At 34.4% G+C, this 123,150-nt stretch overlaps 12 protein-coding genes across 22 annotated transcripts; 7 read left to right on the plus strand and 5 right to left on the minus strand.

The window, feature by feature from the left end:
• The first annotated feature begins 9,372 nt into the window (after positions 1–9,372).
• On the plus strand, positions 9,373–16,468 carry AGA (alpha-galactosidase). Of its 2 annotated transcripts, none has more exons than XM_010655433.3 (14): positions 9,373–9,567; positions 11,324–11,528; positions 12,093–12,340; positions 12,670–12,760; positions 13,168–13,216; positions 13,346–13,437; positions 13,558–13,665; positions 13,796–13,918; positions 14,160–14,712; positions 14,878–14,945; positions 15,040–15,174; positions 15,275–15,492; positions 15,643–15,731; positions 15,812–16,457. In XM_010655433.3, exons 2-14 carry the CDS (start codon positions 11,338–11,340, stop codon positions 16,169–16,171), a joined length of 2,325 nt encoding a protein of 774 aa, XP_010653735.1. In that variant the 5' UTR covers positions 9,373–9,567; positions 11,324–11,337; the 3' UTR covers positions 16,172–16,457.
• Positions 16,469–18,066: 1,598 nt separating this feature from the next.
• On the minus strand, positions 18,067–20,887 carry LOC100243474 (pentatricopeptide repeat-containing protein At4g21065). The gene is made up of 2 exons (XM_002283699.5): positions 19,823–20,887; positions 18,067–19,436 (listed from the first exon to the last, which is right to left on the minus strand). Exons 1-2 carry the CDS (start codon positions 20,687–20,689, stop codon positions 18,609–18,611), a joined length of 1,695 nt encoding a protein of 564 aa, XP_002283735.3. The 5' UTR covers positions 20,690–20,887; the 3' UTR covers positions 18,067–18,608.
• Positions 20,888–23,768: 2,881 nt separating this feature from the next.
• LOC100855221 (polygalacturonase) lies at positions 23,769–26,531 on the plus strand. The gene is made up of 9 exons (XM_003632610.3): positions 23,769–24,140; positions 24,479–24,607; positions 24,724–24,891; positions 25,007–25,027; positions 25,136–25,343; positions 25,439–25,520; positions 25,648–25,756; positions 25,890–26,006; positions 26,084–26,531. Exons 1-9 carry the CDS (start codon positions 23,859–23,861, stop codon positions 26,300–26,302), a joined length of 1,335 nt encoding a protein of 444 aa, XP_003632658.2. The 5' UTR covers positions 23,769–23,858; the 3' UTR covers positions 26,303–26,531.
• Positions 26,532–28,527: 1,996 nt separating this feature from the next.
• LOC100260544 (cytokinin riboside 5'-monophosphate phosphoribohydrolase LOG1) lies at positions 28,528–30,271 on the plus strand. Its single transcript, XM_002277816.4, has 8 exons — positions 28,528–28,677; positions 28,792–28,927; positions 29,036–29,133; positions 29,253–29,283; positions 29,370–29,469; positions 29,578–29,648; positions 29,745–29,888; positions 30,018–30,271. The coding sequence occupies exons 2-8, from the start codon at positions 28,796–28,798 to the stop codon at positions 30,108–30,110; spliced, it is 669 nt and encodes a 222-aa protein (XP_002277852.1). The 5' UTR covers positions 28,528–28,677; positions 28,792–28,795; the 3' UTR covers positions 30,111–30,271.
• Positions 30,272–31,535: 1,264 nt separating this feature from the next.
• LOC100255472 (protein SEMI-ROLLED LEAF 2) lies at positions 31,536–58,309 on the minus strand. Of its 4 annotated transcripts, none has more exons than XM_002277834.4 (20): positions 57,755–58,309; positions 57,129–57,459; positions 55,123–55,197; positions 53,946–54,061; positions 44,344–44,458; positions 44,039–44,167; positions 40,689–40,736; positions 39,460–39,635; positions 39,170–39,366; positions 38,583–38,875; positions 38,022–38,171; positions 37,519–37,932; positions 36,976–37,125; positions 35,820–35,895; positions 34,887–35,014; positions 34,440–34,640; positions 34,204–34,332; positions 34,003–34,128; positions 32,906–33,124; positions 31,536–32,169 (listed from the first exon to the last, which is right to left on the minus strand). In XM_002277834.4, the coding sequence occupies exons 2-20, from the start codon at positions 57,273–57,275 to the stop codon at positions 32,005–32,007; spliced, it is 3,054 nt and encodes a 1,017-aa protein (XP_002277870.1). In that variant the 5' UTR covers positions 57,276–57,459; positions 57,755–58,309; the 3' UTR covers positions 31,536–32,004. The 4 variants fall into 4 exon arrangements, with proteins under 4 accessions (XP_002277870.1, XP_010653791.1, XP_010653792.1 ...); XM_010655489.3 differs by having other exon boundaries at positions 32,978–33,124; positions 57,755–58,287; XM_010655490.3 differs by lacking the exons at positions 55,123–55,197; positions 57,129–57,459; positions 57,755–58,309 and adding an exon at positions 44,540–44,612 and having other exon boundaries at positions 53,946–54,059.
• Positions 58,310–59,385: 1,076 nt separating this feature from the next.
• Positions 59,386–62,150, minus strand: LOC100255506 (zinc finger AN1 and C2H2 domain-containing stress-associated protein 16). The gene is made up of 2 exons (XM_002283802.4): positions 61,807–62,150; positions 59,386–60,375 (listed from the first exon to the last, which is right to left on the minus strand). Exons 1-2 carry the CDS (start codon positions 61,903–61,905, stop codon positions 59,593–59,595), a joined length of 882 nt encoding a protein of 293 aa, XP_002283838.1. The 5' UTR covers positions 61,906–62,150; the 3' UTR covers positions 59,386–59,592.
• A 1,208-nt stretch (positions 62,151–63,358) lies between these two features.
• Positions 63,359–68,098, minus strand: LOC100260573 (40S ribosomal protein S2-4-like). Its single transcript, XM_002283757.5, has 2 exons — positions 65,149–68,098; positions 63,359–63,733 (listed from the first exon to the last, which is right to left on the minus strand). The coding sequence occupies exons 1-2, from the start codon at positions 65,911–65,913 to the stop codon at positions 63,575–63,577; spliced, it is 924 nt and encodes a 307-aa protein (XP_002283793.2). The 5' UTR covers positions 65,914–68,098; the 3' UTR covers positions 63,359–63,574.
• A 396-nt stretch (positions 68,099–68,494) lies between these two features.
• LOC100250289 (uncharacterized) lies at positions 68,495–69,633 on the plus strand. The gene has a single exon (XM_010655488.3). It carries the CDS (start codon positions 68,981–68,983, stop codon positions 69,317–69,319), a length of 339 nt encoding a protein of 112 aa, XP_010653790.1. The 5' UTR covers positions 68,495–68,980; the 3' UTR covers positions 69,320–69,633.
• Positions 69,634–70,858: 1,225 nt separating this feature from the next.
• LOC100245168 (cellulose synthase A catalytic subunit 3 [UDP-forming]) lies at positions 70,859–81,010 on the minus strand. 4 transcript variants are annotated; one of them, XR_009466474.1, is made up of 17 exons: positions 80,399–81,010; positions 79,253–79,448; positions 78,940–79,160; positions 78,721–78,823; positions 78,361–78,589; positions 77,621–77,887; positions 77,176–77,521; positions 76,953–77,090; positions 76,471–76,596; positions 76,177–76,389; positions 75,708–75,972; positions 74,901–75,103; positions 73,814–74,164; positions 72,688–73,367; positions 71,878–71,987; positions 71,450–71,567; positions 70,859–71,375 (listed from the first exon to the last, which is right to left on the minus strand). XR_009466474.1 is itself a non-coding variant. In XM_010655487.3 (14 exons), the coding sequence occupies exons 1-14, from the start codon at positions 80,417–80,419 to the stop codon at positions 72,783–72,785; spliced, it is 3,264 nt and encodes a 1,087-aa protein (XP_010653789.1). In that variant the 5' UTR covers positions 80,420–81,010; the 3' UTR covers positions 72,548–72,782. The 4 variants fall into 4 exon arrangements, 1 of the variants encoding a protein (XP_010653789.1); XR_009466475.1 differs by having other exon boundaries at positions 71,450–71,639; XR_009466476.1 differs by lacking the exon at positions 71,878–71,987.
• Positions 81,011–105,339: 24,329 nt separating this feature from the next.
• On the plus strand, positions 105,340–109,913 carry LOC100245204 (uncharacterized). 4 transcript variants are annotated; one of them, XM_010655482.3, is made up of 3 exons: positions 105,340–105,515; positions 109,363–109,463; positions 109,548–109,913. In XM_010655482.3, exons 1-3 carry the CDS (start codon positions 105,439–105,441, stop codon positions 109,694–109,696), a joined length of 327 nt encoding a protein of 108 aa, XP_010653784.1. In that variant the 5' UTR covers positions 105,340–105,438; the 3' UTR covers positions 109,697–109,913. The 4 variants fall into 4 exon arrangements, with proteins under 4 accessions (XP_010653784.1, XP_059595310.1, XP_010653788.1 ...); XM_059739327.1 differs by having other exon boundaries at positions 105,422–105,515; positions 109,351–109,463; XM_010655486.3 differs by having other exon boundaries at positions 105,451–105,611; positions 109,368–109,463.
• A 1,463-nt stretch (positions 109,914–111,376) lies between these two features.
• LOC100267504 (ABC transporter I family member 1) lies at positions 111,377–113,771 on the plus strand. Its single transcript, XM_002283851.4, has 2 exons — positions 111,377–111,483; positions 112,807–113,771. The coding sequence occupies exon 2, from the start codon at positions 112,911–112,913 to the stop codon at positions 113,601–113,603; it is 693 nt and encodes a 230-aa protein (XP_002283887.1). The 5' UTR covers positions 111,377–111,483; positions 112,807–112,910; the 3' UTR covers positions 113,604–113,771.
• A 3,072-nt stretch (positions 113,772–116,843) lies between these two features.
• On the plus strand, positions 116,844–119,565 carry LOC100262346 (extradiol ring-cleavage dioxygenase). Its single transcript, XM_002283845.4, has 3 exons — positions 116,844–117,285; positions 118,640–119,010; positions 119,158–119,565. The coding sequence occupies exons 1-3, from the start codon at positions 117,061–117,063 to the stop codon at positions 119,351–119,353; spliced, it is 792 nt and encodes a 263-aa protein (XP_002283881.1). The 5' UTR covers positions 116,844–117,060; the 3' UTR covers positions 119,354–119,565.
• The last annotated feature ends 3,585 nt before the right edge of the window (positions 119,566–123,150 follow it).

The following is a 123,150-nucleotide window of genomic DNA, read 5'->3' on the forward strand; positions in this document are numbered from 1 at the left end:
AAGTTAATGCATCGATGGAGCCATTTCAAGACTCCCATGTGAAAGTTGCTAACTCTCAAGTCCTCTTCAAGCTCCTTTCCAAGTCACCTCCAGTTGAATCCATTCACATTCCCTATAGGTCCTCCACTGATTTCCATATAATAATTAATGTATGACACACAAATAGCTACACCTCTAATTTCCAATATTTAGTGTGGTGGGGGGTTATACATCATTGGGATCATGACATGGGTTTCTATTGTTGTTGTTCTTATCTTATTTTTCAACAATAACACTTGATTAAGACCATACTCATGTGACATTAATTTGAAGCAAAAATTTGTGGTACTGATTCCATATGGTACCAAACTTTGAATTTAGCTCATTCAAGTATACGTCAACCTATTAAGTCTTAAGGCATGAAGAAATAGACTTAGGTACTAAACAACAAGGCGTTAGGTATAAAGTAATCGGATTAAAGTAGAATCGGAATAAACATGTGACACCTCTCGATTGAGGTAATACCTTGATATAAAAGAGTTTTGGGGTAAAATAGCGCTGTCATATAAAAAAAATATAACATTTAGTCTTCTTTTAAAACTTATGTTAAAACTAGCACATTTATTACCATAAGAGCCATATCAGAATTTTTTTTCTTTCAAAATTTAAGTTGAAACCTTAATTATCAAGTGAGACTTCTGAAACCGGAATTGCCAATTGAAGTTTCATTTATTAAGTAAAACCTCAATTGACAACTGAGACTTAGTTATTATTATTTTTTTACTTTAAAATATTAAATTACAAATTATTATTGAAATTAAAAAAATATATTTTAATAATAAAATTTTATATATTTAAACTTAAAGATCTAATATTACTTTAATAAAGATAAATTGATAAATATAATAGTAAATGAATATTTCACTTATCAATAAATTAATAATCTTAGAATAATAAAGTTATACAACATATAAATAAGATATAAAATTATATAATTTATTAATTTAAGATATTTAATTTGCTCTATTTTTAAGATATTAATTTATTTGTATTTTTAAAAATTTATATTTATTAAAATAATAGCATATTCTTAAGTTTCCATATATAGATTTTTTATTATTTTAAAGCATTTGTTTTATAATTTAACATAAAAAGAAAAAAAAAACTATTATTTGTACACACAATATATATGCCTTGAAAATACATTTTAAAATTAGTTAATGAAATTAATTAGAAAAAGTTTACTACATAATTTTTAGTAGTTTCATAGAAGTCACAAAAATGGCCATTAAACATTTATATTATGGAAAAAAAAAAAAAAAAAACCTCCTCCCCCTAATTATAGCAAATATTACATGTGATATAACTTAAATTAATAAATTATATAATTTTATATCTTATTTATGTGTCATATAACTTTATTATTATAAGATTATTAATTTATTGATAAATAAAATATTCATTTATTATTATATTTATCAATTTATCTTTACTAAAGTAATATTAGATCTTTAAGTTTAAATATATAAATTTTTATTATTAAAATATATATTTTTAATTTCAATAATAATTTATAATTTAATATTTATAATTAAATTTTAAAATAAAATAAAAAAGTGAATTAAAACTTCAATTGTCAATTAAGATTTTAGTTAAAAAATGAAACCTCAATTGACAATTGAGATTTTAGTTCAAAAATGAAGCCTCAATTGATAATTGAAACTTTAACTTAAATTTTGAAAAAAAAAATTATGAAATGACTCTTAAGCGGTAAAAAAAAAAAAAAGAGCTAGTTTGAATATTAGTTTTGGAATGAGGTTAAAACTTTTTTTTTTTTTTTTTTACATGAAAGGGTTATTTTGCCCCAAAACTCAATATCAAACACAAAGCCATGAGATCAAAATACGCACGTGGCACCCCATGATTGGTATGACCTGTTCAATATGATACCGAGGGTGGAACCACGCCCATATGCGCATCCAAACCATAGCACTAAAATCCTTGTCACCCACACATCTTAGTATCAATCATCCATAAATCTAGAACCAAATTGGGCCCCACTGTTTTAGTAGGCTGCTCCAGCCCAGTCCAAACCTGGGCTCGGCCCAAATAACCAAATCTAGCCCAAACCGTGTTTGCCTAGGGCCCAGTCCACCAATGAACTCCCACAAAGGTTTTCTAAATAGTCCTTAGATTTTCCAAAACTTGCCTGCACCGTACCGAAACAAATTTATTCAAAAATCAATTAAAAATACGCAGCATGATTGGAATTTTATTAATAATGTAGTTCAGTCACGTCGCCTTCAATTTTCAATTATTGAAATAGTGAATAAATAAAATCCATAAATAAATTTAGACCCACAAAAACCAAACAAAATTAGATCCCCATATAATTATTTGACATGTGGCATGACATTATTCATATAACACGCTTCTCCTATTTCCTCACGTAAAAGGGATTTTGGCTGTATTGCGTCAACCTCCCAATTATACCTAATAAAACAGCAGAGAGATAGGAAAGTGTGAAGATTACACTTTGTCTTGAATATGTTTAGATTGGGTGTAGCGTGATGGATATGAGAAAATTACAAAATCCCATGGAAAATAAGATTTAGATTGGGTGGTGTAGTGTGATGGATATGAGAAAACTATAAGAAAATTACAAAATCCCATGGAAAATAAGATGTGATGGGTTCCACCTTGACATTATCAATAATCAATCATTCATATACCAAGAATTGTATTGAAGGGTAGGAGTGCTTGTTCTTATCAGATATGGAGGGTAGGAGTACTTGTTCTTATCAGATATGGATTGGTTCAACCACACAGATGTGGTGAAGTCATGGGATGAGAATTCACATTCAAATGGATCAAATCTTAGGCTGCTCATAAATTGGCCTCATTCTTTGATTTTGACTCTTTTGTTTTTATAGCTTCACCTTCCTTCCTCCCGTCTTTCTGCCTCACTCCCTTTTGTCTCTTTATATCATGTGGTGGAAGCTAGAAAGGATGGAAAAAAACATCTTCTTTAAGTGATGAAGGTTGCATTTGAAGATTATACGCAAATTTTTTTGACACATTTGACACTTCTAATATGATTTATAAAATTTGATCTTCTTTATTTTTATCTCATAAATTATAATTTTTTTCAACTATCTTTTTATTTATAAAATTTTATTTTCTATTTTCAATGTTGCAGAATAAAGGTAGGCATAAGAGCATACATTTGTCTCCCCACACCCATAAAAAATAAAAAAGCAAATATAAATGAAAAATATAATTTTAAGCAGTAATTAATAATTCATGTATTTTTTTATCGATAATATATTTGTCAATTTAAATACTATTTTTTAATGATATATGTATTATCTTTGTCTATCCTAATATTTTTTTTTAATTTATGAGTATATAAAATTTAAATTATTTTTAAAAAATTCTTATTTTATAATTATTTATTTTTTTAATAATATTTTAGGAATTTTTATATCACGTAGAGTGTATAATATCTTTGTAGAAAACAAGTAAAATTAAGTTTCTAAATGTAATTTTATTTTTTAAAATTCTAATGAATTATTTTAATAATTATTATTAATTGTTTTTCAGAGTTGGAATAATTCTTAAATTTTTATATAATTTAATCGCAAATTTAAGCATGGGCCTTTTTCCCCTGCTCCTCGCCAAAAAAACATAATCAGACGGCTCAGCAGATCCCTTTGTTAGAAAACGGTCCTCTGTATTGACGGTTAGGATTCAACTAAATCGGCTGACCTTCTTCGGTCGGTCCTTAAAGTGCCACGTTTCACGTGTCTATAATCTAAGTATAGACACGAGAGTTTCTCCATTAAATAAGACAAGATAGCAGATCCGCACCGCCAATCTCGTGCCTGTTTCGACGTGTCGTGCATCTTCGATCTCGAGGTGGCAGTGGTCCCAGTGACTACGGCATAAAAACAAAAGCGACCATGTGCCGGCCACTACCAGAACAATTGGACACGTGTTCAAATCATAGGATCTGGCTCTGTCAGCGATGACGTGGCTCCCACCTCTGACGCCCCTCTAAAATTGATGTCGCTTTCACTCATTTTCAGCAAACCAGTCGACAGACATCTTTCATTGGGTCGTACGAAAAGTCGATAATATCCTCCAACTATGTAGATATTTTTTACAATTGCCATTTATAAAAGAAAAGCATTTTTGTAAAGATCCACATGATTAATTACTCCTTACATTAGGGATATATAATAATATCTCGAGGCTTATATTTGGCTATCAAAAATTTAACTAAAAATAAGAAAAATAAAAAATAAATTTAAATTTAGTAAATTACTTTTAGTGTTATTTCAAATTCATTTAACTTTTTTTTTTTTTTAACTTTATACACAAATTAAATAATTTAAAAATATATTAAATTTCAAATAAATTTAATTATATTTTTTGTTTTGTACATATAAAAATTAAATAAAAAAAACCATTTTTAATAATTTTTTTCTTTTCTTAATGCTTTTTGGAAATCAAACAAACCATTCTTACAGTGATTTTGAAAGACTTCGAAAATATTTTCTAATGCTTCAAAACTTTTCCGAACATTAAATTAAGCATTTGATAATTTTTTTTTTGAAAATCAAAATGATTCTTAAAAAATTAATTGGTAGAAGGTTTTTCCATATAGATATTTTTAAAATAATAATTCACCGAATAATTTTAAATGTTATAAATAATTTTTAAATTTAAAAAATATATATTTTATATATTTTTGTGGGAATAATCCTTGACAAAATATTTCCAATTTTCGAAAAAAGACATCTTAAAGTTCAAAGTTGTATTTATTGTCCAAGTACATTTTAGAGTTCAAAGTTGTATGAATCGTCTTGAAGTTCAAAGACCCCGGATTCTTATGTCGTTTGATTCTTAATAAATATTTTAATTAGTAAAAAAAATTCCCTTATAAATTTGTTCATAATAATAAAATTGTTAATATTTTACGATAAATCCAAGAATAATTTCATGGGCATTGAAAGGATGTTGGGATGAGTTTTGACCCAAAATAGTACATTTAAAAAAAAAAGTATGTAAAATAAATTTATTTTTAAAATAATGTCTAATTTAGTACGTTTGTACCGTATAAACTGTCATATCATAAAATCGTAGTTAGTAATTACAGTTTTTTTTTTTTTTTAAAAAACGGTTAGAAACTATAGTCACCAATGACAACTTTAACTTTAAGTTTAAAGCTGTAATCGATAATTATGATTTTAAATTCTTTTAAAAATGGTCAGAATCACAGTAACCACGACTTTAACTTTATATATATATATATAATTTTTTAAAATAAAAATATTATATTATTTTAATTTTATTAAAACATTTGGCATTATATTTTATATAAATATGTTTAGTTAATTAAAATTAAATATAATAAATTATATTTATTTAAAATAAATAAATTACGAAAGCCTATTTAGAATAAATAATAATAATATAAATTACTATATTAATTAATAACTTTTATGTATTATATGTAAGTGGTATATAATATCACATATATATAAAAGTTTAATTTAAGTTTTAAATTTATCATATTTTTATTTAAATATATAAATAAATTATTATCATATCAATATGATATTATGAACTTAAATTAAAATATGATAAATTTTAAACTTAAATTGAACTTATATATATGTGATATTATATACCACTTACATATAGTATATAAAAATTTATTAATTAATATAATAATTTATATTATTTATTTTTTTAATAGGTTTTTATAATTTATTTGTTTTAAATAAATATAATTTATTATATTTTATTTATATTTAAATATAATTAAATAAATATATTTATATTAAATATAGTTCCTATTGTTTTAATAAAATATAGTTCCAAGTATTTAATTTCATATATTATTATTTTAAAAAATTTTGATGTTAAATATTTTAAACCAAACAACATAATTTTATATACATAAAAAAAATTATTAAAATTAAAATCATAATTGGTGATTACGACTTTGACTTATTAAAAAAATTTAAAATCGATCAATTAAGATTTTAAACTTAAAGTTAAAACTATGATAGATGAGTATGATTTCTAATTATTTTTAAAAAATAAAATCGAACTAGGATTTTATTAGACGACAAGTTATGTGACTCGGAAACACTTTTGAAAACTAGTTTATGTTTTGGATTTTTTTTAAAATTTACTATTTTGGGTCCAAACTGTGGGTCGTGAAAGCATTGAGCAGCCGCCTATGAAAATAAGAAGACCAGATTCATTTCCTTCATCACAAAGTAGTCAAAATCCAGCCTCTTTAAAAAATGTGAGTGAAACGCAAGTGTCGTGGCTTAAACCACGTCTCAGCCGGTACTTTTCAGTAAATAATTATCGGAAAAGACACCCATGGAAAATATTTAAATATGAATTACACGCATCACTCGCGTAGTGACGTAGGATATTTTTATGCTGAATTAAATAATAATATAATCCCGTCATTTGCCTCAGTCACCCACTTTATATGCTTAGATAGTTGTGCGCCTTTTGTTTGTGTTGGTTTTTAAATTTCATTCGCTTCACTGGCGCGTGCATCACACTCTCCACAACAAAAATCAGGATTAATTACTCATCATATTTCTCAATTTAATATTTTTTTTTAAATCTCAACTTTATATCACATTCAAATATCAAATAGACTATTTCATAAAAAATATATGAAAAAATTCATCAAATAACACTAGATAAATGATATATTTTCAAATATATGATTAAAAAATTATATGAATTTATACATGATTTTATATGATTTTTTTATATCAAATTTTAACAAAGGATTAACAAAACGATATATTTAATCATTTTTAAATTTTATTTAAAAAAAATTATGATTGATATTTTAATTTAAAATAAATTTTAAAGTTTGTTTGACAACTATTTTCAATTAATTTTTTTTTGTTTTTGATTCTTAAAATTAAAAAATAAGATGTTATTAGAGAATATTATTTAATTGTTTTAATTTTTTATGACAATTAAAAAAAAATATTTATATAAACATGTTGAATGAATTAAAATAAAATATTAGATATAAAAGTTATTTTAAATATTTAAAACATGTTAAAAATATCTCAAATTTTTAAATATTATTTTATTTTATAAAATATTAAATAATAGTTTTTAAAAACAGTTACTAAATAAGGTCTTATTTTTTATTTTCTCATTTTTCCCTTTTAAAAATTGATAGATTTATAATATTTCAATGTATAAATATGGAAAAGAAGTGTTTGAAACGATATTCTTATATCAACATCAAACAAAGGTATCATTCATCGGGTTTCTAATTTTTCAGCTACCCACTTCACTTGCCATCATATAAACAAAAATTTTGATACATGTCAATGATCATAATATCTTTAATAATGTCACACCCTCCACATCACCATTTAATCATATAATGCATTGGTCAACACAGAACATTTGTCTATATGTATCTTAGGTCAAGGTCTTATTAAAGTCTTAATGTGCGCTTACTTTAAAATAATAATTTGCATTAGCAATAATTCATGCCATCATTGCCAAGGACATTACTAATTTCCTCATGTAATGACTCATCAACATGATCCCAAGTGTAAGGTTGACTTCCAATGGATTGAATTTCAACTTAAAATAATTATTTCGACTTTATTCTCCACGGAGTGTAATAGCCCACTTGATAAGGAAAACGACAAAAAAGGCAGTCTCAAGTTCTACGAATTTTGTATTTTTGAAAACGTAACCTTTGTGATTCGGGTATTTTTAAAAATTAATATGCCCTGGACTACGTGGGCGGCCTTAAGGTACTGCCACATTCTGATGTTATGCTTTGTAAGAGAATCATGTTGAACGAATCTAATATTTTTAATTATTTATTCTTAATTTAATAAATTCAAAAAATTCGTTTAATTATAATGGAATTTATTTGAAAGACGGCCTAGATTTTTGCACGTACCTTGTTGGTGTGGTGGAGCAACGAGAAGTTGACGAGATCTCGTGAGAAAATGGATGGGCAACAATCGCTGTAGTGGATGACGTGTCTGGGGCCAACATTTCGTGAATCGTGATTACTCAGACTGAAGGCCTCACCTACCCGTACAAACTTAGCTGCGAGGTTCATCAGCCCAGAGGCTAAGTGGGGGGATACTGACGCGGCACATAAAAAACCAACGTGTCAAAGCTAATCACGCGACGATGTTGTCGGCGACCTGACCTGGAAATCACACGTGGTCACCCGCTAGTGGGTTTGCCTTAGTTGGACATGGGTCCCATATCATGGAAGCCAACAAATTGGCGTCGTGACCTGTATACCATTTTAACAACCGCATTTCTCATTTCATATGAAAACACACACGAATTTAGAATTAAAGTAGTATTTACGAAAGTGTTCCCACTTCTAATATGGGGTTAAGCAGGGATTAGGAAACCACCCAATAATAATAAGAATATCTGGCCAACAAGAAATGCCTTTTCTAAGAAGTGAGAAATAATATTGTATCAACGGTATTTTCGAGAATATTCACGTTTTAGGGGATACAAATAATATTGTCATATTTGCTATGTTTTAGATGCCATCGGAAAAGATCCCCTGGAAAACGTACACTTTCTAGGGAAACTTCAAAAAAGTGGCATCGTGAAATTGTAAATGGAGCCACCACTAGTTTCTTACTTTGTTTAGTACAGTTTAATCTGTCTGGTCTCATCTGAGGTAGTCATGCGACCAACCCCACCTTAAAGAATCCTGTCCGAAACGTTTGAAATTTTTCTTGGCATTTTTCGGTACTAGAAAGAGTCACTTCTTTTATTATCACAGTGGTGCTACATATGTTGTGTTTCTTTGTTCTCTTACAACAATTTCATTTTTTGAAAGGATAGGAGTGCTTTTAATACTTAGAAATAATTTTGTTTATTTAAATATTTTAAAACCATTTTTAAAAATCTTTAAATTTGATAATTTTTTAAAAATATACTTAGTGAAAACTATATTAAAAAAAAAAAAATGTAGAATGGACATCACTCCTCAGGAGCCATTGTGGACCGACGATGGGAGTAGTCCTGGTTTGAAAAAGAGGAAAAAGGCAGTCACCACTTTTGCTTGTAATTTAGCTGAAAGTGACAAACCGATCTTCCGGACTCTGTTCACGTCATCACATGTGACTAATGACTATTAAGAAAATATTATCAGATGAATATTATTACGTAAGAATTTATGACTATTTGGAAATTGAATTACCAGAGGTGAAGGAAGCAGTAGAGACGGAGGAAAAGGAGATCCGTGGTGTAACTCCACGTGTCGAGATCGTGTGAGATCTGGTGACCGAACCTGTTCGATCTTTAATGGCGGACGACTATAAAACGTACACCTGGTGTTGCAGTCCCTCACCATTCACGGTTTCGGGCTCTCGTATTTTCTCTCGAAGGAAGGAGCATTTCTCGTGGAATGCGCTTCCGCTGAGTGATTTCTTGGGATTTTCTAGTATTTTCCTTCTATAGTTTTCATCTGTGGTGCTTGATCCAAGCTCCAGGTAGAGAAATTCCAGCTTGTTGGCTAGAGGCTCACAGGTGAGTTTTGATATAGCTTTTGATGTTTCTTTTCTTTGGTTCAGAGTTTAGTTTCCGTTCTTGTTCTGTGATGAGGCGATGGCGTGATGATGGTTTGAAGATCGAAGATTCTCGTGATTTTTGGTTGGTTTTGAAGGGGAAATAAGAGAAGTTTGGAGAGTTCTCCTGGAATTTTGAGTTGATTATGTTGTTGTTGTTTTTATGGATTTTTGGATGTTTAGATTATGCGCTCGATCTCTGTCTTTTTCTTTTATTTTATTTCCTAGTGAATTGTAAGATTCCAGGCGGTGATTGAAAGCCAGATGTTATGGTGTAGATCTACCTAGGTTGGTTGAGCTTGCATCTTGAAGTTTACATAACTGGTGGAAGTCCTCGATTTTTTGAATTTTCAGAAGGATACTATCATATGCAGTTCAAGCTCAAAATCGGCATTCTAGAGTGGATATCATCTCACTAGATCGAATCTCTTTGAAATTCTAATTTTCTTTTCAAAAATCTCTCTTATCGGTCTTGTGTTGTTTTGAAGTGTTGATCATGAGAATTGATAACTGGTGAGAACTCGCTATTCTGGAACTTTGTCTCTATTCCTTCTTTTTGGAAACACTTTTCCCCCGAAAGTAGTTGATTTTGGCATCAGTCTGTTTCGCAAATATTCGGTGTTCTCAAAATTTTGAACAAAAAGCTCAAAAGCTAAAGCTCCACTGGGCAAGAGCAGAAACAAATTCCTGTGGTCCACCGTTACTCTCTTAAAATTAGTGTATTTTCTTCTGAAATTATGTGTCTGTGGGTTTCTTAATTTTTTTTAAAATTCTTGGATTTTTTTCATAATTTTCTTGAGGCTGCCTTAAGTTTCTATGATTGTTAACGGTGGTTCTTAATCCGATATTTTTGCTACTGTATAAAATATAAACTACAGAAGCTTATAACTTCAGGATATTTTGTTTTCTTTCTATAGTCATTTGTCATATCACGATATATCACCCGATAAATTGAAGAAACCTTTAGTTTTCTTTTTTTAAAAATCTTGGAAAAATTCATTTGGTGACTTTTCTAGTATTTTCCAAAAAAAATTGTTCATTTTTTGTTATTTAAAGGTTTTATTATTTTCTTGAACATCCACGAAAGAAGTCTTAAAAATATTCATGGAAGAAAATTTATGTTTCCCTTCTGAAAAATCGTTAAGGATTTATGAGGAGATTTTCTTTTAAGGTATTGTTTTTAAAGAATTGTTTCACATTTTTTGAAGGATAATTATTCTATTTCCATGAACTTCGAAAAAGCCTCAAATCAATCAATTGCCATTTTTTTTCCGTTCCTTTTTTATCTACTGGCGCTTTTGGGTAGGTGCAATGCTGAGGCATCACAGCTGCATCATGTGAGGCGGATCCCATATACAGGGAAATCATGAGGCAACCATATTGATGTATGTCTAAGCTTACTGAGAGATAAACCGTCCCATAGTAGATATCCTGCTGCTCGCAGAAGCTCAAGCAGGGATAGACCCAGACCCGTAGGTTAATACGAGATTCTTTTAGAAATTTGGTGTTTATTTGTGATGCATTTGAGTTTGCCGCAAGTTTTGCCTCTCTGTTCATGAGAATTAAATTTTTAGTCTCATTTTGATCCAGATAGGCCTTCTTCAGTGAATTTTGTTAGGTTTACTCTGTCGACTGCCTTAGTTTTAAGAAGTAATGCTTGTATTATCTGTATATTTTTTTATGTTAATTGAGCTTGTTTTTATATTGTGGATCAGTAGTAAGGTGCTCAAAGATGACGGTTACACCGAAGATCTCTATCAACGAGGGTAACCTTGTGGTTCAGGGGAAGACTATCCTGACTGGTGTGCCGGATAACATTGTTTTGACTCCGGGATCCGGCGGGGGGCTTGTTGCTGGTACCTTCATTGGTGCCACGGCTTCCCACAGCAAAAGCCTCCATGTTTTCCCCATGGGTACTCTGGAGTAAGTGCAAATCCTCCAAACACTATCTTTACTCTTTTTCTTTTTCGTCGTGAAATAGTATCCATGTTTTACCTCACACAAGGCTACAGTGAATCTAGGAAGTAAGGTAGATAATCAAGCCTCCGTGGTGAATGTGTATGAATTTTAGGAATCAAAGATCACTTCCTTTTTGGTTTGGAAGATCTAAGATGATGATTCAACAGTATGTAATTCCTCACCATTTTCAATGGTGAAATATTTATTGATCTCAATTGTATCAAGAAGAACTGAGTGAAGAAAATGTCAATTTGTACAAAAACAAAAGCTAAAACATGGGTACAGACAACGTAACATTGCTAAGTCTAAATTAATTAAATTTGTGAGTTAGGGGAATTCCCCAATTGGCGGTTAATGGATAGAGAATCAAATCTCTGGATACTGTTCAGAGAGCAGGGTAGTCTCACCTTAAGCATGATCTTCATCTTATAATTTCAGATTTTGTTGACATTGGCTAGGACTTATATACCATCTGGTTGGTCTGCAAATATGTATGTATCATAATTTTGGCTTCTGATTCCTCAACAGTGGTCTACGGTTCATGTGCTGTTTCCGCTTCAAGTTATGGTGGATGACTCAAAGAATGGGAACATGTGGAAAGGATGTTCCTTTTGAGACCCAGTTCATGCTCATAGAGAGCAAAGAAACCACAGAAGGAGGTGAACATGACGATGCCCCGACCATCTACACTGTCTTCCTCCCTCTCCTCGAAGGCCAGTTCCGAGCTGTTCTGCAAGGCAACGACAAAAACGAGATAGAGATTTGCCTTGAGAGTGGTGAGTACTGAGTAGATCATGGCCATCAAAAAGTATCCGGTGTAGCAACCTGCACCCTGCCCGTCAGCTCACTCTAGCCATATTTTATGTTAATTAAGTCCCATCCTGTCTGCCAATTAAAAAGGAGGCTAACAGTATGAAATTCTGGGGTGGAGCTGTTGTTAGTGCAAACACTATCAAGCTGGAGAGACCAATCAATCACCCTATCGTTCAAATGAATCAAATTAATGGAGTTTGAGGCATTTGGGGAAGAAAAAATTATTAGAAAGAATCGAGTTCGAAAGAACCAAAACGACCTGTTTTTTGTGGTGTCTGATTTGCTTTTGCAGGAGATACTGCTGTTGAAACAAACCAAGGCCTTCACCTTGTGTACATGCATTCTGGGACCAATCCTTTTGAAGTTATCGACCAGGCAGTAAAGTAAGCTTCTAAGTTCTAACTTTCCAAATTTTCTTCTGGGAAATGTATCTTTTGAATATATGCAGTAATACATGGCAGAAAATTGTTAAAGGTTTAGAAAACTGCACAACTGGCTTTATTTATGCAATTCCAGTACTGGTTGATTCATATGAATTATCACCTATTTGCTTTGCCTTTAATACACAAATATATCGCTGGATCATCAACCTGTCAGTTAGCAAGTATATCTGATTTGTTCAACTCAAAGTTTGTTATCTTCCAATCAGTTAGTATTTGTTGAATAACTTTTGAGGTCTATGGTTCAACTACCATATTATTGTCCAATGAATTTCGAAATCAGGTTTTATGCTGTGACATTCTTTTACTGTATGTTGTCTCATGATGATGTATAATTTTCCATTAAACAGGGCTGTGGAGAAACACATGCAAACTTTTCTTCACCGTGAGAAGAAAAAGGTAACAATTGGGAAAAAAAAGAAGAAGAAGATGTCCATTTGTTAGTTTTACATCAATAAATAATTTCACTATGAGAGTAGAGCAGAATTGGAGGTTTCTGAATGAATCTTGTAATTGGTGGTTGTGTAGTTGCCTTCTTTCCTTGACTGGTTTGGCTGGTGCACTTGGGATGCTTTCTACACTGATGTCACTGCCGAGGGCATTGAAGAAGGCCTGCAAAGGTAAATGAATCAAGAAACTAATCAGATGATAGTTTGTATTTGTGACCAAGGTTTTAAACATGAAAATGTATTATCACTAAGAGGGAAAATCATTGTGGTGCTATCTGGTTATTGTTGCAGCTTGTCCAAGGGAGGTGCACCTCCTAAGTTCCTAATCATTGATGATGGTTGGCAGCAGATTGGTAATGAGAACAAGGACAACAATTGCGTTGTGCAAGAAGGCGCTCAGTAAGAAACCAATTTCCCTATCTCTTGATGTAATCTATTTGGTGATAGCCTTGTTTAGTAGAAGTTTTAAGAACGTTAATGGAAATATGTTGAAGAAAGCCCTTCTCTCTTTATTCTCTTATTTTTGCAGATTTGCAAATAGATTAACAGGAATAAAGGAGAATGAGAAATTCCAAAAGAATGGCCGGAACAATGAGCAAGTCCCAGGCCTTAAGCATGTGGTTGAGGATGCTAAGCAGCGGCATAATGTCAAGTAAGCCATCCACTTAATGTTTTAGTATTTCTATATTTCTCCTTCTATCAGTGGATTTTCTAGTGAATCTCCTCAGTCTAATGAAGAGGCTCATGAACCTTTCACATTGTTCTGTTCTTCTATTTCCCAGCAGCTTTCCTCTCTCAAATCTGAAAGCATTTCTCATTTTTCAAAAGAACAAATATGAAGGAATATTTTGACAATGAATTCCATTTCCATGTTTATTTTTCACATCATGCAGGTTTGTTTATGTATGGCATGCTCTAGCGGGTTATTGGGGTGGAGTGAAGCCAGCAGCTGCTGGTATGGAACATTATGAATGTGCATTGGCATATCCGGTTCAGTCCCCTGGTGTAATGGGTAATCAGCCAGACATTGTCATGGACAGTCTATCTGTTCATGGCCTAGGTCTCGTACCCCCAAGGACGGTTTTCAACTTCTACAATGAGCTCCATGCCTACCTGGCTTCTTGTGGTGTAGATGGAGTTAAGGTTGACGTGCAGAATATCATTGAGACCCTTGGTGCTGGTCATGGTGGCAGAGTTGCTCTCACCCGCAGCTATCAGCAGGCCCTTGAAGCCTCCATAGCAAGGAACTTCACTGACAATGGATGCATATCTTGCATGTGCCATAACACTGATGGACTCTATAGCACTAAGCAAACTGCTGTAGTGAGAGCATCTGATGACTTCTATCCTCGTGACCCTGCTTCTCACACCATCCACATTTCTTCAGTGGCTTACAATACTCTCTTCCTTGGTGAATTTATGCAACCTGATTGGGATATGTTCCATGTAAGTACGAAGGATATAGTTCTCATATCATGTTAGCTTTAAGTTGAACAATCGGAAATGTTTGGGAACCATGCGACATGGACTCATTCCCTCCTGGATTTTGGTTATTCCTATCAATGCTGTACCATGTTTCTAATCTAACACTCAAATATTTTGGCTTTGCAGAGCCTACACCCAGCTGCAGAGTACCATGGTGCAGCTCGAGCTGTTGGTGGATGTGCAATTTATGTCAGGTATATGCTCGACCTAATTCCACTTTCTGTGGAACTTGCAATTGAGAGGCTGTAGTATCAGATGACTAAATATATATATTGTTTGTTTTAACAGTGACAAGCCAGGTCATCACAACTTTGAGCTTTTGAGGAAGCTGGTTCTCCCTGATGGATCTGTACTCCGTGCCCAGCTACCTGGTAGGCCCACGCGTGATTGCCTCTTTGCTGATCCAGCACGAGATGGGACCAGGTTTGCTGCTCTTTTATCTTCCCCATCTTATTTGTCAACGTAATTGCTTGAAGTTTGCAGTTTTACTAGAAAAAGCTTAACCTGAATTGATAATATGCAGCTTGCTTAAAATCTGGAATGTGAACAAATGCTCTGGTGTGGTGGGTGTGTTCAACTGCCAGGGTGCTGGTTGGTGCAAGATTGAGAAGAAGACCCGTGTCCATGATACATCACCTGACACCCTCACTGGTTCTGTCTGTGCGGCTGATGTTGACCAAATTGCTCATGTTGCTGGCACAAATTGGAAGGGGGATGTAGTAGTCTACGCTTATAAATCAGGTAACCTTACTCGACCCTCTCTGAATTGCTCAACCTTCCTAGGAAGAATGACTTCTAAATACAACTGAAATGATCTCCATTCTCTGGTGGCCTATTTCTAAAATTTTTGTAAAGACAATATGCTTAAAGAAGTATCACCTTTTCTTCCAGGTGAGGTAGTCAGATTACCAGAGGGTGCTTCCCTGCCAGTGACTCTTAAAGTTCTCGAATTCGAAGTTTTCCATTTCTGTCCTCTCAAGGTGAGTCCCTTCCCAGGTTTTATTTATTTGCGTATTCTTATGTGAACAGTGAAAGTAAAGATATCAAACATATCACGTAGGAAATTGCAACCAACATTTCCTTTGCCCCAATTGGCTTGCTCGACATGCTCAACTCCGGTGGTGCTGTGGAGCAATTTGAGGTTCATATGGCTTCTGAGAAACCCGAGCTCTTTGATGGCGAAATTCCCTTCGAACTGTCAACTTCTCTCAGTGAGAACAGATCTCCAACTGCAACAATTGCGCTAACAGCCAGGGGATGTGGCCGGTTCGGCGCTTACTCATCTCAGCGCCCCTTGAAATGCCAGGTGGGCGATGCTGAGGTTGAATTCAGCTATGACCCCAACAATGGATTGTTGACTTTCACCATCCCCATTCCAGAGGAGGAGATGTACAGATGGTCCATCGCAATTCAAGTTTAAGTAGTTCCTAGATTATTAGAGAAGCCAATAAAATAAGAAAAAAAAAAGGGAAAAATGCCACTGCTGTTACTAGCTTCCGTGCATGTTGGAAGTGACGGCGGTGCGTTTAGATGAATGATTATCTATCTACGGCATAAGGGAGAGAGATTGGGGATATTGTTTCGTGATGTGCTTCGTCTGTGTTGGGTTGGGTTTGGGAGTGGTTCATCTCTTCTTCCTTCGGGAATAAATTATGTTATCTGTATGGATCTTCATCTCTATTTAATCGAAGAATTTCAGTTTTATCTTTTCATCGTCTAATCGAGTAGAGATTTTGAAGTTATGAATGTGGTGTATCACCAACAGCGCCGTATTTTACATTCTACTGGGAAAATAGATAGGCAAAAGCAACATAAAATCTCTCTAATACAATGGCACAAATAACAAAGACAAAATTAAAAGATCAAACCATGCAATTGCTCTACAATATTTTTGAACCTAAGAACTTTTCTTAATAAGACATCTACCTTTTTTTGGGCACAGCCACGTAGAGAAGGCCAAGTTTATCAGTGTAAATCACACCCATCTTTTAAAAATCAACCTACTAATACTACCCATATACTAGTTAGTTCTCTAGCTAGCCTATGGCTTCAACCTTTGCCACCTATCCTAATAATTATGTTTTATAATTTTACTTTAGCTATTTGTCATAGCAATTGCATTACATGCTTTTACTCACGCGACAGGTAGGTATAAGCTCAAGAGACCACTTTCTTGATCATATGATCTTCTTTACCTCGTTGCATGCAACCTGCACTGCACTGGCGTATTAACTGGGGCTCAGGAATTGCTTAACTTTTGCTTTGTGTCCTATGTAAGATGCCTTGTATCCCCGTGCTAGGTGTTATCTTCTTGATATGCCAACAACACTCATTTTGCCAATGTGTCATATCCTTATGCTTACGAGTGTCATATTCGTGCGCTGCAAGCCTTCTATGTCTAGGGGTGACATGGTCTTTCATCAATATGTCCAATGTTGCAACGTGTTGAGTCTACGTGTGACACTTAGCCCATTAATTGTATAGATATGATATGTGTCAAGCCCCCATTTAGCAATTAGCATGCATCCTTGTTGCAACATGACCTATGCGTGTTAAGCTTCTTTCTTAGCCCATGATATCTGTTGTATTATTGGCTTATATGTGCTACAATGTTTATTCTTTACTTTTGGGACATGCATAACTCAAGTTATGTACCGTAGTTCGTGTGTCAAGGGTCAGCAAGACTCACTATCATACGTTGCTCATGTCCAAAGCTCCATGTCATGCCTTGGAACATAGTCACTACCTAGAGGTGTCAAATGGGTTGTTTTTTTATTTTTAAAGTTTGTAATGCAATGATTTGTTGAAAGTTTAAAATACAAAAAGATCATATTTAATAATAATAAATTTGTAATTAATTTATTAATTTATCACTTAAACCAATCGTTATGAAATTTTTGGGAAGAACACAACATTTGACATGAAAAAAGCAAGAAGCAAATGAGTTTTAGGTGGGTTGACATAACGGCCCTTGCCCTAGGCCCATGCCGTGCCTGTCCAGCCCACTATAGCAATTGGGGCACGCTGACTTAACCTAGTCTATCGGCGTGGTGGACAAAGGGGCCACACAGGGGCACTGAATCCATTTGACATGTCTACCCGACTACCCCTCTCCCTCTTTAAAGAACTTTTAAAACCTTTTCATTGCAAGAAATCAAACCTTTTTCACTATCTTTTCTATGGTATGTCAAGCTATATATTGGTGGAGTTGCAAGCCAAAACACAATCGCTTTTACGCCTTAAAGTCTTTTCTGTCACTTCTAAGGACCATGATATTTTGGCATCAAACCCCTCTATGCCTTCTTGCTACTAATCTTCTTTCAAATTTGCGGTGTAAATTTCACATCACTTTAAAATATCAATCAATGGCATGGCAATCTTTGAGTACCCTTTTATGAAGCTTAAAAGGCAACAATACCAACTGGCTAGCTCGGGAGCAGTCTAGTCACCTTGGTGGGTACTTAGTCTAATCAATTTAAAGTTTACACAGTTGGAAAAAATTGCGAAATCAATAGTCAATATTGAGTAGACATCCGAATTGGCCGCCAAGGCTGGCATCAGAATTCCACGCTTACAGTTCGGAGAAGATCGATCTGTCCTTCTCAAATGTCTATGCCTCTCATTATCCTCACTAGGGGCGGTGGCACTTGGTACCTTCAACGCACGTGTGCCTTGTCTCGCCTAATTTCCCGCTTTTCCTCCACTCAAAAGTCTTCCTTTTAGATGTGGATGCTGTGACATATACCACTGCCATTTGAGAAACTTGTCTTGACTATTGAGCTTAAATGATTGGTGTCGGTGCGGTTTTGTGTGTTTGAGTTTCTATGACACGCAGGGGTGATTCACAAGAACAATATTCACCAGAAATCCCGACATGAACATGAGCCATTTACAAACTTATGGAATCTAACCCGGTCCCTGACAATAATCTCACGCCTGTACTCTGCGCTGATAATCTTTGTCACTTCATGGCAGTCCCCACAAACTCTTAGATTCTTTACAATCCTTATTGCCATTGGTGTTTTAGTCTTCAATAGCCCATAAGCAATGGCCAACCTCTCACTGTGCTCACAAAGAGCATTCTCTTTCTCTTCATCAACCACGTTGTGCAGCACATCAGAAATCCCTGGTTGGTGCCCAACAGCATGGACCCGCTTAGAAATATCCCTTAAGATTTCTCTGACCTCCATTGCCTCGGGGTGAGACCAGTCACCCATCACGAACTCATGCACCAAACCATCCACTTCAATGGAGCTGCACCCAGGCACTGCTTTGATTCCCATGCCCTTCATCTTCTTTCTCACCTGGCTCATCTTCTCCCATTGGGACATTGATGCATACAAATTTGAGAGGAGGATGTAGTTCTCTGCATTATGTGGTTCTAACTCAAGAAGCCGCTGAGCAACAACTTCGCTTTTATCCAAATTCTTACTCTTCTTGCACCCCACCAGTAAAGTTCGCCAAATTACGGGATTTGGTGAGATGGGCATGGTTTCTACAAGAGTGCAGGCATCTTCAACAAGGCTGGCTCGACAGAGTAGATCAACCATACAACCATAAAGCTCCATTGATGGTACAATTCCAAATTCCAGCATGCTTGACCAATATCTCCGACCCTCAGAAACTAACCCACTATGGGCACATGCAGATAGAACGCCAATGAAAGTTACATGGTTTGGCTTCACCTGAAAAGTATTCATCAAGAACTATTAATTATAACTCAACACAAATCATACATCTGGTACAAATAAATTAACTATGAAGTTCACTACCTTAGCTTAGGATAAGAAAGAACAGTGAAAGTTAATCACAAATACCAACTACATTGCACTACTCTTCACAAAAGGATTTTGATCCATGTGGTACAACTCGTTTTTCTTTCAGTTAAAATGCCCAAATGCTATCATTTTTCCCAAAGTAATTTATAAGAATTATCATCATAATTGTAGTGAGGAAAAATTCTTTTCCATAAAATTTTCTGTCTAATGCCAGCTTGATTCATGCATAAGCTTCATCAAAGCAGAGGATGAGGACTTGGCATTAGGCTGTATCTACTTTCCTATATTTTTACCTTGGCTTCTTCCATCCGAAAGAATTCCTCCAAAGCATCTTCTGCAAGCCCATTAATTGCCAACCCAACAATCATTGAGCTCCAAGCTTTAGTATCTTTCACTGGCATTGCATCAAAAACCTCCTTAGCTCTTTCTATACACCCACATTTTGCATACATGTTAACCAGTGCAGTACTAAGCTCAAGATCTGTTTCAATGAGCTGCTTATTGATATACGCGTGCACCCATTTACCAGTATCCAGAGCCCCGGAAGCAGCGCAAGCAGAAATCACACTGACCATAGTAACCTCATCAGGCACGACGCCCGCCTTTTGCATATCTCTAAACAAACCCAATGCTTCATTAACCAACCCAATTCTCGCGTACCCACTAATCATGGTGCTCCAAGCAACCAAGTTTCTGTCAGTAATTTCATCAAAGACCTTACTTGCAAGCACAATGTCTTCGCATTTCGCATAGAAATTCACCAATGCAGTTTCAACAAAGGGACTAGAACCAAACCCGGATTTCAGAACATTGGCGTGGACCTGTTGGCCTTCCTCCAAGGCAGATACGATCGAACACGCCTTGAGAACAAAGGCCATCGTGAAGGTGTTTGGATTGGGGTACCCTCTTCTGACCATTTTTCTGAAAAGAATAACGGGCTCCTTAGATGGGGTTTGAGATTGTGAACAACCCCTTATCATGGAATTCCAAGAAAATATGTTTGGCCTTTGGATTTGAGAGAAGAGCTTCCGAGCGTAGTCGATGTCGCCGTAGGGGGAAAGAGCGCAGAAGCCAATGATCTTGCAGAGACCAAAGGAAATGGAGGAGATGGGCATCGCGTGAGTGAGCAAGCGCGCGTGGATTTGGCGGAGGACCCTCATGCTGCGACATTTTCGAATCAGCAGAGCAATTCTCTCTTCTTCCTCCAGCTCTTCTTCTTATTGTTACCGTTGAAATTTTTGTTTGAATTATACCACCAATAACCTATTGGTATCCACAATTTAACAAGTTTAATTCATTTTAAAAATTAATTTGGTTGAATCAACTTACTGCTACGAGCCTATTTATTTTTGTATTTAAGAATATTTTTGGGAAATTGTATTATTTTTTCTTTTCCTTTTTTTTTCTAATAATATAAATAATATTATGATTCATTTGGGAAAAAAATATATATATATATTTCTAATCCACAAATAATATTTATTTTCTATTTTTAATTATTATTAAAAATAATTTAAAAATATATTAAAAACCCCTACTAAAAAGTTGTTTTTTTGGGAACTATTTTCGAAAATGTTCCAATGTTTTTTGATGCAAGTGAGTGCCCATCATACTACTTCTTCTGGACTCACAAAGCCGGCCCAATAAGCAAGCCCATCGGACCAGCCCACAGAACGGGCCGAGGACAGCCCCACAGGTTCAGCCCAATTGAGCGGCCGGTCCAATTCAGCCACAGTAGCATTGTGTGAAATGTATGACAGCAACTCCCACATAAGATCAGATCACACCCCTTAGACATGTAGGAAAAAAAAATTATTTCCCATTCTTTCCTCTTCCTCTTTCTATGGTGGGCTGATTGATTTCGTTTGGGAGAAGTTTGGTGGAAAAGATTAACAAAAATACAAACAGACCATAACGCACCCTAACATGCGCCTAAAAAGCATCATATCCCATCTTCCTCACCGTTCACTTACAGTGAAGTGATAGGAGCTTTTGTCATCCGCACGAGCTCATACCATAGATTCAAAGGAGAGTTAGGTGGTGTTTTTTTTTTTACTTAATTCTAAATAAAACTTTAATGATTAATAGTATTAAATATTAGGTTGTTTGTTTTTGTAGAATTTTATTTCTATTAAGTATTAAAAAGTAAAAAAACCAATATGTTATTTTTTCTATTTAAAAAAAACTATATATTTTGACTTTTTCTATTTAGTAAAAAATTTATAATAAGTCATGAAAAAAAGTAAAAAAACAAACAACCTAAATTCTAAAACTAAATTGCTTTCAACAAAAAGCCAAAAAAACAAACACCACATTATATTCTTTTGACTCGTACATCACAGCCTCCCATCCAATGAATTTGTCATTTAGTAAAAAAGTTTGAGGCAGTTGGATTTTTTCTTGTTGTCATCGTTTCAAGCACGTGGCTGCAAAACCTGTATCATGTTACCTCTTTTTTGAGTGTTTCACGCCAAGATTAATTTAAAAATTGTAAAAAAAAAAAAAAAAGCTTGTTACAAATTAACTTGTAGTGTTGAAATTGGCAACTGTTAGCCTCATATGCTTGGCCGAATTTTTTCGCTTTATTTCAAGAAATAATCATCCATTGATTCAAGTTTCAACTCATCCTTTGTAAATCAACTACAATCGTACTCCATTTAATGGAATTTGGTACAAGTCTCTTTGTACCTTCCATTAAAAGCAACTTTTCAATCAATCTGAGGTGTCTTCTATTAAAAGGGACTTCGTAAGTGAAAAGAGACTTCACAACAAAAGAAAAAACTTCATTAAATTTCCTGCAAGTTTGATAGAAGACTGTACCAATAATATTTTTATTTTAATAAATATTTTATTTGTATTATTTTCCTATTTATTTTGCTAATTTTGTAGGACCAATTTACGAAATTTGTGCGTACACATATCATTGTGTCACGCAATAAAACCGGGATATAAGAGTCATGTCATAGGCATCTACCTCACATTTCTTAATTTGAACTAAATTATTGAACAATATAAGAACTTATGATTGATGATGATTGCCGGTCTTATAATTCAAACCCTGACCATAATATTCCTTGGGCTTTCTTATCCAAGCCTGGTTGCCAAAATATGTAATAGGTTATTATCTAATCAAGTGAATTTCTTTAAGGCCATACCACTATGAGTAATCAAGCTCCCAATTTTCAAATCACGTCTCTCTAACAATACCTGTGGAACGATCAAATTGTTGGCTGTATGTGACGTGTTGATTTATGATTTATCGCGGAGTAGTACGCTTGGCAACACCCTATTACTTGCCCAAAGTTCAAGTTTTGCTCAATTTGATTGCTTATTAATATTGAGAATGATGAGATAATGCCGTTGTGTGAAAAGCTCCAATATGTAAAGTTAAGTGAAGTGGCCTTAAGTCTTAAATTCATGATGGCATGGAGACTATCGCAACTTAGAAACTTAGCAAACACCTCTACTCCAAACCCCATCCCTACCCACTTTTCCCTTCAAAATAGATTACGGCAACTCAAATATTTTTTTTTGATGCATGAACCATGAAAAAAATCCATACACTTCCAAGAATGTGTGGCAGATTAATTCAGAGCGAGTCGAGTTGTGACTAGTGTCGAATTTGGCAACATGAAAGAAATGGGGAGGTCACTAGCTTGCCGTATTTGTTACAAGGAGACCAAAAATGGAAAAAAACCCTAACTTGTATAAGCAAATATGTTCATCTCTATGACATCATAAGCATGCGTTTGGATAATTTGATATGATTTGTATATATGGTGATGGATAGATACCAAATTTTATGTGACCTATTGGCCACCCATGATGTAGGATGATCATTTGAGAAAAACGTAGGAATAGCAATAATGAAGATGATGAGGGCAAAATTTTGTGCAGTTACGTATACAATTTGCAAAAATGCATGGCCACCCTTAATATTTATCTTGTTTGCATGAAAATCAATGAATGTTAATAAGTTCTTCTCATTGTAAGTTGTAAAATTTATGTACTTGAATTTATTCAAAATGTGTATATGCAGAATATGCCATGGAGTATAGATGGTTATCAATGAATTAATAGTGAATATAAGGTGATGCATGTATGCACGAAAGTTAGCCATGGTGTCCAGGAGGTCTTGCGTATCCAAAATGATTAATTCCCCATCCAAACCTCAGGAGCCATGGTGTCATGGACAGTGGACCCAGCACCACCTGATCGTTCTCTATAAATACACATCCTCCTCACTTCATATCTCCACCTCCATTCCAATCATAGCTTCCATATATACTTTTCCGAATATTATCTCTCTCCTTTAGTAAAGAAGAAGCAATGTCTCTACAAAGGCGCTTCGTTCCATGTCTCATTGTCTTTCTCCTTTCTTTCCCATGTTACTTCAGTTTGCAAGCGAGCCCACCTTATGATTATCTTGGTGAGGCATCTGGCTATGATTCTCAGGCGAATCATTTGCATTTCAGCACCATTCAAAGCCGTGAGACTGAGAACTGGCCATGGCGCAAATTTGGAAGTAAAACGGGGAAATCTTTGGCTTCAGTTAAAATGGTTAACGTGAATTATTATGGAGCTAAAGGTGATGGAAGTGATGCCACAGAGGTATACATTCATATATCTAGAGACTTAAATATGTACTGTTTTGATTGAATACTAATTTATTAACCTTATAAGAATGTCCTCATTTGCATCAACTTGCCATTATGATTTGATCTCAGCTTGCATTTTGACATTGGCAATAAGTCTTGAATTCATGTATTTTTTAAAAATATTAATAAATTAATTACAGCATGAAGTATTGTATCATTGATTTAAATGAAAATGACGGCTACATTTGCATTGTTGATCAAGAATTTCGAGGCCAAGAACTATTTTATTGAACCTTACATCCTACAAACAAATATATGAGAAGTCATAAGTACAAATGCTGGGTCTTTCAGGCATTCAAGAAAGCTTGGAAGGCAGCTTGTTCATCTCCAGGATCTGTCCTAGTGGTGCCCAAAAACAAGAACTATCTTCTTAAGCCAATTACATTTCAAGGTCCTTGTAAATCCAGTATTACAGTGCAGGTGAGATTCCATGACAGGAGTCATTTTCTTCAGAGATTCAAGCAGCTGTTTCTAATTCATGTATATTGTATAAAGTGACTAATGATATTTTTGAGAAAAAAAAAAAAAAAAACCAGATATATGGAACTGTCCAGGCATCTACTGATCGATCCGCCTACAGTAACGATATGACCCACTGGCTTATCTTTGAAAATGTCCAAAATTTAGCGGTTCAAGGTGGTGGCACCATCAATGGAAATGGGAAGACGTGGTGGGAAAACTCTTGCAAAGTGAACTATGATCTTGTAATTATGCCAGTCAAAACTTTTTTTTTTCCGGTTATCTTTTGTCTGATACCTCTTGCTGTAATGATCAGTGGCTGATTTTTATTTTATTTTATTCCCTTATTGATTTTTGCAGCCTTGCAAGGGTGCACCAACGGTATGTTGATATATATCACCTCATATGAGTGCAATCGTCTTCTATGATGTTGTACGGAAAAGGAAGATATATAATTTCTTGTTTGGAAATATGTTTTAATTTTGGCAGGCCTTAACCTTCTATAACTGCAAGAACTTGGCAGTGAAGAACCTCAAGATCCAAAATGCCCAGCAAATGCATGTTTCTTTTGAAAAATGCGTGGGTGTTCAAGCTTCGGGTCTCACCATAACTGCACCGGGGAACAGTCCCAACACTGATGGAATCCATGTGAGTTACACCAAAATTATCCAGATTTCAAGCTCGGTTATTGGAACAGGTATCCTCAAAATTTGCCTAAAAACAAAACTCCAAATATTTTTTTAAAAGATAACTATGCTGAATTAATGAAAAATTTTGTTTGATTTGTTGAAGGTGATGACTGTATTTCAATTGTGAGTGGATCCCAGAAGGTGCAAGTCAATGGTATCACCTGTGGACCAGGCCATGGAATCAGGTAATTAGTCCAAGAACCCCAACATTAATATTGCTAAATTAATCTTAATTTCCATGACTCGTTAATAAACACTAACATCTATGTATTTCTTTTGAATTTTGTCTTTGTTCCATGGCCAACTCCTCAGCATTGGAAGCTTAGGATCTGGAGATTCAGAGGCTCATGTTTCGGATGTTACAGTGAACGGCGCAACGCTTTCGGGAACCACAAATGGAGTTAGAATCAAGACATGGCAGGTAAGAAGAAACATGCATTCATGTGTTTGAAAGAATATTAGGTTAAACATTATATTTGCACTCATATGAACAGATTCATTATGTAATAACTTAAGCTTTTGGGTTGGTTATTAACGGAAGAATTTTGCTGCAGGGAGGGTCTGGAAGCGCAAGCAACATCAAATTTCAGAACATTGTAATGCATAACGTGGAGAACCCTATAATAATAGACCAAAAGTACTGTGACCAAAGCAAACCATGCAAGTCACAGGTATGAAAAACCCGATATCATAGACCCTCAAATTCATGGTTTCCTATATCCGAATCATCAACTTGGTTTTATCTCAGAGCTCGGCTGTTCAAGTGCAAAATGTGTTGTACCAGAACATAAAAGGAACAAGTTCTTCGAAGGAGGCTATATCGCTTGATTGCAGTGCGAAGTTTCCATGTCAAGGGATTCTGCTGCGAGACATTGATATAAAAGTTGGAGGAGGAAAGGCAGCCAAAGCTGTATGCAGCAATGCCAGAGTGACTGTAATGGGGGATGTGTCTCCAAATTGCGCCTGAGAAATGCATGGAAGCTAGGATTATTGGTTCTGAATCCTCTGATCACACACTTACATATATATATTTTTGTATATATGTATACAGTACTGAAAAATAATTATGAGTTTGTCATATTTGTTTATCAAAGAATAAGGTCGAATAATACTAGAATGTAGCCAACACAATAATACTAATCTGATCATCTCTTATTGTTTATCATCAATAAAATGACCATTATTTGTTGTTTTTACATCTTAGCATTTACTTTTTTTTTTTTTGAAATTTGATATATATATATATATTGATTTTTCTTCTCGATAAAACATGTAAATAGTATTTATTTATGAATAATGGATGTAGTTGGACTCAAAATAAAAAAAAAAGGGACAATTGTGTTTTGGACCTAGTTGGACCCAAAAATTAAGATTTGACCTATAAAAGTTGCATAATTGATGGGGAGGATATAAAATATGAAAAGACCAATATACCCTTCAAAACTATTTTTTACCATAATGTTTGAAAAACTTTTTGATCTTAATTTTTTTTAATAATTATTCTGAAAATTTATTATTTTTAGAAAACTAATTTTAAAAAAAAAAATATTATAAAAATATATCATTTAAAAAAAATAAATTTGACATATTTTTAATTATTTTTTATGTACAGAATTTTAAAAATATATATTTTCCAAGATGTTTGATTTTTAAATAATAATGATTCATTTTTATTTTTTTTGGAAAATAGTGTTTTTTTTTTTCAAATCACTAAATTATATTAAATTTTATTGAGGTTTGCAAAATGAATAAAATTTAAATTAATCTTTTTTTACTTTTTTTTTTTTCATAGTCAATAAATGTCATTTTTGGAAAGATAAAAAATTCATATCATTTTTTTCAATTTTCACACTTCTTTTTAAGTCTTGGGCTTAAATAGTGAACTTATATGAAATTAGGTTCAAAACACAATTGTCCCTAAAAAAGATGCTTGCAATAAGAAATGGGCCCAAATCCATAGTTTCATCAAAACTAGCCTACTTTTGGGCAGGCCCAGCCCAACAAAAGAGGCAAATTTGGGCTTTTTCTGGGCCTGTTTAGTTAGAGCAGCATTCCCTTAATTTTGCAACAAGATTATCAGAAAATTCTCTTGTAAAATTGGAACATGAAAATTTTCTCCGTTTTCAAGAAACCCTAAACAAAAACAAAAATTTGGCAGGCTATAAAGCAAAAGCAAGATCTGGGAACACGAAAGTGGCAAAAAGGGCTCTTCTTCGACTTTGAGATCTTGATTTGATCCATACACAGAGTTCTGTATGTTGTAACATCACTTCTAGAAGACTCTAGTATATCTCCTATTAAAGAGTTGACATCAACACATTACCTATGGAGTAAACACATCAAGAACTTTCTGGGCTACATAGTGGGTCGAGCCCACTACTCATAGGCGTGTCTCCAGAGTATGTTAGGGCCCCACTAAATGCATACTTGCATGGATGCCTTTATCTCTAATTATTTCAAATGGGTGTAAAAGGAAAAATTAATGAGAATCTATCTAGATATTTGTCTCTGTGAAACAATCCGGAGACAATACGGATTAGATTAAATGGGAAATAGAGGTATGTAATAGTAGATAGAGATCTATCTTGATTCTATATTTTAATGACATTCAGTAGTAATGTTCTCTTAAAACTTTCCAAAGTTGTCACTTGTACGTTTTCTGATTTTACCAGGATCATAATGATAAATGTAAGCAAATTAACCCTAAAGTCTTGAGCAAGTACATATATAGAGGACTGAAAATCAATTTGGAAACAATAGGAATAATATGGAGGGAGAAAACGGAGCTTTGGCATCACTCCATCAAAATGGTAGCTCACCCTCCACATTGATCTTCAGTGTACACACCCCATCAGACCGGTATACCTGAATAATCCTTATCTTTTGCAGCAAAATTGTTTCAATTATTGTTCTTTTTTTTTTTTTTTGGTTTGATTTGAACATCACTTCTCTAAGTGCATCAGATAATGGGGGGTTTGTGAGGATCACATCAGAGTGCTAACGATGGTGTGGGGGACCATAGGGAGAAGTTGATAGCTTAGGGTTCAAAAGGGACTTGGTGTTCTAGGTTTTAAGAATAGTGGAGGTGGTCCACTGCCTTTACATTGATGGGGGATGAGGCCCATTAAGTGTATGAAATAGAGAGAGGGCAATACAATGATAAAAGCAAAGTAATGCCCAGATGGAGCACAAAAGGAAAGACAGTATTAGGAATGGGTTACTCCTGAAATTCAGTGAAGGAAATCTTCACCAAAATATTTAGTAGAGAGAGAGATGCCAACCCAATGAGGACAAAGGGAGATAGAGCCATAGAGTCACTGTTTGGGCTCTTCTCCAACAAGGGTATACAAAAAAAAACCCTGTTCTTTTGCTTCCAATACTCTTTTTCTATGCATTTATTTTATATATTCTGTGGGCATCACAGTCCTTGTTTTTTTTTTTTCTTAATCTTCTCAGTGTAATGGAAGGAAAAGTAGAGAGGGCTTCAAGTGAAAAGAGATGGACTTTTAAGAGGATTTGTGTCTTCTGTGGAAGTAAGCCTGGATCTAAATCCATATTCAGTGATGCAACTGTGGCGCTTGGTAAACAACTGGTAATTAATCATCACCCAAAAAAAAAAAAAAAACCCTCATATGTACCAAAGAAATTCAAGCTTTTGCTATCTATTATTAGTACTATATATTCCTTGTGATTTCATCAGGTTGAAAGGAACATTGATCTGGTTTATGGTGGAGGAAGTAAAGGCCTAATGGGCTTGATCTCCAAAACTGTTTTGGACGGTGGTCGCCATGTTCTTGGGTATACTATATATTCTCTCTATATCAATGGTCTGCTATCTATATATATATATATATGACAGAGAGAGAGAGAGAGAGAGCCTTTGTTTTTCTTTTATTCACCTTGTTTTAAATGTGCAGAATAATTCCTAAAGCCCTCATGCCATATGAGGTAATGCCTTTCTTTCGAGTCCTTTTGTGCGACATTTTATACATATTCAATGGATGGGATTATAGTTGCAAAACCGACCTCCACAGATAACAGGAAAAACCATTGGAGACATAAAGATTGTTTCGAGCATGCATGAAAGGAAGTCAGAGATGGCGAAACGAGCCGATGCTTTCATTGCCCTTCCTGGTATCTTCCAAACCAAACAAATTAATAATCATTTTTGCCATATCTCCATCACTTGAAAGTATGCTAATTAATCTTTACACTTGTATACAAATTTGTACTTTTTCTTAGGTGGTTATGGAACCATGGAAGAACTATTGGAAATGGTAACTTGGAGTCAGCTAGGAATCCATGGAAAACCAGTAAGATGAATGTATAGATGTATCTTGTATTGATTTCCCATTACTCTTCTATGGAGTCCTCTAAATTTGGAACCTGGGGTTTCATATTTTTTACAGGTGGGGCTATTGAATGTGGACGGATACTTCAACAGTTTGATTGAGCTATTCGATAAAGGAGTGGAAGAAGGTTTCATAGTGGATTCTGAAAGGCATATTATAGTGTCAGCAGACACGGCAGAAGAACTAATGAAGAAGATGGAGGTAAATGAAATGATCATACTTTTCTTAAAACACTGAATCCCTGGACCTTTTCTCATTCAGGGACTAAACAAAAGTTTTCAAGGAAAAGTGGGGTTGATTTTAAGCTGTTTTTGGGCTGCAAATTTGCAGGAGTATGCACCAGTCCATGATGCAGTTACATCAAGACGAAGCTGGGAAGAGGAGCAGTCATCTGGAATTATTACATATGGGCGAGCTCAGTGACTTCAGAATATCTCATATTACCATGCAATTTTGATATATGAAGACTCATGATGCTGTTTTGTCCATTTTCAACTGCCTTTTAGAATAAGTTTTTTGTTCTCCAAAATAACCAAAAAGCAGAACATGGTTTCATTCTCAAAAATGTAAAATCTCATATGCAACATTGGGGGTGACCTTCATAAATTTGGTTTAGCCCTTTTGGGCTGGTGGGTGCGTGGGTGCGGGAGCAAATTGACTTGTCCACTTTGGTGTAGGGGCATTTTGCCATTTTCTTTCTTAATGAGTGGATGGAAGATCACAGAGCTTTGGACACGTTCATATTTTGGTTTTAGCGACGACTTTGACCCGTTGATTTCCACGTTGCGATGGTAGAGAAATTTAGAAATGCCCTTAATAAACTCTAATATTTTTTATTTGAGACATTTGTTTTTTCTTTTTAAAGTTTAGTTATTTAAATATAACGTTTTATTTAAAATTTGAAATTGAATCATACTTATTACCTTTTGTTTCCTTGGAAAATCTGGGAGAAAGAATAATAAATAAATTCAAAATTATTTTATTATTTTTACATCTTTTTAAAAACTCATTTTATTTAATTTTTTTTTATATCTATATAAAAATTAAATAATATGAAATTACATATAATTTTAATTATATTTTATTTTCTTTTATTTTTTTAATGTAAACCAAATATGGTAAAGATTAGTTTACCTTATTTTTGAGATACATATTTTGAGACATTTAACTTAAATTGGAATTTAATAACAAATTATGTTGAGAAATATTTTAAGTAATGGGTTATAAATTTGCTGAAATTTTTTGTTTTAAAAAATTATATACTTATCAAATTTTAATATTTTTATCTTCCATATATGAATAAGGAAACCATTAGATTAGAAACATAAAGAAGCTAAATATAAATTTAAAAACTCACATGTTAATTAAAATTTTGAAAAGAGATATCATGAAGTTTTTTCTATATTTTATATTAAAAAATTATCAATGTTCTGAAAATCAGTCAATTGATCTTACTGTTGACAATCTCTCCAGTTCAGTCTGGACAAATGTTGGACCATCGTTGATCAACTTCAAGAGTAAGTGAAATATTAAGCACTTTTTTCAATCTAAAAAGATATTTTAAAAGTGTTTTTTTTACTATTTTATATAATAAAAAGTGAATAAATTCTAAATTCTTAAATTTTTTAAAAAAACTTTCCAAAGTACTTCTAACCTTCTCTAATTATATGCGCAAAGTCATACGCAAATTGTTGTTAAGTCTCTTTAACTTGGAGGGAAAAAAATATAACCCGGGGACAAACCATACAAAATTGAGCCAAACCATTCGATATCATAATCAAACCTAACAAACCTCTTTTGCCTTTTAACCAAATGTTCCCTCGTGAAAATGCTTCTCAGACCATGCTATTATTAAATGGGTCTGGTATATTAATTCAAAAGAATATGAAAACGTGACAAGCCTGTAGTATACAAGCACCTTCATCACAGTGATGGAATATAAGTAAAATTCAGTGAAAACAAATATTTCTATTACAAATCAAATCCGGTCTTCTTAGAGGAAGCAAAGCTGGAAATCCTCACCCCCATGAAGCCGGGAATCAATCAATACTACAGGGTGAAGAAGAAAAATGAAAGAAGAAAAGAATTGAATATGAAGAAGTAATCAATTCAACCGATCTCAGCCACAATGATGATTGTTGTTCCTGAATGAACAACACAGAACAATCTCAATCACAAAACTGGAATGCCGCTCCTGCAAAGCCCCAAGCAGGGGGTATGCAGGTTATGGGAAACAGTGGCCGTGAAATTTTAGAGCCTGGTATCAACTGAAATACTTGAGCTCAAGGAGATGTGTGGTTTTCATACTTCTGCTGGATCAGCAGCCAGCAGCTTTGAGAAAGTTATCGTATGGACTTGATGCTGGTAGCTTGAAGAAGTGGGGGTGGTGCAGGTACTCAGTGGCACAGTGTATTGGAGCAGGGTCAATGGGTGGCTTGTGCAAATTGGCTGCAAAGTTCTGATCACTGAAAGGATTTCTTACCTGCATTTCCAATTAGGTTCAGAAAATGGGATTGCTTCAAAAAACACATTACCTATACTGATATTGTTTTAGAAAAAGGAAATAATCAACCACATGGGGCATAAGGCACTTAAGCCTTCATCTATCCTTAATTTGTTTGAAAAACTTAGGGCCTGATAGTTGTTTTTGAAAATAGTTTTCTATTTTTCAAAAAAAAAAAAATCAGGAAAATACATTTAACAACCAAAAAATAGAAAAAACTTTATGTTCTTAAAAACAGAAGACATGGTGCTTTTGAACTACATCTCTTAATTGTTTTTACTTGTTTTCTAAAGATTGTATTAAAAAATAATTATACAAATATAAAAAATGATTAAAAATACCACACTATAGATTGAAGTTATTTTTAAAACATAGAAAACAAGTTAAGAACATTTCAGGTTCCCAAATAAACCTCTTTTTTTTTTTTATTTACAAAACATCAAACAAAAACTAATTTTCAAAACCGTTTTCAAAACTGTTCCCAAAATATTTTCACAAACTTCCCAGATAGAGTCTTAATTATATTAAGAATCATGAACAAATGACATAAAGAAAAGGGCTAATTGCGATGAATGAGACACGTGAATAAGTGGCCTCATAGGCCTAAATGAGTAGCATAGTAGGTAAAAATATGTGTGAAAGAATATATACCATGCATGTGTATGCATGTTGATTGAAGCTTACTAGAGCAAGGAAATGGACCATGGAAACTTACATCATAGCAATGAGTGATCATCTTCTTAGCCTCATCATCATGATTTTGAGAAGAGAAGTTCATCAAACTTACTTGTTTTTGTTGGGTGCTGATCAGATTAGACATCTTCTGCTGCTTTCCCATCAGAAGTGCTTCACAGTGACCGGACATTTCCTTGTAAGACACATCAGGTGCAGTTGAGACAGAGAATCGTCCAACTTCATGTGCTTTCTCCAAGACCTGCACGCATCAAGCATACTATAAACACTAGTTTGCTTACAAAGTTCTAGTTTAAGAGATTAAAAAGTTAATATCCACTTCAAAAGTGATTCTTCAATGGCAAATGTGATAATTACATATAACTGAAAATTTGATTGCATAAGACTACAATACCATTGTCAGTTGGACCATGAGATTCGAGACAGAAGAGCACCTAGGAAAGACTTGGAGATCATGACAAATGGATGACAAGAGTAGGAAAAAAGAAAGCCTCCAAGTTATGAAAAAACTTATTTTTGACATCAACAAGTGCACATACATTAGTCACATCCACAAGCGAGGGCTGTATGAGCAATGTATAGCATATCATTCTATTAAAACACTATATATGTGCTAGTGTTTCTTCTACTTATTATCATTAAAACCGTTGATGTATTTCAACTAAAAAAAGACTTCATGTGATACTGTTTTTATTTAGCAGTTTCTTTACAATCACTACCTCTATGTATTAATTAAAAAAAGAAACAATTATGCCGTCTTGTGCCCACTTCAGTTAAACAAGCATAAGCCAGAACCTAGTTGGACAAAGACGAGGTTTAAAAATTGTTCCAGAAATAGGGACATGTCCAGGGCCTATATGCTGCATGTTTAGGTGAGTCGGACCAGTGTTGGTATCAGTTTTGGTGCAAAATTGTACCCATTACTTTTGAGATGAGTACCAGCTAGAACTAGAACAGAGCAGTGATTCTCAATCCAATGTTTTCCTCAATAACTGAACTAAAGAACAACCAAAAACCGCCCCTAAACCCAACCCTCTCAACCCCCATCCCATCCTCAGATTCGCACTTCCTTATCAAAAGCAATGTCAATGAAATAATGCAATATTAAACAGAACATACTGATTCTAGAAGTTGATTGATGCCCAAAAGATTGGGGTTTTGCACAGACAACTGCAAATCATGTTTGGTTTGACTGTCATACAAATCTAGAAAGGCATCATCATCTGTTGCAGAAATTGCAGCAGCCTGCACAACAACAATAAAAACACTTAGTCCCAACTCCTAAGGTTAATAGAAAATTTTAAAATCTGGTGTAATTACCTCCTCAGGAGATTCATTAGATTTGAAATCAAGTCGTGTAGCATCCAGCAACATTTGGGTTCCCCATAAATATACATCATCAGGTAAAAATTCATGCACTAACTGCTCCCTTAGTATGGATGACTCAGACTGCATAAACAGCACCCCAAGTCATCATTTTATATAATTCAGCTTGAAAAAATCAATGCTTCTAGCTATAAAGCATTAAAAGATAAATAATGCACACAAAATTTTACCTCTGACAGGTTTTCCAGACTCTTCACAATTATGGTAGCAAATGATTCCCTAGTTTGTTCCTCAGCTATTTTTATTTGTGAAAGAGCTTTTAGAGCACATTCATCATCTTCTTTAGATCCATAAACTTTTGAAGCACAGTCAGATCCAGAGTTAACAGCCTGCAATTTATTATCTTGAACCAAGTGCAAAAATGGATCAACCTGCAATAAGAATGAAGCAAAATATTGAAGGAAATGTGAAATTTAACCAAGAACATGATGAGTTAGCATGAAGTGCACAAAAAAGAACCATAATCATCGGCTTCCATGCAAGTGCTATCGATTGCTCTTAGGCCACCAGTCACATGTGAGCTTACAAACAAAAAGGAAGCTGAAGCCCAAGCCCTCACTAAAAATGATAGACAACTTGAACAAGTGCAAGCAAGACATTAGCAATGAGTGATGTACCATTCTGTCCAAAAGTGCTGCCTTAGCACAAGGAACAAGAGGAAGAATATCGTAGGCCTTTGATGAAAAGACAATCATAGATATCGCCAAGGTAAAGAGGGATCTGCGACGTGCTGGTGGCAAAGGCCCTGCAAAAATAAATGGAATAAATATTGAGATGGAGAGTAGACATAACCATTACTGATATATGACAAGGTGACTGGCTCATTACATCATTTTACTAGGCAAGCTTACCCCTGAAGAGAAAAAAGGAATCAAGTTAAGGTATTTAAGTCCAATGAATTCCAAAAGGAACCTATATCCTTAATGTAAATACTCCCTCTCTCTCCCCACTCTCTCTCCCTCTCTATCTATCTATATCTATGTATCAGTATAGCTTATCCAACTTGGTAATAAGAGATTTTCAAGACTACAGAAATTCCTTTGAAATGAACTTTAACTACTGAATTATTTCATGCTCTTAATTCTAAACACTATCACTAAGAAGTCAATCTAATCTAAGAATAACTACCCAGTGTCCATATCCTGATATAACCCGAGTAGACAGAAAGTTATCAAGCATTGCAAGGTAACTTCTACCTCACACAAAATCCTTTATACTATACGAGCCAAGAGTTGCTTATTTGCTATATGTGTATAGGGTGTTGAAAGGGGATGGGTGGTTGGAGTTTAAGATTCAGACTAATGCAACTGACTTCAATCATTCCAACACATGATCTCTTCAGCTTTAGGAAGGAAAGCCTCTAATATCTCCTTTTCCCTTCTTAGAAGAAATATCATCATTACTTTTCTGGAGAAAACTTACAAGTAGATACAATCACACATGAAGCATGTTATTAAACTCTACTATCATTTCATTCTCTTGGAATAAGTGTTGCTCTTTGAAAACTAAAAGCAATAGGATTTTATAGAAAAAAATGGCATCGGATTTACCTCCATCCACAAGAGAAATGCTTCGCAAGGAAAATGCTAGCTGAAAACTTCGAACTAGAACTTCATGGATAGAGTTCTGCAAGATATGAGCAGCACATATTTTAATGCAGCCCAGTTGATTGGGTCTAACATATATAACTAGAAACAGTAATGTGGCGATTAACACCAAAAAAATTACCAATTATCACATGGCTTGATCCAAACAAAGAGGTATGTTAAGAAACAAAGTTCCACAACCACAAATAAGAACTGGAAAAACACTCAAGATATTTTATGAAAAGCATGTACAATGTGTTCCAAAATGACAAAAGATAAATTATAACCAGATCAGCTCCCACATAAGATGACATTTGCTTCATGCATCAATCACTCTAATTTTATTAAGTACAATGAGAAAGTTGAGGCATTTTACTTTTAGCAGTCAGCATATCAACTTTATCAATCCAAAACCTTTTTTTTTTTTCTTTCACAAAATACTGATCAACATGGTGCCTTATTCTATCATGTTGCATTGAGTTGTATGCAATACTGATGGCAGCCTTGTTGTCACAAACCTACTAGTAAAACCCAGCTCCTTCAAGAACATTGTCAATTACGATTTTTCACAAACTCTATGTGCCAATTGCCATTGATTTTGAATTCTTATTCCACATAAACTTTGCAAACCACCAGTTGATTTTTTTTCTAATCCAAGTCAAAGCATTACTGAGGACTGAGTAATGCCCAGAGGTGGATATCTTGTCTATGGGTCTGCAACTACCCGGCCTGCAACTATTACCCCACTCACATATAATCATGTCCAGTAAGAAGATGTCATTTTCTAGTGTGCAACTACTACCCAGTCTGAGGTCTGCGTAATGCCCAGAGGTGGATATCTTGTCTGTGAGTGTAAGTCTGCAACTACCCAGTCTGCAACTATTACCCCACTCACATATAATCATGTCCAGTAAGAAGATGTCATTTTCTAGAAGATGAGTAGTGAGAATGAGCCCAACTAAAGGTTGAAATATAAGCATGCAATGAAAATGGGTGTTAGTGTTGAATTACAAATAATATTCTAGACAAAGGGATCTGCCACAGTGAAAAGAAAAACACCATCTTGTCTATAGAAATTAAAAACACAATACAATCATAATAGTATCACTCCAATATTTACCTTAGCTCGAGAGAACAGTAATACCAGGCTATATGTATGAGCAATTGCTTCATAGTTCTCAGGCATATTTGCAGGGGAAATGGACTGTGCCCAAATTGATGAAAGAAGAAGCGCAATCTGCCGGCTGCTCAGCTTCAGCGAAACTGCCTCCTAAGGTTTAACAAATATAAAACCAGTGGTAAAAGCAGATTGTGGAGCAGTCAGCGTAGGTCAGAGGTGAAAATTTCTGGCTCAGGTCAGGGAACCACCCATACAACACATGTAACAAGCCTGGGCCATGGCATGGCCTGCCTTTTTTTTTTTCATTTTTTATTCATCAGAGCCTGGCCTGCTATTTGATGTTCACAGAGCCAATAAACCCTAGGTAGATATAATTTAGGTGTCCATTTATATTCAAGCATAAGCAAACAAAATTAAGCCCAAATTTTCCCTATTGGATTCAGGTCAATATGGGGCTGTTATAGTGGCTGGGCCTGACTCATATAAAGCCATCCCTACAACAGATAAGGATTCTATACTAGTATAAAATTTACCAGAACCTACCAATTCATTGTTTGAATTGCTCGTAAAATTTGCATCAGTTGTTAAAGACATGGCTGAACTTTTCAAACTATATGCTCGGCTCAATGATGACTTCATTCTATTCAGAATTCCAGCATTGTTGTTCTTCAGTTCATCCTCTTTGTTCTCTTGACAGATATTTTCCTTTGAGAAAGATTTTTCCTTCCTCAGCTTCTCAAAAAGGGCAGCTGAGGAAGAAAACACAGAGACAGTTCTTGAAAGCATCCTTGGAAGATCTGAGGCCTTTTTCAACTCAGGGGTGATTGGACAGGGACGAGGGCAAACTGAAAACGGCACCAGGACAACAGAAAAGATGCGGTGAGCTCCAACTCGTGTTTCATGGTCTGGATGGACCATGGCTGGGAGTAACTGATGAAACAAAGCCTCAGGGAATGCCTAAAGAAAAATAAGAATTTTAAAAAATTTGGATGCAAGATTTGACCTAAAAAAGCAAAATATGGAAGTGACAGAATTTGTGCTCATGCCTTGTTTGGGTAACACAAATTTGGTATAGATGCTATGATTTGGGCAGTACGATAAACAGCAGCAATTGTAGTTCTGGCTATGACAGTAATAGTTGAGATGTTCTCCATCATTGCAGCCATAGCATCAAGAATTGGACCTGCCTCTCCAACCTGTTCATCAATGCAAATCAGTTTTATATTCCTCCTTTACAGGAAAAAAGAGAAGAAAAGAAAAGAAAAGAAAGGAAAGGAAAGGAAAGAAAGAAAGAAAGAAAGAAAGAAGAACGATTCAAATGAAGAATCCTCAACATTTAGAAGAGTGAAGTTAATTTCTCCATCAAACTCCTGGATAAAACACCATGTATAAATTTCAGAGATTTCATTTGATGTGAGTATTATTTCCCTGTTAGAAACTTAGATCAATTAAACTAATTGATATTGGAGACAACTGAAAACCAAAAAAAGAAAAAACATTTGCATCAGAAAACGTAGTTCTAATTCTAGGCTTCCAGTTTAGCTTTCAATAGCCACAAAATATTATGTGCAACAATTACTAAAAGAAGCCAAGAAATGGAGAGATACCTTGTACGACAACTGCACAAGGCACTCATCCACAGTTTCTTGAAATTTCCTGTTCCATTTAATTATGTCAGCTCCCAGATTTTCATCGTCAATTGAACAGTGTATGCTTTTCCTCAAATGCCGCATAACATCACTAACAGCACCAATTATTGCTACAGAAGACTCAACCTTTGCATGTCGAGCAAGAGAGGTGGTGACCTCAACAATATCAAGCTGCATGCTGGGTTTTTTAAGGACATTTTTGTGATCAAGATGTTTAACTAATAAGGAAAGCAAAAAGTGTGTATTTTGCCCTGCAAAACCAAAATGAGGCAAAAGCCTGGATCAGTATGTATGTTGTCACAATAAATGAAAATATAATTTCTCTTTTCTCAATTCACCATTTTGTTAATAAATGAGAAAAGTGATGGCTTATGCTTTGTGAATCAAAAGAGGAAACTCCAGATTTGAAACACAAAGCTAAAGGGGGAAAAACTAGTATAACATTGCTCAAGAACTAAATGAAGATCAAATAGCATTAATGGAGAGATAATCAGGATGGGACCTCTGAAAAATGGTGATAAGAAGTGAAAATTTAACATAAATACCAGAATTCTCCCCCAAAAACTGCATATCCTTAAGGACTGGAAAAGCTAGCCCATTTTCAGGAGACCATAAATTTCCATTATCAAAGTAAAGGAACAAGGACTCCAGAATCCGCCTTTTGGTTGTAGATTCCTTGGCCAGCAAGGCCATGTTATGAAGGCAAACCCTGGACCAAAAGCAGGGATTTTTGGCATCTTCCCTGCAAAGAGAAAAAATAATAATTTGTTGATAAGAAAAAATAAATACACAAGAAACTAAGTGTATTCAGTAAATTTTGATGACAAGATATTACGTTGACACATTTACTTCGCCTTTCTCATTGACAATCGTATTCCAAGACAGGACCCTCATTGTGACCTCTGGTGAAGGAGAAACATGACCCTCAACTTTAAGTACTTCTTGCACCCATCGATTCTGGGCACCTGGCTTGTTAACATTGAGGTAATTTTCCAAAATGACAGAAACTACCTGTTTAATGATGAGGAAAACATGGAAAAAAGATATCAATAGCATTTTTGGTCTTCACATTGCTATACCTAAAGGGTGCTTCACCACCATAATTGTATGAAATCCAAAAAAAAAGGTGGATATAATTCATAAGAAGCTGTCAGCAGAACTTCCAACATCAATAGGTGACCCAAAATGGACTTTTTTACTTGGTCCATGTCTTCTGGGCTCAAGCAATCCTCTGTAGTCAAACCTGCTGAAAATGTTGTGTGTACAACATATTTCAGTTTTGTGCAGGCACCAGGCAAACAGCCTGTTTGCAGGAGTCCAGTTCAGCTCGTAAGGCAGGTATAAGCCTCTTCATCATTAACATTTTCAGTTTTATTCATATCACAGATCTGCTCTTTTTTAGTGCAGGGATTTAGTGTCAGAAAAAAGCAGAATTTTCCCACATTTATACTGTTTTTCACAAATTATCAAATGCAGACGGCTAAAAGAGCAATTTTTTCCACTTGAGGTATAAGGAGATATTTCTAATAAATTATGTAATAACAAGCACACACAACATTGAAACAGGTCCACATGGGTCCACCATTTGTCCTTTTGGTACATATAGTTTAGCATTTCTACTATCTTTTCCGTACAATTCTGCTTTGGGTTCCTAGTGCATAACTTCCTAGTGCATTTAAAGCAAATAAAAGTAAATAAATGAATGTGAAAGATTTATAGGACAATGCTAATGAAGAAGATAATACTGGAAGCTACATAGATTATCAAAAACCAAAAGAGTTTGCCAAGAAATATAGAGGAAAAGAAATATAGTCTAAATACTAATGCAAAATTTATTTAACAATGAAAAAGTAATAAAATAATTCCAAAAATAGAGAACTGATCTGCACAATTCAAAGGTGATGTGATGTTCTGATTTCAATCGTGTGATCAAAGAACATGAATATTACAATCAAGAAGTAAAAAGTTATCTGAAAATGAAATCAACATGAAAACAAAGCAATAAAATAGACAAGGTAAATGATGTAAATAAATGAAATTTTAATTAGGTGTGAATCTACTTACATTGTCAATCTCGGCTGAAATATGAGAGTGTTCACCCATAAACCATACCTATACATAAACAGAAACATGAACTGATGATCCAACTGGGAGTAAACTATCTATCTTAAGATACCAACATGCAGAAAAAGCACAACTTGCAAAAGATGAAAAAAAGTTAAGAGATAGACACCCTATAGCCATAAGATAGAAATGTTAATCAAAAAGCTTCAATAAACATCTGTAATGACTAATGAGTTCTTACTACTATTAACTAATGAAATACTATGAATACAAATTTATTTGGGTCTTCGGAAAATAAATATTTGAAACGAGAACATGCATAAAAAAATAAATAAAGAAAATAAAATCACAACTTTAAAATACAAAAAAAAAAAAAATGGTCAGGTTGTCCTTTTTCCCTTGACATCGATAGCCTGTAGAAGATTCATTTTGGGAAGCAATGAAAATATTCAAAAGATTATTTGTTGTAGACTGTAAAGGTATCAGATACTCTCTTTTATATATTTTCATACAAGTAGAAGTAAGAATTATAGCTGATGATAAGAGCCCAAGAAACTGTTAGAATATTAACAGAATCAAATCCAATAGGCTCACAAGGAAAACTACATACATGACTCCACCTGGCAAGAATAGAAATAACTAATAAGTACAATACTAAGTAGAAGTACATGATTAATACATCAAAACAAACTGTGAACATGTCACAACTACCTCCTGGCACCATGTCATGAATGCTGTCACTTGGCACCACCTCCACCAAGGTGTTGGTCCATCATCACCAACATCTGCTATCACCATCCACTTACAAACTTCAATGGTGTTCCACTGCTTCAGTCATCAAGGTCACTTGAAACATCCCACTGTTACCCTCTCCTACATTGACCTTCTTATGAGGCATGAACTCCTAGGGTTTATTCACAAAGAAAGGGTGGGGGCAAGGGTAGTTTGGTTTCATTATCCTATTTAGACTCTTTTTATTACAGTAAGATTGATTTTTAGTAGTTTACTTTTGTTATATTTTTGTTTTAGGTAGTGCTTAACTTTTGAAATGTCACTTGAAACATCCCACCATTACCACCCCTACCTTCCCCCCTTCTGGTGAGGAATGAACTCCTAAGGTTTGATCTCAAAAAAGGGGGTAGGGGTTGAAAGACAAGGGTAGTTTGGTTTCATTAGGAAGAGTTACTCTCCGTCTGCAAGGATTTAATAGTAATCAGTTAGAATTGATTGGTCATACTTATACAATAATCTTTTTAGGTAGTGCTTAACTTTTGAAATGTCACTTGAAACATCCCACTACCACCCTACCTTCACCTTCTGATGAGGGATGAACTTCTAGGGTTTATTCACAAAGAAGGGGGCCTTCTAGGGTTTATTCACAAAGAAGGGGGCGGGGGGTTGCAAGACAAGGGTAGTTTGGTTTCATTATCCTATTTAGAGTCTTTTTATTATAGTAAGATTTTTTTTTAGTAGTTTTCTTTTTTTTTTCTTTGTTTTAGGTAGTGCTTAACCTTTTTTTTTTTTTTCAATTTCCTAATTTTTTTAGTCTTCTTATTATATTAAGAAAGTTTCTATTTCTTTTCATTTCTAATAAATATTATTTTCTTATTTCTTTTTTTATTCTTACAAGGAAAGATAAGAATTATGAAAGCTGTCTTATTAGGGAAAAGAGTCATGAAAATCTTTACATTGTTATACATAGATTTCCAAAATTTTTCACAGAAGTTTTAATCATACCTACTCCTAAGTGTGCTTGCTTAGGAAACCTATGTGTGATTACCTAGGAACCTTGGTATGATTGCCAATGATATATCGTTTTTTTTTTCTTTCTTCTTCTTCTTTGATTTCTCATATTGTTATACAACAAACATATAACTTATAGAGTGCAGGAAATTTAAAGATCCCGCATCACCTTCATCATTACCAGCATCACCTTCAGCAACCATAATTCTTGTCATACCTTCAGGAACCTACAATGTTAATTTAACTTAAATTCCCTTAAAGATTTCTAACGTAACATCCTAAATTCCAAAAGTTTCCAATCCTATGACTAGAAGCCCAAAACCCATCCCAATTCCCCAATCAAATGCATGCAAAGGGTGTTCATAATGAATAAAGATATCTTCAGTTTAGAAGCCTTTAGAAGGATGAACACAGGAGAGGTTTTAGGATATAATAGTGTTGTCAAATAACAAGTATGGAGATATGTTTTGAAGTCTAAAGGTTTTAGGATAAACATAATTAAGAAAGAAATTGTTGAATGTAATCTAAGTAAAAACTGGGAATAGAAATGAAAGAATAGTAATTTTATTGATGAGGAATAGACTTTAAATAGAAAGGCACCACAAGGAAGCAAAACCTATGTACGTATAAAGCACACAATTGGAAGGAATATGGAAAATCTATGGACACAAATACCCAAAGGTGATCATTTTATCTTAAATGATTATCCACAAGGAATCAAAGATTTAAGATGGCATTGTCCATAAAACTAAGCTGAAATTTGAAGTGTCCCAGTGCTTCCACAGTGTATAAAAATCACTGAATTTTAAACAAGACCAGAAAAAATAATAACAATGGTGACTGTAAGGACAGCCATGCTTTAGCATTGAATGCTAGGATGCTACACAATCAAGAAATAGTATGCCCATGAAACAAGCATAGCTGAAAAGACATGGATAAGTGGCCAATACAAGACAATATATCACAAAATGGAAGCAGTCTTGAGAAGGTAGAAATAACAGAGAAACAAAAGAGAGTTCAATTTAAGATGGTTTAATTTTACATAATAAAGCCAATAACTGCACCTATAAGAATGAGAGATGTGATTTGAGTAGAAGGACCAACAGAGACAAGAGGAAGCTAAAATGAACGTTAGAGTTATTGAGAAAAAAAATGAGGTCTCTATATGATTTAACCAAAGTTATGGTGGAAAATAGAGATTCATGTAAAAGGAATTCATGTAGCGGATCCCAGATAATTGAGATAAAGAGCTTTCTTCTTCTTCTCCTTGTAGCTGCATGGCAAATATGTCTTGTGAACTTGAAGTTTTGATATCTTTTCTTCTTCTTCTTAACACCTAAAAGCTAATGACCAACAACTGCAATAGCCTTAATAGAATAAAAAACAGTTCCCATATGAAATGTATTTACACCCACTCCTGTTAGGAATTCCAGAATGTGATGGATCAAAAAAATAAAATAAAGGAAAAAAATTGAATGATGTTAGATGGAATCTTCCTTCATCACCTTCAAGAGATTTTGCTCTGAATGGCTTATATGTCAATGCAACATTTACATAAAAAAATGCAATACTTTGGAATCCAACCAATGTATGTATAGACAAAATACCATTGAAGAAAGTGCATGCAACCCAGCTGAACGTAAATGCTGTGCCCTTTCATCTTCCCCCACTTCTTGGGCTAGCTGACAGAGTTTTGGTATGAATCCTTCTAAGTTACACATATAAGTCCCATCCCTCTGCAAAATTCAGTCATATAAAATCAGCCACAATTTCCAGTAGGGAGAAACCTGCAAGCTCAAAAACAAAATCATATGTGAAGCCAAAATCCTAAATTATGTTTGAAGCCAAAATCCTGTAATTGGTGAATAAATACATGACAACCATGAAATGTATAATCACTGACAAGCCCAACCTGATTATTTACAAAGTCAAACAGTGTCTGGCATCCAATAATTTGCATTTCATCTTGTCGTGCTTGATCCAGCAAAGTGTGTATGATACTTAGCAAGCTACTTGCAAAAAGAGGCCTGAAAAACTGTAACCGGTCATAAAACGTAAAGAAAGCAAGTAAAGACAAGCAGTTCTGCATAATAATATTATTAAATTACCATTAGTTCAAGGGTAGCCCTATTTGCACTCCATACTTCTGCTTCTTGTACTCCAGTCTATGTGTGGCAAACACTGTAGGTAAAGAGCCAGAAGGAATAAGTGGAGTGCAAACAATGCTTCCCCAACTCAACAAGGTATAAGTGAAAAACCAGTTTCCCTATTTCGCACTTAGGATAGCTATCATTAGTTTGTAACAAGCAGAGAATGATTGATACCAAGGCTCCAGCTTGAGAGGGAGCCTCAAAACACTAGCTATGAGTATTTAGACATTATACATTAACCAAAGTGAAATAATATAAGAGCTCATTTATTTGGTGAGAGTAAATTGGAGTTAGAACTGGAACCTCACCCATCTCCAACCCAATTCCTTGCCACTTGAGCCACAATACAAAGGCTCCTTATCTCAGCTAAAGACAAAGGACCGCAACTCTCATTTTCTCTCCTTTGTTTGTCTCATCTACCAAAGTTGATAAACACAAATAGGCAACTATATTGAAAGGTCCAGCATTCATATTTGTCTGGATGTGAGGCATTATCAACATGATGACACCAAGCTCCTTTTCCACTGTGTAGAATACTAATTAACAAGTGAATTAGGTGAATGATGATGCTAACAAACACTAGGAGTGATGCTATGTATGAGAACATGAGTTTGTCTCACCATGCCATTCACTGAGTGCAGTATATGAAGTAATCAAAGCAGTGGCATGGAATAGCAATGGTCATCTAAAAAATGTACAGGTAACCAGTTCAGTTGTGACAATACTGGTTTGCTTTTCACAGTATTGAAGAGGAACAAGTTGAAGATGAAGACAAGTAAAAATATGTACATAAAGCAGTACAAGTATACTACCAACCAAGTCCAGCATCATACATATTTAGAACTGGACAGGACTGTCAAACAAGTGAGCCATCAGCTCAGGCCTTCAATTGAACTGTTGGGTCATCTGACTTGACAAATCATCTAACTGCCTAAACCTGTTTGATCGCCAGAGTTCACACGTCTCAATCATTCTACCAGATTTCCAAAAATTTGGTGGGTTAGGATACAGATTAAAAATGATGAACTTCTAAATAGTAGAGGGTAGAAAGAAATGATCTCAAGATCTTGAGAGGTCAACACATGCCACCAACCATCACAACATAATCTCAATTTACTACTACATGATCCTTAAATATACTTGTTGGCCCATTACACACTGTGGACCCATATCCTAACAAGTTAAACTTTTAGGAAAGTTTTTTTTTTTTTTTTTGATAAATAAACCTGAAGTATATTATCAAAGGGCAAACAACCACAATGCATACAGGATGTATACAATGTAGCCTAAACCTCTAAGAGCAAGCTTTGAAACAAAAAACCTCACCAGCCCTTAAGTGGAAATTAACCACTCCAAAAAACCTATAAGAGACAAGGACTCCTCTCCAATATACACTCTAGCCCAACTCCACAAATTACATACAAAAGAATTTTTGAGTTTCTCTATTGCTAAAGAACCCCCCCTAAAAGCTAATCTATTCATTTCCTTCCAAACCGTCCAAAAAATACACAATGGAATGGATTTCCAAATCTTTTTCTTTTTTTTGCCCACAAAATGGCCCCTCCAACTAAATAACACATCTTTTACTGTTTCAGGGAACACCGACTGAATGCCAAACAAGGCAAAAACAATCTCCCAAAGGACTCTGCCCACTATACAGTGTAAAAGAATATGATTTACAGTTTCTTCTTCATAGCCACACAAAAAGCAACAATTTGAGAGCTGCCACCCTCTTTTTTGGAGTCTATCTAAGGTAAGAACCTTCCCCCACGTAGATTCCCAAGCAAAAAAGACAACTTTGGTTGGGACTCTATCCACCCAAATGCAATTCTTCGGGAAGGAAATGTCATTGGGAGCAATCAACAGATTGTACGCTTCCTTAACACCAAACTTTCTATTTCCCCCACCCTTCCAAGTAACTGAATCCTCCTCTAAAGTTAGCCTGTAGCCCCTCAAAATGATTAACAAATCTCCTATCAAATCCAACTCCCAATCATTAAAAGCTCTAATGAATCTTAGATTCCATCATTCCTGACCAAAAGTCGAATCCCACACTTCATCCACCGTTGCATTCCTATGGATAGCTAAAACATATAATTGGGGAAAAATTTGGGACAGTGCTGCAATGTCACACCAATGATCAGTCCAGAATCTAACTTTAGTACCATTACCAACTTCGAACTCTATATTTTCCCAACACCAGTTTGTTTCCTTCAAAATCTCCTTCCAAACCCCTACTCCAAACGTCCCATTAGCCTCATTTGTCCTCCAACCAAGGCTCTCTTAGTCTCTTGCCCATGCTTAACCAAAATCACCTTCTTCGAAAGGTTTTCCTTTTCACAGGCAAATCTCCATATCCATTTGCCAAGTAAGGCCTTGTTCAAAAGAGCTAGCTTCCTTATGCCTATACCACCATTTTCTTTATCCGTACACACCACCTCTCATTTAACTAAGTGGGCTTTCCTCTCCAAGTTTCCCCCTCCCCATAGAAAATCTCTTTGTAATTTTTCTAGTCTTCTTGCAACTACCTTGGGCATTCGAAAGAGAGACATTTGGTAGAGGGGCATACTAGCCATCGTGCTCTTTATGAAAGTGATTCTTCCGCCTTTGGAAATATGTTGTCTTTTCCAAAGTGCTAATCTCCTCCGCACTCTCTCTTCCACCCCATCCCACATAGAAAGTGATTTATGATGAGCCCCTAAAGGCAGGTCCAAGTAAGAAGATGGCAAATACCCCACCCTACACCCTAACTCCACTGCCAGTTCCTCAACCTCTTCCACCTCACCAACTGGAATGATTTCACTTTTATCCAAGTTGATTCTTAAGCTAGACGCAACTTCAAACCAAAACAAAGTTCAGCTCAAATAAGTTAGATGCTCTTTCTGTACCTCACAGAAAACAATTGTATCATCAGCAAATAGAAAATGAGAAATATTCATTTCCGTCCTTCCTCTTCCCCGAATTCTGCACCCTGAGAGAAAACCCCCATCAACAGTCCTTCTTATGAGAACACTCAGCACTTCCATTCCCATAACAAAGAGGTAAGGAGATAAGAGGTTTCCTTGACACAACCCCTTGGAACTCGAAAAGAACCCTGTTGGCACCCCATTTACCAAGACAGAAAACTTAGCTGTTGAAATGCATCTCCACATCCATCCCATCTACTTTGATCCAAAGCCCATTTTTTGCATAACCCTCATTAGAAAGTGTCAATTGATTCTGTCATATGTTTTTTCAATATCCAATTTACAGATTAACCTTTTCTCTTTTCTTTTTTGCCATGAATCAATCACCTCATTTGCTATTAAAGAATCATCCAAGATCTGTCTATCTATCACAAACGCATTTTGATCCAAGGAAACCACTTTTCCTATCACCTTCTTAAGCCTGTTTGCCAATACTTTAGCCAACAATTTATACAGTCCCCTTAACAAACTTATAGGTCGGAAATCCCCAAGGTCCTCAACCCCTTATTTCTTTGGGATTAGCACCAAAAAAGTAATATTTAGGCTTTTGATAAAGGAACTTTGATCATAAAATTCCTTAAATAGTTCCAAGATCTCCCCCTTCACAAAGTCCCAACAAGTCTGCCAAAAAGCCACTGTGAATCCATCCAGGCATGGGGCTTTATCACCATTCATTTTCATCAAAGCAGAACGAATTTCTTCCTCAGAGAAAAGTAGTTCCAAACTCTCAACTTCTTGGAGACTTAGATGATCGAGATGCAGCCCCTCAATATCAGCTTTCCATTCTGAATTTTCTGATAACAACTGATGAAAGGCATTAGCTACCCCTTCCCTCACAATCTTGCTCTTCAGTCAACCACACCCCATTTATCTTAATTTTATCAAAAGAGTTATTTCTACGGTGGGCATTTGCCATCCGGTGAAAGAAACCTATGTTCCTATCCCCTTCCTTTAACCATATTTCCCTTGAAAGTTGTCTCCAATGAATTTCTTCCAATAGAACCCACTTTTTATAATTTTCCTTTGCTTCATTTTTTATCTTTGTTTCCTCTTCTGACAGACTCCTCTCACTTTCCACCAAATCCCAAAACTCCACTTGTTGAAGAGCTGAATTTTGTTAAATTCCAGTCTTCCAAAAACGTCTCTATTCCAAGATCTGATTTTTTGTTTTACTTCTTTCAACTTAGCAACCAGTCTAAAATTGGCACTGCTTCTTACAACAATCCCCTGCCACTAGCTCCGTAGGAGATCCTTGAAACCTTCTACTTTGAGCCACATATTTTCAAATCTAAAAGGGGAAGGTCCTCTTCTTAACCCACCACCCTCTAGCAAAATAGGGAAATGATCTGAAGTAGGTCTAGGAAGCCGCTCTGAAGGACTCCACTGAACTGGTCAAGCCAATTTTGAGTCACTAGAAATCTGTCCAATCTAGCCCAAGACTGATTATTATGTCTCTCGTTCCAAGTGAGCAATCCCCCTTGCAAAGGTAAATCTACTAGCCCTAACTCATCAACAATCTGGGCAAATCTTCTCGTCGCTGTTGTTAACCTCCTCTGCCCACTCCTTTCCCTTTGAAATATAATGATATTGAAATCACCCCCTAAACACCAGGGGTCTTCCTAAATTCCTCTAATCGCCCCTAGCTCTTCCCACAAACATTCACTTTCCTCTCTAGTGAACGGACCATATACTCCTGTGAACATCCAGACAAACCCATATTCCACATTCCTGAACCTACAAGAGATTGAAAATTGACCCACCTCCAAAGCTAGGACTTCCAATGTCCTTTTATCCCAACAAATCAAAATTCCTCCTGCTGATCCAGAAGCATCCAAGGCCCCCAATCTAAAAATCTCCCAATGCCTAAACTTCTCACCATACCCTCAGACATTGCATGAATTTTCGTCTCCTGAAGACAAAATAAGTCCACCCTCTGATTTCTTATGAGAGCCTTTATTAAGTTCCTTTTGGAGCTATCATTTGCTCCCCGCACATTCCAACTCAACAATCTGATCTTCATTGGACTTCCGTGATATGACATCCTCTTCCCTACATGGGGCATTTTTGTTTTTTCCCTTCCTCATAGTTAATTGAGAACTCTAGTCTCTTTAACTCCCTTTCAAATTTTGATTTCTCCAATAAACCTTTACTATGAATTCTCTCCCTTCTTTTTCTGATTTTAATCAAACAAGTTAGAATATCTTTCTCTAACCCCTCTGTTGAGAAGCCCAGAAAATTGTTGAACCTTGCCAGGCTGCTTTTCTCCCAACTATTCTCCTCTTAATCCCTATCTTCCTGTGGCTCAGATTGAGCTGAACACAACTCCACTATTCTTTCCTTATTGCTACCATTATTCACCTCTATCAAATCCCAACATGTCGTGGGTGCACTCTCTGTAATCCCAGATGTAGTGACCATACGCAACGGTATCTCCCCCTAGACTGCCTCACTAACTGCCCCAGAATAGTCGTAATACTCCTCCAATGGAGTCTGACCAAAAGGAAAAGAAAGAGATGGAACAGACCCAGAAATCCTTTTTCCCCAAGAAGCAAAAACATTCTCATACCTCATAGCTTTTTCAATTAAGATATGATCGGTCTTCGACCTCTCCACTGTCTGTTGTTCTTCTGCTATCTGCTTTCTCAAACCTTCCATCACCCAGAGTTTAATAAACTTTGATTCTGGGTTACTCCAATTGCTTGGGCCAGACCAGGCTGGAGAATGGGCCAAATCATTCTGGGCACTGTCCACTAAAGGAAGCTGAGATGGGCCTGGGCTTGAATCCCCATCCAAGTCTTCAATCCCAGTAGCCGTGTTGTTCTCCTCTTCACCAGCCCACCAAAAGTCCTTTAACGACACCGGCCCATCTTCAGCCACCGTAACCCCTTTTGATTTTAAATTCGCTACTGGGCTTGACTTAGAGAGCCCACCTGCCAACTTAAGATTTCTTGGATCCACTATTAGGCTTGACTTAGAAGGCCTACTCAATAGCTTAAGACCTTCAGGGGACTAGGCCACCGACCTATTTTGGCTTGGGTCCACTTTATGCCATGACCCGCTCTCCTGTCCCCACGTCCCTTCGACGGGCTGCTGCAGAACCTCGAGCCTCACGTCGCCTTTCTCTTCCACCACGCGTTGGCCAGCGTGTGCATTATTATCACCCCCGACCTCGTCTCTTGAGCTGTTTGTTTTTCTTCGAGTGTCGGACAAAATCTTCCTCAATGATGGCCTAATCTCCCACCATAGAAACAGGGAGTAACATACCTCGTTGATCCAGATCTCCAGCGCGTTAGGTAGGTCTTCGCCATTCGTCTTCACCAGAATTCTAGCCCACTGTAATTCCTCCAATTTCTTTGTCTGGGAATCAACTGCTAAAAAGCCACCGCATTTCTTCCCCACCCTTCTCAAAATGATCGGATCCCATAAGAAGACTAGTAACCTCATGATTCTTACCCAAGCCTCACTTATTTTCTCTCCTTCAACCAAGCACCCCCGTCTTAGGGCTCCAACTCTCCAAACGCAAAAGCAACCTTCCAGACGAAATCTTCCCATAGTTGAGCGCTCGTTTAGCTTCGACCATCAATTCAAATTCCAACAACACCTTACCCTTTTCCATCTTTGCCAACCCTACTTTACCTTTCAGCCCCCAAGTTTTTGCCATTAGAATCCCCAATTTTTCTAAATCTTTCTCTTCTCACTGAACTAGGGTTCCAATATCCAACGAGGCAATGATCCAATTTTCTCAAATTTTTGCTAATTTCCTTCTCTCTTACCTCCACCCTGACTAGATCTCCGCCTCTGTTCCTCGGCAACTTAACCACCTCCGCATAAGTCTTTTCTAAACTAGGTTTCAGTGAAAGCGTCTCATCCTGCTTTCTTTTCCTCATTCCGATGACTACTCCCAAACTCCGTAACATCTCTGCCATAGTAAACCAGCCTTCCCTTTCTCCTTTACCTTTTGGAATGAAGATACTGTAACTCTTCTTCTCCAAATCCACAACACCTAACCGGAGAAAGCGCTCCCCCCCCCCCCCCCCCCCCCCCTTATTCTCATCTCGCACCAGGGAGTAAGATCTCTCATTTTCCTTCCAGCCTCTTTCCCATCTTCCAGCTTTCACTTCTTTAATGCACTGAATCAGGCTTTCCAGAAAGAACCCTAGACTCGCCGGTCCCAACCTGACCCAAAAAGAGATTCCTCTCTTCCTCTTCACAATAATAGCTTGCAATTTTCCTTTCTTCTCCTCTACTTCGATCTCAAACACCTTTGATTTCACTCCGAAACTACACCCCTTCAAACTCTTCCGAATCCCCGATCGATTTTCTCTCTCTTTGCACTCGCTAACACTCTCGCTCTCTTGCTCTCTCTCTCTCCCATCACCGGCATATTAAACTTTTAGGAAAGTTAGTAGCTTAATATGAAATCAAAGCTAGGACTTTTTGGACGTCTTGAGTTCAAGTCATCTTATTGCTTATTGCCCCATCTTTTTATTTATTTATTTATTTTTGATTGGTAAATTAAAAGAATATATAAAAAGCGCTTGAAAAAAGGCACATCACAGTACACATGAAGTATGCAAATAATGCCAAAAGGCAAGCAAGAAAGAGAAGGGAATAAAAGATACCAACCCCACACACCCCAAGAAAGTTGGACTACCCCTTGCAGGACCTCCAAAACCAGGAAACACCCCAAACCTAGACCAACTGAAGCATCTTAAAACCTGGAAAAGAACACAATCTGCCCCCTGACCAAATCTGCAACCAAAATCCCTCAACCAATCTGAGAGCAAAAAAGCAACCTCACATGATGAGAGTTGTATCCCCATTGCTACTCCCCCTCTTCTCCTGACTGTTAGATGAGAACTATTGTAATTAGTCGAGCATTCCAGTTTTCGGATCTCCCTCTCAAAACAAGATGACAAGAAAAGTTTCTGAAACCTTACACCACGTTCTTCTCTTGTATTTAATCCTTGGTTCTACTTCGAATTTGCAGGTAAAGCTTTTAGTAAAGGTGGTAGCTTAACAATACTAATATACTCAAGGTAACAAGAAGCCTCAACTCTTATAATATATTTTGGTTGCATGGAACCTAAGTGGACCAAGAATAAGGCGGTCAGATACAGGGAATAACAGTATCATGATCTGGAAAGGAAAAGAAAAATGAGAAGTAAAAGAGTTAAGGATTTGTTTGCCAACATTTTCAAAAACTTTTTTTTGAGAATAAATCTTAAAAACAATTCTCAGTTGTTTCAGGAACAAAATTTTATTTGGGAACTCACACATGAAAAACAAATTTCTGAACTTATTCTCTGTAAATGTATTGTGCACTTGTGTACAATTCAAAAGTTCCCAAAGTATTTTCCATATTTTCAATTATTTCTTAGAATACTTCATAGAAAAAATAAATAAATAAATAAATAAAAGCCCTAAAATCACCTTAAATTTGTTTTAAAAATAATTTATTTTCAAAACAAAGTCTCAAAAAATTATTTTCAATCAAAAATTTGTCAAATGTGTTTTTTATGTTGGAAAACTATTTTTTGCTCTAAAGAACATAAAACTATTTTCAAGAACAATTCCCAAACAGGCTCTAACATACTCATACATTATGCCTAGGCATATATACCTACAAACATACTATAATATGAAAACACATGCATTAGAGTTTTGGAAGATAAGAAATATTAGAGTTCTTTAAGGGGAAAACTCAAATATTTTTGAGCTTTAAGAGAACCAAGTATATTTGTTAACATAATTTTCCTCTTGGCTGGTTTCTACAGGGGTTTCAAGGAGAATATCGTATAACATGAGTCAATATTTTATGTAGTTAATGTTAATTCAACAGATTACATTTGAAATATAAAAGTTTTTCCTTCGCACTGTTAATTGGCATTTTCCTCTCTAGGAAGTCATATCCAGGAAAGCTGCATCATAAAGCACTGATACTTTGTACAAAAACCAAAATTTCTTACCCTATATGTATCACCAAAGAAAGCTTATTTCAGATACTACAGCCCAAATGCAACAATTGAGTCCCATTACAGGCATTTATAGCATATCTGTGGTGGATTGCTTGGATAATGGTAAAAGAACCTGGATTGCTTTAAAGCATAATAGTCAAAGTGGCATCTTAAAGCATACTAGTCACAAAATAATGTTAAGATTTTTTAAGCCATTGTACCTTGACACTTTAACCTAAAATCCAAATGAAGTTTGAATAAGTGCCAGTTTATCAAAATAGCAAATAATATAGCTAATGTTGTAATAATACATTCAAGCAATTCTGCAAACAGATATATATATATATATATATATATATATATATATATATTATTATTATGATAAAATTTTCAAGTCAACATAGAAAAAAAAAAGAATGGGATTAGTAAAAACAAACTCACATTTGCTCCTTACAAGAAACTAAAAATTTCCTGTAAATGCACATGACAACTTTTGCAGACCGAAAATTCTCACTTCTCAACTCCTTGTAGCACCTTTGCTCAAGAGAATTTGTGATCTGATTGTCAACGTGAAACTTCCATTAGCATAGAAACAATTAGGAATCAAATAACTCAACACAACAGATCTTTCTCCTTAAATTTGCTAAATCAGTTTGATTTTTAAAATAAGCTTCTATAAATGATTATTCACACAAAGACCAAAAAGAGACATTTCCAATCAATTGAGCACAGCAAGTCACTCTAGTGAAACACATATGACAGAATTGAATAGCTGACCAAGTAGTAGTTTTCATATACTATCTTTAAATTTATTTTCATTATATTTTCTATTTAATCCATAAAACATGTGGCCTATCACAAACTAGTGAAAAGGAAAAAAGGCTGCTGAAATATTTCCCATGTAATTAAGCAAATTACTACTTTACTGTTAATTAAGAATCTAACATGGTACAAGAGCCGATCACTATCACTTCTGCATCATGCCACTAGTAGTTGGAAGTTTAGATCTTCTCAACCAGTATACATCAAGTTCTCACTAATAATGCTGCTAATTATATTTGTATATTGCAGCAGGCAAAGGACTAAACCACTGGTTGCCATGTGTCACCCAATGTAGAAATTCTTTACATCAACAAGATAATTTAATAACTACTACTAACAAATTTTTCTCCCAACCACAGGTGGATGATCAAACCATGATGGAATTTGCTCCAGCTTTAAGTTTGGCTTAATTTTTTACAAGGAATCCAAATTTGATTTCCAACCATTAATACAGCATCTTAACTACCTTTCAATAGCATCCTGAAGTCCAGTGTGAATAATAAAATTTAGAGCCATGCTGATGGGAAGGATCCAGAGCCAACTGACACAAAAGCCGTGCTCAGAAATGGTACTTGATTTACAGTTAAGCATGAAAATTATCTCTCAACCTGTTTTGCTATCTCTTCAACTTCAATGAAACATTACCTTTGGGATACTACTCATTTTTTTTACAACATTTAAAAGAACAATAGATGGATCTACACAATGAAACATTAAGTTTACATTAAAATAACGGCTATATTCCATGGATAAAACAAACCCACAATTTTGAGGCTTTGCAAAATGGTAACAGTACCTTTGGGATACGCAAAGGATTTTTTGCAGCATATTCACACAGTTTCCCAATCTTCCGATCATTTGGTTCTTCATCCTATCAGGATATAAGGAACAAATCTTGATACAACGTAACAGCAAAAGAATTATAAGGTGCAAAATCATAATGTTGAAAACCCTGAGACTAATATTGAACAATAATAATCAAGCTGCAATTGAAGTTTTCGTACTCAATAAACAGTTACTTTAGTTCAGGATTCGGTTATGTTATAATTGCTCAAATAAAGCACAACACAGAAGAAGTTCCACAATACCAAGTCACTAATAATTAATAAATGACTCTGGTGCAAGATGACAAAACTTGGTTTGGAGTAAAATAATGTTAACATTTGGAATAATGAAAAAATTTATTGATGATATAAACCTGGGACACAGAAAGTTCTAACTAAATATGTTAATTATGTTATGTAACAATTTAGAACTTCATATATAAACCATTCCCCTTTCTAGAGAAGCATAAAAAAATAAACATCATATCCTAAAGAGAATATAAATTCTTAAAAATTATGACTGAAAATAAAATAATCTTTATATCACAATCTCTAATCTAATAAATCTTGAAAGGTTTTTTATTCTCCTTACGATTTAAATTTTAAGCTAAGGAAGTTCTGTCTTTCTCATTTTAATCTATGATTAAGAAACAATCTCAAAATTCCTGAATCAAACCTAATCAGTGTCATTAAAAAAAAAAACAAGCAAAAATTTTACAGCACTACCAAGATCAGATGAGTTTGCATACTATTTTAATCTTTGATTATGACGATAATAAGGATGATGGTATGGAACAAATTCTCAAAAGGAAAGTGTATGCATACATAAGGACAATATGAAGAAATTAAAGTTGATGGATGGAAAAATGAAAGATTCATGACCCTAAAAACAGACATGAACTCCCCTATGTAGAGCATAGCAAAAACAAGTGAACTGCAAATTATTAAATTATGAATTATTAAAATATTAACTTCTTTCCTAGGTAAACTAGAAGAGAAGCTATGAGAATAAACAAGAAAATTTTTAGGGGTCACCTATCTACTGCTAGTTCTTGCGCATTTTTCCATACCCATATCATTTTGAAGAAAATGGAAATATCTAAATGCAATCAACTGTTAGGGATTACCACCAATGCATTACTAAATTCTGTCAATCAATCAATAGGTAGAGTATGCTCAAAAGGTAAGTAGTCCTCTGTGAGTACTGAAATAGATCTCAGACACAGATGCTTGCCACTGGATTTTCTCTCTTTGAGTGAGAAGCAAAGTGTAGTCAATAGAAAAATAAATTTTAAAAGAGAAAATGAAAGAAAGGGGAAAAGAAGAAGAGGAAGAAGAAGAAGAAGAAGAAGAAGAACGGTCCAATCTAATTCTTAGTTTCGAGAACAAAGAGTGAGAAACAAATATAAAACCTACATGTTTCAACAATAGGAAACAAAATTTTCTGAAAAAAAAAAAAAAACAACAGCAATCATTTCACATTCAAGACTGCAAAATTGCATCTAACAAAACTCATCAACTGACTCTCATTAAAAAACTTGAACAAGAATTTTGCTGAAAGATTGAAGCAGAAAAGAGAAAACCAGTGAGAGGGCTAAGTTAAGACCCTACTCTTTCTAGTGCAAAGTTTAGGGCTTTTTACCCGGAAGTTGCATTGGAAAGCTAAACCTTATATTGAAATGGAAAAAGACTTGAAGATGAACAAAGTTCCAGTACAGGGTAAGGTATTCAACAGTTCTTAACAGAGGTTTGCAAAGAAAATCTATGACCTAATTCCAAATTTCCGATGCTTGGATTATGATAAAATTCAAATGGGTGAGTTAAGTTTCAAATACACAATTATTGGATGTTGCAAATCAAAATTAGTCAACATCCAAGGAGCACCTACTTAAACAATACAATAAATTTCATATCAACAAATATTAGAACAAATAAATAACACCTAAAGTAACAAATAATCCATAAAAAAAAAATGAACCTGTGCCCGAGGAAAAATATCTGATATGAGCTTCTTATACCGCTTCAGAGGCTGCCGAGACCTTGGCCGCATAGCAGGGCATAAGAAACAAAGATTACCACATGCCGGCAACACTTTCCGAGAAATCACACCCGAAACAACGCTCATCGTGGAATTCCAAACTTAAACGATCAAGGAAAACTCAAATGCCTTCAAAATTATGCTTTCTTTCCCTTCTTTGCCAATCCAAATCTCAATTCAGCACCTAGAAGGGAAAGAAAAGCTAAAGAACAATTGGGTGCTCCCTGATTCGGCAGACCAGCCTGCAACTAACAATCTGAGGTTGCAAAACCTGCAAAGCAAAGCAACACGAATCAAAACTAAGAGGAAGGGATTACAAAAAAATTTAAAAATTGAATTAAAATTGAGAACTACAATGAAAATCAAAACAACGCGGAATCAAAATGAAGGAAAAGGAGTTACAATAAATGCAAAATTGAATAACAATAAGAGAATCATTATGAAAACCAAAGTCCAAATCAACGTAATCAACAAATCAAAATCAAGCAACGGGTTGTAATAAATGAAAAATTGAATCAAAATTTAAGAATTATGATGAAGATTACGATGAATTTTGATAAAATTACCTGCGACTGTTGCCTGCAAGAGCTGGAAACCCTTCTAAGCTATGCAAGAATGCACCGGATCTCCGGCATTCCCACAACGAAATTTATGATCTCTCCCTAATACTCCCCCCTCACCCACATTTTGGGTAAATTAAACTCAACTCCCCCAACTTTCTTGATATCACAAACCTCGCCTTCTAAATGTTTATAGAAACTTGGCCTGATTTTCAAGAATATTAGCAGATATTTTTTTTATAGTGATTGTGGAATGTAGTGGAATCAAGAGGAGACAGGGGTTTCAATTTTATTTTTGAAATCAACCGTCCAGCGCCTGCCAGAAGATAGGGACTATTTCAACACCTTGAAAGGTGTCCGTTAGAAAATCTTCCGTGATTTGGAGAGAGAAAGATCGAGGCGTTGAGAGCCGTTTGATTTTTGGGTTGGAGGGAAACTATTAAAGTGGCCGTTATTTCCCCCCAAAACGTGCTCTCCTGACTGTTACTATGCCCTAGCTTTTTACCTGATTTTTTTTTTTCTTTCGGTTAAAGAGAAATTCATCTTTGCCCAAGTCTTTTTATAGGAATGAATTCGGGAAATTGATCATAACCTTAGAATATCCTTCAATCGTAAGGCCTAATTGGCTCCTTAAAAAACTGGAATTATTTTTATTTCTAAAAATAAAATATGTACATGAATTCTCTAGAAAATTGACGATAACCTTGGAGTATTGTTCCGTCATATGGCAAAACATAGCGGCCGGCACCCAACCGACTAGACGGACTGAGAAACTAATAGTGAAAATATTTTATATCTTAGAATCATTTTCAACGAATACCATCATGGTGAAAGAAAATCTCCCAATGAGTGACTTTTCTTCCTGCAAGAAGTAGTGCCGTATAAGTGGAAACACAGCATCTTATATTCATATGATTGAATGAAGCCACTTTCAGCATTTCCAAAAATAATTCATAACCTATGAACAACACATTCCCCTTTGTAGGTAATTTGATCCAAAAACGTGAGGTTTATCCTAATTTTGAGACGAAGAGCCTGTTTAAAAGTAAGAACATTTTTAAAAGCACTTTTCAAGAATCTCTCAAGAATCATGATAATTTTTAAAAGTGACACCTAATTTCCTTAAGTTGTTACTAGGAAGGACTTTTATAACTGCCTTTTAAAAGTTTCAACCAAAAAGAAAAGACAACGAAAAGAAAATGTGAAAAAAAAATAAAAAAATAAATTTAAAATCAATAAATCATTTTTATATGCTATTTTAAGTTCATTTCAAATATTTTAACTTTTTCTTAAATAATTTGTAATATATAAGTTTATAAATAATTTTAATTATATTTAAATTTTTTATATTATAATCAAATACGAGAAAATTATTATTTTTTTGCTTAGTACTTTTTAGGAACCAAACATAATCTAAATATTTTTTATCAGTTGTGTATCTTTGATCAGTTGTGTTGAGTTGCATTAAAGTGAATTAACCCTTTGGCATAGCCATGTACAACATTAGGGAAAGTAAAAGAAACTTGGTACCTTAGAATTATACCAAGTTCAAATTTAGTAATACTGGAATTTCTTTTCCCTTTCTGCATCCTGTCCATGGTCAAAAAGAGGATTTTGACGAAGAAAACAAAAACCCAAAAACAATGACCGATTGATTCAAAAATTCATGCACCTGTAGAAACATTGGGTATTGGAGCTTACATTATAGTTCAAAATGCTAAGCTTTTGAATGATCACAAGTTATTTGCATTTTCACGTCCTCGAAACAATGGAAACAACAATCAAAGAGACTACAATGACTTGGCCACGAGTACATTTTGATGCTTTGACAGGCATACCTTTTGCTAAGCTTTTGAAGTACCACCATGGTCCCTCTCCACATGTTCAACAAGAGACACTGGATCACGAAATCCTCTACTACATTTTGGGCATACATCAATTGTCACCTTCCTTACAGCAGCTCGGTTGGAATTTTTTTCATGGACCTTCTCCACATGCTCAACCAGAGATGTAACTGAAGAAAACTTTGCATGACACTGGGGGCACTCCTCCACTTGCCCGACTCTGCTCCCACTGCTGCTGCCGCTGCTCTGTCCCACTCCATCCCTTGTCGTCTGCCATGCTTGGCTGAATTCGCTAGTCAACTTTGTCATTCCTGCCTCAGCAGAGGCTCGAACATTTGAAGCCACATTGAGAAAGCTTGTAGCCCATTTAGATGAAGATGTTGGAGCACGGCTGGGTTTTGAGTCTTCCTTTTTACTCCTATTTAAAAGACCTATAAATGGGAATGCAGCCTCGGGCTTCTTGGGTCCAGGGCATTTGTGATCAGGTCCAAACCGGTGCTTCAAGCAGTGGTCTATTGTGCAGTCTCGGCACTTAAGTGTATTAGAGAATGTTAGGATCTCCCTGCAGCCAGAGACAGGGCATTTTTTCTTTTTTGTGGCTTTCTCATAGTTTGATGGATCACACTCAGTGTTAACATGTGTCTCCCATGTGACGTTTGGATCTTCATCTGGAATAAGTCGAACTCCTTTAGCACAGAGTGGGCAGATGACAACAGTGACGTCTTTTCTATCAGCAGTTGGACAGTGATGTTTAATGTAGCTTCGATGCTCCAAACAGAATATCTATGAGAAATTTGTACAAACATAATCAGAAAGTTGGCCAGAGGGGAAGAGAACAAGGCCAAAGACTAGTTCAAAAAGGAGTAAAAAGTAGGAATATGAACCATTGAAACTAGGAAATATTTGAAGTCACACATCAACAGAAGATCGAAGTTTTGGCAAGATAGAAAGTCAATCTTCTGTTCTTTTCCAAAGTATTAGGCTTCAGAAGATAAAAGGCCCCATTCAAATCATAATTATCAAAAATATATTTCTACAACATATGATCACTTTTAGGACCATTTTTTGCCTTTTTTATTTTCTTTTTCTTTTTCTTTTTTTCTGCATATAAGGCATGCAAGAAGATGTACAAAAAACACTCTTATAATTGGCATGAAAGATAATCGAAAAGCAAAAGCAGTGTGTGTACTTTGTGGATATTTGGCTTCTTACATTTCAAATGATGCCACACATCCAGGTTTAGCTTGATGTATCCATTAGTAGCTTGATTATTGTGATCACTCACAATAATCACATAAAATAACTTCAAGAAAAGGGTGCCACAATCTTATAACAATTGAAAATGTCAATCTCAGACATCAAGTTTGATAACCTGGCCATGAATTAGCTGATTGAAAGATGGTTATTCCGTCCAAAAACCCTAACTTTAGCCCAAAAGGTAAAGAAAAGCCATTTGAAAATGCCTCCAATTTAAAAAAAAGTTGTGAATTTAACTAGAGCTAGGGAGTTGGTCTACAGTCTCCTGCATGTGTTTAGACATCCCAACTTGGATCCTGGTTTCAAGAAAACCAAGGATTTTCAACATTGGATGATCATGCCTCACTTTATTCATATCTCACCAAAAATAAGCTAAATAAGTGCAGGGCATCACATTATTTACCAGAATCAAAGGTGGAATTCACTGTTGAAGAAGAGAAGACTGTCGACTATCAAGGATTCCAACCAGGGGTTTTGTCTACCAATCACCGCCACATACAATGAAAACAACAACCCTCAAAAAAATAACAACCACAGAAAAAAATGTCTAAAGAAAATTGCAACTGCTTCCATTCTACCAATCTAACCAGAAATGTCATTCCAAAAGAACTACAATAGTAAGGGGAAAAAAAAAATCTGACATGCTATGTCCTCATTTCTTTAAAATTTTTCCCAAATTCAGTTGTACAAAGGTTATTTACAAGTTACAACTATGCTGTCGGATTATCAGTATGATCAAAGAGATGTATGAATAGAACCCTAAAAACAAGTCACATCAGTTTCAACATCAATAATTCTATCCGGTAAAACTCTCCAACCGTGCACGACATGGCACTCAAAATTCACCTTTTTCTATTTTCGTTTGGTTTTCTTAGCAACCAAACAGATCAATTAGGCTCAAAAACTCGAAAATTGAAAAAGAAAAAATTGAAATATATATAGAAGAAAAAATAGAACCTGGTGGCAGCGATCGCAGGTAAAGGGTAAGAAATCAATTTGCTTGCAATCGTCGACGGTGCAGTGCTTTCCTAGATCTGGGAATTCAGGCGTGCCCATTTCAAGAATTGGATTCCCAGAAATGAAATTTCAAAAACTACGATTGATCCTTTATTTTTTTTGGTGTTAAAGAATGGAAAGAGGCGGCGAAGTTGGGAATTAGAAATGGGGATTTGGTGTCTGAGACTCTCGACTTCCGCGTATAAAGAAAGAGAAAAACCGCGGAATCGAAAGCCCAGGGGAGAGTCGTCGGGAGTCTCCTCCGATTCGGTTGTTTTCTGAATGCAGGGAAAAAAATTGAGTCAACAATAAAATTCGATATGTTCGGCATGAGAAACTTGCATCCAATGGCCAATGGCCACGTGTCTGGGTAGAATACTATTTATCATTGCCGTAAATATAGAAATTAAAATACGAGAATGAACCGAGAAAATAGGCTTTTTATTTTAAAAATAATAATTAACACTCTAAAAAAAATATATTTTGGAATTATTTTCATCTTATTCAAAATATGAAAAACATGTTCAATATAATATATTTATAAATAATAATTCAAAAAATTTAACTTTCATACTTAAATTTATAAGAAATCTTTTTACCAACACTCTAATACAAAAGCAGTTTTTTCACGTAAAAAGGATTTCACAATTTTATTTATTTTTTCAATATTTTGAGGATTTAAATATGAAAAATGTTTCTATAAATAGAATTAAACAAATTTTCACAATATTTTTTATATTTTCAATTTTTTATCATAATACTTAATAAATAAAAATGCATAAAAACACTTCAAATTTGAAATTTCTTCATAAACATATTTTTAGAATTATTCATATATATAGTTATAAAAACTTGTTTCTAAATTTAGAAAATAATTCCTAAATAAACGCAACTTCAAAACATTTTGATATTGGTAAAAGTAAAAGTAAAATATTAGTTTTTAGTAAACAAAAAAATGCAGACGCTTACAGTTATTAAAGAAACAATGTCCCTTCATAATACTTGTAGAATAAGAGGCACAATATTAACAGCATTCCTTTTCTTTTTATTTCTGAACAAAGATTGCTAACATGGCTGGGCTACATTGAAAATTGCCTGTCAATTGAACCTATGCTAATGCTAATTAACAAACATGGTTCCTACAAGTTAACCAGCATCAACATGTCTACATTCTACAAGGCCATACCTCCAGGAACCCCTTATTTAGAGATGCTTTAAATCCATTCCCATTTAAAGGATTCAAGAATAAGTCCAAAACACAAAGGGACTTCACCATAGACAATGGTCTATGAATAAGTCCAACAGGAACCCCATAGTCTAACCTTCTTTATTTCTTTTTTACCTAGATTAACTCTCACACCAGCACAATATTGTGGTAAAACCAAGAAACTCAGGCCTGTGATGATCCTATTTTAAGGCTTGCCAAGTAAATAACATCATATAGCAGCTGCATGAGAAATACATGCCTGCAATTTGGATTTCCTTGGTACCTCACTTTCAATGAGCAACACAATGACCCAACATCCTCCCATATATTCATATAGGCAAGGCTTTTATAAAACAAATAACATCATAAAACTGGTTCAGCTTTAAAACTTCAAAAATGCAGTCTAAACATATCCAGAAACAAGCAACGCAGTACGGAAAACAAAAATGGATGACATTCAAGACCAATTAACCCTATATCATAAGGTCCTACCAAAACATTTTAAATCCTCTTAACAGATCCTCAAGCCTCAACCCTTTCAACATCATCCTGATAAATCGCCTTGGTGGGCTTTGCCAAAAGATCTGTGTGCTCTTGGAATGGGGATTTTGTGTACCGAGTCTCCCTCCAGAAGTCAGGGGTGAGGTACGCATAAGTCTTCAGCAGACAATCAAAGGTAGCCTGCAGAGAAACATATGAATCATAATGTAGATACACCCAGCTGAATCTCTCTCGCATAAAACTTACAGAAGTATAATAAGTAATATCCACAAGTTTTTTTAAAAAAAGTTCAGCAATGCAACACGGATAGTAAATCTGAAATCCAAAAGCAACGTAGCTCAAACCAACCAGATCAAACTGATTGATGGACAATGACAATGCCAATACAAAATGAAATGATACAAAATTCCTTTTGGCAGGTTAACAATCAAACTGTTTTTCCACAAAATCAACAACTCCAATTAGCCAAGCAAACAATAGCTCAGACAAGCTAAGCATACCATCAACTTTAGTAGTATGGCTTCATGGACCACCTTCACTTCAAAATCAAAAAGTTGAATACAAGCCAGAACTTGTATAAAATCATCTATAAATACATTTGGAGCATGAACTTAGATATACATGGACCTTTTGAACAACATTCTGCATGAGCATATATATGGAAGAATTTCTCACCATAGTGTCCAACAGCTATAATCCACCAATGAAACAACAAGCTTCCAAGAACATATATAATGTAATTGGAAAAACATACAAATTGAAAATACAAAGAATTTTATGCATAATCCACATAATCACAAACCTTGAAGAACATGGCAAAATTACAAAGAATTTTATGCATTGTCCACATAATCACACAAGTACAAATATTCTGAAGTTTCATACTAACCAAAAACAATTGCCAAAAGACCATGATGACACAACCTCATTTCCAAACAAGTAACAAAGACTAAAGAACACAGATAACTTGTCCAGGACCCTGAAGCTGACTATAAAGGGGGAGGAGGAGTGGAGTTGAGAAAGGTTGCATGCTATTACTGTATAGTGTAAATCTGGATCAAAAAGGCATTGATATCCAGATCAATGAAATTAATTTAAAAAAACAACTCAAAAACTTTCTAAATCAAATTTAAATAAAAAAAATTGCATGAATTAATTAACCTTAGATTCTTATTACAATCATTTTTGCAAAACCAAAAAACAAACAGAAAGTATAGACACCAAGTTATCCAAATTTCAAAACCATTGACAGGAATGATACCCACAAATACTAAACACATTGACTTAATTTGCATGCACATACATTAAGACACTAAACAATAACAATCAAGACCCTTTTGAAATTAATACCTGACAATCTACAAGATCTTACATCTATACTTAAAACATATATTAAACATATAAATCCATTCAGAACCACAAAAACCGCTTTCAGAGTGAATTTAAATATAGAACCCATAGAGAGAAATAAATCAAACATTGACAAAATTTCCATGAGATTAATTCACTCAAATAAACTTAAATCTGAAGATAAACGTAGAAACATTTTCGAATCAAATCCAAATCAACAAAGCAGACAAAGAAATAGATCAAACCTTGACGAAATTTCCGAGGGTTTTGGTTGAACCCCTGGAAGAAGTGAACACGTCCTCGATTCCAGCAAACTGCAAAACCTTCTTTGGAACCCTAGCGGCCACAATACCAGCACCACGAGGAGCCGGCACCATCCGCACCGTAACCGAACCACACTTCCCGGTAACCTTGCACGGCACAGTATGAGGCTTTCCAATCTTGTTCCCCCAGTACCCTCTCCTTACCGGAATCACCGACAGCTTGGCCAAAATGATCGCACCACGAATCGCAGTGGCCACCTCTTTGCTGCACTTGACTCCGAGACCCACGTGGCCGTTGCCATCGCCGACGACAACAAATGCCTTGAACCGGGTCCTCTGACCAGCCCGAGTCTGCTTCTGAACCGGCATGATCTTCATGACCTCGTCCTTGAGGCTTGGGCCGACAAGAGTGTCGATGATTTGGTGCTCTTTGATTGGAAGAGAGTGGAGGTAGATCTCCTCCACGGTTCGGATCTTACCGTCCTTCACCAGGCGACCGAGTTTGGTAACTGGAACCCACTTTTCCTCCTCCTCTCGGCGTCCGGCAGAGCGGCGCCTTCCACCTCTCCCACGATCTCCGCGGCCACCACGGCCGAAACCACGTCCAAAACCACCACGTTCACCACCACCACCTCTCTCGGCCATGATTGCAGGAATCGAGAGATATGAGTTGAGAAAGAGAGGAGTGTGAAGCCGAAGAGAGATAGAAACCCTAGGTCTTTGATGGTTGTGGATGATGTACAACATATATATAGGTGGATGGGAGAGGGCTAGGGTTTGTGAGAGGTTTTGAGGAGTGTTTGGTTGCGGGGTGATTATAGTTACGAGCTAGAATGGGATGAAATGGTTCGTGCCGGGAATATAAGTAGCCTTGGATGAAGTACTGGCCCAGAAAGCCCAGGTCCAATGTAATGCGCCGTATTTATTTTCAATATCTCACTATATATAATTTCAATTGTTATCTTATAATAAAATAATTTTAATTGTTATCTTAGAATGAATGTTCAAGGAAGGATTATACATTTGATATGAGAAGATAGGCCTTGTTTAGAAAAAAAACAATTTTCCATAAATAATTTTTTACAATTGTTGTTAAAAATGATCTTAAATATAAAAAAATTAACTGATTTTCTTCCATTTATATTACAAATATCTTTTATATTTTCAATTCATTTTTTCAACAACATTCTAAAACATCACATATTAATTTTAAAATTAAAAAATGGGTTTTCTGTTGTTTAATTGTTGAGTTCCCAAACAGGGCGCCCGCAATTCTCGATTCGCGATAGGGCTTAGGTGGGCGTTTCGTTCCGGGGAGAAACTATCATTGAACCCAATTGATACAGTCTGGGTTGGGGATAGGAGTGAGTCGAATGACTTTTTCATATGGACACGGTTAGAGCACATTACTCGGTCCCAATAAGCCGCCCCTTGTTATAATCCCTGAGAAGCCTTTCAAATTGAACTTGGGATCTTAGTCGCAGTTCATGAAATTGATTCTTGCAAGTAAAAGCCCAAAATGGATACAGCCGGTCCGGAGTGTATAAGAGTGGGCCGTTCATGAAATGGTCAGTGGCCCCAAAGGAAAGCACAGTAGAAATTGGGCTTGGATGTATTGAATTTGAGGTCGAGCCATTGAGCCCAATACCAGCGCAATTAGAAAGCAATAAGGCATCTCAGAGACTTGGCTGGAACAAAACTTGGACAAATTTGAGAAGCATTGAACCATATTTTGTGTAGTATTCTAAGAAGTAATTAAAAATATATTAACTTTTTTTTATTATACATGAGTATATAATATATTTATAAAGAATAAGTTGACAAAAAAAACTATTTTTATATTTAAATTTTAAAAAGTTTAGATGGTATTAAGACTATGTTTACTTTCTGATGATCATCTGTAATCCATAATGATATATATTTCTTTGTAACTCTCTATAAAAGAAAGAGAACTCTAATAAAAATTGATTCAATTTTTTAGATATACTAAACATGTATTATCTCCAAGTATTCTATATGAATATATTAAACATGTAAATCTCTTTGTGATCATACTAATATGAATATATTGCATTCTTTTTTTCTTCAAGGTTTGTCAATTTGATTTTACTAACAAGGTTTTTAATTAGACTCTTCTTTTTCCTTCATTTGGGTTTTGTTAATTAGATTTTACGACAAGAAATTATTTTTTATTTTCCTTAACTTCTTATTTTCTTACATTTTTTATTTCTACTTTTCCCCCTTTTCTCTCCAATTTTTCGAGAAGCAAACATAACTTAAATGTTTTAATCAGGGAAAGAGAATAGATTTCTACAAATGGGTTGGGATAAGGATGGGGTGACCCGTTCAAAAGCATTTCAGGGTGGCATTTGGTTTCAGGGAAAACAATCCAGCGGTTTGGGTTTGGATAAAAGCCCAGGCTTTGGCTGCAGTAGAAGCCCGCCACGCAATGGACACACACCCAAATTTGAGTCCAGAACTTGAGCCCAAGAACAGCGAACTTTAACAAAACAGCTAATATCCCGTTGATTCTGAAGCCGTAGACTGATGAAAAATGATGCACCTGAACTTGACTTGTTATATGTGAGCCATGATATTATACACCCCGTGTAATTGCATGATATTTTTATCCTATCCATAATTTAAGGATGAGGTATCAATTATCTGCCTCACTACCTGTATTGCACACATGGCGTGGAGGCAGACTGGTCAGAATTTGCTCTTTGGAGGGTCACCATAGAGGATCCTTTCAGTCAGTTTACCCTCATTCAGGTGATTCATACCCATTAAAATTTCTCACTAGCTGCCAAAGTGGCCAACTGGTTACAGAGATAGAGAGAGCTCCCATATATCAAAGAGAGGTCAGAGGACATGATAATGGCAATTCACACGGGACAAACTGGGAAAGTTTCAAAAAGAAAAGGGAAAAAAAAAAAATCACTTGGTTTTTGGGATGAGGGTCCCATATTGAACATAAACATGTGATATCAGTAAGGACAAATTGGGAAGAGAAATCAAGAGCCTTTCGCTTGGGTAACAGAGAAATTTAATGCACTCCACTGACTGTTAGCAGCAATTTTTTTAACTTTTCTCCAAAAACATATATAGAGAAATACGGTGGTTTCTTTGGGGTGCTAAGCCATGTTTTTGCATCTCATCAAAAGAAAACATCTGAGCTTAAATAGAAAATTGAAAGCAGATAAAGTAAAGAAAAGATGGAAGAGAAATAATCACAGAGAGAAGATCCAAAGTACCAAAAGCAATAGTGGCAATGTTTTCAAATTTGGAATCCTATTCCACTATTCTTCACCTTTACAACAATGCTACTACTCTCTCCCTCTCTCTCTCTCTCCCCCAACATTTTCTTTTTAACTCCAAACATCATTGTTACTGCTTTTCCGGTACCAAACTTACTCTTTAGTCTAAAATCTTCTCATTGTTTAACATTATAACATCAGGACTTTTGTTCAAAGCTAATCCACTCACTCTAAAGACCCACTCCTTTCTTTCCATTGTCTGCACTCCATACTTCTGTACTCTCTGTTCAGCTCATTTCTTTCCATCCACCCTCAATCTTCTCCACACCAATCTCATCTTCTCAGCCTCTATAGTCTATATATTCCATTTTTTCCACATTTCTTGATTTTCTCAGTCAATAGTCTCATTAGCTTTGCTTCAGCATAGGCTGCACATTTTTTTTCCCCTATCTAGTCCTTGTGTTTTGCTGAGATCAGCTCTCTGGTTTTTGTTTCAGCAGTACACTAGTTTTAAAACAGAGACAACACCGGGCAAACATTAGTTTATATTCATAATCATGGTTGTGTTTCAGAGGAATGTGGCGGTAAGGATGGATGAACAGCTGCCACCACTAGTACAGGCGCCGCCTGCAGTGGGGGAGCCTAGTCACTCTACACACAGATCAATTGAGACGCTGGTGGTGGTGTTAGCAGTGATCACGATTGTTGGGGTTATTGCAGGGATCATAGCTAGGCTGTGCGGAGGACGGCATTTTGGTGGCAATGGGGAGAATGACATAGAAGGATGGGTAGAAAGGAAATGTAGGAGCTGCATTGATGGTGGTATTCCAGCAGCACCACCACCACCACCACCAGCAGAAGAATCAAAGCCAGCAGCAGAAGAAGCAAAGAAGTGACAATGGATTGTAAAATGAGCATACAAGCCAGTTTGGTCAGTTTAGGATGTCTAATATGATGCTGCAAAGCAGACCAGTAGCGGAGGTTCATTCAAAGCATCTACTGTTTGATCATGAGCAAAAGGGGAAACTACGATCAGAGTGCTTCTACTGCATTTTTCACCCTCAGTTGTCATCTAATAGTAAGTGGGGAAGGAGTATAACTATTGGTGCAGCACTTGATCAGCAAAGAGTAGTGTACTATCTTGTCTGTCAACTTCCATGTCTTTCCTTCAAATTTCAAATGAACCGATTTTCTGCTATAGCCCTTTAAATGTTTAGTTTCATGGATGAGGTAAAAGTATAATCTCTTCACAAAAACAAAACATGAAATCCCTAGCAACCTCCACTTCCAGCATGTATACATGTCCAAACCATCCACTTCTTTCAAATCATGAGACCTATCTTATCACATGGCCACAACATCTATTTTACAGATACTTCTACTTTCTAGACCAATTCATCAAATTTTATTTATGTATACTATTGTACTATTAAAATGTATGTTGCTAAATGGAAGCTACCCAACTCCTATCAAACTTTTTCACTAAAGTTGCATTGATGAATCACCTCAATTTAGAACATGTCTCCTGGGCATCCTAAGTGATAACTTCAGTTTTTGTGGCGTCCAAAGCAGGACCGCACAGCTACCAGAAATATTATAACCATTTCACTGGAAAAGCAAGTTCTTTTCCTGTCATTGTATGTTTTTTTGTTTCTTCACTGCCACTCCACTCCCACCCATATGAAGAGCATAACGGGCTTGTGACCGTTACTACAACTTTTTCCCCCTTTTTTCTGCTATAGTTGCAATAAAGGTTGGTCCTCTATAGAAAGCTAAGTCTTATGACAAGAGGTTTATAAACATTATGAACATCTATGCACAGGCTGGCTACTGAAATAAAAAGCGATAAGACAAATGTTATAAAAGGTTTGGCTACAGGCAAGACAGGATTGTGTCACTCCTACTCCACTGTGTATTCTAGTTTTTCACTTCTAATTCCCCAATCTTAATTGTGGATATTGCTTCAAGCCATATTTGATAGTATATATTTAATTTTTTTCTTCAGATTTGACAGCTACTTTCTCATATTGGAATGGTGAAAAAGGATTTGTCTAGCCGACCCTGTAGTACACAGTTAGGATGAGGATTCTTTTTTAGAGCATAATCAGACTTTCTTCCATCATAAACTAAGTTCTAAGGTGGTGTTTGTTTTTTTAGTTTTTTACTTAAAGCAATTTAGTTTTAGAGTTTAAGTTGTTTGTTTTTCTACTTTTTCATGACTTATTATAAACTTTTTACTAAATAGAAAAAGCCAAAATATGAAGCTTTTTCTAAATAGAAAAAATAACATATTGGTTTTTTTTACTTTTTAATACTTAATAGAAATAAAATACTACAAAAACAAACAACCTAATATTTAACATTATTAAGCATTAAGGTTCTATTTAGAATTAAATAAAAAAAAACAAACACCACCTAAGTGTCCAACTTTATGGTGAATCAATTATTATTTTTTTAGGATTTATTTGATCCTAGAACCAAACAAATTAGGCTGATCAAAGCCTTAAAAAGTTCCCTGATTTCTGAGACTCTAAAGCAACTCTCTAATGTCAAATCAGCCTAAACAATTAACAGGATGCCTCTAAGATAATGACCTTTAATTTTAGATCTGAACTAAAATAAGAAAAAGAAAAAATAAAAGAAACTAAACTACAAAATAAACCCTTGTATCCAAACTGCTTAGATTGGCTCCATAGTGACTTCTCCACCACTGAGATGTGTCTAGGATCAGCCCTTTGAGATTATGGCATTGCCTAAAGCAACAACCCAGACTACAAGATATACTTCAAAAAACCACCACACCCAATGTATCTCCTTGATTTAGCTTTTGAAAGTTGATGCCTGAACAAGTGAATTCAAGTTCCCCTCTTTGAATCTCTATTTAAAGAACTTGAGATCACTTCTTTTGGCATCCTTACCTTCATTTTTTTCCATTACATTGAGCAGTGGTGCCTGCAAGACAACTAATTCAAGCTCAAAACTGAGAAGAACTCACAAAATAAACCATCCCAAAAGTAAAATCGAACCTGTTTGAGATTTGATGATGACAATATTATCCAAAGGTTGGCTCTCCAAAGAATATAGACCATGCAGGCACAAAGGACCTTGTCAGGAACTCTACTGGTGATAGGATATTGACTACTCCTGTAATTTAGGCAAATGCATCGTTTGTCAGCCAAAGATCCCCAATTCATCATCAAATAAGACACACTACCTCTGGATCATTTACCACAACACACACAGTTAGTAACCCACAATGACCAAACGTTTCCCTAAGAATAAGCACAAGCATCTTATAAAAGAGAATCAATGCCCAACCATTTTGGTGCTACCAGTGCATCACACTATGGGTTTAAAAGCACATCCAAACATATGCAAACAAAAAGAGGAGTGTCCACCCAACTGCATGTGGCAAAACAAAACTCTTTTCAGAAGTAATTAAATAGCACATTACCTTTGTCCTCCACAGATTTGCCCCTGAACTTAACCACAATTTGTATCGACGGCCTCGTTAAATCTGATTCAAGACCTTGCAGCTGTGCTGGTCCCTTTGGTGTCCCAAACCTCATTAAAATAAAATTGGAAGCTCAGATTATTTTTACCACTCTGCAAATTTAACTTCCATTTCTTTCATGCGCTCCATCAGATTCAGTTTAATGAACATTGCAGTAGATGTGTTATAGATTTTCCATACATACATGCATATATGTTAAAATATATGTACTTAAGGCACATGGCACCAGACTGGAATTTTTGAATTTGGCAGAAGATTCTGCTCAAAATTCTAACAATTTTTTTTCTCCTTTCTCCATTTTTTTGTGTTTTTCAGAAATTTTGTATGGCAAAATGAAAATAATCTTAAAACAATCCTTCCCCTTAGGTACCCAACATTGTCCAAGTATCAATATGGAAAAGGATTTCCTTAAAAGGATAGTTTTAAGATGGTTAGCAAGCACTCATCAAACAACTTTAAAATCCCAATACATTACTCTAAACTGGATGATGGCTAATGAAAAAACCATGAAACCACTACCCATTTGAAAAGGGGCAAAAAGTAGTTTTTGATTAAGTCCAATACTCACTTTCTTATTAGTACAACCCCAAAAAGAAAAAGAAAACAGATCTCCTCCAGCCAATCCCTTTCTATTAAATACTTGAACAAATTAAACAATTAAAAAACTTCACGGAAATTGCATTGCATATTTATAATTCACAAAACAATTAAGTCACCAACTTCTTGTGTGACCAAACTAAACGCAGGTACCTTCTAGATTTTGCAAATAAGAGACAACCAAATGAAAATTTCCCATGTTTTCCGGCCATGCAGATTCTTGTACTTAATCCCGAAGTTAGATTCCTCTAGCAGTTGATTCCACACTGTTCAACATCTGGGCCAGTCACACGGGTTGTAAAAGGATCAATCCTGACCCATAACAAGGAAAAGATAGAAGCAAGGAGAATTGACCACACAACAACGATTGTAGGAGTCCGATTCTGGCGTCCCATTAGACCTTTAAGGAAGGGATAGAGATGAATAATCACCCAGAAAGCAAAAAATAGCTTGCCAAAGAGAGGACCCCAAGACTGGTAGCCACTGTTAATGGCATAGGAGATTCCAGCAACCACTCCAACCAAATTGATTATGAGAAGAGTGGTTGGTGGGATGAGGAGAGTTGTCCATTTGAACATATACAGCTCAGCAAAGTCCCCCTCTTCGTCAGATGCCTTGGATGTGACAGTGAAATTGGTATCGATGCCAGCAAGGACTTTGAGCAGGCCTTGGCAAACAGCAAAAAGGTGAGCAGAAACACCTCCAATGACCCAAAACTGTTCATTTCTCCACCATTCATCAATCCCCACACCACTCCATCTCATTTCCAATATACCCGTGGCAAAGATGGAAAGAAAGAGGGATATAAACCAGATGCTGGCGAAGTTACTAATCTGTAATCAGAAGAAAAATCCCAGAGAACACAAATCAGTGGCACTTTTCAACTCATCACATAGACAACAATAAGCAAGGCTGACATGCTATCATGAGCACCATATTTGTCTCCCTTATTTTTATGATTACTAATAAATATCTTAAAAAGGAAAAAGACAACCCATGGAATAAATACATTAGAAATAAATTTGTATTAATTTCAAATGTTAACACTTTGGTAGAAGACGACAATACTCATTGCCCACCACAAAACTTTGATGACAAGCAAAGATTTCTGAGAAATAAATTTTTGATAAATAACTTGTTCCAGAAAAATTGTAAAGTATGGGTTGAGGCCTCCTTATGCCCATTTTGAGTTCTCAACATGCTTTAAAGCATCATTCAAACACCATCTTAAATAGTAGAAATTGAAGGTTCTGTAAGCAGCAGATGTAAATCTAGTTACCTGTGGAATAATGAACTTTCCGGTGAGTAGACAGACAGCTGGCAACGTGCAATATGCAAGAAGTGGAATGGCTGTGACAGGGTAGATGGTGGTGTTAACATAAGCAAATCTCTCAAGCCATTTCAGCCTTCCACCATAACCATACCATATGGGGCAATGCCGACTGAGAAGAATTTCAACTGAGCCCAAAGCCCATCGAAGCACTTGATTCAGACGATCAGAAAGGTTAATGGGGGCAGAACCTTTGAAGGCTGGACGCTGTGGCATGCAATAAATTGACCGCCATCCTCGGGCATGCATCTTGAATCCAGTAAGAATATCCTCTGTAACAGAACCATAGATCCACCCTATCTGCATAAATACAAAACACTGCCTTGTTAGGAACTAAAAGTCCCATAAATGAGAGAACGAGTGTAACGACCTGCTCCTAACTATGTAAATATTGTCCGCTTTGGACCTTAAGAGGCCCTTTAAAATGCGTTTTAAAGCCGTGAGGGCCCCTTTGGACCCAGAGCGAACAATATCTACACAATTGGATACGAGTCATTACAAATGGTATCAAAGCCGATCCCTGACCCCGATGTGAGGATTTCTTTGGTCTTGTAGGGAGTGCTTGTCTGTTTGACCTCACAATCCCATGTGACACAACGAGAACGTTGTGTTTGCATGGGGGGGTGTTTGTGACATTCTACATCGGATAGGGGAGAAAGTTGATGACGCTATATAAGTATGAATTCTTCTTAATCTTGTAGAAACATTTTAAAGCCGTGAGGGCTCCTTTGAGCCCAGAGTGGACAATATCTACACGGTCGGGTGTGGGTCGTTACAACCAGATGAAGGCAAGAAAGTGAAAATAACAAGAATAGGAAAGGAATTCTCAAGAAATAAAACATTTCATCCTCATGTAAAGCATTTTAAATAATTTAGGAAAGTACACAAATGCTAGCTTGTTTCTACTAGTCACATGCTAATAGCCCGGTCCATAGATCCAGAAACTTCAGAAATGTCAAAAGCATAATGAAGGAAGAGGGGAAAAAAAGAGAAGAAACTAAGAAAGTGAAAATGGAAAAGGAAAAAAGAAACATACTTCATTTCCCCAGTCTGTTTTGTCCTCATATCCACAGCTAATAACATGAATAGCTTCTTTGAGGAGGATTTCAGGAGCAGCAGACTGTGGAACACCACCATTTTCCATTAGTGTTGAAGCAACAAATACAGCAGATTGACCAAACCTTTTCTCTAGGCTCATTTGTGACATGAGCAGTGATTTCTCATCATCAAATCCAGCACCTGATTGTCAAAAATGCACAAGCAAATTAGTTTCAGATCTAATAAGGAAAAACAGGACCAAATATCAATAGAACTCAAGACTGACTTCCCTTGAAAAGTCACAAGTGTTCTAAATATTGGTGACTGGCAGAGAAACAGCAGCCTAAAAAAGTAGGATGCACATATTTTGTGATACATACAGGACATTAGCTAAGGCAGCTATAATATATTTTTTGCAAACTAATACACACACACACACACACTCATAATTCCGTAAATATTTAAGATTCATGGAACGTAATGCAACATTAAATGCACATAGATTGGAAGACCCAACCAAGGTGGTTTTCATATGCAATTTTAATTGTTCATAGAATTGTCTGGACTCTGATCACAAAACTGTTGCAACTTCCATGGGTGGAGTAGAGGTTAGAACCATTCTAGGGAAACCCTCTAAGGACAAAAGTGTCTAATGATTTAAAAAACAACTGGAATAATTTCTTCTTTCCAATTTATTGGTCGCTAACATCATCAACAGGAAATTTCAACTTGCATTAAAAATAGCAAGTTTTGATCAATTACAAGATTAGGTGAAACAAAGAAAAATAAGAATGAAAAGCCATACCTTCCAGCCCTTCTTCTATATCTTCTAGATTGAATATTGGCACTGTGGGATCCAACTGCTTGCCTGATTTCTTCTTACTGGAATCCTTCTTACTTGATCCGGAACTCTTCTTTTGTGATCCACCAAAGCATGAAGAGAACAGACCTGGTTTCTTATGCTTAGGCTTGACAGGAGGCTCATAACCATACAAGGCTGGTCTGTTGAAAACACATCCTGTACCCACATATACAGGGCCTTGGATGCCATCCAAGCCTCTCAGATTTATCTACAGCCCACATGAAGTTCAAAAGAAAATGATAAATTGAAGAGTAATGAGGAGTAAAGCAATAACTCTGAGGATCTAGGACATTTAGATATCTAGCAAAACCACTCGGCACACATAAATAAACAGATAAAGAGTAAAATCACTATTATGATGAAATGCAAAACTGAAATGACTAGTTTGACGATAATAGAAAATCAAGCTTACGTCAAAGAAAACAGTGTTACGGTTGGCATATCGATCACTCTTATCAATCCCATCAAATCTCTGTGGAAATTGAACATAACAGACTGATTTTCCTAGGTTTGGATCCATTAGAAAACACATAGCCTCCCGCAAAGCCTTGCTGTTGTTTATATAATGGTCACAGTCAAGATTCAGCAAATAGGGCCCATTGGTGAGGACTGCTGATACACGAACCTGTAGAAGAAATCACTGACCATTAGAACTGATAAAGATTTAAACACCGACAGCTCCAAGGCTTTACAATCAAACACTTACAAGTGCATTCATGGCACCAGCCTTCTTGTGATGCTGAAATCCAGGCCGCTTCTCACGAGAGACGTAGACTAACCGTGGAAGCTCATTACCTTCAGTGTCAAGTCCTCCACTATGGCCCAAGAAAACCTGCAAATTATAAAGAAACAACCAAAGATGAACACAGAATAGCAGTTATTGGATGCTGCATAGAGTTTATGCCACTTATATCACAATAAGCATGTCAATAAGCTCATGACTGATTAAAAGCAAGAGATAAACTCTGCATGAACCAGAAGAGCACTACAAATAAGGTATTAAATAGGACCCATTAAAAAGATATTATTTGACAAACGTACAAAATATTCTGACACTGACATTACACAGCTTGTAACAAGGAACTGTACATAGGGATATTTGTCAAGCAAGGTAAGATTGCTTCAAATAATTGTTGAAAAGGTATTTTCACAGACAAACATACTGAGCCAGGTGAAAATGAAACAAACCTGGATCATTCCTGGATGATCTCTGGTGTTATTTCCAGGCCAAGGTGTACCATCTTGCATTATCCATCCTTCATCGGGAACCTTCTGTGCCTTTGCAACAAGTGCATTGACACGAATTTTGAACTCCTCATATTCTCTCTGCATTGGAGGTAGCAACAGTACAACACAATGCATAAATCAAACTTTGAAGAGAAAATGCTTCGATGAAACCAATATCCCATACCTTCATAGCTCTGCGGTCTTTCACAAACGATGGTTGTACTTTATCCTTTAAATAGTCAATCTTCTGTGCAAAGTACCATTCCGGAGCTCGTGGCTCGATGTTATATTTCTTGCTGAAAGGAACCCATTTCCTTGCAAACTCTGAAGTTTCAGACAGAGCTTCAAATGTCAGCATAGCAGATCCATCATCTGAGACATAGCAAGAAACTTTGTCGACTGGGTAGTCAACTGCAAGAATAGAAAGGACAGTATTGGCTGTAACAAGTGGGGGTTCCTTCAGAGGATCAACAGTACTGACAAAAATGTCAACAGCAGCCAACTGAGATGGCTCTCCTTCTCGGTCATACCTGCAAACCATTGAAGTTCAAATTTTTTGGAAAAAAAAATAATAATAATTATGCAGGTATCTTAATAAAAATAACAATGAAGGAAGTTAACTAATTTACCTCAGAGCCAGCCTGTCAAGATATGTCTCACGGTTCACAGGAAGCCATTTTGGGAACTGATCCAATATCCATGATATTGCAAACCATATCTCACAAATCACGGATATTAACCACAAAGCGAAAGCATTGGGAACTGGATTTGTTATACGGTAATGTAAAAAAATGCAAAGAATAATAAGTCGCAGAACTATGACCATCCTATAAGGATTGATCCTGGAGGAGGGAATAGAAACCTTCCTTGATAGAGGCTGGCGGGCTTCATCATTTCTGCATTTATAAAAAATAATGACAATAGCATTAGCCAAAATAAATTAAGGATGACCTTCACATGCAGATGGAACCATTTATACATAAAAACTCATTCATGCATTCGTACCCAAGTAGCTAAGCAAATTGGACACTGTCTCATTCACTATTTTTATCTACCAAAAAAATCACCGAATCCTTCCAGTGGAAGTTTTGTGCTCAGAAATTAAGGAATTTAGGGATGAATTATTTTCTCAATACTGCATTTGGTATCCTATAGACTTCATGCTTCCTAATTAGGTATTGTCATCTGGATTCGTGTTTCCATTTTATTCAGTTTATTCCTACCTCCCAGTCTAAGATCATCTTACACTATCCAAGTAGATAAATTCAGATATAACTTTGACATCACACCACTGTTGGTGGTTTTGGAAAGTCATAATATACATAAAAGGAGCAGAAAGCAATTGTATTTTGTCAAGTTACAAACTTACAATAAAGTGTCATCCATAACCACATCAGTGCTGGCATCAATATCCACACCACCCCTGCCTTCTGAAGGTGCAAGACCACCCCTGCCTTCAGAAGGTGCATGACTAACACTCATTGGAGCTCCATTCTTTTCCTGCTTCATCTTCCAACCATCAACTCGCTCTTTCCAAGCTACTTTTCCAAACCCTGCTGATCCAAACTCTCTCCCTGGATCTCCCACTCTAATATTAGCTGAAAAAAACAGAAAATAAAAATATTTCCTCGATAGTTAAATCAAGTTTGAATCAGAATTCACAAAGAGAAAATAGAGCACATTTTTAATAAGAGAATGAAAGATCGAGAGAGGCTTGATGGTTTGACACCTGCTGCATAAGGTAGAGGACACACACGCTTTACCCCAAGCCCAGCTTCAGGAGACGTCATTGATAGACGCTCAGGAGATGCAGCTGACAACTCCCCTGAAACCTGAAAAAAAAAAAAAGAAAAAAAAAAAAGCAATAACGTGTTAATTTCTCATCGAAGATTACATCATTACATGAGTAATGAAAGGGAGGAAATAGACAAAGAATGCATCAAAGTACCGAGGGTCCATTGGTGAGCAAAGGAATATGGTTAAGAGAAACCTCTTTATCATAGTTTGGAGGCACAACATCCTCTCCTTGTCCATGGCTCATATGCCAACTCAGCGAGCGCTCTGCTATCTTTTGCTTCTCACCTTGATCCCGTGAAGAATACTTAAAATCTTTAGCTACATCATCCATATCACCATCTTCCACATCCTCCCCATGAATCGGAGGACTCCCTAAAAGTAAACAAGAACAATTTGTATCATTTCCTTTATGCCCATTTGTGTCTACATGGCTGCAGGATACAATAAAGTTACAATGAACAAACCTTTATGCCTCTTGTATTTAGTCTTGCACTGAGGACAAGACTGATTGCCATCTTTTCTCTCATACTCGTAACAGGGCCGGCAAACAGGAAATGCACAAACGCTGCAAGCAATGAAGGGTTCACCGTCTACAGTTGTGCCAACATTGTCGTTACAGATTTGACAAACCTGATCTCCCGTGTGTTTTGAAGGCTTTGGCTGAATAATGCACAACACAACTTTGATTTTTTATTAAAAAAACTCAAGGGAAGAGAATGAATTGGTGCAGTTAAAATGTAATCTGGGTGGGACAGGGAAATATCAATTTAACAAAAGATTGAACTAAAATAAAATAAAATGAAAAATATGTTCTGAAAAGCAAATAACCAAAGAAGCAAAATATGCACTAAAAGTAGAATAGGAACAATAGCGCTGGGATATGTATGGATAAAGGATTTGTAATCATATAGTTATCCCAAAAATCAGAAGGCATGTTATTTGAAATCAACAGAATTTTAAAGTTTGAATTTTGAGAATATTAGAGTTTCATTGAATTCATAGAGGTGCAGATGTTGATAATGATGGTAGGAGGTGGAGAATGAATATAGTAGTTTCTGCAGTGAAACTATCATGGCGGCTGGTGCAATGAGAACTTAAGAAAAGCATACCCCATAGGGAATTAAAGTTAGGATCTGAAATAAAAAAATCCTTCCCTCGAATTCCCTTATGAGGAGATTGGAATGAAACACCTATCTAAAGAGCTATCCTAAATTCAGATCCACATTGTACATATCATACAAAGATGTTGAATTCTGGCAAATCCAGAGAACAAAGTGCTTTTTCCCATGATTTCTCAAAACCATTTCCACCATCAGTATTTTTTCATTCAAACAAAGAAATCGGATCTGATAAGCTCCCAATCCCCCTCCATGCACTTTATCACCAAAAATACACCCTAAGCTACAAGGAACAGATTTTCTGTGCGATTCATATGACAGAGACGGGCTCACAGATAAAAATAAATTAGTAAGTGCTAAACCAGTGTGCCATTCTAATAATAATTTTTTAAAAAGACTACTAATGCAAATATAAAATTTAAACGAGAACGGAAAATCAGAACCAAATGCGGCAATGAATTAGAATAGAAAAGAAGCAACTGAAATACTAACCCCTACTCCTCCGATCTCCATCTCTCTCTACCGAAATCAGGTATGCGAATCTGAACACGCGATTTCGTGATCACAGTGAAATCTATACCAAATTCACATTCCAAAAGCTTCTAAATTATCCCAACTCTCTCTCTCAGATGCAGAAATCTGACACTGACTCCAATAATCAATCAAAATGTTTTTCATAAAAACAAAACCAAATTGAAGCAAAACAAACCAAATTAAACCGAAATGCACACAAATTTGAATCTGACTCTTCCAAGAAAGAATCAAAATTCAACCAAATCCACTCAAATTCCGCAAGAAATCAAACTCAATCAAATTCACTCAACGTCAATAACCAATAAATGAAAAAAAAAAATCCTTCAGAAATAACAAAAAAGAATCAAAGAATAACGTATCGATAAACAACAACAAAAAAAAAACAATGAGACAATGGAGAGCGATTGACAGAGATCAATGGATCTGTCGATCTCAAGACGCGACAGTTGGGAGCTGTGACGGCTTAAATATCAACGACAGCGACACAGCGAAGCCACGGATCCACTCCAATCATTTTATTACTATAGTAGGGTTACTTCCACACATATGGCGAGTGTGATGGCTCTACTCAAGAGATGCGTACTTGTGGGGTGGAGGAAGAGTGCGTACTCGCGGTTTTACCGGTTCTAAGTTTCACTTTGACTGCTAAACCCTTAAACGGTGTCGTATTTGAAATGTTAGAACTTAGCTCAGGTCGGAGACGGTTACTGGTGTTTTGTGTACGCTTGGAGTGTGTGAGATTTGTTTTAATGGGTTTGTCGGTGGCCTGATTGCTGAGCTGGCACTAACCGTTTTTCAGCTGTGTTATCAGAGTCACCGCGAGCGGTTATGGTACCGTTTACGGCGAGAAGGTTTCTTAAAGGGAAATCTTTTATTATCCAGAATGTGAGGGTAGTGTTAACAAATATTATTATTTAAGAAATGGACTTAAATAATATTTATTTTTAATAATATTTTCTGAAAAATAATATTCTTTGAATTAGGAGTATTGAATAACTTTTCAAACTTGCCACAAATTAATTTAATAAATTTACTTAAATAATATTTATTTTTCACAAAAATATTCATTAAGAGCATTTCATGAATTTTCAAAACTTATAGCCTATGTTTGGTTCTCGAAAAATGCGAGAGAAAGAAAATTATGAGGAAAAATGGAAGGAAAGAAAAAGTTGGGGTAAGGAATATAAATTTTTTCACTGAAACTATCATCGAAGCCGGGAAAGGGCAAGTGCTTGGTAACGGTGTCGATGGCAACGATGACGGCATCAACCAAGACGGTCTTGGAATTGACGAAGACTTTAAAAGGAGTGGAGGAAAAATCGACTCTGGTGACAGTTTTAGTGAAAATCTCGATGCCGAAGCGGAGGGACTGGGCGCGACAACGATCCATGATTTCATTATCGTTATTACCATCAGGGAAATCAGGGAAGTTCTCAACGTCAGATGTAGTGGTGAGCTGGCCGCCTAGAGCAATGTCGTTGGCCATCCAACCTTCGAGGAAGATGGGACGAAGCTGGGCTTGGGAGGCGTAGATGGAAGCGGTGTGGGCTGTAGAACTGCTGCCAATGATGCAAAGACGGGGTGTTGAGGGTTTTAAGATCGAGCCCCCGATAAAATTTCCTTATCTTTTTCTCTTATTTTCTTTATTATTTTTTTAAGGAAAATAGGATGAAAAATATTATGATATTTTCTTTAATATTTTCCCTTATATTTTTTTTTTTATCATATTTTCCATATCACCCAAATTAAAGAAAATGATTTTCCACGTGGTTTTTTTTTTCATTTTCTTAGCATTTTTTGTAAACCAAACATAGTCATACACAATTTTTAAATATTATTGAATTTTAAAATCTATTATCATGATGAGGATTTACTATTGAATATCCATTAAATAAATTATTTCTTTTAAAAGTTATAATGAATATTTTAATTAAAGAAATATTAATTTATATTTCTTCTTCAAGATAATTGAAGAAAAATTAATACAAATCCTCGTAAAAAAGTGCTTCTACCACTAGTGTATTTTTCATTAAAGGAACCTTTTTCATGCATTGAAATTCCCTCCATGTTTGGCTTCCAAAATGTTTATGGGGAAATGTTTGGAGTAGAAAATAACAAAAAAAAAAGTAAAATAAAAAATAAATTTAAAATTAATAAATTATTTTTATTTTCTTCTTTTATTTATTTAATTCTTTTATATAAGAATTAAGTAATTTACATATATATATATTATTAATTTTAATTCTTTTATTTTTTTATAAAACCAAATATGAAAAAAAAAATCTTTTAATATTCGTTTTCCTTGCTACTTTATGTGAACCAAAGTAGTGTTTATCTCCAACACACACATGACCTACAAAAACCAAAGCTAGGCCATGCTTGGTTTCCAAAACGTACTATTGAAAAGAAAAAAAAAAAATTTCTCATATTTGTTTTTATTGTAGAAAATATATATAAAAAAAGTTAAATATAATTAAAATTATTAATAAATTGATATATTTTTAAATTATTTAATCTTTATATAGAATAATTAAATAAATGAAAAAAATTTAAAGTGGTATATAAAATTAATTTATTGACTTTAACCTATTTTTTATTTTATTTTTCATATTTTTAAAAAACCAAACATAGTCTTAACCAACAATTCTTATGATGGTAGTGGATTGACACACAAAAATAAATTAATAATTGCTAAATCAATATACAATTTTAATAATAATAATAATAATAATAAATGCACATTTAATTTTTAAAAATATATATATTTTTTGAAAAAAAAAAGAAGAGAGAGAGAGGGAGAGAATGGAAAACCTTTTTTCATGAAATTAAACCAAAATGGAGCCAAAGAAAACAAAGTAAACCAGAATGCACAAAAATTTGAAACTTATTCCAAGAAACAGTCAGAATCCACTGTGGAAAATAGATTAGATTATGTTACTTTCAATGATATAATCACAGTTATTTAATAATCAAAACTATACAAGAATTCAAAACATGGGTTTAATCCATGTGGAATACACTGATTCTGATAAATTATATTAATTCTTGCTCCAAAACTCATCTCCATAGGAATGGTAATTTTTTATATCAAGAGAGTAGAACACCACGCGGTTGCCTTGAAACTTTGGAAAATAGATCTTGTTGTTATCCACCCGATACAATATCTTATTACCCAAATCTGACACAGTTATCCATTCCATTTTAGAGGAATGAAGTTTGTAAACGCAAATCCGTCCTTCTTCACCATTGACTGCAACCGCTAACAACTCTCCATCACTTTCAACTATGAAAACTCGGCGAGTTCTTGACTTACGCGAAAATGACTTTCCACAAATTCTCCATCATTGGGATCAAACATTAAAGCATTGCCCATTATGCAAAACTGGATTGCATTCCGACATTAAAAAAGGCTTAACAAATGTAGTGAAGTCAATCTCATCCACAACAGTCCAATCGTTCTCTCCCAGCTTAATCACGCCAACGTGAGCATATATATATATATATATATATATATATATATGATTGTTACTCCAACAACAAAACAATCCGTTTTAAGTTCTAGAATAATGTCAAATAGCTTAATAGCTTTAGATCATCACGTAGAACAATATCTAGCCCATAAAAAGCAAAGGGATAAATTAATGTTTTATATAAGATAGGAAAGGAAGGGTTGTTATGTTTAGGGATGGCAACGGGGCGGGTCGCCCCCATCCCAACTCTGCCCCGTTTATTTAAAATAATTCTCATTCCCATCTCATTTAAAAAATTAAGCTGGGCGAGGCAGGGCGGGGCGGGTATGATAAATTCTCATACCTGTCTTGTCCCATTTAATTTTTTTAAATCGTCGTTATCATTGAAATTGAAGCAGTCGATGACCAATCTCGGGGATGCTTCTGTGATGTAATTGGGGGATGAAGATGATATAAATGGGTGTTGCAGCTCCACCTTCCAGTGGGCTCTCTCCTCAAGCATTTCTCAAGAAAATCCTAGCCCAAGTTCGATAACTGAGCTGGGAACTTTGATAGTTGGTCGAAGAACCCAATTCGAAAGAGAGTATCAGCACTGCAGCAGTTGATTGCAGCTCCACCTTCCAGTGGGCTCTCTCCTCAAGCATTTCTCAAGAAAATCCTAGCCCAAGTTCGATAAGTGAGCTGGGAACTTTGACAGTTGGTCGAAGAACCCAATTCGAAAGAGAGTATCAGCACCGCAATCTTCCCACGCTGGTTTTTCGAAGACCATCTCGATGACTGTGCATCTTAGAGACCAAATCAACCATCTCGATGATTATCCTTATGAGGATATGAATGGATATGGGAGATGGGAGATGTGTCCGTGGGAATATATATTATATGTTATATATTCATATATTTATAAATGGGACAGGACAAGGCAATATCCGAACCCGTCCCGAGTTTTAATAGAAATTCTCAAACCCATCCCAAACCCGTTTATTAAAATTGAACCCTATCCCATTAGGGGCGGATACTCGAAAAAACTCATCCCATTGTCATCCCTAGTTGTATTTAGTTATAAATCAATTATAAAAAAAGAATTTTAAGAGAGTTTGTTTCCTTCCTAACTTAGATATTCCTTTTATAAGTTCTTATTTCATTAAAATAATATTCAATTATCACATTTATTTGTATATTAATTTCAATTTTAGTTATTTACATCTTAATCTTATTTTTATAGCATACCATATATTACATTATATTTATATTTAATATATGAAATAAATAAAAAATAATATGAAATATATATTATTTTCAATATTTAAAAAAAAAATTATATCACATTCAAATATTTTTTTACTTAAAACATTGAAATTTCTTTTTATGTTTAATGATATTTATGATTAAAATATTTAAAATTTACAAATAAATTTTTATATTATATTATTTAATATATAAAAATAATTTATATATATATATCATATATTAAATATTATTTTATAATTTTTTAAATTATAACTTTAATTTATAATAAAAAAATTATTTTATAAAATGAATATATTAAAACTTTTAAAATTAATAAATTTTTTTTTTGATATATGATAATTTATCATAGGATTAACATATTTTATACGGAAGGTTCAATATAAGATACGATAAGTGATGAAATAACTTATTATACTATTTTATGTCTGGTTGAACATAAGATAGAATAAGTGATTCTATGTCAACCAAGCATGAACTAAAAATATTAATTCCTTTTATAAATAAGATTTTACCTCAAATACACTACCCAAGGCAAATATTAATTTTAAAATTTTCCGGGATAGGTATTTAATGTCTATTAAAAAGAGATATTTTTTTAGGATATATACAATGGCTTATACATATCCAGAAAATTGTCTTATGAAATTTATGGATAGAAGAAAATATACTATTAAAGGAAAATAGAAATTTTATGGATAGAAGAAAACCGGATGGTGGACATGGTATCCTTGAGCTCTTCCACGTGGCTTTTAACACCCACTCTAGTTTGAGTTATTGGACAATAATAATAATAGTGGGCAAAAAATATAAGATGTAATTATGATTTAAAAACTAAGAAGTGGGCAAAAAATATAAGATGTAATTGTGATTTAAAAACTAAAAATAAAATTAAGACAAATTTTGAAGTCTACAATTATTTTCATGTATAAACAAAGTCCACTACACAGTACAAAAGGTTGATTCCATTATTACATAAATGGAGTTGGTGTTACATTCCGTTTTAATAATTGTCCAAAGCCACTCATCCTATTATTTGTACCAAATATCTCTATTTTGGATTGTTTTATTTATTTATTATTATTTTTTTCTTTTGAGTTTGTTTCGGTTGACTTTCTAATAACTAAATAAATAAATGCAAAAAAAACCATAAATAAAAGGAAAATAATAAGTCCGAGGAATAAAAAAACATCTTTTCTGATTGATTTACCAAATATCTTTATCTCAAAAAGTTTTTATTTCTAATTTCTCACAAAAGTCACATTTACATACCATCAAATTTACATGGGGTTTCATTTTTTTTTCTTTTTTTTTGTTATGTTTGATTCTGGAAAAATATTCTAAAAAAATAAAAAAATGATTTTTTTGGTTTGATTTCATTGCACAAACTTGCAAAGTACAACAAAAAATATTGATCATAATTAATTAAAGCTTTATATATTTTAAATTTATTTAATTTTCACATAAAGAGAAAAAATATATATGAAATAAATTTGAAATAACATATAAAAATAATTTATTTATTTTAAATTTTATTTTTTATTTTTCTTATTCTTTTTCTTCTATTTTTTCTCTTCATTTTCTTCTTTTACTATTTTTTTTTTTATCAATTTTCCTTTAACCTTCGGCTACAGGTACAAAGTAGCAAATAATCAAAATCTCTCCTGCCTATTCATACTCACTCCTATTTTTCCTTTGGACCGAAAAAATAAAAATTGCATCCACTACCTATCAAAGGAAGGAATGACCGCAAAGTGAAAAAAAAAATGATTATGATTATATTTGATTCCTTAAAAGTGTTAAAGAAAATGTTAAAGGAAAATGATTTTTTTATATTTTGTTTCATTAAGAAAAATATATAAAAAAAACTTAAATATAATTAAAAATAATTAAAAATTTATATAATTAGAAAAAAAAATAAATAAATCAAATTTAAAAAAACATATAAAAGTAATTTATTAGTGTTGAATTTATTTGTATTCAGGAGTCCTACAGAGGCCTTCCACTGACAAACACGTGCTGCAAGGACAATTGAATGAAACTTTTCAACATAGTGGTTAACATGTATGATGTATCTAGATGGTTTGAAATAGTATTAGACATTGTTTCTCTTATGAGTCTGCATATTATAAAACCCAGTGATTCATAATAAAAAAATTAAGAACACACAAATTTACGTGGAAAAACCTAGACGGAAAAAATCACGAGTAGAGGAGAAGAATAATCCATTATGTCAAAAATTGATATAAAATGGGAGACTATCAAGCGGCTATTGCATAGACACAAACATTATAACCAAGTCGCATTGCGAGCTTTTTGCACATATTTCGCACATATGTTGTACATAATTTTTTTTTACCACATATGTCACATTGTGAGCTTTTTGGATCGGACTAAAAAAAAAAAAATTCAAGTCACCAAGTTCTAACACATAATTTAGTGAGATCTTAATAAATTATGAATAGAAAATTGTAATTGATAGAACTCATATACCCATTGTAGTTAATCCACTATATCAAAAATTTGTACAAAATGGGAGAGTATCAAGTGGCTATTGCATATACATAAACATTATAACCAAGTTGCACCGCAAGCTTTTTGCACATATGTCGCACATATGTTGCACATAATTTTTTTTCACCATTTATGTCACACCGTGAACTTTTTGGATCGAACTAAAAAAAAGAATTCGGCTCACCAAGTTCTAACACATAACTTAGAGAGATTTAATAAATTATTATAGGAATAAAAAAAAAACATATTTTCTAATCATTTTTACCAAATATCTTTATCTCAAAAGTTTTTATTTCTAATTTCTCACAAAAGTCAGATTTACATACTATCAAATTTACATGGGGTTTCATTTTTTTGTTATGTTTGATTCTAGAAAAATACTAAAAAAAAATAAAAAATGATTTTTTTTTTTTTGGAGAGAGGAGAGAGGGTTCTCTTGAAGGGCAAAAAATTCTCACGAGAGAGGGTGAGGTGTGAGCTGCAAGGTAATATTGGGATTTTTGGTGGAGTCTTGAATATAAATAAAAGAAAATATTTTTTATCATATTTTTAATAATGTATCACATGTATGAAAACGCTTACTAAATGATAATCTAATAACCACTTCAAATGTTTTTCTAGATTTTTTAAAATAATTTTTAAAATTTTATTAAATATCCAATTTTTATAAGAAAAACACTTCCAAATATTAAATATGAGGAACAACTCTCAAATACATTCATAAATGGCTTCTAACTCTCAAAACCATTTATAAATGGCTTCAAATTGTATTTGCTTTTAGTAGGATTTTATTTCAAGAACCTTGTTAAAATATTTTTATCTTTGACAACTAAACCAATATTAGTATTAATATAATTTAATATCTAACATACAAATAAAATAAAATAATTTTTTTAATAATTAACATATAGTATGATTTAATATGTATTATTTGATAGTAAATTTGAACATGTAACTTAATTATCACTCAAATTTTTGTCACTTATGATTTATATTTTATATATATTGTAACATATGAAAATAAATGATTTTAACTTTTAAGTTTTAAATTATTATTATATCATAAAAGTTTATAAATGTGGACCGAAAAAAGATTCTTACAATAGTTCCAAAACTTAAATAATTTTAAAAATTCAAACAACAAATAATCAGTAGTGAAATTAGCAAAATGAAAACAAAGTACTAAATATTTCAATTAAATTAGGTTGAGAGTTGCATTTCATCAAACACATCCCATCCTATATTAGGGGGTCAACATTAGCCAAGACTAAACGATCAAATAGTTGAGAATCAATTGCTCTGAAAGCCCAGATCGCTCACTCGCTCACACCGACTTTCACTCTCATTCATTTCGTCACTGCAGCAATGTTGTATTGACGGTAAATGAATTTCAAATCACTTCAGTTTATTCCTTTTCATTCATCATAAACTTAGAGTTTCCTTCTCATTTTCATACCAGCTTTGTATGGATTCCACTCCTTATTTTAGGTTAACTAGGAAAGTTGAAATGATAGCCTATTGTCATAGGATGCTTCAAATGAGCCTCCTGGGGTTTATATAGAGCCCAAGAAGCTTATGGAGACTCCTACACTTAGCCATTGATGGGAAGAGTGTGGAAGGTTCTAGAGATGCCTAGAGATGTCCACACATCTCTACACTATGGTGGAAGGCATAAGAGGAGTTCAAGGCTTTCTAGAGAATTCTAGAGATCTCTTGTATATAGGCTTGTACATAGAATTGTGTAGGATGTTTTAAATTATTCTTGAGTTGTAAGTAACTCTCCAAGGTTTCAAAGAGTTCCATTAGTGCCTATAAATAGGTGAGGGTCTCATTTGGCCAAGGCACCAAGCAAGTGAGTTTCAAAGCATTTGTAAAGCTTCATTTGAACAATAAAGCTTTCATTCTTTTAAGTGTTGCCTATTACATCCTCTAAAGCTTCTAATTCAGGTGCATCTTAGCCTAGCAAGCTAAGCATTAGGAGTAAGGCTGACTTAGCAAGATCAAGGATCTTGACTTGTCTAAGTGCCGTATGAGCTTAGGAAAAAACTAAGTCTATGACACTATGTTCTCACATGATATTGAATCTGTTGAGTTCTTATCGCATTCCATGACACTAGAAGAGTTGTTGACAAGGTTAGAACCATATCACTCGGAGAGTAGATATTTCAAAATTAAATTAGGGTTTCTAGCCATAAACAACCCACTTGAATATGTTGAGTTCTTATCCCATCCCACTTGAAAGGCCATTGATTGGAGTCATCTCACTCGGATGGGAGAGTAAATATTTCAGAAATAAATTAGGGCTTCTAACCCTAAACAACCCACTTGAATCTGTTGAGTTCTTATCCCATCCCACTTGAAAGGTTGTTGACTGGAGTCATCTCACTCGAATGGGAAAGTAGATATTTTAGAATTAAATTAAGATTTCTAGCCCTAAACAACCCACATTCAACTTGAGAGCACATACAACAAATCCCAAAAAGTCATTGTCCTCATAGCAATTCACATGATGCACTATTCTTATCTCACTTCCTACATTTTGATGTATATAAACATACACATATATATACATATAAAAACTAATTATCATAATTTACCTAAATGCAACTCCAAGTGACTGATGTGCCTAATGTTACCATCAAGGCAATTAATGACCGCACGAAAGAAACACGTAAACAAAAAAGTGAGCGTGAGAACTTACTCCAAGAGGCTGCACAAGTAGCAAGGCAGGCTCAAATTGTGCAAGTAGTTTAATGGTACATATAAAAACTAATTATTATAATTTACCTAAATGCAGCTCCAAGTGACTAATGTGCCTGATGTTACCATCAAGGCAATTAATGACCGCACGAAAGAAACACGCAAACAAAAAAGTGAGCGTGAGAACTTACTCCAAGAGGCTGCACAAGTAGCAAGGCAGACTTAGATTGTGCAAGTAGCTTAATGGTACATACAAAAACTAATTATCATACTTTACCTAAATGCAGCTCCAAGTGACTGATGTGCCTAATGTTACCATCAAGGCAATTAATGATCGCACGGAAGAAACACGCAAACAAAAAAGTGAGCGTGAGAACTTACTCCAAGAGGCTGCACAAGTAGCAAGACAGGCTCAGATTGTGCAAGTAGCTTAATGGTTGAATCCTACTGAGATTGTTGAGGTTGTTCTTTCTGCTGCTCCTATTGCCACTCTTGAGGTTGATCCTGTTGAGATTGTTCATGTAGCTTAAGAAGGTCTTACTTGTCCTGAAAGGACAATTGAATGAAGTTTTACTATAGGTATAATCACCAATGATACACATTTTTTTTTTTTTTTTATGGATAAGTAATCAATCACCCATTGAAACACAATTGTGGTGTGCAAATATTTTACAGGTATGAAAAACAAATTATGTTTTGTTATAGAGAAAACATAGAAAAACAAAATATAAACTTTGGATCTTATGGTAGATAGCAATCAGAGACACTCATAGTTTTAAATGTCTACATTGTGTCAATAATTTTTCTGCCATCAAATGGGATTACATTGTTAAATTTTGAAAATACCTTCTACCAATTTTTTTTGTTTTTGAACTCTTGATGCTAAGCCACTTGGAGTTAGGTCCGTGTAGTTTGACTGAATGCATATGACATTCTTCCATTCTTCGTGTCTCTCAAAGAATTCGTCTAGCAATAATGAAACTGGATGGATTCATTTCCTGCACAAAATGATGTCCGGATGGGAGAGTAGATATTTCAGAATTACATTAGGGCTTCTAACCCTAAACAACCCACTTGAATCTATTGAGTTCTTATCCCATTCCACTTGAAAGGTTGTTGACTCGGATGGGAAAGTAGATATTTCAGAATTAAATTAGGATTTCTAGCCCTAAACAACCCACATTAAACTTGAAAGCACACACAACAAATCCCAAAAAGTCATTGTCCTCATAGCAATTCACATGATGCACTATTCTTATCTCACTTCCTACATTTTAATACTTTACTTTAATTTTTAATTCAATTAATTTAGAGTTTATTGACATATTTCTCACATAATAGCAAAAAGTTTCCTCATCACCAATTCCATTCCAATGCCAGATATGTGGATTAACAAAAGTCATGTCCAAAATAGCTTAAGAATCTCATAGAAGAGGTTGTTCTATAAGTGCAAATTTACAGTGTTTTATTAAAGGTACATAAACATACACATATATATACATATAAAAACTAATTATCATAATTTACCTAAATACAGCTCCAAGTGATTGATGTGCCTAATGTTACCATCAGGGCAATTAATGACCGCACGAAAGAAACACGCAAACAAAAAAGTGAGCGTGAGAACTTACTCCAAGAGGCTGCACAAGTAGCAAGGCAGACTCAGATTGTGCAAGTAGCTTAATGGTACATATAAAAACTAATTATCATAATTTACCTAAATGCAGCTCCAAGTGACTGATGTGCCTAATGTTACCATCAAGGCAATTAATGACCGCACAGAAGAAACACGCAAACAAAAAAGTGAGCGTGAGAACTTACTCCAAGAGGTTGCACAAGTAGCAAGGCAGGCTCAGATTGTGCAAGTAGCTTAATGGTTGAATCCTACTGAGATTGTTGAAGTTGCTCTTGCTGCTCCTCCTATTGCCACTCTTGTGGTTGATCCTGTTGAGACTGTTCATGTAGTTTAACGAGGTCTTACTTGTGACAATCGAATGAAGTTTTACTATAGGTATAATCACCAATGATACACTTTTTTTTTTTTGTGGATAAGTAATCAATCACCCACTGATACACAACTGTGGTGTGCAAATATTTTACAGGTATGAAAAACAAATTATGTTTTGTTATAGAGAAAACATAGAAAAACAAAATATAAACTTTGGATCTTATGATAGATAGCAATCAGAGACACTCATAGTTTTAAATGTCTACATTGTGTCAATAATTTTTCTGCCATAAAATGGGATTACATTGTTAAAATTTGAAAATACCCTCTACCAATTTTTTTGTTTCTGAACTGTTGATGTTAAGCCAATTGGAGTTAGGTCCGTGTAGCTTGATCGAAGGCATATAACATTCTTCCATTCTTTGTGTCTCTCAAAGAATTCATCTAGCAATAATGAAACTGGAAGGATTCATTTCCTGCACAAAATGATGTCCGGATGGGAGAGTAGATATTTCAGAATTACATTAAGGCTTCTAACCCTAAACAACCCACTTGAATCTATTGAGTTCTTATCCCATTCCACTTGAAAGGTTGTTGACTCGGATGGGAAAGTAGATATTTCAGAATTAAATTAGGATTTCTAGCCCTAAACAACCCACATTAAACTTGAGAGCACACACAACAAATCCCAAAAAGTCATTATCCTCATAGCAATTCACATGATGCACTATTCTTATCTCACTTCCTACATTTTAATACTTTATTTTAATTTTTAATTCAATTAATTTAGAGTTTATTGACATATTTCTCACATAATAGCAAAAAAGTTTCCTCATCACCAATTCCATTCCAATGCTAAATATGTGGATTAACAAAAGTCATGTCCAAAATAGCTTAAGAATCTCATAGAAGAGGTTGTTCTGTAAGTGCAAATTTATAGTGTTTTATTAAAGGTACATAAACATACACATATATATACATATAAAAACTAATTATCATAATTTACCTAAATACAGCTCCAAGTGACTGATGTGCCTAATGTTACCATCAAGGTAATTAATGACCGCACGAAATAAACACGCAAACAAAAAAGTGAACGTGAGAACTTACTCCAAGAGGCTGCACAAGTAGCAAGGCAGGCTCAGATTGCGCAAGTAGCTTGATGGTACGTATAAAAACTAATTATCATAATTTACCTAAATGCAGCTCCAAGTGACTGATGTGCCTAATGTTACCATCAAGGCAATTAATGACTGCACGAAAGAAACACGCAAACAAAAAAGTGAGCGTGAGAACTTACTCCAAGAGGCTGCATAAGTAGCAAAGCAGGCGGAGATTGTGCAAGTAGCTTAATGGTTGAATCCTACTAAGATTGTTGAGGTTGCTCTTGTTGCTGCTCCTATTGCCACTCTTGAGGTTGATCCTGTTGAGACTGTTCATGTAGCTTAACGAAGTCTTACTTGTGACAATCGAATGAAGTTTTACTATAGGTTTAATCACTAATGATACACATTTTTTTTTTGTGGATAAGTAATCAATCACCCACTGATACACAATTGTGGTGTGCAAATATTTTACAGGTATGAAAAACAAATTATGTTTTGTTATAGAGAAAACATAGAAAAACAAAATATAAACTTTGGATCTTATGATAGATAGCAATTAGAGACACTCATAGTTTTAAATGTCTACATTGTGTCAATAATTTTTCTGTCATCAAATGGGATTACATTGTTAAAATTTGAAAATACCTTCTACCAATTTTTTTGTTTTTGAACTATTGATGTTAAGCCAACTGGAGTTAGGTCCGTGTAGCTTGACCGAAGGCATATGACATTCTTCCATTCTTCGTGTCTCTCAAAGAATTCGTCTAGCAATAATGAAACTGGATGGATTCATTTCCTGCACAAAATGATGTCCGGATGGGAGAGTAGATATTTCAGAATTAAATTAGGGCTTCTAGCCCTAAACAACCCACTTGAATCTGTTGAGTTCTTATCTCATCCCACTTAAAAGGTTATTGACTGGACTTATCTCACTCGGATGGGAAAGTAGATATTTCATAATTAAATTAAGATTTCTAGCCCTAAACAACCCACATTCAACTTGAGAGCACATACAAAAAATCCCAAAAAGTCATTGTCCTCATAGCAATTCACATGATGTACTATTCTTATCTCACTTCCTATATTTTGATAATTTACTTTAATTTTTAATTCAATTATTTTAGAGTTTATTGACATATTTCTCTCATAATAGCAAAAAGTTTCCTTCTCACCAATTCCATTCCAATGCTAAATATGTGGATTAACAAAAGTCATGTCCAAAATAGCTTAAGAATCTCATAGAAGAGGTTGTTCTGTAAGTGCAAATTTACAGTGTTTTATTAAAGGTACATAAACATACACATATATATACATATAAAAACTAATTATCATAATTTACCTAAATACAACTCCAAGTGACTGATGTGCCTAATGTTACCATCAAGGCAATTAATGACCGCACGAAATAAACACGCAAACAAAAAAGTGTGCGTGAGAACTTACTCCAAGAGGCTGCACAAGTAGCAAGACAAGCTCAGATTGTGCAAGTAGCTTAATGGTACATATAAAAACTAATTATCATAATTTACCTAAATACAACTCCAAGTGACTGATGTGCCTAATGTTACCATCAAGGCAATTAATGACCGCACGAAATAAACACGCAAACAAAAAAGTGAGCGTGAGAACTTACTCCAAGAGGCTGCACAAGTAGCAAGGCAAACTCAGATTGTGCAAGTAACTTAATGGTACATATAAAAACTAATTATCATAATTTACCTAAATGCAGCTCCAAATGACTGATGTGCCTAATGTTACCATCAAGGCAATTAATGACCGCACGGAAGAAACACGCAAACAAAAAAGTGAGCGTGAGAACTTACTCCAAGAGGCTGCACAAGTAGCAAGGTAGGCTCAGATTGTGCAAGTAGCTTAATGGTTGAATCCTACTGAGATTGTTGAGGTTGCTCTTGCTGCTGCTCCTATTGCCACTCTTGAGATTGATCTTGTTGAGACTGTTCATGTAGCTTAAGAAGGTCTTACTTGTCCTGAAAGGACAATCGAATGAAGTTTTACTATAGGTATAATCACCAATGATACACTTTTGTTTTTTTTTTTTTTTGTGTGGATAAGTAATCAATCACCCAATTATACACAATTGTGGTGTGCAAATATTTTACAGGTATGAAAAACAAATTATGTTTTGTTATAGAGAAAACATAGAAAAACAAAATATAAACTTTGGATTTTATGATAGATAGCAATCAGAGACACTCATAGTTTTAAATGTCTACATTGTGTCAATAATTTTTCTGCCATCAAATGGGATTACATTATTAAATTTTGAAAATACCCTCTAACAATTTTTTTTTGTTTCTGAACTGTTGATGTTAAGCCAACTGAAGTTAGGTCCGTGTAGTTTGATTGAAGGCATATGACATTCTTCCATTCTTCGTGTCTCTCAAAGAATTCATCTAGCAATAATGAAACTGGATGGATTCATTTCCTGCACAAAATGATGTCCGGATAGGAGAGTATATATTTCAGAATTAAATTAGGGCTTCTAGCCCTAAACAACCCACTTGAATCTATTGAGTTCTTATTCCATCCCACTTGTAGGGTTGTTGACTGGAGTCATCTCACTTGGATGGGAAAGTAGATATTTCAGAATTAAATTAGGACTTCTAACTATAAACAACCCGCATTCAACTTGAGAGCACATACAAAAAATCCCAAAAAGTCATTGTTCTCATAGTAATTCACATGATGCACTATTCTTATCTCACTTCCTACATTTTGATACTTTACTTTAATTTTTAATTCAATTAATTTAGAGTTTATTGACATATTTCTCACATAATAGCAAAAAAGTTTCCTCCTCACCAATTCCATTCCAATGCTAGATATGTGGATTAACAAAAGTCATGTCCAAAACAGCTTAAGAATCTCATAGAAGAGGTTGTTCTGTAAGTGCAAATTTACAGTGTTTTATTAAAGGTACATAAACATACACATATATATATACATATAAAAACTAATTATCATAATTTACCTAAATACAGCTCCAAGTGACTGATGTGCCTAATGTTACCATCAAGGCAATTAATGACCGCACGAAATAAACATGCAAACAAAAAAGTGAGTATGAGAACTTACTCCAAGAGGCTGCACAATTAGCAAGACAGACTCAGATTGTGCAAGTAGCTTAATGGTTGAATCCTACTAAGATTGTTGAGGTTGCTCTTGCTGCTACTCCTGTTGCCTCATGAAGTTGATCTTGTTGAGACTGTTCATGTAGCTTAAGAAGGTCTTACTTGTCCTGAAATGACAATCGAATGAAGTTTTACTATAGGTATAATCACCAATGATACAATTTTTTTTTTTTTTTTTTTTGTGGATAAGTAATCAATCGCCTACTAATACACAATTGTGGTGTGCAAATATTTTACAAGTTTGAAAAACTAATTATGTTTTGTTATAGAGAAAACATAGAAAAAAAAATATAAGCTTTGGATCTTATGATAGATAGCAATCAGAGACACTCATAGTTTTAAATGTCTACATTGTGTTAATAATTTTTCTGCAATCAAATGGAATTACATTGTTAAAATTTTAAAATACCCTCTACCAATTTTTTTTGTTTTTGAATTGTTGATGCTAAGCCAACTGGAGTTAGGTCCGTGTAGCTTAACTGAAGACATATGACATTCTTCCATTCTTCGTGTCTCTCAAAGAATCCGTCTAATAATAATGAAACTGGATGAATTCATTTCCCTCACAAAATGATGTCCGGATGGGAGAGTAGATATTTCAGAATTAAATTAGGGCTTCTAGCCCTAAACAACCCACTTGAATATGTTGAGTTCTTATTCCATCCCACTTGAAGGGTTGTTGACTGGAGTCATCTCACTCGGATGAGAAAGTAGATATTTCATAATTAAATTAGGACTTCTAGCCGTAAACAACCCACATTCAATTTTAGAGCACATACAACAAATCCCAAAAAGTCATTGTCCTCATAGCAGTTCATATGATGCACTATTCTTATCTCACTTCCTACATTTTGATACTTTAGTTTAATTTTTAATTCAATTAATTTAGAGTTTTTTTTGACATATTTCTCACTTAATAGTAAAAAAGTTTCCTCCTCACCAATTCCATTCCAATGCAAGATATGTGGATTAATAAAAGTCATGTCCAAAACAGCTCAAGAATCTCATAGAAAAGGTTGTTCTATAAGTGCAAATTTACAGTGTTTTATTAAAGGTACATAAACATACACATATATATACATATAAAAACTAATTATCATAATTTATCTTAATGCAGCTCCAAGTGACTAATGTGTTTAATGTTACCATTAAGACAATTAATGACCGCACAAAAGAAACACACAAATAAAAAAAGGGAGCGTGAGAACTTATTCCAAGAGGCTACACAAGTAACAAGACAGGCTCGGATTGTGCAAATAGCTCAATGGTTGAATCCTACTGAGGCTGCTCTTACTGCTGCTTCTATTGCCGCTTTTGAGGCTGCTCATGCAGATTAAGGATCACCAATGATACACTTTTTTTTTTATAGGTAATCAATCACCCACCGATACACAATTATGGTGTGCAAATGTTTTACAGGTATGAAAAACAAATTATGTTGTTTTGTTACAGAGAAAACATAGAAAAACAAAATAGAAACTTTAGATTTTATGATAGGTAGCAATCAGAGACACTCATGGTTTTAAATGTCTACATTGTGTCAATAATTTTTCTGCAATCAAATGGGATTACATTGTTAAATTTTGAAAATACCCTCTACCAAATTTTTTTGTTTTGTTTTTAAACAATTGATGCTAAGCCAACTAGAGTCAAGTCTGTTTAGCTTGACTGAATGTAGACGACATTCTTCCATTTTTCATGCCTCTCGAAAAATCCATCTAACAATAATGAAACTGGATTGACTCATTTCTTGCACAAAATGATGTCCGGACGGGTGGTCCGGGCATGCCTCTCCAAAGCTTATGTCAAATAAGAATAACTCAAGCTGTTTTTTGGGAAAAGAGTTACTGTAAGTGTGCGCATACATTATATGTGCATTTTGGAGGGCTTATATAGAGCTGATGACACCGCCACTGTAGTGCTGACTAGGCACTCCATCCTCCTTCTGTAATGATGATTGTCCTGCAGGCGGCAGAACAATCATCACAGTCAGGGACGGTTGGCAGGTGTCATCTGTTGACATGCCAAGATTTTGAATCGTGTAGCTTCCTGTCCCTTCAGTCTGTCGACGTTAGGGATTCTGTGTAGCAATTAATTGACATGGACCTATAGACTAAATAGAGTCCCGTCGGCCGCTCAATTGTAAGGCGTGAATGATCACGCATGCCAAAGGTTTGTAAGACTTGACTGGACAATCCTTCTTGTTTGGGAGTCCGAACTCGTAATGTCTTCTAGCCCTATGGGGGAAAAAAACCTTCTCACTCCTGATGCCAAACGGAATTTGTCTTGGTCGTAATGGAACGATCCGGATGGGTTGTACACTTGTCCTAGATGACCAAAGTGTTTGGAAAGGGACACGTGGAGGGAAACCCCCCACAATGCCCCCTTAATCCTTCTACTTGTGCCTGATCGAGTAACTGATGGATAGAGGTGGAACAGGTTATACGTTTCTTTAAGTCACTTGGGCGCTTTGGAACAACACATGTCACTTGACGTGGCAACGATGGGTCGCATCCATCGAGGCTGATTGTCAGACGACGCACTGTTTCGGGATACGTTTCCAAGCAGTTTGTCTTTTGGGATTCCTAGGGTTTTGGGTCTCTATAAATAGAGCGCACCCACACCCTTTGGTTTATTTATTTTTATTTTTTTATGCTCTAGAGCTTCATTTTCTTAGTTCTTGCATTTTAGTTGTTGCAACGCCGGTCATCGCTCGTTCTCCTCCGTTTTTGTCGCCATTCTTAGGCCTACTTCAGGCGGATTCCTTTTTGTTAGCGGACACTATCCTCTGATCTTGGTAAGCTTTCCCTTGTTCACCATTTTCTTTTTCTATTTACTGTTCACTTTGGGGGTCGCACTAGTGGTTGTTGAATTTATATAGAAAATGGACACCGTGGAGTCCAAATTCTAGGACTTTATTGTGTTTTTTTGTTTTGGAGAAGATGACTGTAGCGTTTGTCGAACCTAGGGATTTTCATATTCCCTTTTATGTTTCTTCATTGTTGGTACACTAAATGGTCAATTCAGGCGTTTCGTCCTACAACCATCATGCCGACATAATAGGAAAGACCTTTCTTAGGGCTAAAGCTTGCTTTGCAAGTTTTGTTAGGCGATCCGTTTAAACTTGGACTTTTGATCTATTTAGATTCCTTGTTGTACAGTTGAGGCATCACCTAAAGGTGGGTGAGCTGAGTGACTGACTCTAACAATTTGTGTTGTCTTGTGTAGGTTTCCACATGGTCCACAGTTACGCAGCATGTTGGTAAGAGGAGGTGTTGCTTTCACCAGTGGAGATGGTAAGACCCAAAAAGGTGACCGAAAGAGCATGGGAGCTGGACGCCTTGGGTCAAAACGCCCAGTCGATTTCCTGTTTGAATAGGAGTTTCGGTCTCGCTATCGTATCCCGAACAACATTTCTATTCTCTTAGTAGACTACGAGCCTTTGACCTCCGAAAAAAAGTCCCACAACATGACGTACTTCAGTAATGAGCAATTTAATGCAGGACTCTGTCTACCTCTACCCTCTCTCTTTAAGCAATTTCTTCACTTTACCCAGATCTCTTCAACCTTTCTTCATCCAAATGTTGTACGGGTGCTGATGGGATGCAGCGTCTTGGACAAGCTCTACCAGTTGGACCTTTCATTATTGGAAGTTCTGTTTGTCTACACGGTGAAGATGAGTCGGAAGAAAAGGTTTAGCCTGTACGCTCATATCCCTTCCCTTTAGCTAGTAACCTGGTTCCCAGACTCGAATGAGGGTGAAGCAAAGGGGCATGTCCTCGTCTCTGGCCCCTAGAGTAGTACGTATGAGGGGTCGTACATAGTCTTCTATCCACGACGATCGCTAAAGATTCTGAGTAGGATATGTCCTTGCAACCTTTGTCCGTCATTTGCAATTATTTCTTCTTGGCTATGAACTTACCGTTGATCCTTCTGTTTGTGTGGCTTAGGTAAGGAGAGAAGAGGTCGTCTTGTGGAGTGGGTGGAAAAAAACTTCTTTCGCCCGACTTAACAAGTTGTTTGAGATAGCTGCATCCGAGTGAGACCATAAGGTTTTTCTGTCGGACCAGAATCTACAAGTTGTTTGAGATAGCTGCATCCAAGTGAGACCATAAGGTTCTTCTGTCGGACCAGAATCAGCAAACTCGTTTAAAGGGCAAGGACTCCATCTCCCGCATCTCAGTCTTCCCCATCAACTCCATCTTCTTTAGTCGTCAGCATCGAGCTAGAAATAAGGGTTGAGCGGGTGGTGTCCCCTATTGTTTGTGAAGAGGAAAACATGGCTACAAATTTGAGGGCTGGATTTCAAGAGAGACAGTGCAAACGTCTGTCCGAATCCATCATGGTTAACTTTGTTCCCTCAAAGAGGCTCTGTCCAGAGCCTATCTACCTGAAACCTATCTCGGCCCTTGCATCGGTGCCAGCGCCTTCGACTATTGCTACAGGCACCATTCCTGATCCGGACGAAAGGCTTCCTTCGATTGAAGACACTACTTACCATGAGCCAATGAGGCCCTTTCCTAGTTTGGACCATCTCAACGACGAGTCGATTAAATGTCTGGTTTCTTTTCCCTCATGTCCAAAGTCATCTTACATCCCCAGCCGGAAGGAGAAAGCCGAGTTGATGAGATAGATTTCTTCATTTACTGAGAGAAAAACTCCCGTACAAAATATGGTAGTGCTCTTTCTGGCCACCCAGAGATTTCGGTCGAGATAAAGAGCAATCCCAATCAATCATTCATGGCTCGGCTCCCGTTCGACACTTTGGACACCACCATCTCTCGCATCATGCCTATGTAGGACTACATGACTTTCGAGATAGCGGAAGTGGTAAGTCGTTTCCATTTTCTGTTCATTTCGCTTTAGTTTTTGGTTTTTGAACAATTTTCATGTTGCCTCCTCAGGTGATACCTGTAGTCCGAAACCTTATGGGACAACGCACTCAACTCTTCTACCGACTGGAGGCTGTCGAGACCATGAGGGCATACATTGCCCATAACATGGACAACAATGAAGAACTCTACGTTAGGCTGAAAACGACAAATGGTGAGATTGTTGCTACCCGGAAGCTTGCTAATGAAAACAGAAGAAGAGAATGAGGCAGTTGAAGCTGAGACTCTCTGGCTTGCCGAGAAGAGGAAGACAATGGAGGATGACAAAAAGAAAACTGAGGAAGAGACTGGACGGTTGAGGCAGGAGTTGTATGAGCTCCAGGCGGGGTTCGCCATTCAAAAGGAAGAACTAAAGGTTGAGTATCAGAAACAAGTGGACGACATGTTCTTCTATGGTTATTGATGTTGTATGAAGAAACATGACATTACCCAAGACACTCTTAACTTTCCTTCGGATGTTGAGGATGATGCCATAGGTGACCCTGCTTGGGGTAAAGGAGATGCTTCTAGAGCTGGTCCTTATAACGGGCATGCTTGACCTTATTCATGTTTATGTTTTTCTGGTCGGAGATGGCTTTCATAAGCAAGTTTAATTAATATTACTATTTTAGGTTGGGTACATTCCCAGGGCAGAGTAAGGGTACGTCGTCCAGTTTTTAAAGATGGTATGTCCTTGAGTCTCTAGCCTTAGTCACAGCGTATGACCCTTCCCAATTAGCCTGAAGCTTTTTGGCTCCTACTTCGGCTGTGTTCTCGAAGACTCTCCTGAGGACTAGGGTTCCTGTTTGGAAAACTCGTGGCCACGCTTTTTTGTTGTAATGAGCGATTGCTCTCTAGTGATAGGAAGCCATTTGGGTAGCCGTGTTTTCGCGTATTTCATTTGCTCAATCTAGTTGTCTTATAAGTTTCTCACCGTCGTCTCTTTGACCTTGCATGACCGTTTTGGCGGTGGGCAAGCCTATCTCGGTCGGAATAACAACTTCCATTCCATAGGCAAGGGCAAAAGGGGTAGCTCCTATTGGTCGTCTAAATGTTGTCTGGTAAGCCCACAAAACTCCGTGTAGTTGCTTGTCCCCTCAGCTTGTCGACGTTTGGAATTATGTGCAGTAATTAATTGACATGGACCTATAGGCTAAATGGAGTCTCGTCGGTCGCTCAAATGTCATGCATGAATGATCACGCATGCTAGAGGTCTATAAGACTTGATTGGACAGTCCTTTCCGTTTGGGAGTCCGAACTCCCAATGACGTTTGGTCCTATAGGGGAAAGAAACCTTATCACTCCTGATGCCAAACAATATTTGTCTTGGTCTGATGGAATGATCCGGATGGGTTGTACATTTGTCCTAGACCACCAAAGTGTTTGGGTTGGAAAGGGACACGTAGATGGAAACCCTCCACATGAACTAGAGTTGAGTTGTTGGATATGCTGATTATCATGCACTTTTCTTGCTTCCAATAATGCAATTTAAAAATGATTTATCAATATCCAATTGGGGATTTGGATACTGGCTTCATGAAGATGCCAGTTTGCTAAGTAGGTTTATTGTGTCTTTGTGTTGACCGTGGTTATAATTAAATATAAAAGAAAATTTAATTAATATTATCAATTTCGACTTTAATATATAATATTGAATTAATATAATAATAAATATATGGAAAAATAAATTAATTTAAAATAATATATATATATATAAAGAGAGAGAGAGAAAGAGAAAAAATATTTATTTATTTAAATATTTTTGAAACGATTATATTAAAGGGATAGTTAGAGGTGATAATGGCCTTAACGATTATATATAGATATTTTTTAACCAAAATACCCTGAATAGGGTTTTTGAAAAATTAGATAGCTAGTATTATTTAATAGGAAGGGATCAAATATATCAAAATGATTTAAAATTTTAGAACTTAAGATCCCTAAAATCTTGAAATATCCATCATTATTTTGGTGATATCTTTGATACATGAGATTAAGGAATGAGGATGAAAATTTTCTTTTCATTCTTATTTCTTATTGAATATGAATGAATTTGGTGATTCCAATTCTTATGTTTGAATGCATATAAGAATGCAAGATTAAAATGATTATTTGTTTTTATTTCATTGTTAAATAATAATAAGATTGAGAATGAAAAAAGAAATAAATTGATAATAGTATCCATACATATAATTTAAAATAATAATTTATTTTCATTTTTAAAAAGTTAATATTATTGTTTGTTGTTGTTATTGAAAAATAATTTTTTTTTTGAAAAGCCTAATAAGTTTAATAATTTTTTAAAATAATATTAATAATTATTAAATTTAAGTTATTATTATTTATTTTTAATAAAATAACTCAATTATGCTTTTATAAGATGCTAATATTCATATTTTTATAGTGTTTATAAAAAATATAATTTATGATTTTATTATAATATCACTATTCATAATTTATTCAAAACTATTTATTTTTAATTTATTTATTATTATAAATTATTTTTATTTTTAATAAGAATTGAATTAAATTTATTTATATCATATAAATTGAATTTATAATTTATTTTTATAAAATCAAAATAAAAAAGGAAGGAAATTTTAATAAAAAGGAAGGAAAGCATGCATTTGGATAATTATTTTCAAGTTTTTATTTTCTTTTGTTTTCTCAACTAATTGTCATCCACCAAGTAGAGTGATTTTATAAAAAAACCTATTGATTATAATGTTAACTAATTAATGTAAGTTGCCCCTAATGTGAAACAATTAATGAACATTGACCCCAAGGTGGTTATGTTTAAGAAAAGAAAAAAAATTATAAGAAAAATGATGTTCTTATAATTCATTATATTAGGTCATGTTTGGTTCTTAAAAAGCATTAAGAAAAGAAATATTAAAGAAATGAGTTTTTTTTATATTTGATTATTTTATGAAAAATAAAAAAAAAATTAAATATAATCAAAACTAGTTATAAGCTTATATATTTATGAATTATTTAATCTTTATATTGAAGAGTTAAATTTATACTTTATATTTTATTTTACTTTTCTTTTCTCGTGTTTTTCCTCAAATTTTGCGAGAACTAAACATAGCCTTAAAAAGATATCAAATATAATTAAAATTAATTAATAATTTATTTATTTTAATTATTATTTACTCATTAAATGAAAGAATTAAAATAAATCAAATGAGTTTCAAATGATGTTTTTATAGAAATAAATATAGCTTTAAAATTTTTTATTTTAATTTTCACAGAAAATTTGGGCAATTATTAATGTTCCATTGAATAGGGATTGATTTTTAAATATCTAAATACTTTATTTAATTCAAATAAAAAAATAAAACTTTAATTATAAAAAACTCATTCTATAAAAATTAATTGAAATAAAAACCAAAACTAAATCATAAGAAACATAAAACTGGAAATATATCATAAGTTTTTTTAGTTGTTTAATTTATAATTTGAGTTTCATTGTCATATATAATTTTTTTAATTTTGTAGTAAAATAAAAATAAATTAATAAATACATTTGATATGAAAGTTTTTTTTTTCTCTCTCCATTTTTTTTAAATTGTTTTCTATATTTAAAATTAATATTTGAAAAATATTTTCATTGTGTCATGGCAAGGAAAAATATAATATTAACTCATTTATATTTTTTAATTTTCAACAAAAATATGAACTTTCTTATATTCTAAAAAATTATTCAAATTTCAGGTAGTAAAAAATATTTAATATTTTAATTTTTAAAAAATAATTTTTGAGAAACCCTATTTTTAAAATTAAGTCTTTAAAAATTCATATATTTTATATAGAATTATTATTATCAATTTTTATTTTAAAAAATATAAAAAATAAAGTTTATCAACTTCTTGTTTAGTCTAAAAAGGGTAGTTTTAGAAATTGTGATGTTAAAAAGGGTAAAAGATGAAGGCACAAGTCCGAAGTACTTAAACGCTGCCGTTTTACTCTATTTATTACCCTTTTAGCTGATGTATCGGCCCATTTCTCGTTTGAGGTCACAGGAAGAGATCGGTTCTGTTGCTTGGCACGTCGGCGGTGACTTAGGGTTTGTTTTCTTTTCATTTTTCTTATCTTTCTTCGAAATATCATCGATTTTGTTGTGTGGGCGTTTGGTTGCTAAGAAATTTTGAGAAAAAGGAAGGTAAAGAATTTGGAATTTATTTTATGTGACGGCATGCGGTTGGATGATTATTTTCTTTTCTTTTCCCAACTAGTTGTCATCGACCAAACGGAGTGATATATTGCCTTGGAACTTTGGTGTATGAGGAGATCATGCCCTCCGTTTGGTTGCCGAGAAAAGGTGGAGATTGGGATCTGAGGATAGCTAACTCAGCCCCCAACGAGTTATTTGCGATCCCAAGGACCCCCTTTCTCATGACTTTTCATAAATCAAACGGAGTTAGATTCTTTTTACTCGTTTCCAATCATTAATTTTTCATCTATTTTCTTCTTCATTTGCTTTGTTCTCTGGTTGACTAATTTATCGGTTTTTTTATCTTGATTTCTCTACTTTTCATGCTCTTATTATTGGGACGTGGGAAAACACAAAAGAGCTCCGCTCTTATGAGCCTAATATAACTATTTGAATTTTGAATATTGAAGAATAAGGCTCAAATTTTTTGTCTTTGCTGTCTTAGGTCTGTTAGCAAACAAATATACTATTTGGATTTTGGTGCTAGATCGGGTCATTCTGCACTTAGCGTTGAAAACACAGTGCTAGAACAGTTGAAAGGTCATAAGCTAGGAAAGCAAAAGCATATTAGAGGAGAAGATTGTTCTGATTTATCTATCCAAAAGAGTAAGAGGGGTGGGGATTGAGAAGATGATCACTTGTCTCTTTGTGTAAACCTAAGAGACATTAATTAGAAAGCAAAATATGCATACTCGAACCGAAGGCTTATATGAGAAGATTTAAATAGATTTATGGAAATATAATAATCAACCACTGGTAGTTTTGGGTTAATTTGTTTTGAAAATAGGATTGCATGGAATGGCTGATTACAGCCTCCATTATTGCATGAAAGCAATTATCTTCTGGCAGCTGATTTATGTCCCCTATTTGGAATAAAGTGGGTGATCTTCTCCTTAGTAAGGTGTTGACATAGATTCTTTGTTGGGAAGAAGTGGAACAAAGCTTGATGAGCAGTTTCTTTGTGCTTATTTTGGATCATTTGGAAGGAAGGGAATAGGAAAATGTTTGAAAACATTGAAAAGGTGGATCAAACAATGAAATAATCATTTATGTATAATTTTTTGAAGTGGGTTGGAGTGTATATAGGAAATTCCTCAATTGTCCATGGTGGAATTTATTGATTGGTTAAGTTCTTAGTAGGGAGAGGGAATTGTTTTCTGTATCTCTCCACTTTATTTGGACTTTTGGTATCTTTGTATACACAATGAATGCTTTTGCACACTCTTTTGTTAGCTCTTTTAATATATTTGACTTTTGTCTATTAAAAAAGAAAAGAAAAGAAAAGAAAAGAAAATAGGATTACAAATTGGGCAAGTTAGGAGTAGGCTTTGGAAGGACATAAGGAAGGAAGGCGCTCTTTTGCAAAACAAAGTGGTCTTTTCTGTGGGGAATGGTAGAAGTGTGAAATTTTGGAAAGATAATTGGTGTGGGAATTTCACTCTCTGTAATTCCTTTCCCTCTTTGTATGCCTTATAAAGAGACTTGGATAGAGGAGTTGTGGGATCATTCGGGAGGAGAAGGGGTTTGGGGTCCTAGCTTCTCTAGGCCCTTTAATGACTAGGAGGTGGAGGAGGTGGAGAGATTACTTTTGACAATCCGGGGTAGGAGGCTTAATCCACTTATGGAAGATAGAATGCTGTGGAAAGAGACTAAAGATGAGATTTTCTTAGTTAAATCTCTTTATAGTACTTTAGTTTCAAGTAGAGTTGTTCAGTTCCCTATCAACATTATTTGGAATCCTTGTGTGCCTACTAAAGTGTGTTTCTTTGCTTGGGAAGCTTATTGGGGTAAGGTGCTAACTCTGGATCAACTCAAAAAGAGGGGTCGGTTTTTAGCTAATAGATGCTTCCTTTGCTGTGAGGAAGAAGAGTCTATTGATCATATTCTTATTCAGTGCTCCAGGGCAAGAGTGTTATGGGAGTTATTGTTTGCTCTTTTTGGTGTTACTTGGGTCCTGTCTTATTCGGTTAGAGATACCCTTAGTGGTTGGTGTGGCTTTAACTTGGGCAAGAAGCGTAGAAAGGTGTGGAAGGCAACCCCTTTGTGTATTTTTTGGGCGGTTTGGAAGGAAAGAAATATGATTACTTTTGATAATGAAGAGCTTTCGATGCATAGGTTGAAAAATTCTTTTGTTTGTAATCTTTGGTTGTGGACTAAGTCGGTTGTAAATGATGGTCTTCTCTCTTTACTCAGTTTTTTTGATTGGCTAGGAGCTAGTTGAGGGCTGGTATTGTTTTTTCGTTTCTTTTTGTGCCCTTAGGCGCCTCTTGTATACTCCCTGTATGCTTGTGGGCCAGCTGCGAGGGACCCTTTTTTAATATATGTTTTTTGTGTGTTTGCCTATCAAAATAAAATAAAATAAAAGCTTCTCTCTCACCGCGAACCCACCCAATCTATAAAATCTATTAAGGTCGAAGGACCACCTTTTATCCACAATTTGGTCTTCGACCACAGTAAATACACAAAAGAAGCTTTCAACCTTTGGATGGACAACACACTATCTTCAAAGACATTTTTATTCCTTGCCTTCCAAATGGCCCAAAACAAACCTAACGGTCCCACTTTCCACACGCCTTCCTTTTTTTACCCACAAAAGAACCTCTCCACCCTAAGAGGGTTTCCTTTACCGAAAAGGGAAACACCCAAGACACTCCAAACAAAGAAAGGAGCAACATCCACACTTCCCTTGTTTTTTCACAATGAAGAAGGAGGTGATCAATCAACTCCTCACACATTTGGCACAGAAAGCATCTATTAGCCAGAGTCCAACCCCTCTTTTGCAAACGGTCCAAGGTTAGAACAATAGAAAAGATTATAAACATGCAAAGTAACACAACTTATTACCTGATTGAAAAGGAAGTTTCCTGGGTTAAATTGAGAAGTTGGAAAGGGATTGCATTTATAGGGACAACTTTCTTATTCTCATAAATTGGCTTTGAGAGTTGTTTCGTAACTTATCTAAAGCTGTATTAAATCACCTTTCCTTTGCATTTGGTGGCTGGTGTCCTGAGTTGCAAGTATGAGGAGGTGAATTTTGTTAAGCAGTGATCAATGAATAAAATTAGAAGTAATGCTACCAATCTTGAAGGCCCAAATGGGCATTGGCCTGGAGAAGTGAATTCTTCTATCCATGCTGTCTTAGACAAGGAAAGTAAATAATGGGCCATGGAACTAACTTGATCCTAGAATGCCTGAGCTTCTTAGGAAAGGGTGACATTTTTTCATGGATTTCCATGAGATTTACCTGGAAAGTTGACTACTTTACCAAGCTCCAGAGGTGTGAGTCTGGTTGCAAGGATTTGGATTGGGAATGGAAGATTCCAAGTTTCAATTTGATGTAGCACATGGGAAAAAAATATTTATTAGAAAAGCATAAATTACTTTTCCAAAAGGAATGCTATTATTTTGTGAAAATTGGGTTATTACATTCCTTTTTGCTTCATTGTTGCTTCTGCTTTTGTTATTTATTCTAATTTATCACTCTGCTCTTATTTTCTCTTCTTTTATGTTGTCGTTCCTTGTTTCATGTGGAGAGATCTCCTCAATTTTTAATTAAGATTCTGCCTTGTCTTTTAGGTCTTTTTTCTCTCTTGGGATTTTTATTTTATTTTATTTGTTTATTTATTTATTTATTTTATAATCAAAGATCTTGTGTTGAATCCCGACTATGATTCTTGGCTAACTATAGGAGTTGTTTCAGTTTAGACATGGCAACCAAGTACATAATATCTGCTGTATTGGGATCATTTGCTGTTGCATATGCATGTGACTTCCTGACTTCTGACAAGAAGATATTTGGAGGCAAGTTGCGGTTATCTTCTTTAAGATTTACTAAAATTATAAATGTTTTACAGCAGTTCTAACATTGTGTCTGGTCCATATCAGGCACTACTCCAAAAACCGTTGCAAACAAGGAATGGTGGGAGGAGACTGACAAGAAGTTCCAAGCATGGCCCCGAACAGCAGGTCCCCCAGTGGTCATGAACCCCATCAGTCGTCAGAATTTTATTGTCAAGTCCCAGTCTGAATCTTGAATATCCATTTTGTGCCAGTGCTTTGTCAATTGGTGTCCCTCAATCTGTCTTTTACTCTGTTTATGTAGTACTTCTTTGATACCATGGGTGATGGCCGAAGAGTGACCCTAAGTTTCATGTCATAATATGGCCTCTGTGCCCTTTGATTTGCACACAGTTTGTGGGAGAGTGACAATGATATCATAATGGCCTTGATGCCCTTTTATTTGCTCTTTTATTTTTTTTATGGAAACATGGTTTGGTTTTGTTTGGTTGATAATGCTGCCAACTATAGTATTGTATATGAAGGAAATGCCACTGAGGTGGTTGTATTTCTTTCAATTCCTTCTTTAATATACTCGAGTCACAAAGCTTCAGTCCAAAGTTGTATGTTTTTGCAAATCAGCAGAACATTGTATAATGTTTCTGGGATAATATCATTAACTTACTTCCACCAGGAACACTTATTTTAGTGTCATAAATAAAACTAGGTAGTGAAAATTTGTTTTACAGAATAGATGTTACAAAACTGTATCAGAAGAAATGAGCTTATTTTACCTAAAGAGATTTACAATGGAGAGGAAGTAAATAATAATAAATATCATTCCATTCTATTTTTTACTGGCATGTTTATTATTGAAAATATTCTTAAATTTAACTATTTTGACAAATTTTAATAAACACGTGTATAAGGGTGTTTTTTTTTCATTGAAATAATTTGATGGTTTAAGAGGCTTTTATAATGCCATAATATATATATATATATATATATATATTTATTTATTTATTTATTTATATAACATAAAAATAACTAAACTGACAAAATTAAATAATTCATAAAAAATATTCAAAAAGTAAAAACTATGGACTGTATTTTTACTCGATAGCCTTTTTTATTTATTTATTTTTATTATATATATATATATATATATATATATATATATATTAGTAAATCAAAACTTTTAATTAATTAAATTTTATTTTATTACCTCAAAATGACATAATTTAGAAAAATTACGTCAGATATTTTTTGTTTGAAATAATTTCTTCAAAATGACCCTCCTTTTGTATGATTACTTATATATATATAAATCAAAACTTTTAATTAATTAAATTTTATTTTATTACCTCAAAATGACATAATTTAGAAAAATTACGTCAGATATTTTTTGTTTGAAATAATTTCTTCAAAATGACCCTCCTTTTGTATGATTACTTTTTGCTTATTAATATCATACAATTGTTGAATTTCTAACTGCAAGTCTTTTTTCCTTTCCTTCTAATGGCAATGCATCATGTAAGATGTAGCAAAATAAAAATAAAAATAAAAATAAAGATGATTATTTTGTGCTTGTTAAATTCTTTATAAACCATCTATTTATGAGAAATATTTAATATGTATAGATTATTCTAGAATTATCATAAAAAAATTTAATTGTTTTTATTAAAACGAAAATTATCATATAATTTAACATTAATATAAAAAATATTGAATTAATAAATAATTTAAATATATCTTATATAAAATTTTAAAATTAAAGTATTTATTAAATTTGTGAAATCGAAACCGGAGCACTGATTGAAAATTGGACCGGCCCCTAACAATTCGAGTTAGAAATCAGCCCAGTTTCAGCCCAAATGTTCCAAATTGGGCCGCCCCATGTTCAGCCCATAACTACCCCAATGAACGTAGTCCAAGTCCGATCGGCATGTGTCACTTGTCCAGGGCTCTGCGTTTCAGCACTCAATCGTCCCGTTCTCCAAACGCTGCGTCTCACGCCGCGTATCGGTCGATCTCTCAGTTCAAGGTACTGTTCCAATTTATTTTCCCAATTCAATCAGTCAATCGATTTCTACGTTATATGCAATCGTTTGGGTGCTGAGAAAATGAAAGAAAAAATCGAATCGCAAAATTTTCATCATCCAGGGTTCGAGAATACTGAAATTTGCATTTTACCTGTAACTCATAATACACTTTGGCTTGAATTTTTTAATTATTTGATTTTTTATTTTTTGGATTTTTGGCAGCAAAGAGAGTGAGAGAGATAACATAGTAAACAAAATGTGGTTTTCTTTTTTCATTTTTTTTTTCTCTCCATTTTCCTGGTAACCGAACAGAGGGTCGGATTTCATTGGATATGCTATTGCTGGAAGTTTTCAATTCTAGGGTTTCTCTTTGAACACCTGTGTAACTATTGATAGTTTGTATTGCAGCTCAGACTGAAAGTTTTGTTAGATTAATGGTCTTTGCTGGTTGGGAATGTTTTCTTCTACCAAAATATTTAGTTTAGATACAAAGAAAATGTGAAAAAAGTAATTAAAATTTTGAATGCTTTTAACCTGTCAATGCTGATGAAGATTTGGAATTTTAGGATGTCATCATGGGCAGCTCAAGCTATAATCTTTTTTTTTTTTTAAAAAAAAAAAAATCATCTTTTTTAATCAATTTATTTTATTAAAATAGGAATAGAATTTTAAGGACTTTAATGAATAACCAACAAGGATGAATAGATTTTAGGGACTTTATGAAATTAAGAACTAGTCACTTCACCTTGTTGCAAGGCTTTCTGAAACTTCCTTGTGTTGTTTTGCTATAACGAAATGTTGTGTAAGGCTGCCTGCCAATCTGCTTCTGAGCTCTCTCCAGATTTGGCTTTTGAAGCCCCTTTTTCTACTAGACTTGATTGATGCCCAAACTTAGTTATTATTTCCAAGTTTTGATTTTCAAAACCTGTGTTCTAATTACTTGGTTTAAGAGATATTTCTGCAATCTATAATATACGAAAGGCGGCACTAGTGGACAGCCATTTATATTCCCAGTATTGATATGGTTTATGTATTGAAATTTGAAAGTGGGTCTGAGCAATTTTTGCCTTTGGGAAGGAGTGTGAAAATTGAGAGATTTTGGTATTATCATCTGCTGATTAGGGTATTTTGACAAATTGGGGTTTCCTTTTAACCCAGCTTCTTGTCGACTGTTGTTTTTTTGCATCCCTTTTCTCAATGATCCAATTACTGACTTTGGATTATCTTTCCCTTGGAAAGAAGATGTTATTTGGATATACTGTTGTAAGTTTTATTCCCAACTTTCAAAGGAATTTGCTGGTGGTGATTCCTACTTGATCCTGCAGTTTGTTCATCCATTGTGCTGGATTTGGTTGCTTGGAATTCTACTATAATGTCCAGGTTCTAAACAATTGGGCTGGATTTGGTTGCTTGGATTCCCAGAACCCTAATGTCTCTACGAAAAGCCCCACTTCCTAGGCTTCTCCTCAATAATGTGTCTTGCATGAGGAACGGGCACCAAATCCTGCGGCATACGAATGTCTCTCTTCATGATGGTAGTGCACTGGTGCTGTCTGGTGCGAATGGTTCTGGAAAAACTACGATGTTGCGCATGTTAGCAGGATTCAATCGACCATCTGCTGGACAGGTCCTCTGGAATGGTCACGATGTGACAAAAGCAGGGGTTTTTGATCAGTACAAGCTTCAGCTTAACTGGCTCTCCCTCAAAGATGCCATTAATGATAAATTTACAGTCTTTGAGAATGTGGTGTGGTTCGAACTACTAGATAAAAAAGAAGGAAGGTCTATGCCTGCATTGGAGCTGATGGGGCTTGGAAGATTGGCGAATGAGAAGCCACGAAGGCTGTCGATGGGTCAGCGAAAAAGGGTTCAGCTTGCTAGGTTGCTGGCACTGGATAGGCCAATTTGGTTGCTGGATGAGCCATCTGTGGCACTGGATGAAGACGGGTTGAGATTGCTGGAGTATATAATAGCGGATCATAGGAAGAAGGGGGGCATTGTGATTGTGGCTACTCATCAGCCAATTCAGATAGAGGATGCCATGTTTTTAAGGTTGCCACCAAGGTTCCCAAGAGGGATGTCTCATACTGATATGCTAGATCGAGCTGATTGGATCGTTTAAGAATAGTTGGAATGCCTATTTTTTGGCTTTTGCAGTGTCCTTATATATAGATCATTTGGTACGTGGGAAATAAGGATTGAGAATTGTCTATCTTATTCAATTTTTTCATCCATTCCATATTTGGATAACTTAATTAATGAGTAGGAATAAAAAATTATTTCAATGGTAGTGGACAAGTTGTGTAAGGTTCATTTGTTTTTGAGGGTGAACTAATTTACAAATGATGATCGCTAGTTGTGTTAGATGTTTGAATTATTCCGTCTTATTTGTGTGGGGTTAAATTTGAATCTTTTTTTCTATTTTTCCTTGCTTGTGTTAAGTTTGATGTAAAGAAAAAAAAAAACATTATAGAACGAGCATTCACTGTCCTAGTGAACACAGATTTCTCTAAAAATTTGTGACCAAATTAAGATTTTTATTGATATGTGGGAATGTGATTATAATTTCTATGTTATTATCTAGTTTTTATATCCTAATTGTTGATGGAGGAATTTGAAGAAATTTGGTCTTAAATGAAGAGTGTATCGAGATTTAGGTAGTGTTTTTTTTTTTGGTTGAATAGAAAAAGCCAAAATATTTGACTTTTTCTATTTAGTTAAAAGTACTTTGTTAATATTAACCAACATAACTAAAGTGAACTTGTTATCAACAAGTTTAGTTTAATTATGTTGATTGATGTCAATGAGTTACTTTTAGCTGAATAAAAAAAGTCAAATATTTTGGCTTTTTCTATTCAGCCAAAAAACAAACATCACCTTAATTTAGATTTAATCTAAAACTCTTATAGTTAATTTGTAATATACTTCACCAAAAGTCACCTTTTTATATCGGGATTAGGTATAATTAAATCGTGAGGGTCTCTTTGGATTCAAAGCGGACAATATCTACACGATTAGAAGTGAGCCATTACACAAATGGTGGTCAAACTTCTCTGTTTCGGCTTCTAACAACTTCCTCACATCAAAAATTGGATTGCAGCAAAGGCTCCTCCAATATTCAAAATCCTTTTAAACTTCCCTCTATCATTTATGAAGGAATCCTAATTGTCTCTACTCCTTCAGTCGTCCATTTTTTGAAAGAACAATTCAAACAGCTTCAACAACGTGCTGTAGAGACACTTTTCTAGCTGGCTTCAGATTCAAATGATGATGATTCATCATCTGCAATCCTCAAAGAGCCTCAAAATGAAGACGTGTTATGGCTTGCCATACACTCCATTGGATTACTAAGACCGAGTCTTCCCTCTTCAAATATATTCAAAAGCGTCAACTTGGTTTCAAAGCAAAAGGCCTCTTCAACAGCTCATTAGGCCTCCTCTTCCTTCAAATAGGATACTCGGGTTGTAGCTCCAGTTCTCCTTCAAATCGGGTTCCTTCTAGAAGACTCTGGACAACTCACAAGGACAACTCAAAAGGACAAATCTACTTTCGATGGATTTCAAAGCTCTTCAAATCTGCAGACTTTAAGCCTCTTCAAATCCGCTCTCATAATTTTATAAAAGAAGATCATTCCTTCATTGTAAGGTAGAAGCCAGAATAGAGAAAACCTTAGAAAGAAAAGCAAATCCTCCCTATCGTAACCAAAGCCTTGTAATGAGTTCAGCTCAGAGAAGCTCTCTTCAAGTTCAAAGTTCTTGGTAACTTCAAAATTTGTAAGTTTCAATTTCAATAAAGTTTGTATTTCAAATTCAATTCTATCTTCTTTATGTATTTTATTTAAAGATCTTGTTTAAAGAAAATGAACTCTATTGAATCTCTGTCTAATTGTTTGGGTTTTAAGCGAGACCGCTTGCAACTCATTCTTGATCTTCAAATTTGTGATCTTTTAGCAATCATTTTGTTTTCATATCGATCATAACAACGTTTTAGGCTGTGCTATTTGGTCAAAGTAGAGTGATTTAGATTTGGGCTTTTCTCTTTTACCCATTTTAACATCACAATTTTGAAAATTAAGTTGATAAACTTATAAGCTTCATTTTTATTTTATTTTTTATTTTTAAAATAAAAATTGATTATAATTCTATATAAAATATATGAATTTTTGAAGATTTAATTTTAAAACCCAGGTTCTAAAAAAATATTTTTAAGCAATTAAAGTATCAAATATCTTTTACTATCTCAAAATTTAATAATTTTTTAGAATATAAAATAAATTTATACTCTTATTCAAAATTTTAAAATATAGATGAGTTAAAAACATTAATAATAATAAAAAATTCAAAATATAGATGAGCCTAACAAAAATCAATTTCTTTTAAGAAATGCAATGATGCACTTTATATATTTATATCTTTTAGAATTTTATATTATTATATGAAATAAAAAAAATCATGTTGAAATCATTAAAAAAATTAATTTTAATATTTTTATTATATATATGTTAATATTTTAGAATTTTATTAATTTAAATTTTTTTAATAAAATTTAATTCTTAGGTTTTGAAAAATAATTTAAAATTACATATTAAAATAAACTTTTCAAATAAAAAATTTACTTTATACGGTGAGGTTATTTATTTATTTTTTATTTTTTGGTTTTTGTTTTCAACTTTTAAAAAGTATTTTTAAAAAATAAATCACTAGAAAATTAAAAGGCCAAAGGGAAAAAAAATAACAAGTAGTGTATACCCGATACAACATTGTTACTCAATATAAATTTCTTGTTTTACCATTCAACCTAAGAATATTTTTTGTGTTATAAAAAAATTATATCTTTCAACTTAATTATAAATGTTTGTTAAACTAGACTGAATTTTACATTTTTTATGAATCTTTGTGCCATTAATCAACTTTATCTATCCCTAAGCATAATTGTCTTAAAATCTATATATTTAACCCTTTAAAAAAAATTACATAAATATAAATTTATTATTAAAAATATAAGATAATAAATATTAATATTATCTAACCACACGATATAAGATGGTTATGTAAACCATTGAATTATAAATTGAATATGAATTTATTATAAAAAAATATATGAATTTATTTATTATTAAAGATATATGAATATTAATTTATTACTCATTTTTAAATCAAATAATTATTAATATTATGTGAATTAGTATAATATAATAATAAATTTAAAATAGGACATATATATTTTTTATCCCATGAGAATTGTTCAAAAATACGTAAAGATAAATTTAGTTATAAACTCCTTTGTTTAAATTTTTTATTTTATTTTATAAAATATTAAAAAAATTATATTTTATGATCTCACGTGCAATGCACGTGTTTTTGGACCAGGAGTCAGAAAACAATAACCGACATATATGATCGACTGGTGTTTGGTGGGCGGCTAGGTGGTCAAACGAACCTTGTATCTTCCTTCCTAAGACATCCTAAAACAAGAGGAAGCCAAGTCAGAGTTGTTGCTGTTGGAATCGAATTCTGCATTAAAACCCCCTTCATCTCTCAAATCAATTCTCCCTGCATAAACTGCTAATTTAAGGCTTCATGGACACCTTCTACATATCGCACGGATCCCCCACCCTCTCCATCGACGAATCGCTGCCGGCCAGGCACTTTCTCAAGTCATGGAAGGAGAAGGTCATGGGGCAGAGGCCCACTTCCATTCTTGTGATTTCTGCCCACTGGGAGACCCACGAACCCACCGTCAACGTCGTCCCCCAAAACGACACCATCTATGATTTCTACGGCTTCCCCAAATCCATGTATAAGGTCTGTTGTTCCCCCCATTTCCCTTTGTCTCTTTATTTTTCAATGAATCGGTTGGGACAACTTTTTCTATTCCTTTAAGGTTTGGCGCTTTTCATTCCAATTTCTTTAAATCTTTGTGGAATGTTTTTGTCTTGTCTGGAGTAATTCTCGTGTGCATCTTTATGGAAAATCTTTTTAGATTCTGTTTGGTTATTGGGAAAGCACGAAGGAAAGTGAAAGAAAATGTCGAGAAAAAGTTATTTTCTTATGTTTGGATCGTGGGAAAAGGTAAGGGAAAACATATTAAAAAGAAGAGGAAAGATGTTAGAAGAATTTCCATATCATTTTTATCTCATTAGAAAGTTTAGAAAAAGTGCATTACTTAGATGATTTAATTTAATTCTTTTTGGCTATTTTTTTTATAAATAATTTTCCCTACATTTTATTTTCCTTAAACTTTTTTGCAGCCAAACATGGTCTTAATATTAGGATACAAACCAAAAAATCTTTTAAATGTGTTCTTAGGAATGGGGTATCCAAACATCATTTGGAGCAAATTTAAAGTAATTCTTAAAACTTTGTCTGATCCCTAAACCAATCAAGAATCTCTCTCAAGCAAACTCTAAATCTTGCTAATATCTACATAATAATTTTTTGTTGGGAATAAATGTAGAGATCTTAGATGAATTTCTATGTTGGTTGTTTTCCGATCAAGCTATCAACGTGGTCGGCTTCTTCTCACTGTTTGAATTCTGATCCTGAATATATCAACAAAGGCCTCTAACAAAGAAAGAAGATGAAGAACAAGTACATGATAAGTATACAAAGTAGACTATTGTGACAAGAAAAAGAAATAAAAGGGGGAAAGTGTAACAACCCAACATGGGCCTGTTCAATACCCAAGCTATCAACAAAATCTAACAAAGACATGAACTAGTGGATCAGGGAAACAATGACTTGAAATGATAGAACTTGTTGGATTAACATATTGAGCCGACACAACATTTTGCCTAAGCCATCAAGGTGTTTGTTGTGCAGTAAAGGATCAATTGGTGTGCAAGTGTGAGTTGATATCGTCATAACAGATGTTTGTATGAATCTTAATTCATGGATATATGATTAACAACACATTGATTGGTAAAGAATTCAGGGATAACATTGAAGAGGAGGAAGTGGGCTTAAGAATAAGGTAGAAAGAGAAGAGACAAAGAGATTGATTTTGTTTTTTGGATGCTATTGATGGAAAATTATTTAGAATTCTTTTATCATTTTAATATGCTTACATTCTGTTGCTTGTTAAAAGTGGTATTAGGTGTGAAGGATTGTGGTAAGGTGGAGTTTAGTTGTATTTAATCCATTTCCCTCTTATTTTCAGCTCAAATATCCTGCTCCTGGGGCTCCAGAGTTGGCAAAGAGGGTGAAGGAATTGCTCATGGCATCCAACTTCAAGTCTGTGAAAGAAGATAAAAAACGGGGGCTTGATCACGGGGCATGGGTCCCCCTCATGCTTATGTACCCAGAAGCGGATATCCCAGTGTGCCAGCTCTCCGTTCAGACAAACAGGGATGGAAGTTATCACTACAACATGGGGAGGGCATTGGCCCCTCTCAGGGAGGAAGGCGTCCTCATCATTGGTTCTGGAAGTGCCACTCACAATCTGAGGGCCCTCAATCCCAATAGTGAATCGGTTGTGCCTTGGGCATATGAGTTTGATACCTGGTTGAAAGAAGCTCTCCTTGATGGAAGGTAATCATTCAATTACTATATATATCCACTATTCTTTGCCATAAAATCAAGCAACATAAAATGGAGTTGCTCCTGTGCATTGAAGCAGGGGCAGTCATTTGTTTTGTTTCATTTTCTGACATTTATATTTACATGTTCGTGTTCAAGATATGAAGACATAAATCACTATGAAGAGAAGGCACCGCATGCCAGAGAGGCCCACCCATGGCCGGAACACTTCTATCCATTGCATGTAGCCATGGGTGCTGCTGGCGAAAATGCAAAGGCCAAACTCATCCACCATAGCTGGAGCCTCGGTACTCTCTCTTATGCCTCTTACCAGTTCACAACAACAGCCACCTGAAATTTCCATCATCAAATCTTGCTGTTCTTCGGTCCTTCCTTCGTGAATAAGTACACTCTGTTACTGACATGTTAATTCATCCCTGCTTGTATGATTAATATATAGCAACCATTATAAGATTGAAACATGTTATTGGAATTGTCATTCTTATAAGTTGGTATTTACGTTTGATGTTCATTCAACCTCATTGAAAAAAATAATTTTTCTTAGCATTTTGTTTTTTCTTTCATCAACACTTAACCAAATATGACCTGGTTGGCTTCTTGTTTCATGGAGAGGACCTCATGGATCGGAAAGCCTAGGGACTCTAAAAGGACCATAATCTCAATTCTAATTACTCTCTGAATAGTGTAGGTAGGTAAAGAAGGAATTCATTTTGAATTATTTCCTAGCAGGAGGATATAGTTGAAAATATTATCCCATAAGTCAAGCAGGGGAATCCCAAAAAGTATGAGGATCGAACTTGACTTCTCCATATGTGTTGAATTGGGTGATGGTTACTTTTTGAAAATTTTATCAATTAACAATCAGGATATAAGAAAATGAATGTGAAATGTAAAGAGTAGCAAAGGTGCGGATAATGATTTTTACATGGTTCAATACACCGATCTTTTATTTCCTTTATAAGCTTTGGGGTAATTCATAAAGTTAAGAATTATTTTAACCAAAATTTTTCTTTTCCTTCTTTTACACTTGAATAGCCTTAGGATTCAATGAACTTTATAAGCTTGCAATTTATGACATATATGAAAAATTCTTTCAAAGGATAGGGTATGAAATTTATGACTAAGAGGAGTGCTTTTAACAAAAGAAGGTAAATTCAAGCTTGCAATATTCTAAAAGGCTTTAAAGTGGGTATTTAATAAAAAGATATATGATCTACAAATGTTTGGTAAACAATAATATGTTCAAGGAATTATAAATGTAACCTTTGGTGCAAACTAATCCTTAAATACTAGTTTTCATAAGAGATTTGAGTTGACCACATGACATTTTAGAAGAGATTGGGTTAACCATACGACTAGTTATTAGAAAATGATCGAAAACACTTATTTTTTTTGGTTTCATATTCAAATATTAACTTAATTCTTTATAAAAGTGCTTGAAATGCCACAAACTAAAAATACCTTTATAAAATCGCTTTCAAACATGCTTTTATTTATCAAAAAGGAAATATTAAATAGATGAAAATTAAGGTAAATTTTTTTTCCACTCGTATACTTACATTCACTTATTTAAAAAAGAATTTTAAAACTAATGAATGAAATATTAATTTTATTGAGAATCTTTGTATCACCATTTAAATATAAATTTATTATAATTATTAAAAATTTTAAATTGGATATCATTTCTTGATATTTGGGGAACCATTTTTTTTTTAATATAAGTTAGACATATGATAAAATTTTAAAATTCATTTTAAAAAATTTAGAAAATCATTTGAAATTATTGTCATACTATCATTTAAAAGGTATGTTTTGATGTATAACATTACTAAAAACATGATAAAAACATTTTTTTATTTATATTTAAATGTTTTCTTTATAAAAGTGCTTAAAAGGCTACAAACTAAAAATATTTTTTATCAAATTACTTTCAAGCAGATTTTTATTTTATTTAAATAAATCTAATTGTCTATATTTTGAAAATTGAGTTTCAAATATTAATGTTATGTTTGATCCGGGGAAGCACTAAGGAAAAAAAATATTAAGAAAAATGATTTTTTCATATTTAGTTTCAACATGAAAAATACGAAAGAAAATAAAATATAATTAAAATTAGTTATAAATTTATATATTTTAAAATTATTTAATCTTTATATATATATGATGGAAAATAAGTGAATTAAATTTGAAGCAGCATATGAAATAATTTATTGATTTAAAATTTTTTTTTTTCTTCACTTTCCTTCTCTAGTTTCTTTCCCTCACATTTTTCCAAAACCAAACATAATCTAAATGATTCAAAAAATGGAATTATTTTGCTTCACCAAACTTTTAAGACTATTAAGTCACCATCATATAATTGACTAAATTTATATATATAGTGGGCTGTGGATGAACAAATGTGATGAAGCCACACCATCATATAATTGATTAATACCTCTTATAAAATTATCATTACAACCTATGTTTCTCAAACTATGTTGTAGCATTCACAAGCTATTAATCTACTCTAAATAAATGGGTTGTTGAGGAAATGATACAACTTGGCATTTTATATGGAAAATTGAAAAAGATGCCCTAATATAAATTGACTGCAAGTTGTAACTTTTTATTATATTAAATAAGCATTCAATTAAGTCTCCATACTTCATAACATTTTATTATTTATGACTGAATAAATAATTTCATGAATCACCACACAATGGAGTTGAACAAGTCAGGATTATTATTATTATATGAAAACATTTCTTGACTATTAAGGCACCAAGATTCATACAATATTTAATATTTGGAAATATTAAATAGATGAAAATTAAGGTAAAATATTTTCCCACTCGTATACTTACATTCATTTATTTTAAAAAGAATTTTAAAACTAATGAATGAAATATTAATTTTATTGAGAATCTTTGTATCACCATTTAATTAAAATTTTATTATAATTAGTAAAAAAAATTAAATTGGATATCATTTCTTGATATTTGGGGAACCATTTTTTTTTTTTTTAATATAAGTTAGACATAAGATAAAATTTTAAAACTCATTTTTTAAAATTTAGAAAATCATTTGAAATTATTGTTATACTATCATTTAAAAGGTAATGTTTTGATGTATAACATTACTAAAAACATGATCAAAAACATTTTTTATTTATATTTAAATGTTTTCTTTGTAAAAGTACTTAAAAGGCTACAAACTAAAAATATTTTTTATCAAATTACTTCCAAACATATTTTTATTTTATTTAAATAAATTTAATTTTCTATATTTTGAAAATTGAGTTTCAAATATTAATGTTATGTTTGGTCCATAAAATATTGAAAAAAATAATTTTTTTATATTTGATTTCAAATACGAACAAAAATTAAATATAATTAAAATTAGTTAGAAATTTATATATTTTAAAATTATTTCATCTTTATATAGAAAATAAAAAAAAGTGAATTGAATTTGAAATAGCATATAAAATAATTTATTAATTTAAATCTTTTTCTTAGTTTTCTTCACTTTTTTTCTCTATTTTCTTTCTCTCACATTTTTCGAGATTTTTCGAGAATCAAACTTAAATGATTAAAAAATTAGCTTCACCAAACTTTTAAGACTATTAAGGCACCATCATGTAATCGATTAAATTTATATATATATAGTGGGCGGCGGATGAACAAATGTGATGAAGCCACACCATCATATAATCGATTAAACTATGTTGTAGCATTCACAAGCTATTAATCTACTCTAAATAAATGGGTTGTTGAGGAAATAATACAACTTGGCATTTTATATGGAAAATTGAAAAAGATGCCCTAATATAAATTGACTGCAAGTTGTAACTTTTTTATTATATTCAATAAACATTCAATTAAGTCTCCATACTTCATAACATTTTATTATTTATGACTGAATAAATAATTTCATGATTCACCACCCAATGGAGTTGAACAAGTCGGGATTATTATTATATGAAAACATTTCTTGACTATTAAGGTATCAAGATTCATACAATATTTGATATTTGATGAGGGTCATTTAGAAACAAGTCATTAGGAGTACTCTCTTTTTCTTTTCTTTTTTTTCTCCTTTTAACTTTTTTAATTGGCTTGATAATGTGAACTCATGGTATGATGAGCATAA

The sequence above is a fragment of the Vitis vinifera genome, chromosome 8, assembly GCF_030704535.1.
Source record: "Vitis vinifera cultivar Pinot Noir 40024 chromosome 8, ASM3070453v1".
Classification (NCBI taxonomy): Eukaryota; Viridiplantae; Streptophyta; class Magnoliopsida; order Vitales; family Vitaceae; genus Vitis; species Vitis vinifera.

What these genes read in the sequence shown, in the direction of transcription:
- LOC100245168 (XM_010655487.3), bottom strand. Translation starts at nt 80,419, where the DNA reads ATGGAGATCGGAGGAGTAGGG. An exon ending in CTGGTGCCATGAATGCACTT is followed by an intron (nt 76,390 to 76,470) that starts GTAAGTGTTTGA and finishes TTTCTTCTACAG; the next exon opens with GTTCGTGTATCAGCAGTCCT. An exon ending in AAACAGACTGGGGAAATGAA is followed by an intron (nt 74,165 to 74,900) that starts GTATGTTTCTTT and finishes GTATTTATGCAG; the next exon opens with ATAGGGTGGATCTATGGTTC.
- LOC100260544 (XM_002277816.4), top strand. Translation starts at nt 28,796, where the DNA reads ATGGAAGGAAAAGTAGAGAGGGCTTCAAGTGAAAAGAGATGGACTTTT. An exon ending in AAGCCCTCATGCCATATGAG is followed by an intron (nt 29,284 to 29,369) that starts GTAATGCCTTTC and finishes CGACCTCCACAG; the next exon opens with ATAACAGGAAAAACCATTGG. An exon ending in TAGGAATCCATGGAAAACCA is followed by an intron (nt 29,649 to 29,744) that starts GTAAGATGAATG and finishes TATTTTTTACAG; the next exon opens with GTGGGGCTATTGAATGTGGA.
- AGA (XM_010655433.3), top strand. Translation starts at nt 11,338, where the DNA reads ATGACGGTTACACCGAAGATCTCTATCAACGAGGGTAACCTTGTGGTT. An exon ending in AGAGATTTGCCTTGAGAGTG is followed by an intron (nt 12,341 to 12,669) that starts GTGAGTACTGAG and finishes TTGCTTTTGCAG; the next exon opens with GAGATACTGCTGTTGAAACA. An exon ending in CCAGCACGAGATGGGACCAG is followed by an intron (nt 15,175 to 15,274) that starts GTTTGCTGCTCT and finishes GATAATATGCAG; the next exon opens with CTTGCTTAAAATCTGGAATG.
- LOC100243474 (XM_002283699.5), bottom strand. Translation starts at nt 20,689, where the DNA reads ATGAGGGTCCTCCGCCAAATCCACGCGCGCTTGCTCACTCACGCGATG. An exon ending in TTCGGATGGAAGAAGCCAAG is followed by an intron (nt 19,437 to 19,822) that starts GTAAAAATATAG and finishes AATACTTTTCAG; the next exon opens with GTGAAGCCAAACCATGTAAC.
- LOC100255506 (XM_002283802.4), bottom strand. Translation starts at nt 61,905, where the DNA reads ATGGGCACGCCTGAATTCCCAGATCTAGGAAAGCACTGCACCGTCGAC. An exon ending in CCTGCGATCGCTGCCACCAG is followed by an intron (nt 60,376 to 61,806) that starts GTTCTATTTTTT and finishes AATTTCTCATAG; the next exon opens with ATATTCTGTTTGGAGCATCG.
- LOC100255472 (XM_002277834.4), bottom strand. Translation starts at nt 57,275, where the DNA reads ATGAGCGTTGTTTCGGGTGTGATTTCTCGGAAAGTGTTGCCGGCATGT. An exon ending in TACTGTTCTCTCGAGCTAAG is followed by an intron (nt 35,896 to 36,975) that starts GTAAATATTGGA and finishes CATATCTTGCAG; the next exon opens with AACTCTATCCATGAAGTTCT. An exon ending in CTAATGAATCTCCTGAGGAG is followed by an intron (nt 34,129 to 34,203) that starts GTAATTACACCA and finishes GTTGTTGTGCAG; the next exon opens with GCTGCTGCAATTTCTGCAAC.
- LOC100250289 (XM_010655488.3), top strand. Translation starts at nt 68,981, where the DNA reads ATGGTTGTGTTTCAGAGGAATGTGGCGGTAAGGATGGATGAACAGCTG.
- LOC100262346 (XM_002283845.4), top strand. Translation starts at nt 117,061, where the DNA reads ATGGACACCTTCTACATATCGCACGGATCCCCCACCCTCTCCATCGAC. An exon ending in TCCCCAAATCCATGTATAAG is followed by an intron (nt 117,286 to 118,639) that starts GTCTGTTGTTCC and finishes TCTTATTTTCAG; the next exon opens with CTCAAATATCCTGCTCCTGG. An exon ending in GAAGCTCTCCTTGATGGAAG is followed by an intron (nt 119,011 to 119,157) that starts GTAATCATTCAA and finishes TTCGTGTTCAAG; the next exon opens with ATATGAAGACATAAATCACT.
- LOC100260573 (XM_002283757.5), bottom strand. Translation starts at nt 65,913, where the DNA reads ATGTTGTACATCATCCACAACCATCAAAGACCTAGGGTTTCTATCTCT. An exon ending in CCCTCGGAAATTTCGTCAAG is followed by an intron (nt 63,734 to 65,148) that starts GTTTGATCTATT and finishes GTTTCTCTGCAG; the next exon opens with GCTACCTTTGATTGTCTGCT.
- LOC100855221 (XM_003632610.3), top strand. Translation starts at nt 23,859, where the DNA reads ATGTCTCTACAAAGGCGCTTCGTTCCATGTCTCATTGTCTTTCTCCTT. An exon ending in GCAAAGTGAACTATGATCTT is followed by an intron (nt 24,892 to 25,006) that starts GTAATTATGCCA and finishes TGATTTTTGCAG; the next exon opens with CCTTGCAAGGGTGCACCAAC. An exon ending in GGACCAGGCCATGGAATCAG is followed by an intron (nt 25,521 to 25,647) that starts GTAATTAGTCCA and finishes CCAACTCCTCAG; the next exon opens with CATTGGAAGCTTAGGATCTG.
- LOC100267504 (XM_002283851.4), top strand. Translation starts at nt 112,911, where the DNA reads ATGTCTCTACGAAAAGCCCCACTTCCTAGGCTTCTCCTCAATAATGTG.
- LOC100245204 (XM_059739327.1), top strand. Translation starts at nt 105,439, where the DNA reads ATGTATCGGCCCATTTCTCGTTTGAGGTCACAGGAAGAGATCGGTTCT. An exon ending in CACGTCGGCGGTGACTTAGG is followed by an intron (nt 105,516 to 109,350) that starts GTTTGTTTTCTT and finishes GGCTAACTATAG; the next exon opens with GAGTTGTTTCAGTTTAGACA. An exon ending in TGACAAGAAGATATTTGGAG is followed by an intron (nt 109,464 to 109,547) that starts GCAAGTTGCGGT and finishes GGTCCATATCAG; the next exon opens with GCACTACTCCAAAAACCGTT.